Source organism: Scleropages formosus, chromosome 10 (assembly GCF_900964775.1).
Source record: "Scleropages formosus chromosome 10, fSclFor1.1, whole genome shotgun sequence".
Classification (NCBI taxonomy): domain Eukaryota; kingdom Metazoa; phylum Chordata; class Actinopteri; order Osteoglossiformes; family Osteoglossidae; genus Scleropages; species Scleropages formosus.
In genome coordinates, this window is record NC_041815.1 from 27,393,749 (window position 1) to 27,502,939 (window position 109,191).

At 46.5% G+C, this 109,191-nt stretch overlaps 8 protein-coding genes across 17 annotated transcripts; 4 read left to right on the plus strand and 4 right to left on the minus strand.

Annotated features, from left to right (window-relative positions):
- The first annotated feature begins 3,145 nt into the window (after positions 1–3,145).
- Positions 3,146–26,308, plus strand: per2 (period circadian clock 2). Of its 2 annotated transcripts, none has more exons than XM_018748853.2 (23): positions 3,146–3,304; positions 13,371–13,751; positions 15,528–15,626; positions 16,191–16,345; positions 16,783–16,904; positions 17,426–17,627; positions 17,927–17,978; positions 18,380–18,513; positions 18,606–18,684; positions 18,833–18,939; positions 19,049–19,202; positions 19,288–19,396; positions 19,538–19,669; positions 20,029–20,128; positions 20,256–20,427; positions 21,344–21,471; positions 21,582–21,779; positions 22,352–22,600; positions 22,690–23,597; positions 23,780–23,951; positions 24,107–24,305; positions 24,894–25,044; positions 25,188–26,308. In XM_018748853.2, the coding sequence occupies exons 2-23, from the start codon at positions 13,444–13,446 to the stop codon at positions 25,407–25,409; spliced, it is 4,152 nt and encodes a 1,383-aa protein (XP_018604369.2). In that variant the 5' UTR covers positions 3,146–3,304; positions 13,371–13,443; the 3' UTR covers positions 25,410–26,308. The 2 variants fall into 2 exon arrangements, with proteins under 2 accessions (XP_018604369.2, XP_018604370.2); XM_018748854.2 differs by having other exon boundaries at positions 25,191–26,308.
- Positions 26,309–28,888: 2,580 nt separating this feature from the next.
- On the minus strand, positions 28,889–30,304 carry LOC108932318 (transcription cofactor HES-6-like). Its single transcript, XM_018748587.1, has 5 exons — positions 30,138–30,304; positions 29,773–29,859; positions 29,602–29,677; positions 29,463–29,465; positions 28,889–29,280 (listed from the first exon to the last, which is right to left on the minus strand). Exons 1-5 carry the CDS (start codon positions 30,216–30,218, stop codon positions 28,889–28,891), a joined length of 639 nt encoding a protein of 212 aa, XP_018604103.1. The 5' UTR covers positions 30,219–30,304.
- Positions 30,305–34,236: 3,932 nt separating this feature from the next.
- Positions 34,237–35,889, minus strand: her8.2 (hairy-related 8.2). The gene is made up of 4 exons (XM_018748455.1): positions 35,827–35,889; positions 35,541–35,636; positions 35,372–35,450; positions 34,237–34,637 (listed from the first exon to the last, which is right to left on the minus strand). The coding sequence occupies exons 1-4, from the start codon at positions 35,887–35,889 to the stop codon at positions 34,237–34,239; spliced, it is 639 nt and encodes a 212-aa protein (XP_018603971.1).
- Positions 35,890–41,415: 5,526 nt separating this feature from the next.
- cab39 (calcium binding protein 39) lies at positions 41,416–50,327 on the plus strand. The gene is made up of 9 exons (XM_018748297.2): positions 41,416–41,576; positions 44,628–44,784; positions 45,940–46,104; positions 46,407–46,525; positions 46,644–46,812; positions 47,644–47,703; positions 47,945–48,010; positions 48,566–48,709; positions 49,070–50,327. Exons 2-9 carry the CDS (start codon positions 44,671–44,673, stop codon positions 49,256–49,258), a joined length of 1,026 nt encoding a protein of 341 aa, XP_018603813.1. The 5' UTR covers positions 41,416–41,576; positions 44,628–44,670; the 3' UTR covers positions 49,259–50,327.
- Positions 50,328–51,378: 1,051 nt separating this feature from the next.
- Positions 51,379–58,514, plus strand: itm2ca (integral membrane protein 2Ca). The gene is made up of 6 exons (XM_018748361.1): positions 51,379–51,563; positions 54,061–54,201; positions 54,671–54,859; positions 55,162–55,272; positions 56,555–56,705; positions 57,261–58,514. Exons 1-6 carry the CDS (start codon positions 51,468–51,470, stop codon positions 57,350–57,352), a joined length of 780 nt encoding a protein of 259 aa, XP_018603877.1. The 5' UTR covers positions 51,379–51,467; the 3' UTR covers positions 57,353–58,514.
- Positions 58,515–62,989: 4,475 nt separating this feature from the next.
- gpr55a (G protein-coupled receptor 55a) lies at positions 62,990–65,996 on the minus strand. Of its 3 annotated transcripts, XM_018748570.2 has the most exons (4): positions 65,688–65,996; positions 65,146–65,253; positions 63,780–64,185; positions 62,990–63,629 (listed from the first exon to the last, which is right to left on the minus strand). In XM_018748570.2, exons 3-4 carry the CDS (start codon positions 64,179–64,181, stop codon positions 63,210–63,212), a joined length of 822 nt encoding a protein of 273 aa, XP_018604086.1. In that variant the 5' UTR covers positions 64,182–64,185; positions 65,146–65,253; positions 65,688–65,996; the 3' UTR covers positions 62,990–63,209. The 3 variants fall into 3 exon arrangements, with proteins under 3 accessions (XP_018604086.1, XP_018604085.1, XP_018604084.1); XM_018748569.2 differs by having other exon boundaries at positions 62,990–64,182; XM_018748568.2 differs by having other exon boundaries at positions 62,990–64,185.
- A 5,145-nt stretch (positions 65,997–71,141) lies between these two features.
- Positions 71,142–82,485, minus strand: LOC108932112 (G-protein coupled receptor 55). 3 transcript variants are annotated; one of them, XM_018748321.1, is made up of 3 exons: positions 82,281–82,485; positions 77,670–77,755; positions 71,142–72,623 (listed from the first exon to the last, which is right to left on the minus strand). In XM_018748321.1, the coding sequence occupies exons 1-3, from the start codon at positions 82,320–82,322 to the stop codon at positions 71,693–71,695; spliced, it is 1,059 nt and encodes a 352-aa protein (XP_018603837.1). In that variant the 5' UTR covers positions 82,323–82,485; the 3' UTR covers positions 71,142–71,692. The 3 variants fall into 3 exon arrangements, with proteins under 3 accessions (XP_018603837.1, XP_018603838.1, XP_018603839.1); XM_018748322.1 differs by lacking the exon at positions 77,670–77,755; XM_018748323.2 differs by lacking the exons at positions 77,670–77,755; positions 82,281–82,485 and adding an exon at positions 75,126–75,365.
- A 4,875-nt stretch (positions 82,486–87,360) lies between these two features.
- Positions 87,361–107,824, plus strand: ngef (neuronal guanine nucleotide exchange factor). 5 transcript variants are annotated; one of them, XM_029255637.1, is made up of 16 exons: positions 87,361–87,409; positions 88,561–88,865; positions 93,324–93,441; positions 93,875–94,150; positions 95,336–95,418; positions 96,633–96,874; positions 98,073–98,233; positions 98,445–98,597; positions 100,096–100,225; positions 100,738–100,812; positions 100,996–101,085; positions 101,342–101,505; positions 101,618–101,776; positions 102,887–102,966; positions 106,355–106,459; positions 106,683–107,824. In XM_029255637.1, exons 2-16 carry the CDS (start codon positions 88,640–88,642, stop codon positions 106,913–106,915), a joined length of 2,295 nt encoding a protein of 764 aa, XP_029111470.1. In that variant the 5' UTR covers positions 87,361–87,409; positions 88,561–88,639; the 3' UTR covers positions 106,916–107,824. The 5 variants fall into 5 exon arrangements, with proteins under 5 accessions (XP_029111470.1, XP_029111468.1, XP_029111467.1 ...); XM_029255635.1 differs by lacking the exon at positions 87,361–87,409 and adding an exon at positions 88,019–88,203; XM_029255634.1 differs by lacking the exon at positions 87,361–87,409 and adding an exon at positions 88,337–88,436.
- Positions 107,825–109,191: the final 1,367 nt, after the last annotated feature.

Below are 109,191 nucleotides of genomic sequence, written 5' to 3' on the forward strand. Positions count from 1 at the left end.
TGATCAGTTTCTAACAATCCTGTTTCCTGATACTTCCTTTCATCTCTTCATAACAATTAAAATGTTTTCTCATCAAAATGTGGAGAAAAACAGCTGCAATGGAGCAATTTCTATTTGTGGAGGGTAAATACCTTATTTAGGGCTTCTACAACTAGAAGTGAGAATTGAACCTGCAACTTCTAGGGCCAAAGGCATCAGCTCTAACCCCTACACCACCAGCTGCCCCTTTAAAAGAAGCTAAAAGTAAAATAGAAATATTACAGTGCTATTACTATGTATAAGACAATTCCATTAGGTATCAAGGTAATCAAGTTTTAGAGGAATAAAATAAGTGCTATATTTTGTCTGAATATATTTATGGACATTTTTCTGAGAGGTCCTTAACTTCCCATGAAAAGGGTGATTCATGCATAAGAAACTCAACAAGGCTGTAGATCTTTAAGTGGAATTCTAACTCATTTAATTAGCGCAGGTCAAATTTATTTAAAAGAAGCAAAAGGAAAAAAAGGGTTCCACTGAGTGACACTTTCTCCAAAATCCATCCCTCTCTCCATTAGAGGGAACCTCTGAGATGTGAACCCAAACCCTGCAGGTACGAGGTTCAGAACGTTTAGCGGGGCTTTCATTATTTTTATTTTCTGTTTATTTGCTTTATGCTGCTGGAGCCGTCCGTCTAAAGGCCGCAGAACCGAGGAGACCCGGTAACTCCTTTCTCCAGTTACACGATGCATTTTAATCCCGCAGATCCAATTAGGGTTACATGGAAAACAGGAAGTGTTTTGATGAGGACAGAACGGCAGGAAAAAAATAGCCAGACAGGAGATCCAACGGAAACACATCGGGGCGGGGGGGGAGATTATACCGCCCTGTGAGGCCCTGTCCATGCGGATTGTCCATTTTCACACCGTTTTCCATTTACGAGCAGCTAACGCACCACGGCGTGCGCGTCACCTACAACGATCTTGACATTGCTGCACATAATTTCTTATTCTAGGCGTATTTGCAGTGTACCGTATTTACTCGAATATAACTCGCCCTCCCCCCCCCAAAAAAAAAAAAAAAATTCAAGTTAAATAACCGGTGTGCGAGATATATGCCGGAATTTTCGGAAAAGTTTTTCAGGGGAAAAAAAATGACGTTTATAATTAAATCCTCGGTATTAATTAATTTATAACTGCTCACATTATAAATAAAATTTGCGCATTTAATTTTAATTATCAACGTTATTTATTCGATCGGCCGCTCACCTTGATCACGCGATATATTTGAATCTTTAGCGGCAATGCTTCTGTAATTACAGTTTGAGAAGTGATCTGAAAGCGGAGCGAGGTACTCATGATATGACTGATGCGGTATTAACAAAAGATTGCGCGACTCAACAAGGCAAGCCGACGACTGTTGAAATTCTGATTCTCTGTAACCGAACTCCAAAATATCTGAAAGTGCCCTAACAACATTGATTATATATTTCGTAACAGTTTTAAATTTTCTTTATCATGTGCGAGGTATGCGAAACTTTTTAGTTCCTTACGCGACCCCGCTCGGGACAAGCGCTGAAGAGGTTGCAGACTCTGTGTGTGTGTGTGTGTGTGTGTGTGTGTGTGTGTGTGTGTGTGTGTGTGTGTGTGTGTGTGTGTGTTCGTCAAGTAAAATTAGGGGTGCGAAATATACGCGAGGGCGAGTTATATTCCAGTAAATACGGTATCCCTTTCTACACCAGGAGGGATCCCCGCTGCATGTTATGTATGAATGGAAAGTAACATGATTACGCGTATCGCTGTATTACATAATGTAGCGGGTTGTATAATGAGCAAAACTCCATTTGCGAAGTTCGGAATCCGAACCGGCTCCACGCTCAGCCCTTCTCAGCCGCGGAACAGTGTTTCTAACAGCCCGAGAAAGAAAGAAAGGAAAGCGAAAAGTGCGCGCAGCCGCGCACGTGCCTTTCACCGCGGTTCATTGATGAAACGCCAGGCCGTTCGGACACCGCGTGTCTGGAGCGGCTCTTCCGGTGGGTCGCGCGCCGCCGAGTTGGGGTGATGTCACACACGTGGGTGGGAGAGCGGGAGCTCGCTGGGATCGTGGATGATCTCCAGGGGGAGAAGGCAGAAGGCAGCAGGCCCAGCGTGCGGCACGTGCGTTTCTGTCACACACATTGATAACTTCTCCGCCAGCTGTCAACATCCCTGCGCAGTAACGGACACGACAGAGTAATTCATAAAGAATGAATGCGGTTCCCTTATGAATAAACCAACTGTCACCGCCTCTAGTGACGCACACAGACACGCATATTATTATACACACAGGAGTGGATGACCATACTCTGACCATTACATGTGTAAGAACACATGCTTTCGCTGCTCGGTGTGCTCTCTGTGCTCACGTGCGAACGAGCAAAGAGATGGACCTGTGCAGGTGGCATTTTTACTGTGTTCATGAACTTCGTGATCACCGGACTGCAACTAACGCAGCCAAATACTTGACTTTAGGTCTATATATACACACACATAGGTCTTCCCTAGTTATTTATTCATCCCCATCCCTGCACTAGTTGTAAGTATGTTTATATGTCATATGTGTGTATGTATGTTTTTTTTTTTTTGTCTACTATATTGGCAACCGAAGCCAAATCATGTGAGCATACTTGGCAAATTCTGACGGTTCCTAAACTTTCTCACAAAGAATCCATCTAAGAAGTTACGAGTCATGTTTTTTTTTTTTTTTTTTCCCCCACTTTAAAGAACCACGTTTCCAATTTACGATCTCTTTCCAACTCGGGTCTTTATTTTAAACGTAATTTAAAAAAAAATACATACACTCGCCTGCTGACTGTCAGAGCTACCCCAGTGAACCACATTGGATCCGCACGCCGTTGTATAAGAGCTTTAGGTAACAGTGTGTGACTCGGATGTATCCCGGGCCAACCGCAGCGCGGCTCCCCACCCTCTCTCACGGGCTACCGCCCCGCCGCTCCTGCAACGCGACCTCACACGTGAGCCCAATGACATCATTATGTAAAGAGAGCGGCGGCGCCCTCGACCAATCGCAGCGGAACTCGCCCTGCGCCGCCAATGAGCGACGCGTACGGAGGCGGGGCGCAAAAATGAGGTCACGCACGACGTAGGAGGACTCGGGAGTAGGACAGCTCGAGCTCCGTACCGGGAGCAGTGTGTCAGTGTGGTCGTGGTCACGTCGGTCCATGAATTCACGCCTCTTTAACACATATTTTAATGTGCCGAGCGGAAAACACACGGAACGCGTGGCACCCACGGAGCAGACCCCAGGACACATTTCTGCGGCACGGGTGAGTGCTTTTTATTACTTTACAAATCAGTAGTACAATGAGAACATGAAAAAAATGTTTGCATAACATGTGAGGCAGTGCGCATGCGCGCCCTCCAATGCTCTCCAACTGTAACGTTTTGTCACAAAGAGGAGTTTATTAAATGTGTCAAAGTGTCGCGTAGAAGCCGGAAGCCGTTTCTTCTAGAGACACTGATGTTGAAGTTTTTTTGGGTTTTTTTTTTCGAGTAAGTTCTTACTTCTGTAAGAACTCGAGTCGAGAGAAGAGGGAGAAACTTGTGTTTATATAACAGTGATTCTGCAGTGAATCACACGGCAAACAGCAGCTACTAACAGTGAGTCTGCTTATTTTTTATTTATTAAAATGTAACGATAACATTTAATAACGACCTGTCCATGATTTCTGCAAGCCAGGTGACAGACTAGCCGAGTGATTTTAATCGCGTTTTTGTGCATGTAAAACAATGAATGTGTAGCAGGACTTCTAATAACTTAGTTTATTTAAATCAAATGTGACATCCTCGCAGAACTCATTTTAGTAACCTTGTCAAAGTGACATAAATTTATATATTCAACTTTGGCAGCTTTGTGACAACTCTGACCTCTACTGATGTTTGGAAGCAGATCAATATGAGCTCTGGACCTGGTGAATCATGACATGATAAACAGAAACCCCGCCGCGTAACTCTACCAGACACGTATTTAATTTAAATGAAATTGTCACAGTCGGCTTTTCTCACTGAACGTGTAATTTTGCAGCTAAAACTACTTTTATTCCCTCTGATTTTTTTTTATTTACACAAAGTGATGATGAAATGATCAGTTATCAGCTCCAACTCCTGTCATTTGCTTAGTACCTGTCGGCATCTACTAGGTGTTCATTTCAGCTGTGGATCTGTAAATGCTGTGATCAGTTTCTTCCGTCATGTTCAGCAGATTAATAAACTTCAGTATTAATAACTAGTAGTGCCTCGTTGTTGGAGTTATCTACAGTAATAAGTACCGACCCAGTTATTCTTCGCCGCTGTAATATGGAACCGCCCAGAGGTGTCGCTGTTTCCCCCTTTCGGGAGATGTGGGGTTTATTGTGACTATGAGTAATTAACACTTTGAATTTTCATTTTAATTTCCAGGTAAAATTGATATAATCTCAAACTTTTTCATTAAAAACAAAAAAAACACTATTATACTGAGGCACTTTCTGTAAAATTTAGTCGTGGTCTGTATCACTGCCAACCTGTTTTTTATGTCCAGTATTTGGTGTGAGCTCTTTATTAAAGCCAAGTAAATTATTATAAGACAAAATTTGATTTTTTTTTTTTTGAATTTCTTCCTTTGAAACAATGTATAGTTGGCAGTAATAATTTTAGTCTTTTGCTGTTTATTTAGTTGATAGCTTTTGCCCGAGGCGACTGGGAGTGATGGGTAGGATTAGACTTGCTGTGTTGCTGAGGATTTCTTACCAACAGTATTAAAATAATCACTGTGTGCACACTGTCACGGGCTGTAATGGATGGGCTTAAAGAATGGGCACAAACCCGTTCGGAAGCTACTTGAGGATGGGTGAGGAGACTTGGCATGTAGGAGGATACACTCTTCGTTCATCATGGTCGTGTTCCTAGAAAACTCGCAAGTGACACTGTGACCCGGTCACTAATCAGCCGTCACATGTCATGGTTATAGATGCAAAAGCCCAAAATAACATTAAAAGTATTACTTGAGCGTGGGCTACACTCTCTCAGATTAGTCAAACCCAATTAGCATAAATGCAGGAAATCCCACCCCCACAATGCAGTGATTTGTATCCCTGCAAGAATTTTGAGCTTAGATTATTTATCAGAAAGCCTTAATATGCACTTTAAAACACTTTTTGGGGGCAAATCATTCTTAAAGTGCACCTCCAGAGCCAGAATGGTCTCTAGACTTGTAAATAATGGCATTTCTGAACAGTGTAGGCGCAGTGTTTACCGTTATGGAGTATAAATCAGCCCTTTCAGATGACCCCTGCCTGTGTGTTCTGTTCTAAATACTGCACTTAAAACTTCCACCGCTGCAGGCAGGCACATTGGTGGGCTTCTAGGGTGACACACACATCAACTTTCCTGTTCAGCAGAGTTTTCAGCACATATGACGTTGGCTGGGTCATGTCCTTCTCAACTCCTCTTTCTGAAAATATGAAAAAATGGTTTAAAAAAAAAAAACATGTCTTTCAGAGATACTTATTGACTGAAGATGTTCTTTTTATTTTCCTACTTTTTCAGTGTTTCTGCCCAAAATAAACTTTTACCCTTCCCTTACTGTCAAATACCTTGCTCAAGGGAACTGCCAGAGCTCCCCCCCATGACTCGAACCAGCAACCTTCAGTCTGTGTAGTTGTCCAGTATGCAAGCTAAAGTAATGAGAAATGTGGAGTATATTCCTACCCGTGTATATTACCGCATGCATAACATGGTTCGCGGGTGTTTTATGTTTAATTGTTTGAGCTCATCAGAGGAATGTTGGTTGTAATAAAAATGATATGATGGGGAAACGCAGGAATGAGAAAATGAAGGGAATGTTCAAAAGGGTATAAAGTTATTTGCATTTATATATTATGCTGTCAAAAATGCATATTGATTTTGATAGTACGGTGTAGTAAAATGTAGGTGTAAATCTGCCTCCACAGGGCCCTGAGCCAACAGGGGTAGTTGGGACTGCTGGTTATTACTCTGAGTGTTCAGTGATGCCAGGGCCTTGTGACTGCATTGCATAAAGGCTGCGCTATTCCTGCATCGTTCTACGAAAACCATTTTGTTTCATTAATGTTAGAAAAAGATCCTGAGGTGGTGGTTATGTCACTCGTGTCTCATGGAAAACACTCCCATCGCTGGCACTTTTTTTTTTTTTTTTTTTTTTTCTCTTCTCTCTCTCTCCTTTGCAGTTGTGTAACTACTGAGACCAGAGCTTCAGCCAGACATTAAGGCTGATTTTTCTTGTTAGGGTTTTTTGGTCCCGATTTGTTGTGTGGTGTGTGGGGGTTTTTTTTTTTCTTTCTTTCTTTCCAAATAACCCAACAAAGGTGAGAGGAAAAACAGACATGTGTCATGTCATCCCACACACCTGTATATGGATGAACATGAGAAGTGCAAACACTGAACATGGATCCATGTGATTTATGCACGTCATTGATTTAATGACATTTTAAGATGCTTGACTCCTCTTTGAATAATGGAGAAAAGTGATGCGTTTCCAGCGGGTTCCGACCGAGTGGGAGGTGAACGGATCGTGGGGAATGTGAGAGAAGATCTTTACGCTGCGTGTTATTCTGGCTGTGCAGCGGGTGCTGAGAATGTGATGACGCACAGAGGTTGCCCCCCCCGCCCTGCCCTGTTCTCTTGGGATCTGGGAATTGATCATAATCATTTCCCTAAATTACACGTTCATATTTCACCCTTTCCGTGCATAGGAAAGGAAAACTCACCTCCCCCCAATAATGGTGCCCCCATCCAGACCAAGCAGTTCCCATCAAGATCCTATCGTGTGTGTGTGTGTGTGTGTGTGTGTGTGTGTGTGTGTGTGTGTGTGTGTGTGTGTGTGTGTGAAAGATTGCTCTGCAGTAGATTGACATCCATTGAAAGGTGCACCCACCTCAAACCCTATGTTTCCAGGATAGGCTCCTGACCACCGCGACCCTGCACTGGACAAGCAGTCTTTGAAAAAGTGTGGATGGATTTTTTTTTTTTTTATTTAAATTCTTCAATGGATGTATAAACCTACATGTCGCAAGGTAATAAATATAATTTGTTTGCTTGCTTTTCCACAATGTCTTTCTCATGACCTAAAAACAGAGGTCACAGTAGGCGGAACATGGAGAACAGCGATTACATGACTGCAGATGGTGAAACCAGACATGCAGCATCGAGTCTCAGCAAGTGCACAGTGTATTACGATGGCGTGAGGCCTCCTGCTAGGAGAAATTTGATGTGCGTAACATTCTCGTTGACCACAGCATACGTACGATCAGGATGAAGCATGCATAAACGCACGCTGTCTGAAACCGCTTGCCCCAAGGGGGGTCGTGGCGAACCGGAGCCGACACGGGGCGCAAGGCTGAAGGGGGAGGGGTCACACCCCAGATTGGATGCCAGTCCGCCGCAAGGCACCCCAAGCAGGACTCGAGCCTCAGACCCGCCCATGCATAAAACCAGAAGCAACATTTTTGAAAAATAGCGTTGAGGTGACGGATGACATAAAAACACTTAGAGCCAGAGCGCCTGTCTTCTACTGCATTAATAAGGACAGCTTGCAAGGGGGTCGCATGTCCAACTTGTATTTATTTAACGTTTTTTCCTGCTTTGTTTCAGAGATAATGGAGGAAGGGTGGAACATTTGATAGTAATGGTTACAGCTCTTGCCTTTACATCCAGAAGGTTGCCAGTTTGAATCATACCTACTGTCGTAGTACCCTTGAGCCAGGTACTTACCCTAAATTAGTCCAGCAAATGAGCTAAATTGGTAAATCGGTGTCAGTAGCTTTATGCTGTCATTTTTGAAGAGTAGCGTCAGCTTGATGAATAAATGTAAGGGTTTGTGGGTGTTCCTGTACTCTACTGTAAAAATGCCCTTTTAGTCACTATAGTACAGCTGGCGCTGTAGTGGTTAGAGCTGCTGCAGGTTGGAGTTAAACCTCCTGCTGTAGTGCAGTTGAGCAAGGTACAGGTGGTCCCCCATTTACAATGGGGTTACGTTCCGCGAAACCCATCACAGGTTGAAAATGTCATATGTCAAAAATGCATTTAATACCCTAATACACACCTCTGCATGACAGACTGGGAGATGCGGGATCGCTGCCGCTGCCCAGCGTCGCGAGAGAGTATCGCTCCGCATATTGCTTGCCTGGGAAAAATATAAATTCGAAATGCGCTTTCCACTGAATGTCTATCACCGGCTCACCATCGTAAAGCTGAAAAAATCCCAAGTCAAACTATTGTAAATCGGGGACCACCTTTACTTACTGTGGATTGCTTTGATTGATTTTATTAAAAAAAAAAAAAAAAAAAAAGGATGTGTGAATAAGAGGGTAAGTAATTTTAGGTAGCTTAACGCTGTAAGTCACTTTGGCAAAGAAAATAAGTATAATTATATAAATGACAACACTTTCAAAAACTTTTTGAAACAAAAAAATGCTTGCAAGCAATTTTCCCTGAGCCCTCTTGTCGCTTCACTGGCAGAACTATCACAATTTATTATTATTCATGAGACTCTGTTCAGCTGGATGCGTAGTGGTTAGAGCTGCTGCCGTTGACGTCCAAGGTTGTAGGATCAAATCTCGCCTCCAGCTGTAGTACCCTTGAGGAAAGCGCTTATCTTAAGTTGCTCCAGTACGAAGTTACCCAGTTATGTAAATGGGTGACTAATTGTAAGTTGCTTTGGGGGAAAGTGTCTGCTAAATGAATAAATGTAAGTTTGTGCAGGAAGTGTGTTACAGTGATTTACGCAGCTGGCCCCTCTTAGGGGTATAAATTCAGTGTAAGAATATTGATCAAGGCTAATTACAGCAGCAATCAAGAGTACTACAGCTGGAGGTGGGGATTGAACCTGACACCTTTGGGTCAGCAGCTCTGACCACAACACTGCCAGCTAGTAAGTCCGCAGAAAACTAATTTCATGAGCAACTCGGGCCTGTTTTATGTTAAATCCGGACCTTTTTGCACCAAGGAGGGACAGTTTGCCCTTGCTTTGTCCTTAGAGTCCTGGGCGGGAGTGTGCAGGTCCGAAAATGACACCCTTTAGGCACCGCTGGCCGTGACCATGTCTCACAGGGAGGTTTCGTGTATTTTCCGTAATGTTTGAAACCCAGCTTCGCATGCAGATGGCTTCAAATAGTTAAATAAACGTAGCGTATGTTTCACATTTTGGAACCCGTCCTTTTTCCCCGTTCTGGATTATGTCACAACAACACGGCTCGGCGCGCCACGTCCCTCGGTATTGCCCGCCGTACTGCAGGTGGGACGTGTCGCTGTCGTTTGAGCAGGTAACGCACACGCACGGACACACGCTCGTCTCATCCTCCGCAGGGGTCACTCTGGAATTATTCAGGTTAAGTACCTTGCGTAAGGGTGCCGCAGATGAGCTCTTAGGAGGACTCGCCTGCATTTCGAACCGCCGGGATACCTGCTGCCCTATTTGAACATCGGTACCTCCCTTTAAATCGCATAACGGCAGGTTATATCATGGCCTGACATGAATAAATGGGGAGTGAGTGTGGGTTTTGGGCGCCCGAGTTGTGCGACCTGACCCGTCGTGTTCCGCAGCTGATGTCACATCCCCAGACGTATCAGTATCACCTAGTTTGACTGGACTTCTATATTAATGTATAAAATTTCTTTACATTTGTGTAAAATGTAACATTGGTTGAAAACAAGTGTGTTTTATGTGATTTAATGTGAAACAGATGCATAAGTTGAAATGAACATCTGTGGAGGAGTGGATGATGGTGTAGTGGATAGAACTGGTGCCTCCTACCTGACACATCCAGGGTCAAGCCCTGTTTCCAACTGTATTACCTTTAAACAAGGTAATTTTAACTGCTCACGTCCAAAAAAAATAAATAAATAAATGAAAAGGCCCAGCTGTGTAAGTGGGCAAATTAGTGGGAGTATCAGGCAGCTGGTAGCATTGTGGTTAGTGCTGCAGCCTTTGGACCCAAAAGTTACAGGTTTGAATCCCATCTCCAGTTGTTGTACCCTTGAACAAGGTACTTACCATAAATTACTTCAGTAAAATTATCCAGCTGTATAAGTGGGTAAAATGGCTGTAAATACCTTAACACTGTAAGTCTCTTGGGAGAAAAGCATCAGATAAAGAAAAAATGTAAGTGGCTCAATTATATAAGCTGCTTCATAGGAAATTGTCACTTAAATTTGAATTGAATATGAAGTTTAGATGGCGGCATGTGGTTGGGACCAGGAATTTTTGTTGTTTTTTGTAAATCTAAAGTAATTTTTTCCAGTAAGTCACTAAGATCAACAATACCCATGTCTCTTGATTTATTCACTGGCTAGGTTTGGAAAAAGTCTCAGATACCTGTTATAAATAAAGAACACCCAGAATATCATTCTCCTTTCAAATAATCTGCCAGTCCACAGGAAAGAGCGGCGCTGTGAACGTTTGCTCGTGGGAAGTTCCTGAGGTTCTTGATAAGAGTCCGGAGAGCTGGCCGGTGTGCCCCGTCCCGGGTCATCGCCATGACAACCAACAACCAGGTCCTTTCAGTGTAAATGTGAGGGTTGCCTTCATTTCACAAGCTGCCTTTCCTCTTGCCTAATAAACCCGTTATCTGTCCATCGTGTGTTTTTCTGGGTCTTTGGTTTCATTTCATCTGGGAAATAAAGTTTTCTTTCAGCCACAAACAATGGAGTTGCTATGTATTTCCCAGAATGCCTCACAGTGTCAGGTCTGAACAAGGAGTGGTTTGCCTTCACATATTTAGCTGATGCTTGTAAGTAAGGAATTTATAGTGTTTTGCCCCTTTGTACAGCTGAGTAATTCAGGATAGGTATCTTACTTAAAGGCATTAGAGTAGCCGCTGGGATTTGAACCAATAACCGCTACCTCCCACAGAAGAAGTGCTAACCACTGCACTATATGCTGTGCCTGTTTGTAGTGTTGGTGTCTTTCTAGGGGTTGTGCAGCAGGAAGGGGGTTCAAACTTATAACCTATAGAGTGTAAGACAACACCCTTTTAACCACCTTGTCACTTCATGCCCCAAACAGTCAAGAGACGGTTTGTCGAAGCCGTACTGTAGGGATTCTGAGCTTGGAAAGAGTGAATTTCTGTATAGGGACTTGAACCCCAGACCCTCAGATTAAAAGGCCGCTGTGTTGCAGTCAAAACTCCTTGATCTACCTACTCTGTTTCTCCGCTCTAATTTTACCACACTTACCACTTCAGAACCCCAGTTTGATTCAGGTTAACCAAGTAATCAGTTTGTACATATTTCCATAAAATGTTCTGAATCATTCTGTGCGCGAAGATCATTCTTTATCAGAGTGTTTATTCACGGCTCTCAAAAAACATTTATTTTTCCAGCCCTTTTATTTACCACTTTTCACTAGGTATGTCATCTGTTCCATTGCAAAATGTTGTATGTGTAACCGCATGAAAAATAGAAGCAAAATCAGTTCTTTGTGAGATCAAATACCTTTGTAAGATCAATATTACTAATATTGATGCAATAAAATTCATAAATAAGAAAAAAAATTTAAAGTATTGTGTACGTGTTCGAATGTCATTAGAGGTCTGAAATAAATTCATGTAGTGATAGTGTGGCCATCGCTCTGGCTGACTGGGTACAGATGTTCTCCTGAGAAGAACTGGTTTTCCATCCCTGGTTTGGATCCATTTGGGTACCGGTTCACTGTCCTTAGAGCCGTGCCTCATCGTCGCTGTTGCATTGTGGGACCGAGCGGGTCAATTACACAGCAGGTGGACACATTAGCTACATATAGGGCAGAAGAAGCCCCGCCCCAAATTGAGGAACCAGTTCAATCCGGTTCAGTCGTGTCCAGAGTCGAGAGCTTCGGATCTCCGGGTGTGCTCCCTTATCAGCCTCCCCGGCAACGCTTTGTTCTACCAGCGCCACACTCTCTGCTAATGGTCGAGTGACCCACCCACTCTCGCTCCAAAGGTCTGCGTCAAACTCAGTGCACCTGGAAGAGCCTCGGGTTCGAGCTCCAGCGCTTATGTCTGCGGAGGGACCGCTTCTGCGGTACGACTTGGACCGAGTGTGTCGGCGCTTTAGGGATCCGTCGGTCCAGTTGACTGCGTGGCCTTTAGCGGTGGATGATCCTTGCTAGCGTAGAATGGGAGTTGAACCCTTCATCGGTAGCACACGGTTAACCAGAGGTCTCGATGACACGCAGCTTGAGAAGTATTAGCTGAGGACGGTATTGGCCTGACTGGCGGAACTGATCCTCAAGTGAAACTATCTCTTTGTAGGGGGTTATAAACTAGCAAATAAATAAATAATAATAGATGTGTATTTACATTTTTTTTTTCCGTTTAGCACTTTTCATGTTGCTGGTTCACATCCTTCCAGTAGCTCCTGTAGAAGTGATGTTGAAATACCAAATACATCGATAATCGTAGCAGATGGTGCTGGACTCACTTATGCGGCGATCAGGAGAGAGGTGGCTAAGTGACTCTCAAAGAGATGGGTTGAGACCCCTCTTGAATGTGTGAGGGATTCAGCAGCTCTGAGGAACAGAGGGAGCTCATTCCACCGCATCGGGGCCCAACCCAAGAGTCACTGGGCTTTCCCCTTCAGACACCTAGTGAGTGGGACCACCGAGGGCTCAGAGATGAAATAAACTGCATAATTATTTTTTTGCAATTTTTAGTATTTTACTGTTTTATAAGTGATTTGGCGCCTCGTACCAAGAACTGGAATGAGGTTATTGCTTCATAAATGTTATTAGGACTTTTATCCCTTTTAGTCATGCTGGCTGACCTTTTTGGGCTTTATAGTGATGTTTTCCCCTTCAAGGCAACTAACTAGTGAGGTGGACCCAGACTGTGGCCGTGCAGAAAGGGCACAGACACACAGGCTGTGCTCAGGATTGATGTCCTCGGTCTGGCCTTTGAAGCTCGGCCGCGTGTCCCCTGGTTAGAGCGAGCGGAGCTCTTCTGGACTTTGATTCAGTCCCCGCCGGGCAGCTCCGCTTTGCTCCATGGAAGGGCACCAGACTGAAGGTGTTTACTGCTCAGGGATTTCATCACACACCTGTGTTCATGGGGTCTGATCCAACCGTGTCCCGTTTATAGGAGGGTGGAGGGTTTTGAATTCAAACGTGAGCAAAGCCCACAAGTTACGTTTTGTTCAGACAAATATAACTGCGTTTCTCTTTTTGTTTGAACATAATCGTATTTCTGCCATGGATCGGTGTCCCATCCTGAAGAGCCTTGCGCCCAATGTTTCCAGGATAGGCTCCGGATCCCTGCAACTCTGCTTAGGACAAGTGGTTCATTGAATTGGATGGGTAGATAATCATTTTCTGGCTAATGCTGTGCTTCTGTTTCCCTGCAGGGGACCCTGTCCTTGGGAATCGATGCCATGTGAAAGCCCCTGATCCCATTCCTTCAAGAATTCGCGCTACTCCATGGCTGAAGGTCCGGACACCAAGCGTTACCTGTTTGCCTCCCTGGAAGGTTCCGACGCGTACGCTTTGAACCAGCAGCGGAGAATGAGCGGCTTCGGCGACGGTCACGGCCTGGCCTCCGAGGGCAGCGACAGCAGCCAGGAACCGTCGGCCTCGCCGCACGGCAACCGGCAGAGCACGCACTCGCTGCACGAGGACGTTGAGATGAACGGCAGCGGGACCGAGTCCCACGGCAACGAGTCCAACGGCAGCTCCAACGGCAACGGCAAGGACTCGGCGCTGCTCGAGTCGTCGGGGAGCAACAAGAGGTGAGTCATCCCTCACGTTTGGACGTCATCTTCACGATCCTCTCCGTCCCACAGAGGACTAAGAGGGAAATGGAAACGTGTTCCTGTGCGGCACCGAGTTTTGTGGTATTGCCCAGGCTGCCCTCTGGCCAATTGCCGCCAACACCAACAGTGTGGTTAAGGGATTTCTTGATTTCTGTTCTGGGTGAGACTCTTTTTGGGGGGCCCTCTGGACGGAGGGTACAGGGTCCCTGTGATTTGACCTTGGCACTGCCCACTGAAAGCAGGCCCACCTTTCACGTGTCGCTCCCCTCTCTGTCGAACCCGTGTTGCTCAGTGCTGAGCGACTATATTCAGCATCTCATCCCTCAACCATTGGTATGATGAATCATTTCCAAGGAGGAAGGGGAAACACCGCTGGGCTGAGGGTGCGAGCCATTCCTATGGCAACAGATCTGTCCGGAAGAGCGTTTGCGTACGGAGTGTGTGGGAGAAGGCGTCGTGGTCCTCAGCCTGGAGCAAAGGGGTCTCCAGCGACTTCCGAACACACACCACGACTGGAGACAGGCCCACGGGCTTCGTGCCTCACCTCGCACCCCGTTAGAAGAAACAGACGTTCACTTGGATCTCTCCGGAAGCACGTCAGTTTGTGTCAGCGCCATCTGTGCTTCTGTCAGATGCGCCAAACGGAGTTTCCACACGTGGCGAACAGTACATTTAATTTTAGCAAAACTGAGATTTACTAATTCTCCTGGGATGTGGGTTCGGCTCTAGGTTCGAATTCCGTGGAACCTGTCCAGAGGCTGCACGTTCTCTTCTTTCTCACGTTGCGTTCACGTTCGTTTCCTCCAGGTGCTCTGGTTTCCTCCCACAGTCCAAAGACGAGTTTTGGGTGGACTGGTCACTCTAAATTACTCCAAAGCATGCGTAACTGAATAAGTGTGTGGTTGCTTCGGCATAGCGTATCCAGGGTGCACCCTCCCTCACGCTCTACACTGTGGACCCCTGTGACCCTGCACTGTACCGTACAAAATAAACTGTCCTCCTGATTGTTCTTGGACTTTACCGGAGTACACAACAACAATCTGGCTGCTTAAGGTGCTTATTTACAGAAGCACCCCCCCCCATTCGCAATCCAGCTTGGAGTGCTGAGTCTAAACAGAGCTGCGCGTAGAGTATAAATAGAGGTACTTACCTTGCATTACAGCTATATTTGTGAAGATATGTTCTATTTTTAAGCTCCTTTCGGCGCTATAAATACAGAGTGCAGTGAGTGTAGTGAGTCCAGTCCTGCTGTGTAGGCTGTTGCTCATTATAGCTCCACTTGTGTATTAATGTTCCTAATTTGGGAGGGTCAATCTTCTTAGCGAGCTCAAGTTCATTGTGCCACGCTGCACTCGGGGAAGCTGTCCTGCTCACACCCTTGTGCCCCTCGCTGGACGTGGCCGGAGATCGGGCTCCGCCCAGTAAGCGGTGGAGATGACGATGCGCTTGGAGAGGATGGGTGCTCATGTAATGGTGGCGGGGACGATGAGAAAAGGTCGTCAGGTCCGAGTCGGGCGGAGCAGATAGAAACGAAAGGTATTAAACGAAAGGCTCTGAGTGGTGATGGGAATGAAAACTCGACACTCTTTGCTGTCTTTTTGGTCGCGTGCAAAGAACGGCAGAGGTGATGGGAACGCGCTGGAAATCGCGCCAGTCGTCCATTGCCAAGAATGATGCGTATTAGTTTATCTGTATTATTTTCACGTGTGATTTCAGTTTTGTGTTTTGTGTCTCCCCCCCCCCGCCAAACAGCTCCAACTCCCACAGCCCGTCACCGCCAAGCAGCAGCAATGCCTTCAGCCTCCTGAGCGCCAGCTCCGAGCAGGACAACCCATCCACCAGCGGCTGCAGGTCCGTCGACCACGAGCGCTCAGCCCTTTCTGGGTTTCTGTCTCTCTGCCACTTCCCTTTAAAACCCTCTTTTCCTGTTTGTAGTTAAAGTTAAGTATCTGCTTGGTACTTTTAAATAATGGTAATAGACATGGGTGGCACAGCGGGAAGCACTGGTGCCTCACGGCTCTTGGGCTGCAGGTTTGGATCTGGCTCGGGCTGCGTGTCGTTCCCATGTCTTCCCTGTGTTTGGATAAGTTTCCACCGCAGTCCAAAGACACACATTTTGGGTGGATCGGTGACTCTAAATTCCCCAGAGTGTGTGTGTGTGTGTGTGTGTGAGATTGCCCTGTGATGGAGTGGTGTTCCCTGCCTCACACCTCTTGCACCTGGCACTGATGCTTTGGATACACATACATGTTCCATGTTGAGCTGTTTGCGTGTTTGTCATCTTGGTTGTCGCCCACGTCCCGTGACTCAGACGTGACGTTACTCCGGTGCGGTCGGCCGGTCCGTAGGAACGAAGCGAGCTGAACGGAAGCTGAATTCCGCGGTCTGACCTGGTTCTCTGATTCCGCCCTGCAGCAGCGAACAGTCAGCCAAGGCCAAGACACAGAAAGAGCTCTTCAGGACCCTGAAGAAGCTGAAGGTCCACCTTCCTTCGGAGAAGAGGAACAAGGGGAAGTCGAGCACGCTGAACACGCTCAAATACGCGCTGCGCTGCGTCAAGCAGGTCAAAGGTCAGACCGGAGTGTGTGTGCATTGAAAGGAATTACAGCCCAGTTAGTATGAGTTGAGGGCAGCAGGTGGCGCAGTGGTTACAGCTGTCACCAGGCAACTGAAGCACCTGGGTTCAGATCCCATCTCCTGCTGTTGTACACTTGAGTAGGGTACTTACCCGGAATTAACACGGTAAAAATTATCCGGCTGTATAAATGGGTAAATAGTTATGTATTAATTAAATAGATTAATAATTACTGTAAAGTAATTAAAGAAGTGGGTTAGTGTACAAAAAGTGTCAGACAAATTAATAATAACTGCACAACTTCAATTGATGCCAAAATGGTGGTGCAGATTTTTATAGCTTAAAAGAAAGTTTGTTCTGGTGTCTGTCTGCCAGTAGCAGAGTGGATAGTGGTGTTAAGCTCTGTGTGTGTGTGTGTTTTTTTTTTTTCAGCCAATGAAGAGTACTACCAGATGCTGATGACCAATGAAAACCAGCCACCAGGCCTGGACGTGAGCTCCTACACCATCGCCGAGATCGACAGCATCACCTCGGAGTACACGCTGAAAAACACGGTGAGTGTAGGTCGCACAGGGCGCGCTGCCGACCCGTCCTGTCCCGTCCTGTCCCATCCTCTTCCTCTTAACACACCTTCATTCTCCTTGTCATACGTGGGATCAGCCTTCTGTTGTGTCACCCTGGGAGGATGCGGTAGGCGGTAGGCGGTAGGCCACGCCCCCCTCACCAAGACCGATGGCCGTACCTGGTGAAGGCTTGTTAAGGCTAAATGAGTACCACGTGTGGCCAGTTAACCCCAATGAGGATTCTGTTGAAAAGGAGGCCCAGCAACCCAACTGCACTCATTTCATTGAGCAGTCAGTGTTTGGGTTTCTACAGCGGGCTTGGAGTTCTTAGCAATTTTTAGTTATGAATTACAACTTGTAGTAATCCTGTTGTTGGGTTTTTCTTTTCCCCCTGTACTTTTAGTAAGTATGAGAAGTCAACTGTAAGCGTGCATTGTTGCTTCGCATCTCGGCTTTGAACATGGGTTGGTCTCTGGTCATTAAGTGTAGTGTTTCTGTCCCCCGCTTGCCAGGACATCTTTGCTGTTGCCGTGTCCCTGATAACAGGCAAGATCGTGTACATCTCAGACCAGGCGGCCTCCATACTCAACTGCAAGCGCGACGTGTTCAAGAACGCCAAGTTCGTGGAGTTTCTCACTCCTCAAGATGTGAGCGTCTTTTACAGCTTCACCACACCGTACCGTCTGCCGTCCTGGAGCATGTGCACGGGGGCAGGTACGTCTGCAGCTTGGACCCTTCTTGGGCATATGTGGGCTGAGCGGCGGTTACAGTGCTGAAGGGTTCGTCCGCCGTTGGGCGACTTGTTTCCGGTATTTCTGGAAGCTGGGGCCAGATTTCGCCAGCAGTGGAGAAACAAGTCTCAAATGTTTCTTTAAATTGAAAAAAACCTGGGTTTTATTTTTTCCTTACCTGTGCCTGGAAATGGTGTAGTATTGTAAATTAGTGTGACTTTAATTTCATTCATTGAATTTCTAAGCCTTTCTCTCTAACTTGTGTTCTCCTCTTTCTGCCAGACTCGTCTCCATCAGATTGCATGCAGGAGAAATCGTTTTTCTGCCGTATCAGGTGAGCTGTCCTTTCCAGGCAGTTGCCTGCCCATGCTGGACGTGCAATGCTTTTTTCCCTATGGATTTGTCCTTTCCTATAATTAAAATGCTCTTGCTGGAAAGGTCTGTCGCTTCCTTTACCATGGACACAGAGCTGCAATACCAGGTTCACCCTACCCCCTAGTGGAGCTCTGAGTAGTGGCAGTTGTGCAGTTGGAGTCCAGTCCACAGCTCTTCAGTCATCAAATGACCCCCTTCCCTGACTACTGTGATATGCCATTTTAGGCTCCCCCCCCCCAAAAAAAAAACCTTCATCTGTGTTGATAGTTAAATGTTAACATGGATTTAATTGCTTTTTTTTTTTTTTTAATAAAACTTCCCGTAGTTGCCTAACCTGTTGCATTGTCTATCCCTTGGCAGTGGAGGGAAGCAACACGAAGGGGACCTGCAGTACTACCCCTTCCGCATGACTCCCTACCTGATGAAGGTGCAGGACACAGAGGACCAGATCTGCTGCCTCTTGCTGGCTGAAAGGGTGCATTCTGGGTATGAAGGTATGGTGTCACTACTGCAGTACTACTGGTGCCTTAGCCTGCTTTAGCCAAGAAGACATTCAGCTCACTATTTCTCCCCCCCCCCCATCCAGCTCCAAGAATTCCTACAGACAAACGGATATTCACGACGACACACACCCCCAACTGTGTGTTTCAGGATGTGGACGAGAGGTGAGTGGTGCCTTCCTGGTTGCTGCTTTGACTTCATCAGCCTACAGGTGTCTCCACCTGGCCACCATGTGATCACTCGCTGATCTGTTGGGTTCTAGTCCCCAAGTACTGCACGGTGTACTAATGCACCCGGATCCCTTCCTACCAGAGCCGTCCCCTTGCTGGGCTACCTGCCGCAGGACCTCATCGGTACACCTGTACTACTCCACCTGCACCCGAATGACCGGCCCCTCATGCTGGCTGTGCACAGAAAAAGTGAGTGAAGTAAAACAAGTTCATCTGGAAGAACCTCTGTTGGAAGTCATAGCAGCCCTTAGTTGAGATGTTGGGTTCTGAAGCAGTTTTGAACTTGTCTCCTTGGCAGTTCTGCAGTACATGGGGCAACCCTTTGACCACTCTTCAATCCGCTTCTGTACCCGAAACGGCGAGTACGTCACCCTGGACACGAGCTGGTCCAGTTTTGTGAACCCCTGGAGTCGCAAGGTGTCTTTTGTCATCGGCCGACACAAAGTCCGCATGTAAGTCGGCCTTCTGCTCTTGGTTTCAATCTTCGCTCTGTAACCGTGTGGAAACGTGGGCTGAGCGTCGGTCTGTTGTGCACAGGGGCCCTGTGAATGAGGATGTGTTTGCCGCCCCTGCCTTCACGGAGAGCAAGATCGTGGACTCGGACATCCAGGAGGTCACAGAGCAGATCCACAAGCTGCTGCTGCAGGTGCCTTTCAGCACCAGATGACTTCTCACATGCACGTTAGGAGCGAGTTATGCATGGCACTTAACTCCTTATCTGCAGTACCCCATGGCTCTGGGCTTCTGTGGAACTGGAGCATCTGACACTGTGCTTGTCCGTCCTTAGCCTGTGCACAACCTGGGGTCCAGTGGGTACAGCAGCCTGGGAAGCAACGGCTCCCATGAGCAGCTGGTCACGGCAGCCTCGTCCAGCGAGGGCAACGGCCATGGTAGCGAGGAGATGCGCAGGGACATGCCGGTGAGTCTTGGGCACTGAATCGAGGAAGAGGCCTAATGTGGGCTCACGGCTTCTTTAGTAAGATGGCTAGCTTGGGGTCCAAAAGGTATGGTAAACCGCAGCCGAGTGGCAGGCGGTCCTAGCCAACCTGAAAGGTTCGAATGTGCTGTAGTACCTCGAACCACATTGCATGCCCTAAAGTAAAAATTGCTGTATGTAGCTTAATCTCTTTAAATGGACGTCCTCTAGGTGACGAGTGCCTTGAAGTGTCCTTTAATCGTTTCTCCTTTGGACAAATCTCAGAAGGCAACACTGTAGTTACTAAACTGCTTTGATCCAGCCCTTGAATTGGAAGCTAATGTGACCATGTGTCCCTACAGCGGTCCTTCCAGGAGATCTGCAAAGGGGTCCACATGAAAAACAACGATCAGATCTTCATGGGCTCATCAAGCAAGTCTGACTTCAGGAAAAACCTTGACAGTAAGACACTTTCTACCCTCACGTATGAACTCTCTCAAAGTGCGTTAAAGGCATCCGGTTTTGTTCTTTGAGTTCACCTGTAATTCTTCCACCGCCTGCGTTCTAACTTGAACCTGTTGTCCATCAGGGCTGGAGCCGTGGGGTCCGGCTGTGCGACCCAAAGAGTCCTCTCCCTCTGCTGGGGGCAAGGAGGGCACAGCAGGCCTGCAGGACAGGACGGCAGTGCAGGAGGAGCTGACCTGCAAAGACCAGACAGTTTATTCCTACCAGCAGATCAGCTGCCTGGACAGTGTTATCAGGTCAGGAGCCAAATGTCAGCTGTTGCCAATGTTGGTTTGGGACCTGGGAAAACCTGTGGTCTTGATGTTCAAGAACTTGAACTTTCAATAAAATGCTCCAGGGAGGGAAAAGGCTGCTTTAATTGCAACAGAGCAGTTATTGGGTTGAGAGGGGGGCGGGACTTGGCCTTCAACCATGGCACTAGGAAAGGTCAACCACTGGGCATGTGACCAACACAGCACATGGACAGTAGTTCTTAACATATATCCAGAGCCCCTTTGCTGAGGATTTGGGTGCTTAGTGAGAAATGACCCAGTACACATGGTATCCCTGGGTAATACCCCCAGCAGCATCTGGGACAGTACTGCATTATCGAACTTATCTCCACTAAAGCAGGGATATTTCCACTAGGTGTAATGAGATACTATGTACATATCAATAATGATTAAATGCAGTCTGTAAATACTTAGTTTGAGGTCTCACTGTTAAAAGTACTAACCTTAAGCTATAACTGAACATGCAGTTCATATTAACACCCCCTTTGGAGATGGAACCCTATTTTATTCAATAGTTTGTTTTCCAAACTTTAAGTTTGGTTCCACTCTACAACAATCTGTGCTGCTCCCTCATGATGTGGAGTTTGAAAGGAACACATTCATACGCTGGAAACATATTAGCCCTAATGTCCAGAACTTTACTTTGTAGGCCAGGCCAAAACCATGAAGATTGTTTTGTGTTCTTGGGTGGGGCACAAAAACATACTTGTCTATTTTGACTCTGTAATTTATAAACCCCACCTTTTACACCATCATACTTGTTTGAAAATGCATACAATGAAATCAAGTATCCGCTGCACAACAGGTACCTATAAGCTGTGTGTGTGGTGGACTAGGTGTTTTAGAGAGCACCTGACCATGTGGTTCCCACTGTCTGTAGGTATCTCGAGAGCTGCAACATCCCCATCACGGTGAAGAGAAAGTGTCACTCATCCTCCAATACTACTTCGTCCAACTCGGATGAGGACAAGCAGAAGGGCGCCGACATCTCCGTGCAGGAGTCTGCAGGTGCGAGCACTTTACCCACAATGCACAGTCCACGAGGTATCTGGATCTCTGACCGTAACTTCTCAGAGTCAAGGGTGCTGGGCTCACGGACCTGCATCTTGGCCCTACAGAACATCTGCTCCTGGACCCGCAGCCGGGAGTCTCGGCGCTGAAGGACCCTCTTAAACCAGCAGGCCCCGTGGTGGGAGGGTCCTTGACCCCCTTGGCCCTCCCCAGCAAGGCGGAGAGTGTGGTCTCCATTACCAGCCAGTGTAGCTACAGCAGCACCATCGTCCACGTGGGGGACAAGAAGCCGCAGCCAGAGTCAGGTACCGGTCCACCGAACCTCAGCGACTTTAACCGGGAGTCGCAGTCACCAGAAGGTGCCTGGTTTGAGTTCCACTCTCTGACCCCTTTGTATTACTATTGACCAGAGCGCTTCCTCTGAGTTTACTCTAGTCAGATACCAAGATGTATAAAGAGGTTGAATATTCTGTTACTGTACATAGCCATGCAACACGTTCTTATATTAATTTATCTGATGCTTTTCTCTAAGTCAGCTTATATTGTGAGGCTGCTTTTTATTGATTTTAGCAGTTAAACAACGGTACAATTTTTTTTTTTTTTTTTTTTTTTTTTTTTTTTCCCTGGAGCCAATCAGGGTAAGCACCTTGCTCGGGAACTATAGCGGTAGCTGGGATTCAAACCAGCAATCTTCGGATATGCACGTGACAGCTCTAAGCACTAAACCACCCGGAGCCTCATTATTAGTAGTCATTTTCCATTGTTTTAACAGCTCATAAGAACATAATTTGCAGTGTGGCTAAATCTTTGCAGCCCCCACCCCCCAATCCAATCACAGCCGGCGTTGCTGACCGTGGATTTTTGCTTCTGCCAACAGAAATCATAGAGGATGTGGCAGAGAGTCCAGCTCCTGCAGCCACCCTCCTGCCGCCACTCCCTCCCACCCCCAGCCAGGAGAGGGAGCCCTACAAGAAGGTGGGCCTCACCAAGCAGGTGCTGGCAGCCCACACGCAGAAGGAGGAACAGGCCTTCCTGAGCCGCTGCCGCGAGCAGCTCCACGTCCTCTCCCTGCAGACGGAGCGCTCTCTGCACTTGCCCCGGCACCGCGGTCAGCCTGGTGCAGATGGTACGTTGGGTATCCGGGTTTTAAACCTTAATCCCCTGAGGTCAGATCTGCCGCTGGATCGCTGACCGTCACGCTTCTGTGTCGCCCAGGTACATCCGGCGTTCGAGGGACCAAAGAAGGGGGCGCTGCGGCAGAACCCGCTGCCAGGAAGGGCGGCCGCAATAAGAAGTCCAAAAAGCCCCGTATGAAGATGAACGAGTCGTCAGACAGCACCGAGTCCCACAGGAAACAGCAGCAGTCCCAAGCACCGCTGCTGCTGCGCCCGCCGCTGCAAGGCCTCAACCAGACGTCGTGGTCGCCCTCAGAAACCTCTCAGTCCACCTATCCCGTGGCCTATCCCGCAGTGGTGCCCGCCTACCCGCTGCCCGTTTACCCCGGCACCGCCGCAGCCGTGCCCCCTGCTGCTGATGCTCGTGTGCCGGGGATGGGGGAGAATCAGGGCGCCCAGGACCCACGCTTCCCCATGCAACCGTCACCCTACCCCGCTCCTCTGGTCACGCCAGTCATGGCTTTCTTCATGCCCAACTATGTGTTCCCCACGCTAGGGGGCACACCGCAGACACCCTTTCCGGCACAGCCAGCTTTCCCAGCGCAGCACACCTTCATCCCTCAAACCACGTTTCCAATGCAGCAGCCTTTTCCTAATCAGCATTCCTTGCCGGGCGGTGCCACCTTCCCGGTCCAGACAGTGCTGCCCCCCCAGCCGTTTAATTACGGCGTGCCTCCGGAGCCCCCGAAGGCCCCCACCCCAGAATTGCGGGACGGACTGTCGGGCTGCTCCACGCCCCCGTCGGCCGGCCGCGACCAGGCCACGCCCCCCCTCTTCGAGTCGCGCTGCAGCTCCCCCCTGCAACTCAACCTGCTGCAGCTGGAGGAAATGCCCCGCTCCGTGGAGAGGCAGGATGGCCCCGCTCCCCCTGTCAGCACCCAGGGGGGCGTCGTGGGGGAGAAGGGCGTCACCTCCAGCACCGGCCAAGCAGACAAAGTGCTCCAGCAGGTAGGAGAGAAAGGCACCCCCTACCCGCCAACCTGGCCAGGTGTTTTATTTATCGGTCGTGCCACATGCTGAAATTAAATTGGCATATTCAACAAGGGTGGCAGAAGCTGAAACAAGCCTCCCCCTTTCTCATCAACATGTATGAGTCATGGCGTTGACCGCTGTGATCTTCCTCCGTGCAGGTGGGCTCCCCAGATGAAGGCCAGCAGAGCGACGCCTGCTCCTCCTCCAGCGACCTGATGGACATCCTTCTCCAGGAAGACTCCCGCTCCGCCGCCGGTTCGGCCACCTCCGGCTCGGCCACATCTGGCTCCCTGGGCTCGGGCTCCAACGGCTGCGGCACATCCGGCACGGGTCAGTCAGTCCGCTGCTGCATCGCTGTTTTGCACGTGCATTGCGGTACTGCTGCCACATCTCTGGCCATAACTGCGTGCTGGGATTCCCACCTGCAGCAGTTAATTTTTAGGGCCCAGCTACTCAACTATCCCCCCCCCCCAATCTCCTTCCAGGGAGCAGCCAGACCAGCAACACCAGCAAATACTTTGGGAGCATCGACTCGTCAGAGAACGACCACAAGGGCAAGCCAGGCACGGACGCCGAGGACGGTCACAGCGTAGGATTCGCCAAGTACGTTCTGCAGGAGCCCATCTGGCTGCTGATGGCCAACGCGGACGAGTCAGTCATGATGACCTACCAGCTGCCGTCCAGGTGAGTAGATGAGGACCGGACCAATCCTGTGTCTTCAACAAATTTACATTTTCCAGCTGTTGACTCTGTGATCCAATCCCTTCACTCGCTGTGACCCCCCCCACCATGGGCACCATGTGCCCTGTTGGACATCAGCGAGTGTGTAACAGTGCTGTTCTATAGCCACGCAGTAACACTATTTGACCACATGATGGGGCAATAGAGCAACGATGACCTTCTTATTCAAACAATTCTGGCAGCAGTCCATGCTTGACATTAGAAAATGAGTTTTATTGGCCAAATTATTTTTGTGGCCATATTATCGTCTAAGGTGCTTTGCATTGTTAGGTTCATACATCAGTACTTTTACAATGATTTATCTGTTTATACACCTACTTGATTTTAGGGATTCCACCCAGGGTCCTTTATTTGTAGGGCAAAAACTCTAACCATTATGCCTCCTGCTGTTCCATAGAGTTAAAAACATATGTATTTGAGTGCGCTTTTTTTTTTTTTGAATTTAACTTTAACATGACTTTTAGGCTACATGTATAAACTATCTATGGACTGTTTGAGGACCCTCTTTGAAGGACCCTTCTCTGTGTTCAGAGACGCCCAGAAGGTGCTCAAGGAGGACCGGGAGAGGCTGAGGCAGATGCAGAAGAGCCAGCCGCGCTTCACCGAGGAGCAGAAAGAGGAGCTGGCTGAGGTTCACCCCTGGGTGAAGAAGGGAGGTCTGCCCAAGGCCATCAACCTCAAGGTAAAATTTCCTAGGACTTTGGAACGAGTGATGGGAGAGCGAGGATGGATGAGGAAGGATAGAGCCGGTTGGGGGTGGGGATTATCACGCATATCATATTTCACGTACATGACAGTAACAAACGTACTTGTGTGTCTGCATAGAAGTGCATGTGCTGCGAAGACCGTCAGCCGGACCCCATTGAGGAGGAGTTGCCCGACATGGAGCTGACCACACTGGGGGAGACCATCGAGGACAATGCCACCCGGAACGGGCATGAGGAAGCCGTGCTCATGGATCCCGCCCCCTTGCTGTGCAAATCCAAGGGTGGGGACACACCTGTCCTCCACCCCACAGAATCAAGCCCTTGCACACCCCTCCAGTGATACCAGCACCAGAACTGTGTCCTGAAGGTGCAGCCGGGAGGCCTCTGCCCCTCAGTCACCTGTCAAGTTGGCTCCATGTGTATGGAGTGCAGCGGGACGTAACGCACCTGTGTGTGCGGTGCCCGGCAGGGAGGGGTGGTGATTTGTGCGGATTCCTGAACATTCCGTGGTCCTTCTCCTCTTCCTGGACGGCTGGTCCCCTGAGCCGCAAACGTCTCTGTCTGTCTGTCTGTCTCTGTGTGTTTGAGATGCTTTCACGCAACTGCTGACATGGTCACACTTGTGTTCAGGGATTTACCCCGCAGCAGTTCAGTTATCACCCCCTCGTCTTCTCCCGGGGCTTTTATTTTAATGTTATATAGGAGAAAATCCATGAATGCAGTTGGTTAACGGAAATGGTGCTTTATGAGAGCATTTATTATTTTTATACATGCACTGAATATAGTAAGCTGCTCACGGTTTTCCTTAGGGGGAATTAGTTTGTTTAATCATGGAAACTTTACTTATACATTTGATACAGAATTTTTAAATACAAATGAATTGTTTGTTAGTCTATGAAAGTGATTTTAAATGAATGGAATCAAAGATTTTAAAATGAGAAACTGCCAATATTGATATAGGTTTTGAGTGCTTAAAAATGTAATAAATGTGCGGTAAATGTACGTTTGAAAAGAACTGCACGTAAAATATTAGTGGAGTGCAATTTACAAAGGAGCATGGTTTGGGGTGGGAACGGCAACTTATCTGCTGCTAGTATGGAAAAGGCGTTCGTTTGGAACACCGGGACCAGAACAATGTAGCCTCTCGTGTTCGACCTGTTCGGATCTCCTCTGTACTGTGAAAATCATGCAGTTTAATAGTAATACTTATCGCATTAGATGAAATTGTCTAAACTCACAGAACGTCAGGAGTTGAACTCTGCTTTAAAAAAAAATCCTTCCTCTTCTTTCATATCAGTTATGCTTCTTAGGTCAAGATTGTTAATGTCATAGTATTTTCCCGTTCTTTCCACGTCTGATGTCTCAAAATGCAAAGCAAGATTTCCATGCCACTTTTTTTTTTTTTTTTTTTTAAACATGTAAGGTATTTTTCCTGCAAGGCCGTCAGTGTCCCTACAATACTGTGGCAACTTGTTTTCTTTTACTGTCCTCCTAGTGTTTGTCATTCAGATGCCGCTTTAACATCCGGTTTTGTTGCTTTTTTTTTTTTTTTTTTTTTTTAATGTGTGTGAATGTTCCATAACACAGATTTAATAAAAAAAAAAAAAAAAAACTTTTCAAGAGGTTCTGGAACGGAGAGTTTTCCCATGCAGTGATAAAGGAGTCATACTGTTACATGTATTGATTTAGCAGATGCTTTTTTTCCTCTGAAGCGACTTTCAATGAACTCTATGTAGTGTTATCAGCCCACACACCTTTTTCACTGCGGTGACTTACATTGCTAGATACACTACTTACACTGGGTCACTCACACACTATGGGTGAACCTGAACAGCATGTCTTTGGACTGCGGGAGGAAACCAGAGCACTCGGAGTAAACACACAGAGACACGGGGAGAACATGCAAACTTCACACAGACCGAGCAGGAATCAAACCCATGTCTTCTCACACCACCAAGGCGCTGGGAGACAGCAACGCTACTGCCTCAGCCAAGCGCCCGACTTGAGGTAGAAGCACTGGGAAGGGCTGAGTAACCGTGAACCCTGCAGACAGTTTAGTGACAGTGCTGCTTGAAAGTGTGTGAACCCTATAGGGACGGTCTTTATTCTTGCATAAAACAAAATAAAATAAATGACTGATTTACACCCCTGACTCTACTTACCTAGGTGGTTTAACCAGTTTAACTTAAGATTCACTTATTTTTTACACCTGCCCTACTTGCGTGTTATACACAATTTCCTCTAAAGCAACATGGAATTGGTCATTACACACCTATTATGTCGCATGAGAAACACTGATCTTCATTAAGTATCCATTTCGTGGTAAAACTAAGGGACGCAAGGGGTTGCCATACCTCAGTTTGAGCTGCTGGCAGTTGGAACTTTGCAAGCGGCCGGTCAGATCAGTGCATCATTGTGAAAGTACTGAGCAGGATGAGTAAACAAACCCATGTTGGTGGTGCTTCTGAGACAGAATCGCAGCGTTTTCTCCTAGAAAAACGAGAGCTTTAATGTCGGGGGTGTTCGGACTGTTGGCACCTGGATTGAGGAAACGGTCTCCCCAGCCCTGGGAAAGCCCTCGGGGCACTTTATGAGCAGGATGTCAGGCTCGGCTCAACGACTCATCCTTGAGGCGACGGGTTTGACGCCTCCCCGTCTAGAGGAAATCTAGAAAGTCGAGTGCAAAAGACCCAACGGGGGGTCACGAGCAACCGAAGAGACGGTTGCTGATGTAAGAATTGTCTGCGGCGCCCTGGAGATGTTAATATTTAAGGTAAGAATATACACAGTGTGAGTAAAGCAAGCTGAATTGTTAAGTCATCACAAGCCATTTTTGGGAAAACAATGATTTAATGGCTTAAACCAGTTACAAGAGAATGAAAATCAATTCTTCGGTCACACTGCATGCAAACGTAACGGAAAACAAACCAAACATACAGTGAGGGAAAGGCGTCCTTGATGCGAGAAGCACAAATTAATCACACAGAAGTGCTGGGATATAAAAATGGTTAAAAAAAAAAAAAAAAAAAAAAAAAAAATTAATGCCAGGAGCTAATTTATGGTGTGTGCTGGTAACTGCATCCTCATAAAGCACCATTTGGCAGCCAAAGAATCTCTACAATTAACCCTCCCTTCACTGAAGGTAGAAATACAATGAGTCAAAAGTTTGAGTACACCCGGGCAACACACGTATGGGACCAATTGGACAGAGGAGTGAAAGTAAAGCAACACGCAGGTGTCCTACACCTCTGGGTGGGTGGGCAGTGTCTCATTTCGTCATCAAACTCGTTCACCTAAAGTGTCTGGAAAAAAAAAAAAAAAAAAACACAGCTAGTGTCCAGCAAGTGTACTCACACTTTACACTGACACTGCACATGTCTATAATAAAACTTCTATAATAACATGGAGGAGCCAAAAATCTACACAATATTCTAAGGAGACATTTAATTTAGCATCTATATGTTTATTACGTGTTTGTTCACTGCAGCATATTTCTGGTTTTAGTAACATTCCAATTCATGCGCTCGACGTGCATTTTCGCGGTAAAAAAGTAATCCAGTCTGACTTGGAGCCGTTGGTTTCAGTCCATTCCGGAGGAGCATGAAAGACTGTTAGTAACATCATGGGAAACTGTAAGTACTTTTTGGAGATACTTTTTCTAGTTATTTGTTCATAATTGATGACCCCTCGTCTAATTGAGGGTCGCGGTGGTCCAGAGCCTATCCTGGAAGCACAGGGCGCAAGGCAGCGTACACCCTGGACATCTCACACATATTTTCTACTTATCCACCTTTTCATTGTCAGTCCTCTATTAAAGGTCTACCATGGTCTCCACACAGATTTGACATATTCAGTCGTGGACACGTTTTGGACAGCCTGGTGCTCCGAGGCATGATGGGAACTGCGGACCTGTTCTACGTCAGTGTCCTCCAGGTCAGAAGAGAGCTCGTCGCTGCATGTGGTGGAAGGGGAGAAGACAGAGGTGACGCCGTTCGCGAACCTGCCGTCCAATGCGTCCGACATCAAGTCCACGAGCACGTCCTGGAGGTGGTCTTCATTCAGAGGCATGCATTCCAGAAGGTGGTTCAGCAGCTCCGCGGCCACCGTGGCGTCGAAGCCCGGACAGCTGGACACGTACATGTGAACTTCATGCATGCACTGGATGTACCCGGCTGCAAACCTCTCGCTGGCCTCCACACTCAAGGTATCAGCTGTGTCAACAGAGGAATGTAAGAACCCAATCAGACACATCAGTCCGTGCAATAATCCATCACTTATGAATAACTGTTTATCCATTGCAGGGTCACAGTAGTGTGGAGCCTATCGCGGAACTGCAGTGTTTGACATAGCGTACGCCCTGGGAAGGATGCCAGTCCGTCACAATCAGCCACACGCTCTGGGCAATTTTGAGTCACATTTCGTCCTGAAACACGTCTTTGGACTGTGGGAGGAAACCGGAGCACCGGGAGGAAACGCGAACTCAGACTGAGCGAGATTCAAGCCCATGCCCATGACGGGTACGAGGAACGTACCTCGAACTCTGTTTTGGATGACATGTTCAACTTGTCTCACAGTCATCTCAAGCACTTCAGCGTTTTCCATCTTAGCCTGGAAAGCAAAAAGTGTGAGTAAGCTCTGCTTAAAAGCTCAATGAATCCTTTATGAAGAGAGATGTGAGGCATTTCGGACGAACGAAGACTCACGTCAGTGTCGGCCAGCAGGGACCGAAGCTCCTGCAAGCTCTCGTTGATTCTGGCCCGTCTCTTCTTCTCCACCAAGGGTTTCCTTGCCTGTCAGAGGTGTAGGAACCATGGGGTCAAGCAGTATCCACCCACCCATTATGAACAACCACTCGTCCAATGCAGGGTCGCATTGGTCCAAAGTCTATCCAGGAAGCATAAGAGCATGAAGCAGAGTACACCCTGGATGGGACGCCGGTCCATCACAATGCAATCACACACAGCGACACACAGATACACACACCAAGGGTAGAGTGTACGCACGGCTAGCCTCAGAACCTCAGTAGTTTGAGGACGGCCCGGAGATTTGGCGACCTCCCCGTCATTACCTTCCTGTTCCCCTTAGGGCCCCAGTGGTCCTCTCCAGATGAGCCATATCCATTTTTATTGGGTCCAGACCTAGGGGCCATGTTTATATTCAACCCAAACTGGGTGGGGAAAAAAATTTTAAAAAAAAAAGAAAAAAATCAGTTTGTAGTCCACAGGTGTGTTAGGATTCCTGAGTGGCAGCTGGCGCAAGAGCTCACTTCTCACACACAACAGACACACACCACACACGGAGCCCTGCGATGCTTTACAGGATTGCGCAGTTGGCACCGGCCACTTGCGCGTGGTATTTATATGGTCTCATTTGCATATGAATACAGGCTGGTCCTCATTATTCAGTAAATATCAGAGCGCAGGGCGCGTCAGCCAATCAGCGCGCAGACCTTTGTCTCCTCGCGGGAGATTTTCGCTTTTTGGGTGGAGGTGCAGGGGGGGCGGGTTGACGTATCCCGTCCTGGATTTGAATCGAACAGAAGTCCCCCAAAACAAAAATAAAATTAAATAATCGCAGTCGGGCCTGTCTATTTTATTCAATCAAATAGTTAAAATAAAAAATTGGAGGCCGTCAAATCTATTATTGTGTCTGTGGGGGAGGGAGGGGGAGGTGCAACCCAGTTTCGGGGTCTTTTTTCTAATTTCTTGGGCTTATCCTGGAATCAGCCCCACACTTTGCACTTTACTCTCAAGTTTTTCCCTTTGCATCGTTTGTCATGAAGCTCCGAACAGGTTGTGTCGCTCGGACGGACAGAGTTGCGGCAGAAATAATAAACTCGGTATCGCGCGACGTGTTGTCCTCATTTGGATTTGAAAAGACTAAGAATGATATTCATCCACACAATATTGATTGGAATGGGGGGGGGGGGGGAGGTATTGTATAAAAAAATAAGAAGGCCGCGCAGGTGATCGTGTAGGAAATGCGAGGTGTTTGTCTCTCTGTCCCCTTTCTGAGGATTCCGTCATGTGTCCCTCGAGGGCGTCCTCTGCTCCAGCAGCAGCTGCAGACTGCACCCCCCCACCGACCCCCACCCCCCGGGCCCAGACCCCCCCCAGACTCAATGAATCGCATCTCGGCGGAGGACGACAGGTGTTGCCCTCCGCTTTGTCGTCGTCCCCCCCCCGCTTTGCGTGCGGTTGCATATTTAACCATTGGGGTGGAACAAAACACACAGCCATGCTGCTCTTGTTAAAATTTATTTATATTTATATATATATATATATATATAAAACCTAAAATTAATAGAATCGAAAACAGACTTCAGTGCTTGAAAAGCTTTGGATGTGTCCCGCCAGGTGGGCGCGCGCACGTCACGATCGCGGTGTTTCGCAACACACGTCGGCCGTCCTCTTATTCCGTTAAACATAGTAACCCGTTTTCAGGCTGCTTTTTGTGTAACATTTGGAAGAATAAACACTGTAATTCGCTCTATTCGACGCTTTGCAGGCTCCATACGATATATAATATGTCAGTGAATATTATAGGACCAGATGTGTTCGTTCATTTGGGACCCGGAGGAAGATGCCGCGTCGCATCACAGCGCTTTTTTACAGCTAATATAACCAGATCCTCCAGTTTTATGTTCTAAATTTCCGTTTTTTTTGCCGCAGGTTGGCAATAAATGGGCGGCAATAAAACGCGTCCCGTAAACGCGGGTGGGGGGGCGTTGCGTCTGTGTGTGTCTGTCTGTCTGTGTGTGTGTGTGTGTGTGTGTATGTGTGTTTGGGGGGATGCTCTGGTCCTGCACTTTGATGTTGGACACTTCACACCTCCTTGTCCTCTTGCTTCACTTCCATAAAAGCCGCTTTGGTTTTTTTTTTTTTTTTAGTGTCTCTCCTCAAAGAAGCCGACGTATCATATTAATGCTAACAGACACACTTCCGTTTTTATGAACACATTACACATTTTTCTGCACACCACTAATGAAATATACATCAACAAAATATTACCGATAAATCATCTGAAAGGCGTGTACTCAGCATAAACTCGATTTTTTTTGTGTAATCTAGTTTTCAAAATACACACACACAGTATATACATATACTTATGAGTAAAGACCTCAGTATAGATATTATACACACACACACACACACATTTTCAGAACCGCTTGTCCCATACGGGGTCACGGGGAACCGGAGCCTACCCGGGAACACAGGGGCGTAAGGCCAGAGGGGGAGGGAACACACCCAGGACGGGACGCCAGTCCGTCGCAAGGCACCCTAAGCGGGACTTGAACCCCAGACCCACCGGACAGCAGGACTGTGGTCCAACCCACTGCGCCACCGCACCCCCCTTCATAGATATTATATTATATTATATTACATTTACACACAGACATATGTAAGTATATATATCACATATGTATGTGTGTGTATATTCATATACATGAAGTCATTTGCCCTCCATTATGATAATGGAATAATTCTGTTTCAACCAAATACTACAATAAATGTTAACGCTACTGTTTCTCTCTCATTCTTCGACAGAGTTCAGAGCAAAGCAATGAGATCAGAGTTGAGCACGTGAAATTCCATGAGCATAAAACCGCTTTTCCATGAAGGACACATGAATCCAGAAAGCGTGTGTGTGTTTCTGAAAACAGTCCAGGATGCTAATTAAAATAGATGGTTGGAGATGTTTAGTCTTAATAAAACTAGGATTTGGGTCTTTGTGAGAGTAAGGGAGCGCTGGCAATGAGATGAACAAACGAAGGGGGCCGCGAGTGAGAGAGGGGACAATAGGGGCCCCATTCAGTGGAGCTGAGATGCTTCATTTCAGGACCCTTCCCTAGTTTTTATACACATTAGGATGGCAGGTGGTCCAGGAGTTAATGAACTTGACTTTCGTTAAAAGGATCTGGGTCGGAATATGAAGCATGGGGGTGGGAGAGCGTGGGCATTAAAGTGGGGAGGGGTGTATGAAAGCACTTCGGGTGTTTGAGAAAGGTAGGATTTAATCTGAATATTCATTTTAAGACTTTCTTCAAGTCCACATGGTCCACGCTTACAGTTAATGTGCACAAAATTCAGTCTTTCTCGATTAAAGCAACTGAAATATTGCTATAAAATGTTTTCAAGTGCCCAGACTGTGAAATTTGTGTTAAGTTAAACAAGAATAAAAATGCAAAGCTTTGTGTCGGCCCAAGAATAAAGTCAATGAAGAAATTAGACTTTAAAAAGAATTTTTCAAGGTAACCCAATATAGTTCACCCCTTCAAATAATTTTCAGTGCAGTAGTTGGCAGCTTCACTTATGGATAAATGTGGTCAATTCCATTGTAAACACCAGTTTGTCTGACAGCAGGATGGAAAGGAAGAAACTTTAAATTGGTTGTCTGTTAGATGTCTTTAGTTGTTTTGCTTGTCCTGTAAATATTGCAATATATTATACTGTATGTGATATACTTATACACAGGGTTCTTTGCATGCAAGTTGTCGAGTCAAACCTGACCTGTAGCGACCACTCGCGTGGTTTTCAAGGCAAGTCAAAGGAGGAACAAAGGCGGGTTATACACAGGGTTAGTAAAGCTTAATAAAGTAATATGCAGATACTTTTTGACCTTCCTTTGTATTTACGGATGGCATGAGAGACCCAGACAAGCTATAATAGTGCAGGGTGGCTTATTTGTCTCTAGAGTTTATTAAATTCTGGGTGTTTTATTAACAAATAGGTGGCTAAAGCACCTCAGTGATTATGAAACAAACTTATGGAAATCACAGACTCAGGCAGGAAATATATATGCTTTATTATTGTTATTATTATTGTGATTATTGTCATTATTATTATTATTATTATTCTTATTATATTACTGGGTTAATAGGTTTGCATTACACACAGAGCATGAGGAAACATGATCTATCCAAGCCAAGTTTACATTATTAAATTAAATTAAATTAAATTAAGAGTTAATACAATAAATAGCTGGATAATAGCCTTCTACAATGCAGGCTACAGCAGGTTGACTTCTGCGGAAGTACGGAGGTCCGCAGTACACCTATTCTGGAACAGTACCGCCCCACAAGTGTTCTGAGAAGCATATCTATAAGATACATAAGGAGAAGAGTCTACGCATAGATCGGAAGAAGAAAGTCTGGAATATCAGGCTTTTCACCACGGCCTCCACATGTCAAGGGTGACTATGTGTCGACGGTTCAGCAGGGGGTTCTCTGGTACCAGGAGCTCGCTCTCCCTGCTGGTGCTCAGCAACTGGGCCCTGTCCTCACACTGGCTCTCCACCCCAGAGCTGCAGAACCCCCTGGCAGGGGGTGCTACCTTTCCATCACCCTGGTTCTTGTGTGTTTGATGCGGCGGCGGGGTGACGGTGCCTGGCACGGCCTGGAGGTCCTCGGTGGCGTGCGGCAGCGACCGGAGCAGGTGGTCGAGCAGACGTGAGCCGAGCGTCTTGTCCATCCACTCACAGGTGAGCAGTAGGTTGTGCACCTCGTGCATGCACTGGATATACCCAGTGCTGTATCTCTGCTGGGCTTCCAGGCCCACGGTCGGGTCAGCTGTGACACACACGACACACAACACATACGTGCATGTGACAGGAGCTGTATTTTCCTATCAAGGCGGAAAATCACATCTACGCACCATGTATGAATGGATTTTTCTGTTCATTTACATTTATCTGACACTTTTATCCAATACCTACAGTATTTACTCATTTATATAGCCAGGTAATTTTACTGGCGCGATCTAGGGTAAGAACCTTGCTCATGGGTCCTACAGCTGGAGGTGAGATTCAAACCTGCAACCTTTGGGTCTGAAAAGTCCAGAAAGCTCTATCTATCTATCTATCTATCTATCTATCTATCTATCTATCTATCTATCTATCTATCTATGTGTTCGTTTGTTTGTATTTTTTTCTTGGTGACATACTGCCCCCTCCCGGCCAGAGTAGGAACTGACAATAAAATATAGCATTTTTGCTCTACTCCTGGAGTCTATACAAAGCTAAAGTGCACGGGCACACACACATACACACACACACACACACACACACACACACACACACACACATACATTATCTGAAACCGCTTGTCCCGAGCCGGGTTGCAGCGAGCCAGAGCCTAACCCGGCAACACAGAGCGCAAGGCTGGAGGGGGGAGGGGACACACCCAGGACGGGACACCAGTCCATCACAAGGCACCCCAAGCAGGACTCAAACCCCAGACCCACCAGAGAGCAGGCACAGGCCAGACCCGCTACGCCACCTCACCTTCCTTAAGTGGATACTCACCAGCTAATTTATTGCTCTGGATGTTCTGAAGATGTTTCACCGTCATTTCCAGAATGTCAGCCTTCTCCAGTTTGGATTGCTACCGGGGAACAAAAATATCTTTTAGGTGTATATTAATAAAACAGTTTGCAGCAATGGGAACAGAATGCACTAAGGATGGTCCACTCACATCAAGCTGAAAGGCTCCCACCACCGTTTCCTTCAGCTGGTCCAGGCAGTTATTTATCCTTTCACGTCTTTTTCTCTCAATAAGTGGTTTTCTTAGCTGGAAACGACATGTGCGATGTTATTAATATTAGCATGAAAGGAATTTCCTTTCAATTTAAATTCCCTCACTTTGTGCCTGGTGTTTGTGCAATATACCCTCAGTATTTACAGTGTTCATTATATGTATACACTGTATATACTGTATATATATATATATATATCTACACATATATACATATATCTCCTACCTTCCTCTCTTCCTTGGCACTCTGTGACTTCTCCACGTTCTCAGCCATGGAGGTGGCAGTCATCTCCCCTGCTTGCTACCGTCCTGCTCTTTAAGGCCCCGGCGCTGCGCTGCGCTCTTATTTATACTCCACAATTACCATGTGAATGGAGGGACTCTTTGGCCGCACTATTTTCCCACACATGGGGCTCCGTCCCGGCGGCCCGCTCCCATCAGTCAAGACTGACAGGTCACTGCTTCTTTTCAATAGCTGTGCTGCCTGCGCCCCCCCCCCCAGCCAGAAAAAAAAAAAAAAACAGGCAACAGATGTCCGGCCCTGGAACGGCGTGCCCCAGAGGAACCTTCTGTTTGCGCGGTTAGGGACCCCGGCTCACCATTCCCAGGGACTAACAAGGGTCTGCTATTACAGCCGGGACCCTGGGGACCCTGCGGTCCTTTCAGCACCTGAGAAAAGGAGAAACCTATCCCCCCGTCCTCCGCCCCCCACCCCCCAGCCCCCTGAGGTCCTGCAGAATACACCATAAGCCATTGTTCCCCTAATGTACCAGACTCCTCTTTGTGTTGTTCGAGTGTCGGCCTGCTAATCGAGTGGAAATTTGAAATAAGATTCTAGCCTGATCATCACACACACCGCCCCCCCAGGTATCCCATAGTTAATTTGTATGAAATCAGAAATCCCTTATTGTGGGGAATGTTTGTCGAATTTACACTCGGTTTGAGCACATCCATGTTTTTGGCTCAGTGTGATTCCACAGCACAACCCGGGATGGAGGTGCTATTTGAAAATAATAAGGACTGGCTGTGATTTATGGTGAAACACATGATACAGTCACATTCATTTACACATAAAGAAATGACCAGACTTTTAAGAAATGCATGTTTTTGTCTTCATTCAATAAATCAGTTTTTTTCAAATATGTATCTGCTACAATTTTATTTTATTGTATTTAGTTCCCTTGGGAAAATAGCCTCAAAACAGCTTTGTTTCATTTATCTGCAAACAGCACTGACCTGCTGAGTAAAATTTAATGGACTGGCTGAGTTGTTGTAAATTATAAATAATACATTATTAAGCCATTTTTAGGGGTTTGGAAAGTTTGTGTTTTTATGGTTTTCAGCCTTTTTCTAATTGTTATGCTATTTATTTATTATGAATGGTGCCACATGAACTATATCATAATTTCTCCCAGACTTTGGTACAATTTTTTTTTTTACCCCAGTAGTAAGATTTAATTAATATTTGAGCCAAATAGTTAATTTATTGCTGGTATGTGGAAGAAGCCAGACACTGGTTGTTTTTGCATTGCAGCAGAGGAAGAACTTGTGGAAAAAAATGTAAACATCTGTTATAAAGTTTTTTTTTCTTCCCTTCCCTACAATGGAGGGGGCAGATGTCAGGGGAGGCACCGGCAGATGTCCCCGCTCTGTGGGGGCAGCTCAGTGTGAGCAGAGACACGCGACCGCCGGGCGTGCGCCACAACGTGGGAACCGGCGCCACACAAAGGGGCCCATTCAGCCCGTCTGATCACTGTGAAGAAAGCAGTGAGTGGTGGAGAAATGCACCGCCGGGCACCTCGGTCACCCTCCGCACAGGAAGTGGCCAAAGGCCCGAGGGACAGCTGCAAGTGGCCGATTGGGCAGGTGTGAGAAGAATGGAGAGAGGGGGTAGGTGTGAAGGGATAGGTGTGAGGGGACAGGTGAGACAGGTGAGACAAGGGGACAGGTGTGAACTGACAGTTGTGAGGAGAATGGTGAGAGGGGACCGGTGTGAGGGGACAGGTATTGATGTCACAATATCACCATGTTTGGGTTGTTTTAGAAAAACCCACAGTAAAAAAAAAATGTTGAATGTGAAAAATAGAAAAAATGTGTTTTGCTGTTGCTTAGTTTTTCACCTGAGTTCACAATTCTTCTTATTATTATTATTATTATTAGATTAATTAGAGATTAAGAACAACAGTAATAATAACCAGAAGCAAAAGCGGTAGGGGGGAAGCCTAGCACCTGCGTCGAGAGTTCAGATATGGGTTCGAATCCTGGAGAGCTGTGCACGAGGAAGCACCCGTCACACATACAGTACCTGCTAGCGGTGTAGGAGACAGTGAAGACCGCTCCTCTTCCTCTCGGCTCAATCCCCGAGGGGGCGGGGGGCAAAGTGCGCTTCTTCAGGCACCTCCCCCCACCCGACAGACAAGTGGTCACGCGACCCGCGTGCGGACGACTGTAGGGAGGGGTGCCCGCTCGTGCCACCCGTCGTGCTGTGAACATCAACACGAGCGAGACTGTAATAGTTTGTGACCCCCCCCAACTCCCAACCTCACCTGGACCTCCCTCCCTCCCTCTAAAGCCAGAGATAGCTGGTAGGGTAGGGATTAGCGCTATTGCCCGAGGTCTAGATGATGCAGGTTCGATCCCCCTCTTTGACTACCGTGTCTTTGAGGAAGGTCTTGTAAACACCCCCGTTACTGATGGGAAACCTCTTCCATGTGAATAGTTACATTTTGGGGAATAATGTTAAATGTGGGTGTGCAACCACTGGGACACTTACGGGGAAAATGATGAGGTGTTCAAAAAAATCGTTCGTAATGAAGGCTGCCTCTTCCCATCGAAACCCACGACGCTGCGCGCCATAGTATTTACCCTAATTACTCCAGTAGCAAATTATCCGGCTGTATAAAATGGGTAAAAACTTGTGTAAGTTCCAAATTGCAAGTCGTTTCGGAGAAAAGCATCAGCTGCATGATGTAAGTCAGCAAGTGATACATTGTTTCTCAGCACCCCGAGGAGGAAGTAATCGTGTTTACTGCGTTTTACTGGCTCACTTGTTCTTAGAAATACGTGTTGAGGTCCAGTTGTGAATTTGGAAAAACAAACAACGATTTTACACATTCAGTGGCCAAAGATGAAAAAAAGAACTGATCGTTTGAAAATCTATGCTGAGTTTACGAGTGTCTGATGGGGCAGAGAAATGTGTAGTCTTCATTATTATTACATTTACATCTATTCATTTAGCTGACGCTTTTCTCCAAAGCCACTTACAATGTTAAGGTTACAATTATCACATGCTTACAGTTATTTACCCATTTATACAGCTGGGTAACTTTACTGGAGCAATTTAGGGTAATTACCTTGCTCAACAGGGCAGATGCGGTGGCGCGGTGGCGCGGTGGCGCAGTGGGTTGGACCGGGTCCTGCTTTCCGGTAGGTCTGCGGTTCGAGTCCCGCTTGGGGTATCTTGCGATGGACTGGCGTCCCGCCCTGGGTGTGTCCTCTCCCCTCTCCAGCCCTACGCCCTGAGTTTTCGGGTTAGGCTCTGGTTCCCTGCGACCCCGTATGGAACAAGCGGTTTAGAAAGTGTGTGTGTGTGTGCGCACCTTGCTCAACAGTACCACAACCCGGAGGTGGGGATCGAACCTGCGACCTTTGAGTTCAAAAGCAGTACCGCTAAACACTACACAACTTCATCAGTATTTATAACGCCTCCTTATTATAATCAGAACGAGCTTTATCAGAAATCAGATTACAATATTGTTATTATTGTTACTTGTTCTTATTAATACCAGGGATGTGTTATTGGGTAGTATTAATATTACTATTATTCGTGTTGCGTTAATAGTGTTATTAGTTTTACCTACGAGTTATTTGACAGTATGAGAGAATTATTTCAGAGGTATTCCGCGTAAATATTACCATTAATATTAGTTGGGGTATGTTAATGGTCAGTAAGGGCTCCGCTTGCGAGAGTCCCGCAGTGTAGGGCTGTGGGCTTGAGTGCCTGGGGGGGGATTACGTCACTTAGACGCTCAGACGAGCTCCCCGTGTGGGGCGGCTGCGCGGCGCTCCTTCACGCGCATTGTGAGGAGATCAGAGGACCCCCCCCCCATCCTCCCCTCCCGGCCATCTGGTCACGCGCCTCCGTGAATGAGAAGCAGCGTGGGAATGACACGAGCACAAAGGGCCTCTCCCGCCTCCTTCGGGCCGCATTGTGTCCCGTCCAGAAACAGTTGACTAATTAGAGGGTTTTAATCGCAGCGCCTGCTGGACTCTTGGCTGAAACATCATTAAGAGAAGCCGGAGGCGCCCAGTTCCCAGAAGGCTGTGCGCGCTCCGTTTGCCCCCGTTATTGTGGAGTGAAATGAGCAGCTGCCGCCGGGCCTCCACACGTGTCGAAGCCCTTTCAGAGTGGACGCTGTCAGTCGAATGATGCGCTTATTCGCTTTTCCGTGCGGAGGGAAAGAAAGACAACCGAGCCATTTCATTTCTCACATTTTTGTTCCCCTGCACTTTCGCAGCTGCGCTGCCCTTCGGGGCCTTCCACAGTTTCGGAGATGCGCGTCGTCCTTCAACAGGTTGTCGAGCTAAAGTGAAGATCCAGTCCGGGATGAAGTTCTAGAAGCAGTCTGTGCAAAAAAAAGTGTGGCACATGGGCACAAAGAGCATCAGCACGAACGCACGACGTGCATTCCGATGGTTCTATTTCTCACACGACACACGGGCGCCCCCTGGCGGCTCGAACTGGCCACTACAGCAGCACAGAGAGCACAGCGAACCGGAGGACCAGAGGCTCGTGAGGGGGGTTGGGCCCTCTTCACACACACCACATATGAAGTAATGTTCCAAGTAAGAGTTTCCCAGTACTTATTATTTAAAATCACAAACTGCAAAAAGAACACGGGGAACTGCTGCGCAGCTTTGTTAAGGAAGAATGTATAGGGTAACAAGCAAATGTCTTGAAGGTTCAGGCGGAGGTTCGAATCCGCCTCAGTCTGTGTGAAGATTGTGTGTTCTAACCGTGACTGTGTGTGGCTACCCTGCAACTTGACTGGCGTCCAGTACAGGGTGTATCTCCTCGGCCCTGTGCCCACTGGTTGCAGGATAAACTCCGGACTGAGTGAGTGAATTAAATAATATAAAGAATATCTAATAAAATATTCTAAGATATAAGGGGGCACAGTGGGTTGGACCGGGTCCTGCTCTCCAGTGGGTCTGGGGTTCCTTGTGATGGAGTGGCGTCCCGCCCTGGGTGTGTCCCCTCCCCCTCCGGCCTTACGCCCTGTGTGTTGCCGTGTAGGTTCTGGTTCCCCGCAACCCCGTATGGGACAAGCGGTTCAGAAAATGTGTGTGTGTATTCTAAGATAGAATAAAAGATCTAATAAGATACTCGTTAATTGATAGGGAGGGTGCAGTGGGTTGGACCGGGTCCTGCTCTCTAGTGGGTCTGGGGTTCGAGTCCCGCTTGGGGTGCCTTGCGATGGACCGGCGTCCCGTCCTGGGTGTGTCCTGTCCCCCTCCAGCCCGGGTTAGGCTCCGGCACCCCCCTCGACCCTGTATGGGACAAGCGGTTTCAGATGATGTGTGTGTTTAATAGATATTCTTTTCTAATGAGAACAATGCAAAGTGAGATGTATTTCTTTAAGTTCAGATCTGATCTGAATTCACTGAGAGTAAGTTGGAATATTGAACTGAGATGATAATAATAATAATAATATTTGGGTCCACCCTTCCAAGGCGCTCCTTCGCGGTGTTGCAGTGGCGGTGCTCCGCCTGGTGGGGCGCTGTGGGACAAAGCGGAAACAGAAATACACACAGAGTCACACATAGAGACCCAGAGACGCACACAGCGCAGACACACATCAAAGACACGGAAAAGCGAGGAAACGCAGGTCGCCAAACAGACAAACGGACACGGCGGAGGCGGATTGCGGATTGCAGTTTGCAGCGCGTTCGGGACGTGTTCTGGACAGAAAGGAGGTTTGTTTTTGCCCGTTAATGTCACGATGCGCTGCCCGGACAGAGGAGTTTCAGGGCTGGTCGCGAGTGCGCCTATGGCGGAGAAAATCATGGACAGAAAAGACGAAGCGATTAGCATGTTAGCTAAACGGCGCGCTTGTGCAACTAAACGAACACCTTGTCTGCCACTTCAGCCTTCGCTTTAGTGTTTCTTCTTTTCACGAACGAGACGTACGACTCATGTCTGAAGGCGAGAACGGCGGTCTGCCGCTTTTTTGTACGGAAATTCTAGCTAGCTTAGCCACTTAGCTCTGCTAGCTTAGCCACACCGTTCAGCAGCGGTGCAGTTTACCCGCAGGCCCGCTGCAGCCTGACAGCGCTGTCCTTCGGTGTGTTCTCAACTAGGTCCGCTCGGAGCACATCTCCCCATCATACATAGCGTTGTCCTGCGACGTGCTTTTCTTCAGGTCCGCTCCAGGGCGGCCTGCCAGTGGAGCTATTGTGCATCGTTATGGTTCATCATTCCCTTTCGTTCTATGGGTCCCACTCAGGTCCGCTGGCGGTGCCCGTTCACACGCACGCACGAAACGTGTGTATGACACGCGCAGCATCCCCCCCGGGCGGCTTTAGAATAACACGGTGCCTGTAGGCTGTAGGTGATGTGCGCGGATCCTGTCTGTGCCGCCGTCGCTCAAAGTTAACTAAGCAGCGTCGGTTATTCATCATGTGTGGGAATGTAGATCATGTGGTTCGGCCTGGTTCGGGATGAACTGCCTTACTTACTCACACTGGCACTGCCGGCCCATAGCCTTCATCCTCTTGTTGGCAGCTCTGGGCGGACAGCTGTCAACTGGATTAAAAGTGTTGCGTGTTTGTCATGTTGCTGAGAGGAAGCTTGTTTTGCAATCGCCGCAGCCCTTCAAGAAGATGTGTTGCATCAAGTTCTCCCTTCCCCTGCACGACTCCCGGCTCTCTTGTCAAGAGTCTCGATAAATTACCCACCTATCAGCAGTGACACGTGTGCGAGCTTACAGTTTTCTGACGCTTCTCTGCAACTGTACTTGCCCCGTTCGTACACAGAGCTACTTGGAGTCATTGTTCCCATTTATACACCTGGGCAGTTTGTACAGGATCAGTTCAGGGTCAGTATCTTGATGAAGGGCGCCACGGCAGGAGGAGGGATTTGAACCCGGGTTCTTCGATTGCGAGGTGAGGGCCCCGACCGCCATGCTGCTCCGCACAGGTTGGATTTGTGTACAAATGCGTGTTACCTTGGTCACCCTTCGCATGCTGCCGAACTGTTCCCGAAACGGCGTCTCCGAGCACCGGGTGAAGCTCGGCTCTCTGGCTCTTTAAAACGAGAATTACGGTGAGAGCTATTTAAAGATGCCGTGTGTGACCTGTATACGCACAGACACACCTGTGTCTGTTCCTTCTAAATATGTAACTGTGTGGGGGGGGTGTGACAGCACCAGTGTGCGGGTACAGGGTTCGAGTCCTTAGCATAAATCATTGGAAAGACCCAATTGCTGATTTTCGAACCGAAGGCAGAGTATTTGGCAGTGAGCATTTTTTTTTTATCCGTTTAATTTGAGGCCCGCGGTAAGTAGGCGACCTGTTCATTGGCTGCTGCGAGCACTCGGATCACTTGGTTCTGTTAATATTTTTAAGAGTTTCTCCTTGGCCCGCGTGCTTACGTTGGACAAGCTTGTTTGGTCCACGTCGGACACAAATGTCCGGTTATTTATTAAGCTGTCCTCATTACCGTGGCAGGAGGGATAAGCTGCAAATGTGGGCTGAAGGTGAGGACAGAAGGTAAAACGTCGCACCTGTTACCTGCATGTGCGTGTGTTTGAACCTCCCTAGCTGGATGTACTTGTTGCATCCTGGGAAGTGTGGGCTGCTTAGCAGAAAAGCGTCTTCAAAATTAATAAATGTAATTTAATTCCCGCATTGTGTGAGAACTCAGGCCCTGTTCACATGGCTGTTTATCCAGCACTTATGGGAACCTGTGGCTGCTTGAGGCGCAGTGATCTTAATTGCTCCTAAATTGCATTCTTGGCAAATATCTTGCATAATTAAAAGATGTAGTTGTGCTTTTTTGCAGCACTGATGTTTGGTGGCCTAGATCACGGCCCTCGCTCTTTGCGTAAGAGGAAGACAGGAGCTAAAACCAACACCCATCCTTTCAGGGATGTTGCCTCCACTCCGCAGGGATTTGTGCACTCGGGTTCTGAGATTTAATCATCTGCTTGGAAAACCATCCAATTACCCTGTCTTAGGCGATACTCAATTGTCCCTTTTTACGTGAACCAGCTTGAGTAATATTCTTATCTCCTTATGTATTTACTTTTTTTTTCGGTCCAAGATATACTGCTTAATTTGGCAGAAGTGTCTGCCGACTGTTACACAAATCAGCGCAAATCGACTTCTCGAATTGAGTGGTTGAGATGAGTGATGCTGCGCGTCGCACCCGAAAGGCGCCCGGACACTCGCGGTGGAATATTAACCGGTCTTGGACACCAAACTGGTTCTGCCGGTCGCAGAGGCATGAATGCGTTTTACAAAAATACATCTAGTTTTATTTTAAGAGCTCCTAAGTAAACTCCAGTGCTGGCTTTGCATTGCTTATTTCACACTGGCTTGTTGTTCCAAGTTGGGAGGTAGGGGTGGGAGTGGGGGGAACACTTTTAGACTTCCTTGCTGGGTGGAATATTTTCTGAAGTTAGTTTTTTCACGTGAAAAAAATGGGAGGGCGATTACAGCATCGCTTTTGTCAACCTGTATGAATAATTAAATGACGAGACGAGGTTTGAGTGCTGCACACTTCATACCACGTTAGCTGTGTGTCACTGGGTGTGTGTGTTTGTTTTGTTATTCATTTTCAATTAAGGAAGCTGTCCGCTAAGGCAGGAGCACTGAAGTGCTGACAGATGGATGTTTACCTCCCATTACCCTGTTTACCTGTCGTACTCTAAGATTCACTATAGTCAATGAGCTCTTGCTTGATTTCGGCTCCTTTGGCGGTTTAATGACTTCTGCATTTACACAAGTTTGTCAATTTGCCCACAGGTGGACCAGCGCACTGCTGATAGCCGCGGCGTAACCCGTAGCAATGCCGTTCCCTTTTGGCAAGTCCCACAAGTCCCCGGCTGACATAGTCAAGAACCTGAAGGACAGCATGTCTGTGCTGGAAAAACAGGACATCTCTGACAAGAAGGCAGAAAAGGTAAAGCACCTTGGCAACCGGCCCCGCAAGTGGTTTGGGCCCCTCGGGCCTACAGTGGAACGAGGAAGCCGGATTCTCAGGGGAGGTGGAGACGGGGCGGCCAATCAGATTGTGCCAGTGAGGTCATTCTTCCAAAGCCCCGCCCTGAATGCCCTCAGCTCATAAGTGACCCTCCTGCCACATGCAGGACTAAGGCTTGGATGATTATTTTTTTTGTCATTAGTTTTCGCCAAGATATTATTACTGGTAAAATTATTAATTGGTAGCTTAAGGGATTCTTTTACCCAAAATGACTTAGTGTTTGTCCCATTTGTACACCTGTATACTTGAGCAGTTCAGGATAAGGGCTTTGATCAAGGGTACGACAGCACTAATGGAGACCGGGCCTTGAACCAGTAACCTTCATCGTTCAAGTCCACTGTTTTACCCTCTTTATTACCTGTTTTGGATAAAAATGTGAACAAGGCATGCTTTTAGTCTTTGGGGGCATCTGTTAGCATACACAGTAGCAGGAAAAGGGCTGCCATGGTGCTGATGTGGATGTTGTCATGGCAACAGGAGGAATAAAGCTTGGAGGTCCTTGGTTCTGGCTCCGTCGTGGTGGAACGACCCCCCCCACCCCTCACTCAGAACTGCCAGAACTCTGTCCACATTTAAAAGGGGTCTGAAAACTCATGTCTTCCAGACTTACTTTGCCCATGATCTCTTAAGTTCATGTAAGGTGTAAATGTTCACGCACCACAACATTATGATCATATTCGGATAAGTCTTTACCCAGCCGCTACTCTGTATTGTACATAAATGTTTGTGTATCTTAATTTTTTTTTTTGTCGGAAGATGATCAAGAATCATCTGTTCTGAGTTTTGTGCAGCCACTCACGTGATGAACATTGTTTCATATGGTGGAAAGAAACTAACTGTACTTAAGAATCACACGTCTGCAGCTATGTCTCTCTTTCTGCTAATGTAATGAACACATTGTATTTTCTATGAGATGTATGTCGCTTTGGAGAAAACCATCTGCCAAATGAATACATGTAAATGTAACGGTGTCCTGAGCGTGCCAGAGGGACAGGGGAGGGTGTACCGAAGGGAACGAAGGCAGGGTAGCGGTGGTGCGGGAAGCCGTGTGTGATCCTCTGTCCTCGTGCGCAGGCCACCGAGGAGGTGTCCAAGAACCTAGTGGCCATGAAGGAGATCCTGTACGGCACCAACGAGAAGGAGCCACAGACGGAGGCCGTGGCCCAGCTGGCCCAGGAGCTGTACAACAGCGGCCTCCTGAGCACCCTCATAGCGGACCTGCAGCTCATCGACTTCGAGGTGAGCGATGGAGCTGTACCCCGGTGTGAGGATCAGCTGTGCCAGCGGTTCAGTAACGTCCGCTGAAATTTCACAGCTCTGCAGTGTCTCTGTTGTCTGCTGGTCGACCGATTCCAATCCAGACATGTTTACTGTGTAGCTCGGTTTTTGTTTGTTGGTTTTTTTTTTTTTTTTTTTTTTTTTTTGGTTAACTGAGTGAATTCGTAGCAACACACAGCTGCAGAGAGTTTCGTCACTGCGATGTGGGTCATGTCCCAGATGTAACCATGGCACTTCCTCTCTTCATCTTTTTTACGAAACAGGGTAAAAAGGATGTGGCTCAGATTTTCAACAATATTCTCAGACGGCAAATTGGGACACGGACGCCTACGGTAGAATACATCTGTACCCAACAGAATATATTGTTTATGTTATTAAAGGGGTGTGTATCCGCGCCTGCTGTTGCTCTTTCCTGTTTTTAACCACATTAAGATTGTTGGATGTTACTGTCGCCAAGTGTTAATGTTTGTGTTTTCATGCGCACCTGGTTTCCTCGGTAGGTACGAATCAGCGGAAATTGCCTTGAATTGCGGCATCATGCTGCGAGAGTGCATCCGACACGAACCGCTGGCCAAAATTATCCTTTGGTCCGAGCAGTTCTACGATTTCTTCAGATACGTGGAGATGTCCACGTTCGATATAGCCTCGGACGCGTTTGCTACTTTCAAAGTGAGTTTCGGTCACTTTGCTGCTGACATTCCCGCTTTTCCTCGTGCACATTCGTGCGCGCCTCTTTCTCCATCCCCTTTCTCCTCATTAATCCTGCTGTTGTTGTTTTCTCTTTTTTATTGTTTTTTTACCCCAGATCCATCCATTCATCCATTGTCAACAACCACTTGTTCTCCCTCCCCAGATCCTGTATTGTAAATTGAGTTGTAACCCATACATCCTTTATATTGCTTTTGATTACATTTATCTGATGCTTTTCTCCAAAGCGACTTATATTAAGCTATTTACGATTATTTACCCATTTATACATCTGGATAATTTTTAAATTTAGGGTAAGTAGCTTGCTCAAGGTTACTACAGCTGGAGGTGAGGCTTGATTCAGCAGCTCTAATCACTACACGACCAGCTGCCTCCTGATTATTACCATAAAGTGGGGCAGCTGGTTATGTGGTTAGAGCTGCTGTCTTTGGACCTAAAGGTCACAGGTTCGAATCTCGTCTCCGACTGTAGTACCCTTGAGCAAGGTACTTACCCTAAATTAAAAATTACCCAGCTGTATAAATGGCTAAATAATTGTAAGTAGTTTAACGCAGGAAGTCACTTTGGAGAAAAGCATCAGTTAAATGAATACATGTAAATAAGAGTGCAATCATACTGCTTAAAGACCTAAAACTGTTGAATTTGAGTAAAAACAGTGTTTATGATGTTATGGGATGTGGAATGTATGTTCCTGAGAATATTGCGTGTTTATTCTGGCACAGCGTGCACTTGGACTCGTGTAAAAGCGGAGATTAGACGTGCTGCTCATTAGTGTTCCTCTCTGTCCCCCAGGATTTGCTCACAAGACACAAGCTTCTGAGCGCGGAGTTTCTGGAGCAGCATTATGACAAAGTAGGTTATAATTCCACCACAATATTTGTACAACTCGTGCGCGTTCCTCCGAAGGGAGCACAATGGAGTCGGATCTGTAATAGCGGGAGCCGGGCACAACGAGCGGAGCGCTCGCACGCAGCCGCTCCCCGACAATGGCCGTGCCACTCACCGATGATAAATTGCTGGATTGCTCTGTTTTATTTGGGCTGAAAACCCGCATGTCACTCTGACAAGCCTTCATTGTGCCTTTTTTGTGCAGTTCTTCAGTGAATATGAGAAGTTGCTCCACTCAGAGAACTATGTTACCAAAAGGCAGTCTCTGAAGGTAAACAAACACTTCATTAAGTTAATTCACCATTTCTGGGTGTGCTTTATATATATAATAAATGTCTAATATATTATATTCATTCAATCAATAGGTCTGAGATGTTTTGTGTTGGGAAAAAATTCTATGCTGCCACCTAGTGGTCAGAAGGAACTATTACATTGACAGTTAAATGAATAAATGTAAATTTACATTCTCTTTTCCCCAAAATGACTTTCAATCTTAATCTACCTACAATTATTTACCCATTTACACAGCTGGGTAATTTTACTGGAGCAATTCAGGGTAAGTATCTTGCTCAAGGGTATTACAGCAGGAGGTGGGATTCAAACTTGTGAACTTTTGGGTCCAAATGCAGCAGCTCTAACCACTACACTACCACTTGTTCTGTAATTAAATGTACAGTTTGTTAATCAATGACCAGTAATTGTTTTGTCATAAATTTCTGCCAAGAATTCTAGAATTTTCTGCTGCACTTGCCTGTCTCTGTTCATACAGCCCTCTTTTATGCACATTAATGAATGTTTTGCATTTTTGTGCCTTTGATCCACTCAGCTGCTTGGGGAGCTTCTGTTAGATCGGCATAATTTCACCATCATGACAAAATACATCAGCAAACCGGAGAATCTCAAGCTCATGATGAATCTCCTGCGGGATAAGAGCCGCAACATCCAGTTTGAGGCCTTCCATGTCTTCAAGGTAACAGAGACCAGAGCTGTTGGTTTAATGTGCAAAGTGGTGATTGACGCGCTTTGACTAAATCAGCCCAGGAGGATTATAACATTTGTAGGCAAATAGGACACAATGTCCTAATTTGTCGTCTTGCTTGTTTCTACTTTTTTTTTGATGTCATTTATGTGAATTATTTTTATTCCATGTCTTGGTACTTTTTGCACTTGTTCTAATATTAAGTGGTTTGAAACTTGTTGGAAAGGATAATATATAAATTTTAAAACGTATATGTAGTAAAATATATTAACGTCACCCATTCCAGCTGCTATTTTAACTGCACACATGTATTAACCTTTTTTTTTTTTTTTTTTTTTGTCGTATGTGTAGGTTTTCGTTGCAAATCCAAACAAGACCCAGCCCATCTTGGACATTTTGCTGAAGAACCAGACGAAACTCATCGAGTTCCTCAGCAAGTTCCAGAGCGACAGGACCGAGGATGAGCAGTTCAACGATGAAAAGACGTACCTGGTGAAACAGATCAGGGATCTGAAGAGACCGACCCCCCAGGAGGCTTGACGGACGATGGGGCCCCGGCCAGGAGAAACTCCTGAAGAACGTCCGAGTAACGTCTTAATAATGTATGCACATCAGACCCATCAGCAGCTGCTGTTTCGATATCGAACATTTCATCAGCTCATGGGAAATCCTACTGCTAGTCTGCTGTTCAAGGGATTTTTTTTTTTCCTTCATGATTTTTATTTTGATGTTCCTACAAAAAAAGAATGCTGTTGCTCTGTTGCACATCAGGACATGATCTGGAGATGTACTTTGGTGGGGGGAGTAAATCCGAGCAAACAGTGCAGATATCCTCTACAGCCTCTGAACGCTCCGTGTTAGAAGGGTATACAGACAGACACACACACACGTTGCTTGATGATCAACATCCAGTTGGCGGTTGAAAACATCCTGGCAAGTGCATTCTGGGTAAATGCATGACTTCTGACAATTGGTGTACTCGCACAGTGTACAGTGTAACAAGTGCAGTGTACTTTTTTCCTTTCCTCCCTCCCACCCCCCAGCTCAGAATCTAGCACATTTGACCTGTGCTTCACTTGTGATGCCTACGCATTACAGAACCAGCTGCAGTTTCTATGCCTTGATTTAAAAACAAAATTATTTTAATGTAGTCACATTGGGAACACAGTCACAGTGTTAATTTTATGAAAAACAGTAGCGTAGAAAGCCTGATGATGTATTAAACACCATCCTGAGTGAGTCTCAGGGAGAGAAGTGGAGAAATGTACATAATGCCTTTTCTTTTTCTGATTTGCTTTGTAGTTTTGTTTCCTGTTTGTTTGGGACAAAACCATGTACAAGTCTGGGGTGTTGTCTTTTTTTTTTTTTTTTTTTTTAAAAAAAGGTCATTGACTATGTTTTAAAATAGGTAAAATATTACATTTGATTACTGGTTCTTTGTAAATAACTACCTGGCCAGGTCAAATTACCTAGGATATTAATAATCTGTACAGCAGAGGAATGTCATATTAGTAACTCCAACTTTTTTTGCAAGTGATTACAGATGTATACATAAGTATCTCACAGCTGGCAGCAATGGGGGCTTGCTTGTTTTAAAAAAAAAAAAAAAGGGGGGGGACACAGCATTAAAAACAGGGAGCATCTCCTTGCTTAGCGTTCTGACAGCCCACTCATTCCCACTGCTTTAAACTGGAAACCAGTGAACTGGAACTGGGGCCTAAATTATGGACACCTTTGGTCTGTTTAGATTCAGTGTATCCTCCCGTTTGGTGTGAAGAAGACTGATGTGTTAAAGGTGTGGAAATTTTGACAGTGATCTCTCCCCCTACTACCACTCCCTCCCCCCTGTTTTGTTTTGTTTTGTTTTTTTTTTGAATAGGAGCAAAAATTCCAGTACAATTATTGAGACTGATGTGCGGTCAGAGCGCTGCTCGTAAGCGAGACCTTTCGAGGCAGGAAGGACATCCAGCAGAAGCTCTGTGTCCGCATAAGGTCTTAATGTCATCGCTCAAGTATTAAAAAGCAGCATTTCAAACCGAAGTTGCTTATGGCTGTGTTCCTAGTGTGGAAACTGCGTTTAATAAATGAGGCTGTTTTGTTTTCCGTCCCGAACCCTTTCTCGTGCCCACGAGCGGCACCACGCTGCTATGGCTTTTTCTGCTCACACCATCATTCACTTGACCTCATGGCACAGTACTGAAGAGGTAGCTCTGGCATGGTTATTCTGGATGAGATTATTGCACCCAGAATGAATGGATCCATTTACAAACAGCCTAACACACTTACTTTGATTGACAGTTAAATGTAGTATGCAGAATATGGCAGGACACACACTTTGAACAGCATGCTCCGTGTCAACTCTAATATAGCATGGTACTCTAAACAAATATTGTACTGGAATTTAGTTAAAGTACTCCAGCTGATAAACAGAAAAAAACTTGTTAATTGGACATAAGTTGATAATTACAGTATGAAGTATAAACGTGCTTTTAACGTGTACAAAATCCAGGGCCCAAACCATGAAAAAAATAAAGAATTTTGAAAAGAAGAAGCCGCGGAGATGTTTTGACTTCTTGGAAGTGTCGCGCTCTTGCGGGTCCGAGCGGTGTGCTGTCTCTTTAAACGACGCTTACCATAAAAGGGCCGCACTTCGCGCCGGCGGCGCGCGCAGTTGCATTGTATCGGGGGAGCTCGAGCGGTGGAAACATTGTATCCGTGCGGCTCGCGCTGAGGCTGGAACTGCGGGAACATGGTGAAGATCACCTTCCAGCCCGTGGCGGGGCAAAAAGGAGACAAGGAAGAGGCTGAGGGGGGCAAGTCGGAGGTTCTCATCCCGCATCCTCACGTACGTAGGCGGCATCATTGACGGGGGGTCTTCGAGTCGTGTGTGTGTAGGAGAGCGAGAAGAGACAGGCAGAACATCATGTCACCTCGTCTGACCATTCATTCTTGTCATATTAATATTTACCACACCAATATTATATATTGCTGCTTTGCTCTCGTGCGTGATGATGATGATGATCATGATGATGATGATGATGGTGGTGGTGACGACGAGCCGCGGTGGAGCTAAAGTGAAATCGGGCTCAGTTCGAGCCAAAAAAAACACACATAATTTTTAAAATAGCAGCGTCGTGTTTGACTATAAATTTAAATTACACAGTGACTGTTCATGTTTCCTGCTGTGTTTGATCGCTCTTTGATCTGTAGCGAAAGGTCTGCAGTCGCTCTGGTTCGGTGTAGCGCGGGGGCTGCGGGAGCTCCCTTATAAATAATAATAAATAAAATAAGAAGGGGCACAAGCGCCGGCGAAAGAAAAGGTTCGTCGGGAAAGTTGAATGTTTAAAATGACCGTTATGGGGAATCGGGAGGGCCCGGGGGGGGGGGTGAGGAGGAGAGCGCTCATCACACACACAGTGAGACTGAGTGAGACAAAATGGCAGATGAAGGACGTGTGTGTGTGTGTGTGTGTGTGTGTGTGTGTGTTGCATACAGCCCTCTGTGGAGAGTAGCAGCTGCTCCCAGCGAGCGCACACTCTGCAGCCACTGCACCTTTGCACTGTGTGTGTGAGAGAGAGAGATGCAGTAGAAGCCCTGGGTGCTGGGCTGTGTGAGCCTCATCCTGCAGCCAGGATGTGAATGTGGGATGGAGGGGATTAGTGGGACCAGCAGATGAACATCATTCCCATGTCCTGTGGAGCCTTTTGGTCACGTAAATACTAAAGTGTGTGTGTGTGTGTGTGTGTGTGTGTGTGTGTGTGTGTGTGTGTGTGTGTCACTTCGCTGCTGGGGATCCTTGGTTTTAGAGATGGCTCACATGAATAATGAGTGTGATATAGTATGGTATACATCTTGCTGAGCTGCTGAGGCAGAGGCGCGGAGTCGAAGCGAGACCCCATTATGTCATCGCAGAGTCCGTCTGTAATTGTCTGAATGGTTCTGTAAGCGTTTCTTCTACTAGCATGTCTTTAAAAAGGAGGGGAAAAAATTCCCTCAGGAGGTTGTTACAAAACCCTGAAATGCATTCATGAAAAATTTCCCAGCTTACAGCTGGTCTCTGTAGGCCGAAAAGCAGCACCGCACACTCACACGTGGTTTAATCTCCTCTTACCTTTCAATTTAATTTACCATTTTCAGGCGAATTGGTGGCTCTGAATTGGCCGTACTGGATGTGTGTGTGAGAATGAACGAACGAACGAACGAGTGTTATTGTCCTATGATGGACTGGCATCCACGGTGCACCTTGCTTTGCTCCATGTGTATATGGGATAGGCTCCAGACCACTGTGACCCTGTATTGGACAGCCAGTTGTTGATGGATGATTTCTTTTTTTTTTTTTTTTTTCCCCCCCTCTTTTTAAACTTCCATATATTCTAACTGCCTGTTTGTTGTGGAAAGAGATGCAAAAACCTGGTGGATTCATAAGCTTTAAAAGGTAAGCATGCTTTGCCATCATGTTCAGAAAGCGCGGACTCCTCATCGTTCTGTCACGAGTCGCATAAAGCTGGAAAGATCAAACGTCTGCCAAATCTGTGGTGGTGTGTTTTAGTTTCTTTTACACATGTATGTAAAAAAAGATCTGGACGCCCTGGTTTCCGACTCCCACGGACGGGCCGCATGGAGGCAGCAGATGCGCCGAGAGACCGGGGGTGTCTTTGTGTTGCTCATGTGTCTGGAAATGGCTGCGTCGCTAACAAGTTGGCAGCTCCTCCCGAAGCGTTTCCCTTTTCCCAGATACTTGTGACAGAATCTGTCACGAGAAATGCGGCGGCACGCAACGTGACACTCTCCCTTTTGACACGGGTAGCTTTTTTTTATTTGCCGTGCCGTTGCGGTTCTCCCGTTTCCCAATCAGGTGCTATTAAAGGAGACTGGTGCGCATCTCAATTTTTCTTTCCGCTCCATGTGCCGCCGTTTTGGGGGGAATTTTGGTGCATCGTAACCGCTGAACATCACAAACTGCGCAACGTATCCATTGTGTAGTACAGCATTAGGTGCCAAAAAGCATGAGTCAAAGAGAAACCTGACTTGGTTTGGGTTGTGACTCAATACAGCTTTCAGTTATTAACTGTTATTTTTCAGTCATCTTTGTTCAATTTACAATGTTGGGTTTTTTTCTCTGCACTGGTTCAAACAGCTGGGTAATTTTTTACTGCAACAATTCAGGGTAAGTTCCCTGTATTGGGGGTATTGCTGCAGGATGGAGATTCAAACCAGGGATCTTAATTTTGCAACGTGGTGACTTCAACCACAGCACCAAACGTGCATCAGCAGTCCTCCATCCTTCGCTGGTCTTGGATGGGATCTCCAGGTGGCCCAACTCTCCCTTTGTCCCTTCCCAGGATGAGGAGCTGGTTCTCCCTCTTCGTCCAAAGAAGTCTCCCTTGAATGGCCTGTGCTGTCTGACCTTTGGCCTCGTGGTCTTCACATCCAGCCTTGTCCTGGCATCCATCTATCTCTACAGGTACTACTTCATACCGCAGGTGAGGCTGCTTTTCCTTCTCCGATTCATAACACAAGGATTTATTTATTAATTTTAAAGGCTGCTCACTCCACTCGGTCTTTCCAAGTTAGCAGTACTTCCTGCAGGAGGGAGAAAAAGGGAAGTGGTCTCAGCCACAACTTTACAGTAAGATGTAATCGTAAAATGGGTTAGATCATCTTCTGAGTGACGTCAAAATGATGTCCTCACTCTGGAACTTGGACAAGGATGGTTCCTCGGGGTGAGTTTACTTCCCCGGGGTGAAAAAGTTGAGGACGTGCCCGCATCTGTCAGTGGGCTCCCCGGACTTGTGAAATGAAGCATAACGATTCTCGTTAACATAGTAAAATGGTACTTATGACAATGCAGCCACGAGTTGTTAACTTCTCCGTTGGCTACCTGAGGTGAGGTGACGTTAATGACCCGAAATGAGGTGGCAGTGGGTTTTTTTTTTTTGACTTTTCCCGCAGATCTCCGAGGAGAACCTGTTCCACTGCCGCGTTATGTACGAAGACTCCGTGTACGCCCCTCTGCGTGGGCGCCAGGAGCTGGAGGAGAACGTGGGGATCTACCTGAAGGACAACTACGAGCAGATCAGCGTCCCCGTGCCCCACTTCGGTGGCGGTGATCCTGCTGACATCATCCATGATTTCCACAGAGTAGGTCTTGCTCTAGTCAACAGTGGGTAAAATTGCACTTCCTTTCTCACTTCCTCTATTTTGGTACTGTGAAGTATTCATCTGGAGGCTCTTTTGTGACTAGAGCAGCCAAGATTGGTTTTGGTGGCCAACTTGTCACCTTCTTTGCACTTCCATGCACCCTTTGTCTTTGCTCCTGCTTCTCTATTTCCATGCGTTTGATATCGTGTATTTGTCATACGAAAAGTACAATATTGTTGGAGTCTTCAGATTGCGCCACCAAAACTGTCCTCGATTATCCTGCGCTCCTGTCCCACTTCCAGGGCCTGACAGCCTACCATGACATTGCGCTTGACAAGTGCTACGTCATTGAGCTCAACACCACCATCGTCATGCCGCCACGCAACCTCTGGGAGCTGCTGATAAACGTCAAGGTATTGTGTTGCGGCGTAAAGCTCGTTTGGCTCCGTGAGGTGTAGAACATCACGTAGGCTTCCGATTTGGCCTCGCTGGGCAGCACAGAGGGTTCGAGCAAAGCTGCGCGAGAAGGTTGGACTGGAGCAGTACCAAGTCTGTGCTCTGTAGGTCTTGTTCAAGCTCCAAACAGGTTGTGGGTAAACGGAGACCATATCTGTTCTTCATGCTTGTTTTTGAGTAGGATGTTCTAGTCTTGCTTCAGTAAAGACTTTCTAATACAGGTGGTCCTCAACTTACAAAGGCTGTCCCATCAACCTTATTATGTTTTTGATTCCCTTCGTTTGGTCGCAACAGCTAATGCAAACCGCTCCACCTGCCGCATGATAACATTGACTGGTCGCGATGCCACAAGGACCAGTATTTCTTAGTTTCGCTGTCCAACAGAAACTGCTCACTGTTCGCAAAACTCTTCGTTTGTGATTGCCTTGAAATTACTTTTTTTTTTTTTTTTTTTATTTAAAATGGCTAGAAAACAAAAAATGCAAATTTTGGACGAAAAGAACAAATTAATTGCTGTATTCATTGACTGTATTTTAGTGTTGACACTAATTTTCCTCCAACTTCTACTTATTAGACACGTCCACACTGGACCCCAGTCCCCACAGTAAAATGCCCATGAGGGGATAGCCACTGGTACTTGGATCCCCAAAGGTTTATTTTCCTCCCTTTGGCTGTGACTGGGAGTCTTTTTGTTTTCCTCGCCATTATTGCCGGAGTACTGGCATAGAATGCTGGTGTATTTTCTAGTTATTTACATGTTGTTATATCTGTAATTTTGCATTATTTTCAGTAACTTTGTTCAGCGTTCTCACCCTGGTGAGAGGAGCACTCTGTTCCATGTATTTTTATATACATGCTTGTTGTAAATGCAAGCACATATAGATTTAGAAACGAAAGTGAAAATAGTGCCTGAAAGTACAATGTGCACATATATAAAATCCTCAATTGGTATTTTAAGATGTGAGCTTAATTTTTTTTTTTTTTTTTTTGAAAAAAAGCTGTTAATAGTTTATAGTTCATATACTAAGTGTACATGGATACAAAGGGGAGCTTTCGATCTGCGGCTATGTCGCGTGACGGGAACACAGTTGTAAGCCGAGGACCACTGTTCACTGTGTGTGGAGAAGTTCCGTGGTCTCAGTAGGACAGTGGAGAACATGGTTTCATGTTTACACTGTCATTTACCCCCCCAAAACTATCCAACTGCTAATGGTGGTCCCCCCCCCCCACTCCCGGCAGAAGGGGACGTACCTTCCTCAGACCTACATCATCAAGGAGGAGATGGTTGTGATGGGCCGAGTGCACAACGTCCGCCAGCTGGGGACTTTCATCCGCAGGCTGTGCAACGGCAAGGACACCTACTGGCTGAAACGCAGGACCTCCCGAAAACGCAAGTGATTCTCTCTCTCTTAAACACGCGCACAAAGCTGTACAACTCAACTCCTCCAGGGGCTGAATCTTGATGGTATTGATACGCTTTAATTGCTGTATAGGTGACACCTGAAATGCCAGGTGAGGTGACCTGTCTCCCAGGTAACGGCTTCAGCAGCAACTCTGAGCTGAGCTAGAGGGAGCAGGTAGCATAGTGGTTAGAGGTGCTGCCTTCAAATCTGAAGGTGAGAGTTTGAATCCCACCTACTGCTGCAGTACCCTTGAGCAAGGCTCCAGATTCCTCTAGGTAAAATTACCCAGCTGTATTAACGGGTGAATAATGAAGTACCTTTTAATATCGTAAATCGCTCTGGAGAAACGAGTCAGATGTACGGAAAAACCCCGTTACAGCCGTGCCGCCGGGAGCCGTGTATCCCAGCCTGTTAAAGGAAGCCTCGGTTCTGGGATGCCGCGGCCCATGAATCGCTTCGCCGTGATGTAGAAGGTCATGAGATGATTGAATGTTTTGGTACAGCTGGGATTGGAGCTTTTTCCTCTTTACTTTCCTTCGCAGGTATCAATAAACGCAGAGCATCCAACTGCCATCGCATCCGCCACTTTGAGAACACGTTCGTGGTGGAAACTGCCATCTGTGACACGGTCTAACGCAAAGGTGTCGCACGTGTGAGGCCACCCCTACCAGTCACTGTAGCGCCCTCCTGCAGTTTTTCTTTTTTTTTTCCTCTTTTTTCCCCCTCCCCATTGACGTTGGAATCTCCCTTTTTCAAGGTTTTTGAAGTGTTTAATTGTGTCTTTAGGGATTTAATTTTTTTTCCTTTTTTTGTAGCACTAAACATTAGGAGCTGTACTAAAATCAGTTCTATTATTATTATTATTATTATTATTCTATAATTTTTTTTTCTGCTGTTAAAAAGGGTTTTTCTTCTCCCCTCCTTATTTTGGTGTTTCGTAGGAGGAAACAAAGGTTGTTCCTGACATTGTTTTCCATGTGTTGGTGACGTAATGCATATTTAATGTAGCAATTAAAATCTCTAGTGCGGACCTAAGTGCAGCCAACAATGTGCATAGTTTCAATGGAACCCTTCCTCTCTACCAAACAGCCGTTGAGCTGACTGTGCAAACTTATTTATTCCTGATCTCCGGGCATCTTCTCAGCACGATTTGCCAGTTCTCCTTTCGCGTGGATCAGACGATGTGACTTTGGAAGGTGTGGGTCCATCTGACAGGACTACTGTGTCTTAACGGCGGTCAGACTCTGCGTCTGACGGCAGTAGCATCTCGCAGCAATCGGTCGATCGATCAATCGGACACCTGTCAAATGCGCTTCCTCGGTTTACACACGGATCATAAATCTCTCATAGGCCAGTGGTCCAGTAGTCGCTATGTAAATCTATTAAATGGTTTTTTTTAGGTGTAGCAACAAAATCTTGAATGGTCTGATTTGTTGTTCTTAAGCATGTAGCAGTAAACTGACTTGGCAAGTCGTGTCCCAGGCCTGGTTGTGCCGGTTCGAGGAGGCCGTGGGGGGCGTCCACCTGGAGGCGAGTGCCTCCTCTGACTTGCTCCATCTTGACAATCTACTGTTGTGCTTTTTATTTTTTTTTTTTTTTAATTTAAATTTTCCTCTCTTGCCCTGCATGTTTTGTTTTACTACTAACTGCACTATATGAATATTTCTTGACGACAGAAGAAAGAGCCTTAGTTCTGGAAAGGAACTAAAGTTACTGCTGTTGTAAGGGAACTTAAGTGTCAACCGGTACCTTCAACTGACCTGTATATTTTGTCTGCTAGTAAAGCCTACCTACAAATAAAGAAGTATTTAAATCTCTTGTGGTCCTTTCTACACAACATGGAAAAGCCTAATTTCATTACTGTTGTGAGGGTAGAACCTGGGTATGGGGGGTGGGGCATCATGAGTCCCGAATCCCCTTAGCGTGTTGTGCAAACGATCAACATGCATGGATCCCACAGTCTATCAACAGGCTTCCTTGACATTCTCGCTACTTTCACATTAATAGCCATACACTATTAATCCAGTGTTGGTTTCATGCTGCGTAAATTTCTTTTCTAAATATTCACTTTTTTTTCCCCTCCCCTAGCACCACCAGAATGCTCACTTCTAAGCCCGCTTTAAAATAAGGTTAATGAGACATCAGTCGTAAGTCATGGAGGTGGGGAAATTGAGGAGCACCTGCACAGATTTATTGCTACGAAATTATATAAATAAGTTGGGTAAACTGTTTTTGTTCTCTTCCGACTGGTGCTCTACAGAAAGGATGTTCCAGTAACCTGGCAACCTTTGCTGAGCTGAATGTATTTCTAGCCCTTTATTATTACTGCAATAAAACATAAAAGGAGGTTACAATGACAGCTCCTCTAAACGAAGAGTGTAGACAGGGTTGTTTCACTGAACGGTTTAATTTTCTCCAAAGTAAACACATTATACTCACTCCTATATGTACTGTATGTTATAAACTGCTTTGTTGAAATCAGCTTCACTCACATTGATATATGAGGCATTGTGCACTGGGTACAGTTTCATGGGTAAAAGATGGGATTTTATAGTAACCTGCATGAAAGGGGTGGTCTCTTGCTAAGTGGGTGGTCCAGGTCCACTGGTTGCTACAGCAGGGCTTTGAAAAAAAACAAGCGCAGCCACAGTCAGCAGAGGCCCCAGCCGTGAGTCCAGAAACTCCCGCTTAATGTCTCATTTCAACATTTTTGAAAGTTTACACAGTTTAAGCACTGAGCTCAAATGGACTGAATATGCAAAGCCAGATAACAGCAGGAGATCAAACCTTGAAAAAAAAAACATTATTTCCTAATCGTTCCATCACCTTTCATCACTCTGGGTATTCCGTGTCTAATGCGAGTCAGACCTCAGCTAATACTTTCACATGATGTGAGTCACACAGCTAATTTAATAAACAGCTCAACTGTGACAAATGAATTACAAGGTCAGTCTGAATAAAAACCATTTAGGGGAGAGACCAGAAATGAGAACTTCCACCCTTGTTCTTTAGTTAAACGAATGAAGCAATAAGGATACCGTTAAATTCTGCTTGATTTAGGATTCTATTACCAAACCTCTGGTGAAGAAGCCAAGATCTACAGATGTATTTGTCTAAAGTGAGAGCCAAGTGACCGCTGTCTCCGCTGCATTCGGGTTCTGATGCTCTCCAGGTTCTCCAGCTCCATGAGGGTCTTTGGGCCTCCAAAGGCCACTCCTCGCGAGAGCTGAAGTGGAACGCGGCCCCCAGATGGCTGTCCATATGGCTGTCCCGGGGCCGCCAGCCACAGCCGACAGCGGGTCCCAGACAGCAGGAAGCTCATGTATTATACAGCATCGGGAGCAGCCGAAGGGGCAGCTTGCTTTCGGTGTGTGCTCACGGTTTTGGGTTGTTCATCTTCGGCTGTGCTGCACGTACAACGGAGGTAAGGGCGATAGCGGTGACGAGCGATGAGGAGCGATAATGAGCTCCAGTATACACGGAATGTACTGGAGGTCTTATGCAACACTTTTCACTGGAATTCTGGGATCTCTGTTAGTGTATTGTCAGGTAACTTTATACAGAGGTCCACACAGTATTTCTGCCAACAAAAAAAAAATTGTAAAAAAAAAAAAGTCATACAGGCATCTCTCAATTTATGAGCTCTCAATATAATGATATATGTATATAACAGCTCTCCATGGTGGCACAGTGAGTACCACTGCTGTCTCACAGCATCTGGGTGGTGCAAGAGGACATGGGCTTGATCCCCACTCAGTCTGTATGGAGTTTACATGCTCTCCCTGTGTCTGTGTGGGTTTCCTCTGGGTGCTCTGGTTTCCTCCCACATTCCAAAGACATGCTGTTCAGGTTTACCCATTGTGTGTGTGTGTGTGTGTGTGTGTTCCACTGATGCATGGATGTGACCCATTGTAATTAGTGTATCTAGCAGTGTAAGTTGCTGAGATGAATAAGGTGTGTGGGCTGATACTACATACAGTTGATTGGAAGTTTCTTTGTAGAAAAGTGTCTGATAAATAAATGTCTCTGTTTTTCATGTCAAATTTCCAAAACAAAAAACAAAAGGAAAGTCACGCAAGTGAAGCACAAGTGCAGTGATTTCCTGCAGTAGGCACTGGTGTACTGTCAACTGTCTCCTGTTGTGTCCTGTATCGTGCTCGATTTCTTTCAACACTTTTGTGCAGCGGCAGTGCAAGAATGATTGCCAAGCCTCCTCCCCTTCACACTCAGCTGTTCTTCACTCGGTAAGTGCAGTTCATTACAGGAAATTGCCTTATTTCAAATTGTTGTCTGAACTTATTTTTTACACATAAATTGCTTGTTTTATTCATGATTAAATGCTCATTGCTGTTAACAGGATATATGGAAAACAAAATTAGTTTAAAAAGCAGTACTGTCTAGAAACATACCCATTATTGGCCTCATTAAGAGCTTGATCATCATGAAGTGAATCACGTGTCTCCATCTAGATTGTTCCATCTGTTGATGTAATTGTTTTCTGAGATGCATGTTGTGTTGGAGAAAAGCATCTGCTGAATGAATAAATGTAAATGTGTTTCATATCATGCTGAAATGATGGGTTTTATAGGTGTTATGCAGCATTTTTGTGATATTTGGGGAAAACTGGTTTTGGGGGCGTGGGGGCAGCTGGTTTGCCCAGGGCCTGCTGCGTGGTGGGTCTGGGGTTCGAGTCCTGCTTGGGGTGCCTTGCGGTGGACTGGTGTCCAGTCCAGGGTGTGTCCCCTCCCCCTCCGGCCCTACACCCTGCGTTGCTGGGTTAGGCTCTGCCTTGCCACAACCCCACTCGGGACAAGTGGTTGTAGATGTGTGTGTGTGTGTGTGTGTGTGTGTGTGTGTGTGTGTGGTTTTCAGATGGGCTGAGGATGCATTATTATTTTTCCCAGTTAAAATAATGGGAAATAGGCTTTTGGTATCCAAAACATTATCTGCACCATTTTCAGGAGCATATTCATTTAATCAATCAAGAGATTGCTATACCTCCCCTGTGGAAGATTTTATACATGCAATTTTGCCCTCATCTTACATTTATTTATTTAGCAGATGCTTTTCTCCAAAGCAACTTCCAATGAACTCTATGTAGTGTTATCAGCCCACAGACCTTATTCACCACAGTGACTTACACTGCTAGATACACTACTTACAGTGGGTCACTCATACACTATAAGGGAACCTGGACAGCATGTCTTTGGAATGTGGGAGGAAACCAGAGCACCCCACACAGACACAGAGAGAACCTGCAAACTCCACACGGAGTAAGGGGGGATCGAACCCATGTCCTCTCGCACCACGCAGGTGCTGTGAGACAGCAGCGCTACTTCCTGTGCCAGCTATATGTTAGAGGTTTGCATGCCACTGTCCACATGTCGTAATGTTATTCACACTTTTGGTCCAGATCTTACTTCCACATGCAACTTATCAGGACATTGAGAACCAATTAAAACTCTGCTTTTTATGTTTATATAAATATCGTTTTCAGGATCCAAGTCCATATGCTTAACATCTATGCTATACTCTGCAATTTTTTGGAGACACTGAAATTGTCTGTTTTGTTTCTGTTTGCTAAGAATGTCTGGGACATCATGGTGAGCCGCTTTATCTCTTTCTCACATCCGTGTTTAGCCACGTTTATTTCCCCTCCCTTTGTAAAGAATGGCAGAATGACACCGTAACCACAGTTATCTTCAGACTGAGAGACAGTTACAGAAAACCTCCAAATGTCACACAGAGGTGACAAAATGAAACGAATATTTAGACCTTGTATTTAACATACATTTATTTTCTAGTTTTGGATTATTTGCATCATATTGGATTTTAAAGAGGAGAGCTAGAGTTGACTTTTTATGCTCGGTCAGCTTTATGGTGCAATTTGTTTGGCATAAGAACAAGAAGCAACAGATAAAAACTATGAGAAGCTTCTTATTGTAATATTAGATCTCTTTTCATTTGGTTTGACCTTTTCTGAAAACATGAGAAACCCATGTGTTGACCCCTCCCCCCCAACCCCCCATTTTTTGGTTTCCTGTTTCAACTCTGGTGCTGTTTTTGGGGTAGCACTTATCTGGTACTTTTGATCTGTTTGTTTAGTTGATTTTTTTTCTGCAAATACGAACTGGAACTGCCACTCCTGGGTTCCTGGAGAGAGGGCACTAACAATGCCCACTGTGGGCTGTTCCCTGCTCACTGTGTGCATATGCTACGTTATGGGAAATAAAATAAGGAGCAAGAATTGGAAAATAATTTATTATCCTGTACTTAGAGTCATGTCCCGTTTGGGTACAGCAATAACTATACAAACATGCAATGCACTCCCTTTCTGTTCGTTATGGCTTCTGAGTACTGTACTCTTTAGTATAACATTACTATGCTCTTACATTATTCTGGAGCATTATTACCTATCGTTATAAAACAATTTGTGTTCTTTACAAGAGTGACGAAAGGTTTACGTGTCAAAACGAGATAAAACGCCGTCATCAAGGACACGCTGTGTTTTGTGTCTTGGAAACACCAGTAGACAGATTCTCTGCAGATTCCTGGGTCTTCGGCCCTTCGTTCCGAAGGATCGAACGCTGAGTGACTGAAAAAAGGTGCCACCGCTCCTGTTTAACCGACTGCTCGTTCTCCTTTAGTATGAAATAGTAGCAAACGCCATCGAAGAGGCAGTTGACGCTGCTCAGGCAAGAACTAATGTGAACAAAGTCTCTCAGACGACCATTGAACCCAGTGATCACCTGCTTCTTTGCGAGAAAATACAACAGGGCAGCGACATGATACGGAATGAAACACACGAGAAACGTGATCAGATTGCTCAGGACAATTTTCACCGACTTGTTGTTCCGCAGCTTCTTGTCCAGGGGGTTGCGTCTGCGCATCTTTTGCAGTATTAGCACCACCTGGATGGAGCAGAAAATCATGACGACCGCACTGATGCAGAACGTGGTTTCCATGGCAACTACGATGCCCACCCTGTCCCATGTGCTGTTGGAGAAGTTCTGGAAGCAGAAGGCCTTGGCGTCGTGCAGGCTGTAGACAGGAATACTTGCCCCGAAAATGGTAATCCAGATGAAGAGGCAGATGACTGCGGCCTTGCGTGGGGAGCGCAGTCTAGTCATCTGGAAGGGGTATTTCAGGGCAACGTAGCGGTCCATGGAGATGCACACGATGAGGCCGATGCTGCCGTAGATGTTCACGTAGACCAGGCTCTCCAGGAAGGAGCAGAAGGTGCTGGAAAGGTTCCACTCTGTGTCGTAAGCGTATATCTTGAAGGGCAGAGAGAATAGGAGAAGGCAGTCGTTGATCACCAGGTTGGTCAGGTACACGGTTGACTCCGTGAAGCGCCTGATCTTGAAGAACAGCATCCACAGGGCCGCCAGGTTCAACGGAAGAGACACGATGATGGTTGGGAGGTAGGTGGCATACTGGACCCAGCGGACGGCATCCGCCATTCTGCTGTTTGAAACGGAACACCAAACTATGAACTTTGGGGCTCCAGGCTCTACGATGCTTATATGGACTGGAGAAAGTGTGTATCACAGTGAAACAACGTGTACCGTGTGTCTGTTTTCGTTGTAAGAAACAACAAAAAAAGTCAAAAACGTGGACAAATGTAACATAACGAAATGACGCAAAGACCTGTTGAGCTTCATTGCTTTCATGGGAGCGTATTGATTAGATTGCTCAATATCTATCTATCTGCAACAAAACTGTCACTATGACACAGGGACAATGTATGCAATAGGAAAATGCAAATATATACAAGTGGGTTATGAACTCAAATTATTTGGATTGAAACAATAATTCCATTAGTCAAGAACCCCTGTCCAGTGGAGTGTTGTGATGGTCCGGATGCCATCCTGGAAGCATGGGGTAAAGAGCAGGGTACACCCTGGATGCGGGGACATGGAATGTTGGAGGAGCCCGCGCGCGAGCGAATGGCGCTCGTGGACACGTTCTAACATCGCACGGTAGGGTTCGAACGCGTGGTTTCCCGTAGTCTCAAGCGTTGTTGTGAGAAACATGAGTCATAACTATTTTTAACATAATCCTTTATTTATATATAATTTATTATTTTAACATAATTTCCAATTTATTTGTTATTTTGAACATAATTTTACTGCTTAAGCCTTAAATTAAGCCGTTTTGAAACTATCTGTGATTGTGAGATGGGCAGGAGAAAAGAAGAAGACGGAAGATATGCATATGATATGGTGTGTGTGTGTGTGTGTTCGTTCGTTCGTTCGTTCGTTCAGAAGGCTAAGATGGCTGCAGACAGTGTCACAACCGCGAAGTTCTCCGAACATCTACTGTAGCGGAGACATCATCAGTTCATCGGAGGTGCGATCGCGACTCGCCGGTGCTTGACCATCAAGCGGCCCTTGTTTCACCGCGTTTTACGTCACAAGAACTGACCTGTTCGGAGGTGGATCAGGGTCCTCGGCGTCTCCTCCGACCTGGACATGCGGTCCTGAGCGCGACCCCCTCCGCGCTTCTCTCGAAGAGCGTTGGTGCCGGGAGCCCCTGTGGGTGAGCAGGTCGAGACTCAGCGCACATCACATGTCTCTGCCGTGGAGCGCTGCTCTGGAGGTCACTCGAGAAGATTCGCCCACTTCCCTGAGTGAGATCCCTCTAAGCACCTTTTTGAGGAAGTTGCGTGAGCTGTGTGTGTGTATGTGTGTGATTCGGGATGATGAAACGCTTCTTCATCAGCCAAAACTCAAGAAAAACGGTGTCGCACTCAGTTTTTACCCCATTTCCCATGCACCAAAGATCGCACGTGGCCTGGAGAAAGTCATATTTAATTTCTACCACACCATCAGGGAGGTGAAGAACTTCAACTTCAACACCCCCCCCCCCCCCCCCTTCCTTCCCCCATCTCAGTGTGAGCACAGTAATAAAAATGTGAACCAACAAATGATGAAATGATGGAAGAGAAATCAAAAATGAGAACTTACTTGCTCAGGAAGACAGTTCACAGAACCATGGCATGTGGCAACGAGTGCGAGGTGTGTGGAGAAGCAGCGGGTGGGTTGCTAGACCCTCTGTGGGAGACGGAACTCCAACCGCAATGGCGCTATGTGTGCACTGCAACCTGCTCGCCTGCATGACAACTGCCAACACCTGACGGTCTCTTCCTTCCCTTCTGCCGCAAACCTGCAAACACCGTGCAAGACACGTGCGACAACCCTGTAGACCAGCTCTACAAGCTCTGCTGGGTGAGTTCACGGTAGATGCGAGTCCATCCATGCAGCCCCTTGCAGATGTTTTTCGTGACACAGTTCAGCAGCTGGGGTTGGTTGTTGGGTTAAACTTTCCACTCCCTTGTAGATATGGTCTGGAAGGTTGGTGCAACTATGGGTGAACCAGAAAACTGAACAGTGATGTTTAACTGTACCGCTTCTGCGGTCACTGACGTCTGTCTGTTCACTCGTGACGCTGTTATTATCTAGGGTACACTCCGCTGATGTGCCATACTGTGGTAAAATCGAAGGGGGCTGCATACATTGTAACCTTAGCCCTACCCAGCATGGAGGTGTCACATGGGCTTACACTCTAGTGAGGTCACATTTACATTTATTAATTTAGCTGATGCTTAATTTTATCCTCTGTAAGGATACAGTCAGGGGCGTAGCCAGAACTTTTTTCACGTGTGGCCAGGTAAGACCCAGTGATTTCATTGAGGTGGCCAAAAAAAAAGAAAAAAAAAAAAAGAATAACTGACTGTGACATGCTGTACCAAAAGCAAATTCTACAGACAGAAATTCTTTAAATTCTACAGATTTCATTTATTACAAATGTACACAAGAAATTAAAGTGGCAGTACCTAGAAATGTCTGTAAAAAGATTCTAATATCATTTAACACGATCCTTATTCTACATTATTTGTATATTTAGATGCTAATGATGCAAATTGGGTATTGGAAATTAATTTTTAAAGTTTGCAGATACAACTGATGTAACCTACATAGCTGGTGGCCAACGACTGACTACGTGAGTGTTTTTGCACAATTCTGATTCTGGTCTGATGTGTCTTGTGTCTGTAGAGCTTCTCCACAAGCTCCCTCTCGACTGTATCTCTGCTTCCTCCTTGTCTCTCTTAGCAGCACACATTTCCCTGCTTCTTCCCTCTCTGTAGCATTAATTTCCCTGCTTCTTCGTCATTTTCAGTTTTACTGCTACTAGTCCTCAGTTTGTAATAAAGGAAAGTCTCTTCCTATCTTCCCCTGCTTTCCTTTTCTTGTGCTACAGTTTAGACAAACACACCTATCGAGAAACACTTTTATTATTATTAAATTTAATAGCTACTTACAAAAAACAGTGACAGACTCGTAACGTAAGGATATGATGTCGTAACATTATTTTTCAAAATTAGCTAGCTAGCAGTTGCAGTATTGAGTGCGATGGTGCAGTGGGTTGGACCGGGTCCTGCTCTCCGGTGGGTCTGGAGTTCGAGTCCCGCTTGGGGTGCCTTGTGATGGACTGGCGTCCCGTCCTGGGTGTGTCCTCTCCCCCTCCATCCTTGTGCCCTGTGTTGCCAGGTTAGGCTCCGGCTTGCCGTGACCCTCCGTGGGACAAGCGGTCGGCTGGAGTAACACTCCCGAAATTGAATTTTACCGCTCCTACTCCTCCCTCCTACACACACAGGTTTGGGCTGTGCGGGCAGTTTCTCAGCTCTTCAGCCTAACAGCGCCGCACACAATGTGCGTCATACAAGTTTGAGCAGCGAAAAAAAGTCACCTGTCAGTATGGTGAGAGGGCTTTGCACAAGGGGGGTGGCCAAGCTTCAGTCAGGGGTGGCACTGGCCACCCACAGCCACCATGTAGCTACACCCCTGGTATTGCTGTTACAATCATTTACACAGGTGGGTAATTTTACTAGAGCAATTTTAGGGTAAGTACATTGCTCAATGGTATTACAGCCTGAGTTGGGGATGAAACCTGCAGCCTTTGGATTCAAAGGTGGTAATTCTAACCACTATGCTACCAACTGCCCCCTTTGAGGGGCACCGCAGGGGGGCTTCAGTCCCTCTGCTCCCACCTTTCGACATTCTCTGTTGACTAAGCGCTCGGACAGACAGGCCGCACCTGGACATCCGAACCAATAGTATTTTAGGTGTGAAAAACAGAGTTTGGACACAAATAACTCCTCACGCCCTTCTGCTGTCCTCCCCTGCGCTCGGACCCGTGACCCAGAGGCCGCACCGGCTCAGAGGGAGAGGAATGGCCCGCTTCGGTCGCAGATGGTAAACCTAATTTAAACCTCTAGTTAATTTTTAACAGTCTCAAGTCCTTCAGGTGTCAGAATCATCAGGATCATTGTTGATAAAATATTTTCACCAATTCCTGGCCCTTTGCCCAAAAGCAGCTTTAGTCGTGGCGTTTATTGGATGTTTTATCGTTTGTTTCTATTAATATTTCATGTATTTTTGTTTTGGCAGGCTCAGAGAAAAACTTCACACTTGTGATGCAAAATTAAAAGGCTAAAATATGTACAAAATAAGTATAAAATATATCAGTGGCGTTACCCCCCGATGGACCTCCTACATCACTGAATGTAATGGCCATAGTAGTGACATAACAGCTAGCAAAATTGAAATTACACCTTTAAATTACAACATACACACCGCGGAAATGTATTTACATTTGTGCAAATGTAAATACATTTACATGATGTATTTACATTATTTACATTATTGGTTAAAGTGAAAATTCGGTAAGAAAACTACAGAATTTGAAGTAAAAACTTTAATGAGTACATCAAAATTATGTTTATTTTAACGTTATTGATAGGTTCACAAATACTAATTACCACGGTATTGTAGCTAAAACACCAGAAAATGTGACAAAATCAGCGACTATAAACAGCAAGAGCAACGGAAACAACAGCGCGCGCTTGTAGCGCATGCAGACGAAACCACGTGATTCGAAGCGTCACTGTAATTGGATAATGATGAGAGCTCTGGCCGGAGCGCATTGGAAGGTTCAAAAAGTAAATTAGCATAGAGTTTTAGCCTTGTAGGTATATTGATACATGTTAGCTGGGCTTACGCCACATGTTTTTGTTGTTATAACTACAGGGATATTCTTATATATATATATATATATATATATATATATATATATATATAAAAATATGCATTTCTGATGAAAAACTGCACACAGCTTTTATAGATAGTCATTTTGGTGTCACCCACTCTGATGGTGTCACCCGGTGCGGTCCGCACCCCCCCAGTAACGCCACTGATACTATAGATGATTTTATGAGCTTATTCCGTAAATTGGATTATTATATGGACGTACAATAGAGTCAAATCCGCAAGTACACGTGCTACCAGAAGGGGGCGCTATAACATAAACGCAGACACTTCAAAGTGAAGTTCAAGAGATACTTCGAGAAGCCTGTTTTTACCAAGAACTCAGTCGGATTTACTGAACCCTTCAGTGTTCAAATCCTCCTGGCAGGTTAATAAACTCCGCCCCCAACAAAACCACTGCTATTGTGTTTAGGAAAGTGGCATTGTGCACGAAAGAATGCGCGCGTGCCCATTTCTGTGTGCGTGGGTTTATGATGCAGTGCATCTGGTCCAACCAAAGTGTGTGTGTGTAACTCACTTTCAGTAAAGAGTGTGTTCTTGTCTGCTTCTGAAACCAAGAACTACAAGCAAATGTTTAGTGTGCTTAGAACAATGGCAGAATTATGAAATGACTTAATTGTGGTTTATAGATAAGATAGTTAAACATAAAAACGTCCTAAAACCTGCTGGTAAGATGGATTCTTCTAAAACAAACTCTTAACCGGATTGAAACTCATAATTGTAAAGCTCTTAATTTTTAAATGAAGAATATCTAATTCAGTATCTAGTACAGAGTATGAGAACTAATCTGGACACCTTTAAATCCTGTTAAAGATCCACATAAAAAACAACCGGTTTAATTACTTAACCACAAAGTGGCGCAGCGGGTACTTGTTTGTCACAGCTTCTGGAATGTGGGGTCAAATCATGTTCTTCCCACGTTCGTGTGGGTTTCCGCTGGGTGCTCTGGTTTCTTCCCACAGTCCAGAGACATGTTTTCAGACAAATCGGTGACTAACTTGCTTGTGGTGTGTGTGTGTGTGAGTGATTGCCCTGTGATGGACTGGCATCTTATCCACGGTGTACCTTGCCTCACACCGTTTCTGAGATAGGGTCCGGACTACCGTAATCCAGAACTTGACAAGTGGTCATTGCTAATGGATTCTGTTGTTCTTAAATGCTAAGTTTTTAAATTATAATATTTGTCACAAATTTCTTTACTTCAGGGTTGAATTTAAGAACCAAAGGCGGTTTTGGACTGAACACATCCGATCTGCTGTTGCAATAAATGTATCTACATCTGCCCTACTTTTATTTTCTTAATTTTTTTGCCCAAGAGTTGTCCCCATTTATTGTTACAGGGTGCACGATGGTGCAGCGGCTGGGTGGTGCGAGAGGAAGTGGACTCGTTCCCTGCTCAGTACAGGGGCAGTTTGCATGGGTTTCCACCCACAGTCCAAGGACACGTATTTTGAGTGATCTGGTAAACCTAACTTGTCCATAGTGTGTGAGTGAGAGAGCGCGTGTTGCTCTGGTATAAGGATGAGTGATGTACTCTAGTGTCTCAAGCACTGTATGTCACCTTGGCTGAAAAGGTGTCACATGAGTCCTGCATAGTGCTCATTGTAAGTTTCTTTTGAGAAAAGTGTCTGCTAATGGTTATAAAGGTGCTATTTAAATAAATGTTATTATGATATACATATTATTATTATTATTTCTGGTAATTTCCATAACACATTTACTATAATCATTCTAATGCTCATAACGCACCTCTGCTGAGCTATTCTTAAATCATTTGCGCTAAATGAGTATTAAAGCAACTGAAATCATTTGCATCTATTGATACTGGCCTTCAAGAAAATTCTCTGTATTTTATCTCTTTGGGTTTTTAAACTGATAGGTAAGGCTTTCCTTTGCCTTTTAATTTTTGTTTGGCACTTTTTAAATTTATTTTATATATATGTATATATATATATATTGTATATATAGTTTTATGGCTCATTATTATGACAGGTGTTATTTTTACACTATGCTAAAAAATCACAGGACTTTTCAGAGATAGTTTCAGGCCAGCGGACAGCTAGGAGACAACTTTCAGTAGTAATTATGGTTTTTAAGGTACAAATTACATGTGCTCATGTTTGTAATTACATACAGACTGTGGTTCTCTCTAAGGAAAAATGGAGAAAAGCTTTTTTATTACACATCAAACAGAACCAAAAGGAACAAACAAAACTATTTACCTGAGTAATAACCACTTAAAAGAAAAAATCCTATCTAAAGAAAATAAATAAAACAAAGAACAGAATAAATTAAGGTTTGAACCTTTCTGCAGTTTGGAGACGTCCCCTCTTTTCGGATGCCAAGTCCTTGGGTTCTTGAGTTTAGTCTGTAAAGTGACTGGATGGGTTTCTAGGTTCATGCAGTGGGGGGCTGGAGTGGTTGGATATTTTCCCAGCGTTCCCTTCACATCACCACAATTAATCATGCGTTTCATTATAGGCACATCAAGTGTAAACGTAAAGTGTGTTTACATGCACATACTGTACATTGTTACATATCAGTACTTCATTAAATGTTGACTCCACTTTGCGACACTGATACGAAGACACCCTAACTTTCGTTTAAACCCATATCTGGTGAATAATAATGAGCCGATTATTTGTCTAGAATGCTGCACGTTGCTGCTGCCTGCAAAACTGGAGTCGCTACATTCTTGTAAATTTTTAATATTAGTCATTAACACGTGCACCTCATGGCTGTACAGACGAAATGAAAGTCAAGAGTTGTGCTGTCAGTCCATGATGGGCAACATCTTGAGGGGCGATGATCCGTCACGTGTCAGAGTCCCGCCGCTGGAAAACTACAGCCATGAGTTCCACACATCATCCCTCCGAGATGCTGGTGTTCCTCCGGAAGCTGATGGACCTGGAAAGGATGTCTTTGGAGGAGCGGATCTCTCGGGTCATGAAGTAATAGCAGAGGGCGTCCAGGCAGCAGGTCACGTTTGAAAGACTCAAAGCAATCTGCAGAAATAGGCTGATCTCGGTCTTCTGGCTGCAGGCTGTGATGATTCCCTGGTGCACCAGGAACTGTAGGAAGATGGCCAGGTGACTCGGTGTGAAAGGTAGCAGGAATGCGAGAAGGTTGCTGTAGATAATGCGGATGCAGTCTTGCCTCTTGGGGCTGATCTCCTGCGACTGCCGCAGCCTGAGGATGATCTGGATAGAGCAAGACACCAGCACCAGCGCTGGCACCAGGAAGCCAAACACCTCCAGGCAGGCGATGAGCACAGGGTTCCAGCCATCCTTGGAGAAGCCATGGAAGCAGTGGAATTCGTTTTCCGTGATGTCGTGCAGCCGGTACACGGGCGAGGTGGCGCCCAGCACAAAGAGCCAGATCAACACGCACACGATGATGGCGGTCTTTGGGGAGCGCATGCTCCGCGCCTTGATCGGGTGCCTGATGGCCACGTAGCGATCGATGCTGATAAACATGATGGTGTAGATGCTGCCATACATGCTGATGAAGTACAGGCTTTCCAGGAAGGAGCAGAGCTCCTTCTTGTTTGGTGCCCATTTGTGGTTGGTGGCGTGCATCTTGAACGGCAGAGAGAAGAGCAACAAAAGGTCCATGAGGGCCAGGTTGGTCATGTATATCGTTGTCTCGGTCCGCTTCTTCAGCACAACGTAAAAGACCACAAGAGCCAGGATGTTGAGTAGGAGTCCAAAGACAAAGATGGGGATGTAGATAACCAGCTCTAATGACCTCATCAGGTTGTCAACTGTGTCGAAGGAGCAGTTAGTCATGATAACGCTGCAAATGAAATAAGACATGTTTAGTAACGGAACATATCCACAGGCAAAATTTGAAAAATTCCGTACCAAAATTCCGCCTCTCCTTTCCACCTGGAGCATCAGACATTTCCCCACGCATCGCTGCCTGCCTGTTGGACATCACTGTATGGATGTCTGATCACCACCTCCAACTCAGTGTCTCCAAAATAGAGATCCTACATCTTCCAGCTGGCTTGTCCTCCTGTCACGATCTCACTCATTTTGCCGACCTCCTCGGCTAAGAGTCTGGGAGTGACGATTGACTCAAGTCTGTCTTTCTCTCGGCACATCGAAGCCACAACCCGGACCTGCAGATACATTCTGCATGATATCTGTCCCTATCTCACAAGTGACTCTGCCCAACTACCTGCCCGGGCCATGGTGACATCCTGTCTGGATACTGCAACTCTCTCCTGTGTGGCCTTCCCGCTACTGCCATCAAACCTCTACAGCCGATACAGAACGCTGCTGCTACAAGAGTTGTGTTTGACTTGCCGAAACGTTTGCAAGTATCTCCTCTTCTCATTTCTCTGCGCTGGCTTCCTATAGCTGCCCGCATCAAATTCAAGACCCTGGTCATGGCTTACAAATGCATCAGTAGAACTGCTCCCAGATATCTAGAAGACTTGATCAACCGCTACACCCCAACCAAACCGCTTCAGTCTTCCACATCTGCCCACTTGGTGGTCCCGCACATGAAAGGTGAAGCACGGAGGTTCTCGCTTCTGGTTCCGTTGTGGTGGAACGACCTCCCCCTCTCACTCAGTACTGCTGAATCTCTGCTCACATTTAAAAAGGGTCTGAAAACTCACCTCTTCCAGACTCGCTTCGCCCATCATCTCTTAAGATCGTGTAAGATATAATTGTTCATGATCATGCTCAGACCAGTCCTTTACAGAGCCACTCCTGCAACGTGACGTAAATGTATCTCCAAAAAAAAAACCTACTAGGAAGGTGATTAGGAATCTGCGATATTCTGCTAAAGTTTTATCCAGCTGCTTGTGTGACGAACGCCGGTGCATATGGCGAAGGAAACTAACTGCACTTAAGAGTCACACATCTGCAGCAATGTCTCTCTCCTAACGTAATGCAAAAACTGTATTTTCTACGAGATGTACGTCACTTTGGAGAAAAGCATCTGCTAAATGAATAAATGTGAGTGTAAATATAATTCGACATTCTGCAATGAAACGAGAGAAAATACGCATGCGTTCATGAACTGGGACACCAGTTTTTTTTTTTCTGTTCTAGAAAAAATTCCAAGCTCGCATTGCATGTGGCCTTGGACAAAGATGATGTCAGCTAAAGAAAAAAAGTGAATTAATTGCAATAATAATAATAATAATAATAATAATAATAATGGTATTAACAAGAGGGTGTGAAAAAAACAAGTTGAAAAATGCAACGCTTGTTAATGTTTACTTGTCTAACTATGTCTGTGGTCCACGTTCTGTGAAAACACAAGTCACTCAACCAGTTAGGTTTCAGTTCTACACTTTTTCTTTCCCACAAGTGTTCAGTCTTTAAAAACTACAGTCACTGGCCCATCTGAGCTCGCGTGTCGGCGGCGTCTGTTTTTCGGAGCAAAACAAAAAACAAGGTCTTTTGCAGGTCTAAAGGAGCTGCCTCGTCGCTTGGACCCAAAAGCCATTTTTTTTTATCCAGCTCTCACCAGCATACATGGTAAAAAAAAAAAAAAAAAAACGGTGTAAGCCATGTTAGATTTCTTGAGCAGAAGAATGCAGGTGGCAGGTGAACACTTTGGTGGTATTTACAAAACAGTTGGTAAGCTGAAAATTCAGAGCTGGTCGAATGTTTTGAGTCATCCTGAAAACCGCCGTCTTTCGGTTGTGTATGTAGTGCAGCATCTCTGTGGAATAACTGATTTATTTCCCTGCAAATCTGAGCTGGAATCACCCATCTGGGCAAACTCCAGGTATGAAGACCATTCATTTCCAGTTATCGCAGCTGGATGTTGGTGCTGATAATCTTGTCAGATGCTCCTGCACGCCTCACTGCTGCAGCGTAACAGAGCACCGGGGTGCACAGACATGTAAAACAAGGTTTTTTTCACATAACTCAGCTTTGTCCTTTCAAAAATGTGGCCTGCACAGGGAAACGTGTCCCGCCGAGCAATTTCATAAACGACAGGCTAAGGCCGTGCGAGGAATTCATGTAACAATTTTTCATGCATCAAGTAACGGTGTCCGTTCGTCTCGTGAATGCTCATCTCACGATGCTGTTAAACCATCCAAGTATCATAATTTCCTCTCTATCATTTGCAACGACGATTTCACAATAACTGAAAAGAAATACTCCGCTGAAGCTGTTACGACGGCGCTCGACTTCTTGCTTCACGTCTCCGCGCGTCGACCTCGGCAGCACATCTCACCGTCACGGCGAACACCAGCGTACGCCTGTCCCTCTAGGTAAAAAGCACCTGTTGGTCACCGAAGTCTTGGGTCTCCGAACGCGTTCTTACCTGCCTCCGGCGAGTGGTTCACAGCTTGCCACAACTTTTGCCACTCGGCGCTGCTGCTCAACTGCTTGCTCTTTAAAAGTCTTGCACTTCTCGTTCCTCTAGGCTGCATGCCTATGGTATTACCATAACCACTTCCTTACAAGAGAAACCTGAAGTGTTTTCAGCAGGTTGCCCTGCCAGCAAGATTATGAACTGATTTAATCACTTTGAACAAGTAGCTTATGATTTGGAACTGGTACAAATTGAAAGTCTTTTTTTTCGGGGGGGGGGGGGGGTCTTGTTTTTTTTTAAATTTTTTGTTGTGAATATATGAATTACTTAGGAAATTAAAGCAGTGTGATTTGAGCTCTGCCAATAAAACGCACCGTGGCCTGATACGCGGTGCGCAATAACCTCCTGCTGCGCTCGCATCCAAAATTCAAATATGCTCACGATAAAGGGCCTACAGGTGTTTCAACGCCTTGAAAAGTGCATCGACCCCTAGTTGACGGCAGCAGGGCTCAAAACGGGTTCGAGTCCCGCTTGGGGTGCCTCGCGATGGAGCGGCGCCCCATCCTGGGTGCGTCCCCGTCGGCCTTACGCCCCGCGTTGCCGGGTTAGGGTCCGGTTCGCCGCGACCCCGCTCCTGACAGGCGGTTGTTATCGATGGATGGATGGGTTCAAAATATCTAACGTAAATAAACAAATAAATAAATAAAAGAAAAGTGAACGGCGTGAGAGAAAACGCTTTCCTGACAACACACTTTCCACGTGGGTAGCTATCTAGGTGCAGAATGAGTAGGCAGTATGGTCTTTTCTGTGGTCAATGGCACGCACTGTCATTCTCACATCTGCATTATGAAACGGCGATCATCCCATGTCTTTCGGCGCATTCTGAGCTCCGGCGAACTGTAATCATGCCGCTTTTTGTTTAAAAGTACATGTAAAATCGATTTTTGTAACGTTACCATGACGCACCGACGTGCGTTTGTGCGTTTTCGCCTTTTTCCGCGGAGTTTAATTTCTTCTAAAGCTCTGTCTTTGCTTCGTAAATTGCTTTTACCTGCTTGTCTGCCTGAATGATGCTGTAACATTATTATTCTTATGATTATTATTATTATTACATTTGCATTGTACCTCTATGTATTTAGCAGACATCTTTTTTTTTTTCCAAAGCGACATACATCTCGGAGATAATATGAAGAATTTGTTACATTAACACAAAGAGAGGTTATTATTTCTTTCTTTTTATTTATTTATTTTTTTTTTTACTTAACACCCTTGTCCAAGGCGACTTGAATTGTCATGTGAACGGTATCAATCCACTTACAGTTATTCACCAGTTTATATTCATCTGCGTCATTCTTACCGTATCATTTCAACGAGCAACAGCAGGAGAGCGTTATTAGTATTATTATTATTATCTTAAATCTTGGCTGCGCTTTTACCGAGCTCTCCTTCCGAAAAAGGAAACTACCATTTTTAAGACATATTTCTCTCAAGTGCATGACATGAGTAACATGTAAATTTTTCCGAGAATTGCGCTTTAAGTGTTCGGTTCATAATTGTTCATACACCCCGCCATCCCTCCACCCCTCATGGATTTTTCACCGCTCTCAGGCAGGCCCCGATCCTGCTGATGACAAAACCATCTGCGCTAGTCATCTGCTTGCATGCCCCTGGCGCCCGTGGTAGTAAGTGAGGCGACCATGGTGAAATCAACCGTCTTTTGTACTCCGAGGGGCCAGAACGTGACAGACCTCCATTGGTGAAGACCACAAAGCAAGGGACACAGAGCAAGAGCACGCTGTGGTCTTGGGTTCCATCTGCAGTGCAGCCAGGTGCAGCACAGGGTCATGCAATTGAGACACGCACACACACACACACACACGCGCACACACACGCACACACACACCCAGCATCTTGGGGCCCAGCAAATGTGACAACGAAACATCCTGTTCTTCTACCAGGTGAACAGAAAGCTGCTTGGTTTCGCCCCGAAACCGAACGTACAGAACAGTCTTTACATCCCTAAAAGGGGCTGAAAACGAAAATATGAACTGAGCATCACTATGGAGGTTCTCTAATAACCCGGTGCAGGATTAGCGATACGGATATTTACTGGATATTAAATTCAAGTCCGAAATGAAAAATCATATATTTAACATGTGGGCCATTTCCAGTAACTCGTAGCGGGTCACATTTGTTCTTAGTGACCCACAGATACTCCTTTAAGGAAGGAGTTAAAGAAGATGAGAAGCGCGAGCGATCGAGAGGTTTATCTTTCCTCCAGAGACAAACAAAATAATGAACGGGGGAAAAAAAAAAAAATCTGAGATTTCACAGAAGTGCCAATATGAGTCATTTTCATCTGTGAAACACGCGAAGATGTGATCTGCTCGTATCTGGTCCATCAGCAGGTTTGCTTTGTTGGCTTTCATCTGAGTAATTCTGATTGTGCCTTGCGAAAAAAGGAAACTTTAAAATGACCTTGGAGTGAAAATACCACCAATTAGGTATGAGAACTTCAATTTAAAAAAAAAAAAAAAAAAAAAAAAAAATTACCCCCATCGAATTATGTTCCGCATCCGAGTGACTGCGTCATCGGAGTGTCTTCTGCTGTCATGAGAAAGTTGCACACAGGCATCGCTCTGAAAAAAGAAATACCCTGTAAGATCCTCCGTGTTTTATCTCCGGAGACTATTCTGGTTTGTCGATATATATTTCTGTTCGTAAACATGAGTCAATAATGTAATATGTCATGATTCGCTGTTCCGGCTTGGAAAATAATATCTATCTTTGCGGAAAGTCCGCAATCGTTACAGATAAGCCGCGGCCCCTGTTCACAAGTGTTGTACGTGTGCGGTTTGTCCGTGGGTTGAGACGCGTCTGCAGTGGACTTGGTGCAATTAGTCGACGGAGAAAAATTTTGCAGCACAACCACAGGAGGAGAAGGTGACTTTTGACCCTTTGAAAAGGAGGAAACCTCAGACACATAGCGCACAAGGTGGGTGTGTGTGTGCGCGCGTGTGTGTGTGTGTGTGTGTGTGTGTGTGTGTGGGCATCTTTGTGCATGTGCACGTCTTCTCGCTGGTAGCTACGCACGGTTTATAAATGCAAAGGCCGTTCTCGCAGGCTCCCGTGTCACTTGGTGAAGATTTTCTGACGCCTGCGGGGAACGTGCTGGCCAAGGGTGCGACCGGACCTCCTCTTAAAGGCCTCGGAGCGGACGCGCGTCGAAGGCGGTACAGCAGACGTCTCCTTCGCTCTCTAAGAGTCAGACATAAAGCCGCAACCACTTCAGATCATTCTGGCAAAACGTTGCCCGTCTTGTGTTTTTTTTTTTTTTTTAACGGAAGGCCACACTCAGTGCATTTTTGCTAATTTAAAATTATTATAGCTGCTACATATCTATTTATTTATGCATGTATTTATTATTATTATTATTATTATTATTATTTGCAATAGAGTTTTCAGAATTTCACCCTGCTGGAATGTACTTTTTAATTTTTTTTTTTTTTTTTTTAAACTATTATACGTTATTATTTCCTAACCTTCATTGTATTATTCATCATATTTTTTGCATTCATTTCCTTTATTTATGACTGTGAAGCACATGCAGTAGAAAGTTCCAGAACACAGAATGCCTGTGTAATTTGGTTATTTTTCACATATCAGGGATGGGGGCTAAAAAGTATCGACTGGGTCTCTTTTTTGTTTAAAGTACATCCCAGTAAGTGAATTTCAGGCTGTGCTGAAAGACGTAAGAGACGTTCGCGCGCGCGCGTGTGTGTGTGTGTGTGTGTGTGTGTGTGTGTGTGTGTGTGTGTGTGTGTGGGAGGCACACTGGACACACTTGGGCACATTAAAATACATCTGTGTCAAGTGTGTGTGCAGATCTGTGACGAGAAGAGCTGGAGAGATTCTGCAGAAGAGCAAGAAAGAATTCTGAAGCTTCACCGAGACTCGTCGGCGAGACTCCAGAGGCCATCAAGTCGCCCGAAAAAGGATCGGTTCCAACAACCGCCTCCTTGACGGGGGGGGTGGAGGAGGAGGGGAGTTCATTGCACCACTACACCTCAAGACCTCCTGGTGTTCGAACTGAGACGTCTGGGCCGGACTCTGGATCGCGTGCGTTCGTGAGACGGTTCATGAGACAGACACAGCCAGCGTGCGGTTTCAGAAGGTGCTTGCGTAAGTAGGCGACACAGATAGCTGCGTTCAGCGGAAGAGGCAGTTATTTTGTGCATGTGCGAGCACGCGTTAGTGTGTGTTTGTGTGCAGAAGCGCCAAATGCTCACAAACACACCCCCCCCCCAGGAGAGGATGCTGGGAGTCAGGAGGACTTCGGCGGGGGGAGTTGTGGGCCGGAGTCGGGACTCACGGTCACGGTCACGGTCACAAACTCCGCGCGGCATCATTGCTCACGTTCGCAGGTGACTCACGGTCGTGAAGAGTTTGCACTGAAAATGAGACGCTTTCATGAGCAGAAACTGCCAGCGTTGCTCATTGGCGTCACCGGAGTACATCGGCGGTGTCCCCCCAGTCTCTCCGGATTCGCTGGGATGGACCTCTGCCATTTATTTTATTATTAATTTCAAAGCCCAAGGAGGAAAAAGATCATGAAACTGTAATAAAAATACAAAAAAATTGTTTTTTTCAAGCCAAAAAAACTGGAACTTCATACTAAAGAAAAACAGGAGCCCGAAGTGCGTTCGAGACGGTTCTGTCCCGGGCCCTCTTGATTTAATATGCGGAACCTTAACATGCCTTTTGCGTATGAAAATTTTAAATAGAATATGATTTTAATTCGACTTGTTCGCAGCTATTAAGTAAATGTAGGAAGTTTACGCTACGAGGTAAATTTATAATTTAGGATTTACGGGGGCGGCTGCTGGAGCAGCGGTTAAAGCTGCCGTCTTTGGACTCAAAGGTCACAGGTCTGAAACCCTCCTCCAGCTGTTGCATCCTTGCAGAATGTGCTTACCCTAAATTACTGCAGTAAAATTACCCAGCTGTATGAATGGGTAAACAACTGTCAGTTACTGTGAATAAAAGCATCAGCTAAATGAATAAATGTAAATGACCCCCTCCCTGCCTATACTGCCCCCCTAACTGTGCATTGACAGAACACACACACACACATTGACTGAAACCACTTGTCCCAAATGGGGTCGTGGTGAACCGGAGACTAACCTGGCAACACGGGGCTGGAGGGGGAGGGGACACACCGAGGACAAGGTGCCAGTCTGTCATTGACAGAACAGCATCTACATTTATTTATTTAGAAGACACTTTTCTCCGAAGCAATTTCCAATGAACTCTGTGTAGTGTTATCAGCCCAAACACCTTGTTTACCACGGTGACTTACACTGCTAGATACACTACTTACACTGGGTCACTCATCAATACATCAGTGGAACACACACACACACACACGTTTTCTGAACCGCTTGTCCCATACGGGGTCGCGGGGAACCGGAGCCTAACCCGGCAACACAGGGCGTAAGGCCGGAGGGAGAGGGGACACACCAAGGATGGGACGCCAGTCCATTGCAAGGCACCCCAAGCGGGACTTGAACCCCAGACCCACCAGAGAAGAAGACCTGGTCCAACCCACTGCGCCACTGCACCCCCTCACGGGTAAATATAAACTGGAAAATTTGTAAAATGTGGATAGATGAAAGAAGATTAAATACACACATTGTCTGAACCACTTGTCCCAGATGGGGTCGCGGGAGAATAACCCGGCAACACAGGATGTAAGGTTGGAGGGGGAGGGGACGCACCCAGGACGGGACGCCAGTCCGTCACAAGGCACCCCAAGCGGGACTCGAACCCCAGACCCACTGGAGAGCAGGACCCGGTCCAACTCACTGCGCCACTGTGCCCCCGAAGATTAAATAGAAATGATATTTTTCTGTTGTGTTACTGTATGTGATTCATGTTTCTATAAGAGATAACAGTAGTTCGACCTCCTCACAAGGTGATTCGCTCAACGGGGTGATTTAATGGAGCCAATAAACCCGTTAAAACAATTATAAGATGGTCATAAGGAGCTTGTGTGTGTGTGTGTGTGTGTGTGTGTGTTTAAATAACCCCCCGCAATTTGTCTGCTTTGCTGCGGCGTTTTGCAGCATATTTTAGAAAAATATATAAAAATGTAAACCATGTTTTAGGGAAGGACACTTCGAGCTGAATACTGGGAAGCGCATCACAGTGTACATTTAATTCGAGTCCCTTTACCTTGAAAGGTATGCAAACCCTGCTCTCTTTTCAGATGATGGATTATTATGGGCAGAACGTATTGGTCATTTTTTCGCACGAGGAATTCCATCATAATTTGATTATTCTGAGCCCTTGTTCTGGGCACATGAAGAGGTTCTGTCATGCTGACTCCATGCAGCGAAACTGAAACGCACTGAGTGAGGATCATGTGCACATGGAGAAATCCCAAGAGCGCTGCGGTCTAATCATGCAATGAATCATATTGTGTGACTTCCACATGTCTTATGCTGAATAATTTTAGTCTGTGTCAACATGATGTGCTCAGACGGTGCGTTTCCCTTCCCTTTCTTCTGCGTTCCCCAAACCATGACAACACAGCCAGTTGGACCGCAGCGAAGGAGGAAGAAAGAGCACATTGTAAACCGGTGCCGAGCAGGTAGAGCGATCCGCACGCAAGTGCTTTATGAAAAGGGAGAAAGCGATAAGTAGGATGACACATTTCATAAGGACCTCTCTAAAAAAGGCCCTTAAGGTCCTTTATCGGGGGGGGCACAGCAAGTAACACTGCTGTCTCACAGTGCCTCGGTGGTGCGGGAGGACGTGGGTTTGAACCCCGCTCAGCCTGTGTGGAGTTTGCATGTTCTCCCCGTGTCTGTGTGGGTTTCCTCCCGGTGCTCTGGTTTCCTCCCACAGTCCAAAGACTTGCTGTTCAAGTTCACCCCTAGTGTGTGAGTGACACAGAGAGAGTGTGTGTGTGTGTTCCACTGATGTATGAGTGACCCAGTGTAAGTAGTGCATCTAGCAGTGTAAGTCACCGCGGTGAATAAGGTGTGTGTGAGTTTATTGGAAGTCACTTTGGAGAAAAGCATCTTCTAAATAAATACAGTAATATAGACAAAGGCCCCGCGAACGCGAACCATCACACTGAGTAATTTACCAAAAGTGTACCTGGTTGAATGGTTGTCCAGAACCATCCGTTTTTCTCAGCATCTCCCGTCCTGTGCGGCGGTTGATTCCGGAACGCTCCTGTCCTGTCCGTGTTGGCGAGCTGGATCCCTGCTGCTGCTGCTGCTGCTGCTGCTGACCGTGCTCTGCGGAGGGCGGTGTGTGCAGGTGGTGAACGTGTTTGAGGAACTGCGTGTGCGTCCGATGGGGTGCGTATCAACGTTCTGGGTGAGAGGGGAAGTGCTGCCCGAGCCCTGGAACGATTTGCTCGATCTGCACCAGCTGATCTTTTAGGTGTGGACACGTGTGAACTGCCCCAGTTGTTGACACGGGTGCCGCGCAGAAATGAACCGGAATACGTCCACCGCACAGTACCAGTTCTGTCACTTTGGGCTTCTGCAAACTACGCCGTCTCTGGTAAATATTGACAGCGGCACAGCGGCTCAGCAGGTAGCGCTGGTGCCTCTCGGCTCCTGGTTTGCTTTGCTCCAATCCGGCTCGGTCTGCGTGAAGTTTGGTTTGTGAGTTTCCTCTGGGTGCTCTGGTTTCCTCCCACAGTCCAAAGACATGCTGTTTAGGTTCACCCATAGTGTGTGAGTGACAGAGAGAGAGAGAGAGAGAGAGAGAGAGAGAGTGTGTGTGTTCCACTGATGTATGGATGAGTGACCCACTATAAGTAGTGTATCTAGCAGTGTAAGTCACCGCGGTGAATAAGGTGTGTGGGCTCATAACACTACATGGAGTTCATTTGAAGTCGCTTTGGATAAAAGTGTCTGATAACTAAATGTAAATATCAACATGGTCAACTGATGTAATAAACTGGGAGTTTAAACATCGTTTGCGGCCAACTACTAAATAAAACTATTATATAGGTGTTTTTATGTTGTTTGATTAAAAAAAAAAAAAATCAATAAAATAAATGAATAAATAAATAAAAATAATAATTTTGTGCTCTGCATTTTCAGAGGGTGTCCTTTTCAGGAAGTGATCATCAGCTCAAACGCGCGTGGTGAGATACGCAGCTTTTCGTGCGACCCTGGTAAATAGTGCGGTATAGTGTGGTGAAGTCGTAGCAACGGTGAGAGCGTGCGGGGGAAAGCGGGGCACCGACAGGTCAGCTGGCGGCCCACCTGCGTCGCTCTGCACCCAGGTGGGCCCACGTGCCTCTGCCACGCACTCAAAAGTGCAGTTCTCCTTCGAGTCGTGCTGCCGCTTCCCCCGCCGTCTTGCACGTCAAGCCGCAGGCTTCCTGCCCCAGCGACGGCCCCGTGTCCGACTCTGTGACACAAGGCTGTCTGCCTCTGTCTGACTTCGAAACCATGCGGAGACTCACAAAGAAAAAAAGAAATTCTCCATAAAGCTCCTGCCCAATGCAGTTTCGTCATTCCATTACATTTGGCAGATTTCTGGAATGATCTATATCACGGGGAGTGTCGCTCGGAAGGTAAAGCCCAACACGCACAGCGGAATTCCTACGCCTTTTTTGTCCCGTCTGTCCCTTGTTTCCGCGGCCTAAAAATGCTGGAGGTCATAAAAATAGTCGGCCGTGTCAGACGGGGAGCGCGGAGCGGCTCAGCATCACCCCAGGTGTGTGTGTGTGTGTGTGTCTGTGGTAAACCAATGGCCCTGCTCAGCCTGCTGGAGACGCACCCCCCCCACTGAAAGCTAGAACAACTGAGAGTCGCAGCATCATTTTAATGTATAAAACATTGTCATTATGTGTTATGCCTGTAGACAATAATCGGGGCCCACAGTGTAAACTTACACACTCTGCCAGTTCATTGTGACCCACTTGTGTGATGGAACCCGTGACGTCCTGTGGCTGTCAGCAGTCCCCCCCCCCCCGCAGCTTAGTAACTTGATTTTCATTCTCAGGAAGGATGTGACATGTTTTTTTTCTTTTTTTTTTTAACCAGTGTGTGGCCTGATCGATATGAATAAAGAAAATGCCCCGAGCTTCCGGAACCTTCCGTGCCCGACCTGAAGCCATTATTCTTTATTACTGATGTCGAATCACAAAGAATTTAAAAAAAAAAATCTCACTTTTACGCCTCTGACTTAGATCTTCTGCACATTATTCTTAAAGATCAGTTTTCAAATTCTTTCAACGACTGTAGACCCTCGAAATCTTATTCCTTTACATTTATTCTTTCGGCTGATGCTTCTCTCCAAAGCAACTTATGATGTTAGACGGCTCCTTTATTTAATTATACAGCAGACTAATTTCTACTATATCAATAATCACTGATGATCAAGGTACTACAGCAGGAGGTGAGATTCGAACCCAGGTCTTTTGGGTGCAAAGGCTTTAAACACTCCACGCCTCCTGATCCCACACTGATCTCAAAATTCAACTCCCGACCTCAAACTCAGCCTCATTTAGCGAAATCCCAAATGATAATATTCTCAGATTTCAATAAATATTCTCAAAAACGCACATTCTCCCGCTTCAGTAACGTCAAAATTCAGTCCCTTTCATTATCATTTCATACCCTCACACTCTATTATATCATCTCAAACTTTAGCCTGAATCCTCATATAAAATGTTTAGAATATAAACTCAGACTTAAACCAATGACTCATATTAACATTGAACTGTATAATATGGAATCTCACTTAATTTAATTCTCAACCTTAATTGAGCAGTTATCAATATATTATTGTTTTATTCAATATTTTAATACAGTAATATACAATATTTTAACAGTATTTACTCAGATGTCATATTTGGATGTTTTTGTCGCAGTCATTTATTCTCCCAGACTTCCATGCTCTCAGTTTACTGTACTTTTACTGTACTGTTTACTTTCTGCACTGCACATTGCCACCAAGAGAGCATGGAGGCGGTTGCGCCCCCTTGCGGAGGCTTTATAATCCACTTTTTAAAAAAACACAGTAAACCCCAGTAAAAAAATACTGTACATGTTGTAGGAGACTGGTTGCTCTGCGTGTTAAAATTTTCACTAAATGCTGCTGAAGCACCATAATTTTGCTATAACTTGTTTTTGGAAAGAAACCCTGAGACGGGCATCTGCGGAAATTAAACTGATTTCAAACCGAAAAGTCGAAACGGTACATTGTGTTCTGATATTTCTGCATATATGCAGCTAAAAACATTTATTTAATAATAAGATATTTTTTTTCAAAATATATCAACTATTCAACTAAAATAATTTATGCTGGAAGTGGTTAGAGCTTCTGCCTTTGGACCAAAGGGTTGCAGGTTTGAACCCCACCTCCAGCTGTAGTACCCTTCAGTACGGTACTTACCCTAAATTACTCCAGTAAAATTACCCAGCTGCATAAATGAGCAAATAACTGTAAGTAGGTTAACAATGTGAGTTTTTTTAAAAAAAAGTGTCAGCTACATGTGTTAATTTAATTTAATTTTTTTTTTTTTTTGGGGAGGGTGTGGTAGCGCAGTGGGTTGAACCAGGTCCTGCTCTCCGGTGGGTCTGGGGTTCGAGTCCTACTTGGGGTGCCTTGCGATGGACCGGCGTCCCATCCTGGGTGTGTCCCCTCCCCCTCCGGCCTTTCGCCCTGTGTTGCAAGGTTAGGCTCCGGCTCCCCGCGACCCCGTACGGGACGAGCGGTTCAGACAACGTGCGTGTTTACTTTTTCTAACTTTGTTTCAGTTCAGGCATTCATGTGGTCATCACTGATCTTTCACCTGTGGATTCAGTAACTTCCCTTCAGCTCCACTAAATCTGATAGGTGCCGAAATCTGACTAATGCATCTGCAGACCGGACCGTTTGCACCGGACCGCAGACATCGAAGCTCCTGCGTTCGATAAGCGAGCAGCGTCACCGCGGCCTGTTGCGGATGTGACCCGGCAGGGAGTTCGCAAAGGCCTCGTCGCGCCCGGGTTCCACTGATTGTGGAAGCCGCTCTGCTGCGGAGACACCTCCTCCTCCTTCGCCGCGCCGCGACTCGCCTGTCACGCGTTCACATGTTCGCTGCGGGACTTTGATCGTCACATAAAACTGTGCAACTTCAAACGTCTGAACATTTCTCTCCCCGTTTGCTTGTTAGATGTCACGTATAAGTGTGGCCGAGAGCGATCGTGATAATGTTTGTGGTAACCCTCTATGTTTGTTAACATAATACACACACACACACACACACACACACACACACATTTTCATAACCGCTTGTCCCATACAGGGTCACGGGGAACCGGAGCCTACCCGGTAACACAGGGCGTAAGGCTGGAGGGGGAGGGGACACACCCAGGACGGGACGCCAGTCCGTCGCAAGGCACCCCAAGCGGGACTCGAACCCCAGACCCACCGGAGAGCAGGATTGTGGTCCAACCCACTGCGCCACCGCACCCCCTCGGCTGTTAACATAATATAAACTATAAATATACATACACACTGTCTGAGACCACTTGTCCTGAGCGGGGTTGTGGTGAACTGGAACCTAACCCAGAAACACAGGGTGCAAGGCTGGAGGGGGAGGGGACACACCCAGGGCAGGACGCCAGTCCATCACAAGGCACCCCAAGCGGGACTCGAACCCCAGACCCACAGAGAACGGGAGCCGGCCAAACCCGCTGCGCCACCGCACCCCCAGTATAAATATATTATTAGCTTATATGATATTTATAAATTTAAGCTATAAATGCTACAGCGCAAAACATATTATAATGTAATATGCTTACTTTGGCCACTCAAACTACAATAGCAGATTGTATGACGATTATTCAGTTTCACATTTTTCTGTCATCATACCCTCCTGAGACCGAGCCTTGTACTTCTGCCCATTATAGAGGGACATACACTGCAACTTGATAGTGTGTGAACCCTATAAGGAGGGTCATTATTCTTATATAAAGTATTAACATAAACTTATGAAATCTAAATGCTAAATCTTAAAGTACACATATATAAAATGAATAAATGATTATGGTTCACACACCTGACTCTACTTACCAAGGTGGTTTAACCAGTTCAACTTGGGCTTCACTTATTTTTACACCTGCACTCCTTGCGTGTTTCTACTACACACACGATTTCCTCTAAAGCAACATATGGAATTGCTCACGACACACCTTTTGTGTCACACGAGGAACCCTGATCCTCGTGAAATACCCATTTCGTGATAAAAATTGCACTGTATCTCCGAAACCGTAAGTACTAATGTACTTTATAGAGGGCTGTGTTTTTAAATTATACCACATTTGGGAGATACGCTTAAAAATGAAACTAGAGGCTACAGTGCTGAGTACTAAGCAGTTTTATAGGGAACATTACATACTGTGAAATTAAACCATGTTTTGGAGACAGACATAAAATGCGTGTCCCGTACAGAGGACAAAAGCGTACATGCTGAGTATTAATGCAACTTGGGGAGAATTTTCTGTACTTTAAACAATACAACTTGTTTCTGGGGGTGGAGCTTGGAAAACTTCCTAGGAATTCCAAAAATTTGTCCAAATCCTTTTTTTTTGTTTTTTTTTTTTTTTGCTGGTTCTCAGAAGTTATATTTTACAAATTTAAGTTCGAGTATACAAGGAAAGGAGGAACTTCCTCCCGCGACACGAACGCCGCGCTGTTTTGGTTACGACTTCACTTCCTTGATCACTCTGCCACCTGCTGTTTAGACCCAAACAGCGCTTTGACTCAGCACTATGACACACGGCCTGTTTACCCAGGTGTGGATCCCGATCGCAGGTTCTACCTTCCAGCCCCACCTACGGGGGGGGGGGGAAGGGAGGGTAATTTCTGAGCTGTCGGCACCTGTTTGTGAGGGCGGTAGCGCGAGAAACGGGGTGGACTTTGACCGCGGGCTGACGGGAGAGAGCGGTCACCGGGGGGGAGCTGTCAAACACTGCGACGCTGCGGGGGTTCGAAAAAACAACCAAAAAAAGAAAAAAGGGGCAGCAATACCTAAAGTTATGACGGCAAAGAATTTGCTGGCGGGGTGAGTGGCTTTTCTTGTTCCTGCCGCCGGGGAAGGGAAGGGCTCCGGTGGCACGGGGGGTGGGGGGGGCGGCCGGGCTGGTCCGTCCAAGCGCTGGAATGTCCTGACGTGAAGAGGAACAGTAGAGGGTGGCGCTCCGCAAGGCAGGCGTCCGTCACACCGACTGCGCCACGGAGAGCAGCGGCCGCTGCTCGCTTTTCCTGCGGCTACGGGGGCAGCTGAGGTCTCTGCAGGTGGGGGGGGCGGGGGAGTGGACACAGGGGGTCGGGGGGGGGGGGGGCTGGTGACATGCGCCTGGGACTCTTCCTCTGGGACTGACATGGGTGCCTCTTCTTGGCGGACACCTCTCTCTTTCAGGGACCGTCTCTTGTCTCGGAACGGGAGCCCCGGCGGGATGAGCGCCCGGCCCTTCTGAGCGGGTTGCCAGCACGTTGCCATGGCGATGATAGCCCTCTTCAGGGGCAAGTGGATGCACAAGCCCCCAGACAAGCAGTCGTCGGGCGCGGTGCAGTCGGTCCCGCCGGACAGCGAGGACGAGGACAACTGCAATCACGAAGGAGAGGATGGAAGCGGCAGGGGCTCCACCCCCATCCGCAGGAACTCGAGGTTCTATCGCTCCATGAGGAAGAAGAGAGCATCGATGCCGGACCAGCCTGCCGAAAGTGAGAGCGCACCTTCCCGTTGTGTCCATATCGACCCCATCGAAAGAGGGTTAGGGTTCTTAAATAAATGTCTGAGCTGGGCAGCAGGGGGCGTAGTGGCTAGTGCTGATCAAGGTGCTCACCCTGAATTGGTACAGTAAAAATTACCCAGCTGCTCCAGTGGTAAATACCTGTGAGTGACTTTGAAGAAAAGCATTTCGGTGCTAATATTTGGGGGCTGTGATTCCAGCTTTCGGTCACCTGCCTTGGGGGGTGTACCTTTACTGGATTGCGTCTATGCAAAACTGCCCGATATACAGCGTCGGCAAGATCTCACTTTTAAAAATGTCAGAAATGTTAAGAAGGCCTTCAGTCACAGCCTTGTTGTTTCCATCGTGGGGGTCGGTGACGGTGTCGTTGAAAATGGGCCACGTTAAGTAATTCTTTGTTGGTTCCGCACGCCGGGGGGGGGGGGGATGTGATGAGAGGCGTGATGGAGTGATGCTGGAGCAGGGCCTGGGGTGGGGGGCTTTGGCCCAGGCCTCATTTCACAGGGAGGCCTGACCTCAGCCCTACAGCATAACAACAAACTATACAACTCAGGGCACCTAAGGCTAAAATAAAATAAAATGATAGCGTCACACTTTCTATAAATAAAAATATTTTTACCGATTTTTCTACATTAAAACTTCTTTTTACCCAACAATGAGGGGCCTCCCAATGTGAAATGGCTCAAGCCTCTTCTGAGCTCTTTCGTCCCTCATGGGACGGTGTCTGTTTTGGTATCCCGGTGGAACACGGTAAAGATCTCAAACTGCGGTAAAGCCGCGTGAAACCCGAGGAACTGGTTCTGCTCTTTTGCTTCAGCCAGACAGACCGTAGACGGGAGGCTCCGAGCCTCATGTGAGCTCCGGCAACCCCAGACGCGTCGTGTCTGTGGCCAAACTCGCTTTTCCTCAAAAGTCCCCAGTGCTTCTGAACTTTGCTCTCAAAGTCCAGGGAAATGTGGCACTTGGGTGTTTTTCGGAAGAATACAGAGATGCTTTCGAGCGCGCCCCAGAGGTCAATATCGCAGCGGTTTAAAGAAACGATAACGCAAATTACTTTTTCGCTTTTATTTGGCTTACCTGTTTAGCTGAAGGGACTGTTACATCGTGTGCTCCAAAATAACGCGTAGGCGCGGATACTTTTTCATCACTAAAGTCAAAGGACTATGGAAAATTGATTCTTTTTTTTTTAATTGGATGAATTCACAAGTGTGCCTGTGACTGGGTGAAGTAACTATTTCAAACATAATAAAATATTGTATTTATTTTTCAATATTCATCCAGCCACTTTTAATACCTGCTTGTCCTGAGCAGGGTCACGGTGAACTGGAACTTATCCCGGGAGCACTGGGCACAAGGTTGATGGGGGACACCCTGGATGGAACGCCAGTCCATTGCAGAGTATTTAATAATACTAATATTTATCAATATACTTGCTTATGCATTACATATCGGGGTGTGTGTTGGCACGGCGGGTTTCGCCCGGCCTCGCTGCATGGCAGGTCTGGGGTTTGAGCCCTGCTTGGGGTGCCTTGCGGAGGACTGGCGTCCCATCCTGGGTGTGTCCCTTTGGCCTTGCGCCCTGGGTTGACAGGTAGGCTCCGGCTCGCCGCGACCCCACTCGGGACAAGCAGTTGTACACGTTCGTTGGTTAGTATTATACATTATTATATGTATTCACGTATTTAATATATTTTACATATAATATTTCATATCATAATGAAAGGAACAAAAACATGTTGCTTTTATTAGTGTATAAACAGCCCTGAATAATGGCAACTGCAAATACTTTATGTACCATACCACGCGTTACACATAGAATACATACTGTACGTAATCACAGGATGTGTGTTATATATACACATAACATATATTCTATAAAACTACATTTTAAATAGAATGCTTCTTATCATACTGAAAGGAACCAAAAACAGGTCGCTTTAACTAATGTAAAAAAGGGCTGAATGATGTCCACAAGAAAAATGATTCATGCACAAAAGTATGAAGCATGAAGAAATGTCTGTGCTCTTGGTGGATGTTCCAGCCACACGTTTCACCCTTTGGGCAGGAAACAATGGGTGCCTGAGTTGAACATGGCGATGCCAATGAAAATATCCAGTAAAAATCGCACTGCTCTCCTTCGAAGGTCTCAAGGAAGGAGGCGTCTGAAGGAAGCTTTGCTTTTCACTTTGCTTTTCTGCACTTGCCTTTCAGTTTGTGCCCTGATAACACTCACTTGCTGAGGATAAACCGGTCAGTCTGCACGCAAGCAGCTGCATTTCCCAGCAGCCCCTTCTGGGGTCACTCCAGATTCCCGTGGCCGACCCTCAAGGTGCCCCCCCTCCCCCAAACTGGATGTAAATCTTGTGACGTCTCGATTATTGTTCGGTTATTCGACTTACTGCGTGACGTCACATACTTCAAAGAGCGCGGTCGCTTTGATACCGAAGCAATTGATACAAGGCAGGAGATAAGGACTGGATAACGCAAACTGGCCGCTTAACGATATCCTAGTAAAAGTACACTAGAGCTGGGCATGTAGGCAAAACAAAAGCAGTGGGTCGCAGCAACAAGTAAAGGAATAAAACAGGAAAGCAAACTTCACTCACTAATTATATTAAATACCTTTTACGTGGACCATATTTACACTGAATGCAAGCAATTCCTGCTTAAATAAGAAAAAGTAAGCCGTTTTCAAACGTATGGGGGTCCTCTCCGCGTTTCTTAAATCGCGCGCGCACACGCATTTTTCCGAATTATTCGCCCTTCTCGGTTATTCCACCAAACGTGGGTCCCGTGCAAGTCGGATAATCGAGACTTTACCTTTCAAAGGGACACGGAAACGACTGTCAAAATTCCCCTGCGGGCACAGTACCTGGCAGCTGTAAGTGAAAGGTTGAAAGGTAACCGGGATGCGCGCGCAGCGCAGTCTCGCGAAGCGCCTCGAACGAGGATCGCGCGCTTCGTCGAGTCGAGTCGAGTCACATGCAGTCCTCGCGCGGGGTGAAATGTGCGGCTGTGTGGCGGTGGGTTCAGAACTCGGCCACAGCGTGGAGTCTTCATAAAAGTAATAGTGGCACTGATACAACACCCCCCTCCCCGACCAGGGCCATAAACCCATAACCTTCCGATCATCTTGGCGCGCGGTCACATCGCCCCACTCCGCGTTTCCCGGTCATAAAAAAGCATAACTGAATACGCAGCTCTGGGTGGAGGTCGGGACTAAGAACCGTGTGCTGTACCGTGCTGTGCTGTACCGTGCTGTACTGTACTTTGCTCTGTCCTTAACTTAAATGATTCCGATAATGCAGCTTGGGATACATTACAGAGACACAGTTTCATAACTGATCTGGGTTAAATATTAGCGTGAATGAAACAAACAGATTAGAGAAGGGCTTCGGGACGCGCTGGTAACTGGTAGCCAGCAGTCAGAGGAGCCGTGGAAAGTTCTGCTCTTGAGAACCTTAGCGCTGCAACTTGGGTCGGAGCGGAACCTTGATTTCGCCAGATGGGTCTGTAAGGTCTCATTTCTCATCTGTGTCTCGGGCGGGGGGGGGAGGGGGAGGGGGGGGGGTCTCAATTCCTGAAAAAAAAAAGCTTTTTCAGCAAGAGTTTGCCAGCTTATTATTATTACTGATTATTCATCTAGCTCATGCTCTTCTCCATGGAGATTTACTGTACATGTGTTTGTACACTAAGTTTCTCACACTGATTTACCAATTTGTAAAGCTGGGTGAATTTTAATTTTTACTGTATCACTTCAGGGTAAGTACCTTGATCAAGAGCAGCAGGAGTTGGGACTCGAACCCGGGTCCTTCAGGTGGAAGGCCGTGTCTCTAATCGCTAGGCGTCCCTTTGGCCAGATTTAAAAATGTAAACGAGCAAAAACTTGTGCGCATTTTATGAACGATTCACCGCAGTAGAGTCAGATCAATGTGAAGTGTCTGCAGCGATACGTAAACAACCGACTGTGTGTGTGTGTGCGTGTGTGTGCGTGCTTGTGCATGAGTGTGTTTGAAGTACAAAATGCTTTCACATCCCCACCCCATACCTACACCTGTCAGGGCGTTCCCCCCGATGCCTTGAAGGCACCCAGGTTCAGAGCCAGAAATGCGGGCCCTGGGAGGAACCGGGTGTGTCTGTAGAGTCAGAGAGCAAGACGCCATTCCTGTCGGTTCGAACCGACAGGCCGGTTGAGCGGCTCTGCAGGGATTCCAACAAAAACAGTGCTGGCACTTTAAATATCCTGTCACGTGGTAAACAGGTAAAGGTGTCAAGGTGTAAGACTTTCGTCTACGAGTCTCACAGCTGTGCATTTTTCCCCCATGCAGGATTGCGAAGTTGTTGTGGCTTAAAGGTCATGTGTGTAAGGTGCTGTGTGTGACGCCCCAAGGGCCCTCACTCCTCCACTGTGCCTCCCCTCCCCCCACAGACTTGGCGGCTCAGGCGAGACCCACTCCCGATGTGGCCTCCAGAGGCAGGGCGGCAAATGCCTCCGCCGCTGGGGTCTCCGTCTCGATGAGACCACCGACATCCTCCCCTCTGAAACGGTGAGGGGGATTATCCCACACACACGTACACACACACATATACACGCCATGAACCTCGGCAGTGTTTTCGCCGGAAAAGGGGGTCTTTCTGCAGGCCAAACATGGAGGCATCTCCTGAAAGTGGATTTGGACCACCTCCAGGGTGTGCCCACCATCCCAGGGAGAGGATCTCGGCGTTCACCGCGGTTCCTGTTTGTGATATTTGTACTTGAAGCACCAAGCCGTCAAGTGGCTGCCGCACTTAAAATAGACTCCGGTTCAACCTTAAACCGCACCTTCTGGAGGGTGGTCATCACATGGTCCTTCTCATCTCCTTGGAGATCCCCCCCCCCCCCCTCCCAGCCAGCCAGCCAGCCAGCCAGCCAGCCACCCACTCGCTCGCTCTCTCACTCACTCCACAGCCACAGTCGCTCATCAGTCTCTTTACATCCAGTCCCCCCTCAGCATCATCCCTGGACCCAGCATCCGCCTTGTTGCCCGGCAACCGAGAGCCCAGGAACCCGCGCGCGGCAGCCGCAGCGGCGTCGGCGGCGTCCCCCGCAGGGGCGGTGCCGTGGGGTGGCCAGCGGGGGCCGGAGGCGCCTCCCCAGGACGGACACGGCGGAGCGCGCGCGTCCCGCTCACAGCGCAGCAACGTGGACATGGAGAGCCTGGTGGACGCGCTGGGGGGATGCGCGCTGCGGGAGGATGAGGACGCAGGCAGCATGAGGTAGGAGAGGAGGCGCCTCCGCCGCCAACTTCTGTCCCTCTGGAGTGTGTTTGCGATCCGCCGACAGCCGTGTGTGTTACCTGCTGCTGCTCCCTTTTTCCCGAAATGTGTGTGTTGCGTGTTGTAGCGCTGCAATGAAAGGTTTCTGGGGTAAAAGATACGGAAACGCCGTGGCCAGAATGAAATCTACTGCATTTTTACATTGATAATATAAATTACATATAAACATATGTTTTTCTGAGAAATAAATGCATGATACTAAATATTTTGGGGCTTCCATTTTCATGTCGGTGAGGGGTCATCTTGAAAATGAAATTTTCTGGTTTTTAAATAAATAATTAAACACACAAATACTCCACCTCTTTGTACCTCCCTTGTTACACCGAGCTGTCAGTTTCCATTCGTGGTCAGTGGACCGGACCCTAATTGGACCCTAATTGGAGCCTAATTGGAGCCTAACTGGAGTTCTACTTTCAAAACCCTGCTGGAGCACTGCTCTTGTACCCTTGAATGAGAATTTGCATTTAACTTATTTATGTCTGCAAAAGTGCCTGCTAATGTAAAGGTTTTCCTGCACAGGATTTCATACTATTTCTGGGTTATGCCCAGACTGGCACATATTGCATAGCTTATAAAAAACACAAATGTGACTGTGTGGGTTTCAGTCAAAATGAAGACGCGCTCCTCCCTGACACTTCATCTTGGCATTATTATCCCAGTTTTGCTGCCAGGTTTAGTATTTCGACATATATAGGAGTCCTCGGAAGACTTGGCACAATTGTGTATTAATAAGAACTGAAACCGATCAAATTTGATGCAGTGCCCCTGGAGAGGGGGTGTGAAGTCTGTAGGAATGGAGCCATCGCGCATCGAAATAGACTCCAAGAAGGAGGGCAGCTATTTAAAAAATGACCTGATCTTATAAGGGAATTCCCAAATGATTTTAGGCTCCACTTTTAACTGATTGTGGATTTAAATTTCAGCTGCGTCACAAAGACATGAAAACAAGCTCATCAGAGCAGAATCCCGATGATGCTCTGTCCTAAAATGGGTTTGCTGCCATAGTGAGGACTGTATGTGTGCAGAGAGGCCGCCCGCATTTGGACTAGTCATGGAACATGTTCTAAACAAGTGAACTACAGTATGTGTGGCTCATTTCTCTCCCCCATCCCCTTCCATTCGCAGGCGGGTCAGTTATGATGAGAGCTTGCCGAAGAAAGCGGTGGAAACTCCCATCTGCCACACCATTAAGATCATTCAGAACATCCGTGAGTACTGAGATCGGTCACACCGGAGATGATCACCCGTGACAGACCTGAGATCGGGAGTCTGTATCTGTGACGGAATTCGGACCGCTGTTTGCGAGCACCGAGACCGGTCTGATCAGCAGTCGCCAAATTATGATCGCAAAGAACATCCCTGACTGTAGAGATCCGGGGTCTTTATCAGTCACTCAATTAAGATCTTTATGAGAATCGTTAACTACAGAGATCAGTCAAATCAGGGGTCTTCATCAGTTACACGATTAAGATCTTTATGATAATCGCTGACTATACAGATCAGTCAGATCAGGGGTCTTCATCGGTTACACGATTAAGATCTTTATGAGAATCGTTGACTACAGAGCTCAGTCAGATCAGGGGTCTTCATCTGTTCCCAGAATTATGATCCTCCATGAGTACTGAAAATGTATTCGGGCTCCAGAGAACTAAGAGCGTTGAGAATTAAAGACACCATCGCAACAGCAACTTAATTCTTGCATTTATACTGTCCGTACCGACATCCTCCTGCCACCGCCTCAGGGGCTCCTGGATGCTGTCGCTCCCCAGGGGGAACATAAGGTCACCGGTCGGAGTGATTTGTTTTAATTCAGCCTTCTGTCTCTGGAAATGTTGCTGGGCTGCAGGCAGGAACCAATCGCACAGGCTTGTTTGGGAGCGCTGCATCAGCCTGCATTATATAACCGCCAGTATATGACACCCACCTCCGTACATACACAAATAGCATTTAAGTATTGGAGAAGGTCATTATATAACGGGTTCGCGCTGTTCTCCCTGTGTTTGCATTTGAAGAAGAAATACCCACACGTACGGAGAAAGGCCTCCGCTTCGCATCTACACTGACATCCTACGCCGGAATCCTTTGTTGCTGCTGGGAAAAAAAAACCCCGATGACTTAGTTATGAAATCTGTGCAGTTACTTAAGCCTCGGTTATAAATATCTGACATTACTTGACTTTTTAAACAGCCGTTCATTAAAGTGCAGCCATCACAACGGTGCGACACACTTTCGGGTTTTGCCAACTAACGCTCCACATTCTGTGACTGTGCGCTGCGAAGCTGTGCAGTTTGTCACGCTGGTCGTCATGACAGAATGCGGAAACATCCGGAAGGGTCCGTGCGCTGATTTGACGGTGCCTGTCGTGGATGAGCAGCCCCAGCACTGAGATCTTCCATCTTAAATTGCGTCCTCTATCCCGCAGCCTTCCTGTACCAGGAGTACAGAGACACGTCGGAGCAGAAGGAGATCGAGCAGAGGAGGCAGCTGGACACCTTGCAGAGCGCAGAGGAGGGCAAGACCGGGGGTGGTGTGGTGACCCCACCCGCCCTCCAGCTTCAGCTGAGAAACGACACTCAGTCCCTGAGCTTGTGGCAGAACCTGGACGTGGTCCGCCAGAGTGGGCTCCTCGAGAGCCTTCCGCAGAAGGAAATTATAATGCAGGAGGTGAGGAGAGAGGGGATTGGTTGAGGAAGAAGAGGAGGAGGAGCTTAATGGCCGAGGTTGCAGAGGAAAAAAAATGCCAAGTACTGGAATGATGAGCACTAGTGATGACATCATCTCCTAAGAAAACGGGGCCCGTGGAACGAAATACATTTGTGCCTCATCTTACGAACGTAGTTGGGACCAGACGTCCGTTTGTGACTCGGAATCGTTCCTCCAACAATGCCACAATCAAAAAAAAGCTTAATGATTTGCTTAGTCCCTGCTAAAATCCGATAAAGCTATAGTTAATTAAAGATGTGCTCCGAGACCTTATCCTGTTTTTCTTTTATTTATTCATTTTTAGTTCTATTTTCATCAACAGCTCATACAGTGCAGGGTCTCTGTTCTTCTATACCGGAAACGTCCGGCATGAGACAGGATACACCGTGGAAGGAACGCCAGTTTATGAACTTTGAGTAACATGAAGGAACATTAAAATCTACTTTAAAATGATTGGAAATTAAAAACGAGAACGTCTTATTCGATGTGAACGAAGCAAAGGAGGAGTCTCCGTTGCAGTGTAACGCCGGATTACATGGGGAGAACGTATTAAAAAGTGTTTCACCTTAAATGCCGACCACATGACTCATGGTAAACGTCCACAAATGTGGCCACGGGAAAGAGACCAGTGCATCGCCTCACCGTGGTCATCAGTATCTGGTCATTTACAGATTCCAGTACAAAATGTGTAATAATAGACACACCCCTCTACTCACTGGCTAGTTTCTGTAAAAGTCTTGGATAGATGAGAAGTAAATAAAAAGTACGCTGGGTGAAACCAAGCATGTGCACCTCTGAAAAGCTTGGTTTTGAAGAGCCCCTCCTCCGCCATCCATTTTTCTGCTTTCTAGTGGCAGAAGGTGGAAGCTGCAAACCATTTCACAGCGCAACAGAAATTTTAGAAAACAAAAGTGAAGAAAATTAATTAAATAAATAAATAAATAAATAATTGAACTCGGAAATGTTTGTGTCTCAGAAAACTGGGATGTTTGTTACACAAGGTACAAGTATATGTGGGAATTCTGTTCTCCTTACAGCGAAAAGGAGTTCCCGTAATTTTAGAGCAGGATTTTGAAATGGAAACAGGTCGGCATGCTCCATCGAACTGACCTTCTCTTACTCTGTCCTGCTCTGTCCGCTGTTTCGTCTTGTCCCAAAGGCCATGTTTGAACTGGTGACCTCGGAGGCATCCTATTACAAGAGTCTGGAGCTGCTGGAAACCCATTTCCTCAAGAACCCTGTCCTGGTCAACACTCTCAACCAATCAGACATGCATTTCATCTTTTCCAACATCGAGGAGGTCATGAAAGCCAGTGAGAGGTGGACATTTTTTTATCATTTTTTTTAATGACCAAACATTGGTGGTGTTTTCATTAATTGTCCCGCTCCCTCTTGCACGCATCTTTGTGTCCGATCGCTTTTACCACCAGAGTAACACTTCCCACAAGAGCAGTGAAAGTGGATTTGGGGGACCAGTCGGCTGGAATACGTACGGTGTCTGTCCCTAAGTGATGTTGTCATCCTGCTGTAGGTTCCTCATGGACCTGGAAAACAGGGTGGAGCAGTCCATCCAGATCTCGGACGTGTGTGACATCGTGTACGAGCACGCCGTCGAGCACTTCCACGTCTTCATCTCCTACGTCATCAACCAGGGCTACCAGGAGAAGAACTATCGGCGAATATTGTGGGTACTGCTATGGACATGGTAGAGATGCACAAAGGGTGAACCGAAGGAGGCGTGGCCAGCGCTGGTTCTGGAGGGCTGTGATCCTTCAGCTTTTAGAGCACAATGTTAAAAGTGGCAGCTGATCTACACTTGGCACACCTCACATATTGAACCAGTACCTAAATAATAATTTCGGTGAAATGCAAGGAAAAAGAACCAACGCATCAGTCGGTCCAGGACCAGCAGTGGCCTCCCTTTCAAAATGTACTCAGGAGTCGATGCCAGATTTATTTATTTATTTATACAATTTAATATAATGGAGGTAGCAGATGTCTTAGAGGTTAGAGCAGTTGTCTTGCAGTTGAAGGATGTGGCTTTCAGATATATATTTCACACATGACGCAAGTCTTGGTCAAAGGGGGGCAGCGAACTGGTTAGAACCACTACCTTGTAGTGTGAAGGTCCCGGGTTCAAATCTCCCATCCCGCTCCGCCGATCCAGGTAGTTATCCCGAACCGCTGCAGTTAAACTTACTCTGCTATTTAAAATGAGTAAATAAATAATGATAAAGAGCTGTCATATTATAAAAAAAGTTGAAAGGTTACCTTCACGCAGAAGTTATAAAAAGCAGGCCTCAAAAGGGACGAAACCACAGTTGCTTGTCTACGCTCAGGTAAGAGAGAAAGTCCATTAGTGTGACACAGCACGCGCAACGGCGACATTATTTTTTTTTTAGTGTTCCACGTCACACTGAGTGACAGATGACGCATAATGAACTTGCATTGTTGACCGTTTTCCATGGCAACCCGGGAGCTATTTTCGATTACAGAGGTGTGGCATTTTTTTCTCACTGCCACATACCTGACATAGGTGCTCCGATGAAAGGACTTGTGACGGGCGCGCGGCGAACGAGCGAAACGTAACAAAAGGCCGCAGTTCACGCGCCTGTAAAGGTGCAGCAAAGGAAGCCTCCGGCCGCGGCTGAGGTTCGACTCTTACAAAACTATCAGAGCTGCGCTGGAGGAGGAGGGGGAGACGCTTCGCCCCGGAATGCGCCGACATGTGTGAGAATGACAGCCGCAAGGAGGAAGCGAGAGGGTGACTCAGTTTGTTTTTGACATCTGACAAACGAACCCTTTTCGGTTGTGATGAAGCGCCTCTCCCAGCCTGCGATTCCGAAATGCAGCAGAAAACAGTCCGTTCCGTTAACCAGCAGCGTTGCCGGCGGCCCGGTTTCCCTTTGCGTAAGTGGTTCTCATCATCGTGGCCTTTAAAAGGCCCCCGGCTCGATTTGCATTCCATTTCGCACGGAATGCAAATCCGCACAGCTAGTTCAGAAGGCACATCAGAGGATTTACACCCCCCATTAACTCTCGCTCCGTCGCTACAACGGAGGGAAGGTTTCGCAACCCTCTCGCTCGGGCCCGGGGTATCTTCCCTCAGAGAAGGCGCCCTCAGCCGGCCACACTGCCGCACTGCAGGTTCCCTGGTCAAATGTTTGCGCGCTTTGTCCCAGACAGGGAAACATGGCTTTCCGGGAGACGATGGCCAAGCTGGAGAACCAGCCCAAAGTGCGCGGTCTCTCGTTCACCTCCTTCCTCATCCTCCCCTTTCAGAGGATTACGCGTCTCAAACTGCTCGTGCAGGTCAGTAGCACATGGTCGACACATACGGGGGGTCTATCTATCTATCTATCTATCTATCTATCTATCTATCTATCTATCTATCTATCTATCTATCCTTCTGTGTATGTATATATCTATGTATCTTTATGGGTATGTATGTCTCTATCTATGTATCCTGTCTTAGAGAGGATGCATATACATATGTACATAAATGGATAGATACATAGAAAGATACATAGATAGAGACATACATACCCAGAAAGATACATAGATATATACATAGATGGAAGGATACATAGATACGTACATAGATGGATGGATATCTTTCTATTATGTATCCTTCTGTCTACGTATCTTTCTATCTATGTATCTATCCATCTATACATGTATCTATGTATCCTTCTATCTGTGTATGTCTCTATCTATGTATCCATCTTTCCGTCTATCTACGTATCTCTCTATGAGAGCACATGTGTACTGCCGTTAACTGCTTCTGACTGACAGATGGCTCTACGCTTCTTTTCTTCTCACAGAACATCCTGAAGAAGGCTGAGGAGAATTCTGAGAGAGAGTCCAACGCCATCAAGGCTCATGAAGAGCTCGAGAGGGTATGGGGCAGGACTTTAGGATGAGTCCAACAAGGCAGACTAGACTTGATGTAAACACGTTGAGACGATTTTTCCCGTCACTCGCTGATGTTACACACCGATTGTGTTCATAAACCGGCAGATCTGCTCTTGGTGCGTGCTCTCTGGACGTTCTCCAACTCTCCATGTTTGTGTCCCTTGCAGATAGTGAGGGAGTGCAACGAAGGGGTGAGGAAGATGAACCGCACAGAGGAGCTCATCAGCATTGAGAAAACATTGGAGTTCAAGTCAAAGGTACTGGCATCGCTGGGTCCGCGTTACAGTGGCGACTCTATCTATCTATCTATCTATCTATCTATCTATCTATCTATGCGCAGCATAAAGTGTCAGTACAACATCTAACGTCTGTGACACATTTCCTCCCTGCTAAACGTAGACAGACACCCAAGGATGACCAAACAGACACCTGCAGAAAACGCTGAAGAGGTTGTGAACAAAGTGAAGCTGGTGTGAAGTCTGACCTTTCGGAAATGCCTTGTCCCCCTGACAGTCAGTTCCCGTGATCTCGCACTCGCGCTGGCTCCTGAAGAAAGGCGAGGTCCAGCAGATGAACGGGCCCAAGAGCACTAGGACCATGCGCAGCCGCAAGCTCTACCAGCCCCTCTACCTGTTCCTCTTCAACAACCTGTTGCTCATCACCAAGAGAAGCTCCAGGTGGGTGACCTACCTCTACTGCTTGATCCAGTGGAACTGCTGTAGAACTCCAGCACGACTGTTAAGGGAACAGTAGTGAGGTATCGCCACCGTTTCATCTGTCCAATGACAGCGGGGAGAAGTTCCAGGTGCTGGACTCCTGCACTCGAGCTATGCTGAGGACAGAGGACATGGATGACCAGGGCCAGATGCTGGCTAATGTCTTCACCCTGCACCTGTTGGAGAACCAGGAGGAACGGCCCGTGACGTACCTGCTCAAGGCCACCAGTGTGTGAGTTCCCTCTGCTTTTCCTGCCCTGCTCTTCCTCTTTCTGCTGACACTTATATGCATAGCTGCTTGAAAGTATGTGAACCCTGTAGGGACAGTCATTATTCTTATATAAAATATTAGAATAAACTTATAAAAGACTATGAGTTAACCAGTTCATCTTGGGCTTCACTTATTTTTACACCTGCACTACTTGTGTGTTTCTACTACACACACGATTTCCTCTTAAGAAACATATTGATCAAATATATTGATCAAGCATATTGATCATATTGGAATCGATCATTACACACCTATTGTGTCGCATGAGGAGCACTGATCCTCGTTAAATACCCATTTCATGGTAAAAGTACGGGACACGAGGGGTTCACATACTTTCAGGTAGCACTGAACATATTGTACTGTATCTCCCAAACTGTAAGTACTAATTTACTTTATAGAGAACTATGTTTTCAAATTACCCCACATTGGAGAGGGACACTTAAAACTGTGTGTCCTCTTCAGAGGACAAAAACTGTACAACCCACAATGCTGAGTACGCACTTTATGGAGGACATTCTATACTCAAATTATACCATGTTTGGGAGATACATTTAACGCAGTGGCTAGAGATGCTCCAGTGCAGTCGGGAGGTTCGAGGCTCAAATCTCCACTCCTGTTCCGCTGTTGATTAACATTAATTACCATTGATCGAGGTGCTCACCTTGAATCGATAAGTAAACATTACGCACATCCATAAATGGGTAATTGATGGTAGCTTCACGTAGAAACATAACATTGAACGTTACTTTGGAGAAAAGTATCAGCTAATTGGATAAAGAATAATAATAAAATAACAAGCTGAGCAGGTGTTAAAAAAAAAAAAAATTCAGAAATCCTTCTGCATGTCAGCCTCATAATTTGACTGATTGGAGCATCACACTGCTGTGGGCGACATATGATCTCGTGATACTGCTGCAGCACTGCCTCCCGCAAGTGTTTCCTGCATTATATCTGCTCGAACCTTTGCACTGCAGACCCAGGGAGAGCGCTTGAAGAGAGCGTGGTTAATTTTACCATGTGAGCGCAGTACCAAAAGTGTGAGCACGGTCTCTGCTCTGCTACTCCCTGCAGGAGCGACAAACTGCGCTGGATGTGCGCTCTCACGCCAAACCGCCGCACCCGCTTCCTGTCAACCAGTGCTCACCAGTCGGGTAAGCCCCGCCTCCAGGATGACCACCGCTTCCTGCCCGCTGCAACTCAACCGTTCTTCCTTCCCTCTGAGAACCAAACCACCGGTGTCTCAATAAGCAGTGGCATCCAAAGACCAAACAGCTCGTGGGGGGATCTTTAAAAGTCTATTAACAGCACGATGAAAAATCAATGCATAAAATATGAGCTCGAGTATTCGATAAATACGTGGACCAGTCAAAAAGTTCAAAGACTGGTTGTCGTTTGACGCTGATGCGGCTTTAAGACACTTTCACACACATATTGCACGTAAAGGTGTAACAGCTTGTGGTACGCCAAGCGCGTCTGGTTTGAGGAGGGGCCAGGTGTAAGGTGGTATGGTGGAATTACAGAGTTTGGTACTAAAAGATGTAAAACAGTGCAACAAACGCAAAACGAACCACGAAACAGGAGTGTTGAGCGTCACCAGCAGCTCGAGCTCCGTGGTGTGAACTGACCTGTCCTCCGTTTGTCCATTCAGTTAACATCAATCGGGTGCGGCCAGCAACCCCGGAGGTGGGCGTGGCCAGGCTCCTGTGTACCACACAGCTTTACCGTAAGCACAACAGCGGCACACTTGATGGTGGTCAGTCTCAGAAGTTATTGACTGTAACTACATTTAAGGGCTATGAGTTATTTGTGGTGCAACAAAAATTACATACACTTAAATGGATGATTGTAATTCCCTTTATTTTTATTTAAAAAGGATAGGAAGCAAAAAAGTGAGTGTTCTGGGGGTGCTGAAGACAATAGATTTCAAAGTGAAAGTGAAAATAAATGCAGTGCGGTATGAAAATGTAAATACCGTACTCCATTCATATTATTATTCCATATTACTATTTTATGATGAATGATGTGAGAAATTAGTGAAAACATAACAAAGCCGTACTTTGCAACATGGTTTGTGAAATATAGAGTGATGGGTTTTTCGACTTATGTCGAGATCATAATGTCAGGAGCACCTTTGCAAAGATTCCAGTAAGTAATTTGGTTGTCGATGACACTCGTTTCCTTGTCATTCTCTGTTAATCTGTCATGGGGCGTAATGGACACTAAATTTATAGGTCATTACCCTGTTTGAGGGTTTCTTTATGGAGCGTATATTTGACATTAAGCAAGGTCTACTAGACACTACGGTCAGCCTTTACTAGGGTTTACCTTTACGCTGAAAACTCGCCCCGCTGGGCGTGAGTGTGTGAGGGATGTGTTTGACAGCCCCATGTCGACTTGTAGAAAAGGTGAACACCCCCCAAATTAGAGGAGAGAACATGTTCGCCGTGCTCACAGCTTAGCCCCCCGCGGGCCTCCTTTTCTGGGCAGCGAGTTCGCCATCGGTACAGCGGCGGCATTCCTGAGAGGATTACAGCGATCTGTCGCGGCTCTGTACGCAGGAGACCTGGGTAAATTGAAAATGGGTAAATTGGGGTTTTTCTGAGTGCTATAATCACCATGGTAATGGCCAAGGTTGGACATCGAGAATAGAACAGGGTCCAATAGCCCATCGTTGAGCCTCCTGAGGTTCACCTGAGCGACCCTGTGGTAAACGGGCTCTCGGGGATGTGCTGCTGCTACTCTACTTGCATACATACAAAGAGTGGACAAAATAACAGAAACACCACACGGAAAAGGTGTTTAACACTGACGTAAATGCATCACAGTCACGAAGCTGCAAAGGTCGGTCTATTAGGCTGGTTTCCAATTAGCAGAAGGTGTCAAGAAAGAAAGAGGTCTTATAATTAACATTTTGATATGTGAGTTTTCAAAGCAACGTGAGGCAACTAACAGAGTTTCAGATGCCAAGTAGTCTATGCAGGATTTGAAGATACATCCGTCACAAAAACTGGTAACTTCTATAATGTGTCAAGGAGAACTGTTAAAAATAGTGACAGCCTCTGCCAAACGTGGAGAAACTGCATCGACAAAGAGGAACCGTCGTCGTAACTTGAAGTTCACTGACGGGGATAGACAGTCACTTCACAAGATAGTTGCTAAATGCCCCAAAAATCCAGCCTCAAAAATTACCAGAGAACTAGATCTACAGCTTTGTGACCCGGTCTCAACAAAAACCATATGTTGTGAGCCTCACGAAGGGCTCCTGTACAGAAACCTCTTGTGTACAATGCAACGTAACGTGTTGTAAGGCACATAAAACCTGGACCCCTGATTAATGGAAAAAAGGTAATGTGGTCTGATGAGTCGTCTTTCATCGTCTTTCCTGCATCCAGATATGGTTACATTTGGAGAAAGCCAAAGAATCCCTTCAACTCACGATGTCTGTTGCCAACTATCAAACATGGTGGGGGATCTCTAATGGTCTGGGCAGGTCATCTCGAGGGAGTCGTTAGGTCCAGTGGTTGCTCTGCACGTTTGCTCACCAACCAAGGAATATCAGGCTATTTCACAAGAACAGAACCTGTTGTGTAAATACGATTTTCCTCATGATGTTCCCACATTCCAGGATTATAATGCCCTCATGTACAGTTGATGAACATCAAGATGAAGTCAAATACCTTGCAAGGCCTCTCCAGCAAAGGGTGCCCCTGCTCTTTATTAGGTCCTTGACATTAACACAGTTAGTTGTTTCCATTATTTTGTCCCCAACATACGACACAATGCTGACTGCTTAAGCACGGTGCCTCTGGGTTCAGATGTGGGTTCCAGTCTGGCTCAGTCCATGTGTACTTTGCATGTTCTCCCTGTGGTCATGTCGGTTTCTTCCAGGTGCTCGTGTTTCCTCCCACACTCCAAAGACGTGTTTCGGGTGGATTGGTGACTAAATTGCTTGTGGGGTGTGAGCAAATGAGTGTGTGTGGTTGGCCTGACCGTTGTGACCCTGCACTGGACAAGTAATTATTGATAACGGATGGAGGGATGGATGCTTCAACATTCTGCATCAACAGATGGGGCAGCGGTTAAGGGGCAGCAGGAAGTGTAGTGCTTAGAGCTGCTGACTTTGGTCTCAAAGGTTGCAAGTTCTAATTCCCCCTTCCTTCTATAGTACCCTTGAGCAAGGTATTCACCCTGAATTACTCTGGTAAATATTACCCTGCTGAAAAAATGGGTAAATCAGTATAAGTGGATTTTACATTACAGTAAGTCACTTGGAACAAAAGCAGTGTTTCACCTAAATTTAATGCAAGGAACTTTCTCATACTGGTGTGACTGGGAGGAGCCGTTGTGTTTTAGTTTACACATGGGAGCATCTTCTCGGCATATAACCACACAATAAACAGTAACACTGACTTTCATTTCACCGCCAACAACGGCTCATTGTGAAATCTGTATAAATAGCAATCTGTCGTAGACGAGGGCAACCAGAAAGCAAGTGCTAAGCAGATGACTGTGTAATCATTAGTGACCCTCGTGTTTCAGACTCGCCCCAAGTGCAGTGCATACAGTCGTATTCATCGCAAGAGCCGGATGAGCTGTCTATTGAGATGGCGGACGTCCTCAACGTCCTGGAGAGGACAGACGACGGTGAGTGCCGCAAACCCGCTGTAATGATGCCTCATGCTATGTCCAAAGCTACTGATGTTAACAGGAAAAGTCACAGTAATGTGTTGGTGTTAAAAATAAAACCTTTGGTTTCACGCGGAGGATAGGAAATGTGGTTTACCCATCATCCCCCATCCTGTCCCTTCTCTTCAACCCCTCTGTTGACACATGGTCTTCAACCCTTGGTCTCTGATCTTGAACCCAGGCTGGATGATGGGCGAGCGGCTACACGATGGGGAGAAGGGCTGGTTCCCCACGCGGGTGGTGGAGGAGATCCAGAACCAGGAGCTGCGAGCGCAGAACTTGCGCGAGTGCCAGCGGATCCAGCAGGCGAAGGGCGGCGCCACCGGGCGCTCCGTGGCCAGTTCGCGGGGCAGGGGTCCGTCGAAAGTGACCAACGCTGAGTGGCTGCGGATCCAGCAGTCGGAGAAGGACTAGCGATGGGGAGCGAGCACCCCTTTTCCGCCGGTCATCTTCAGCAAGGATCCTACCCAAACCCAACAAATAGGAACCGCCTCTAGGCCAACAACTTGACCGATCACCCGGCGCCCCTTAAGGGCCGAATGCAGACAAAGCTCTGAAACTAAGCACCGTTATTTAAACCTTGGGTCCAAGCAGTCTTCCTGAACCAAGAACCACGAGGCAAGTCGTCGTGAGCTCTCCCTTTCCGGGCACCATGGGAACGGGTCCCGAACACACTTACCCAGCTGTATAAATGGGTAAATCAGCGTAAATCGGTGGCTTCACGTTGTAAGTCGCTTTGGGGAAAAGCATCGGCTCAATGAATAACTGTAAATTTTCCCCGGGGTGTGGATGACATGGGCAAAACCAGCGAGAGCCGCCCAATTTGCACGGCGCCACACCCAACCGAAAGGAACCTCCCACAAAGCTTGAATCGAGGTAACACAACAATGTAGAACAAATCTTCGAAAAACAGCTGGTATTCAGTTGACAGTGTTGTTGTTGCTGTTGTTGTTGTTATTGTTCTTGTTGCTACTGTTGAATCTATAAAAAAAAAAGAATTGTAATAATACGGAATGAAAGAAAACGCGAAGGACTGTCGAAGGCCTGTTGCATAAGAGATTTGTGATGAGTGCCAGGTGGCCACGGGTGGGATCACCTGGCCACTTCCTCTCTAACCCGTCTGATGCCCAAATATCTCAGAACTGCTTGGCCAGAACTCCCCGGAATGCAAGTGTGTGCATGCACGTGTGCGTGTATATATGTGCGCTCAGCAACTGTGTGCATGTAGGTGTACAGTTTGGTTCCTGTGTGCAGAAAATTGAAAATGATTGTCATCATTTTGTAAGAAGTAATTTATTGTTAATAAAAAAAAACAAATGGAAATACCCTCAGATTGTTGCTTTTTCTGTGAAAGTTATGCACAATAGGGTAGCTGTGAAATAATAATTGAGGAGTCGCGCAGGGTTCATCGAGGGGGAGCTGAGCACAGCATTCTGCTGCGCTCCCCCATCACAAGACCACCCCCCCCCCCAGCCATCCTAGTCCTTGTTCAATGGCATTCATTGTGTTCCTATGACAGCCAGGCCCCCCACATTGTTTCAGCATCACACACACAGTTAAGGAAGGATGCGCAGTACAGTTTAAAAGGGCATCTACCCGTAACCGAATGTGTACAGCTCATCAAAGAGAGTCATTTGGATTCGGGTTACGTTTTGGTCAAAGGCAGAGGTTCCTTCTGGGCCACGGGCTGTTTCTAGGCCACAGGCCCCTTTAAGAATCTGATGAAAGCTACAGGACCCCCCCCTCCTAGAAAAATGTCCATAAATAAATCGGAGAAATATGACTTAGAGATTCATAGCACAGCAATATTTTTTTAATTACAATTTTATTTAGTGAAACTCATATTTATAAAGAAAGCCAGGGCTTCCATGGACCCCCCCAAAAGCACCCCTCCCCCCAAGACCCCCGAGGGGTCCAAGGGTTCCAGGTCGAGAACCACTTAAACACTTCAAACTGCTGTTGACAGGCTGTTTCCTTTCGGCGTCAGTGTCATTTTTTTCTCATTTATAAGTTTTAGGTATAAAGAAAATTAAAATTTTACTATAACAACTAGAAAAAAGTACATCTAATTTAGTCTTTTTTTTTAATTTCTTTTCTTTGTATCTAATGAATAGCAAAGCAAAAAAGATGTAATTAAAACCTAATTTAGACACATTATGCATATCAAATATCCTCAAAGCACAATGGAATCTGGAAGGTTCCATCAGTTCGGAACCAGCAGTGCATTAAAATTCTGTCCTGTATGTTTCGGCACGTAGCCTTAGCGATCTGAGAGCGACTCGAAACACCAGTTACCTCGGCGTGACCCGAGGTTTACGTTCGGCTTATGATTTCCTTATGATCTGCTGGAAATGCTGGAATATTTACAATGAATAACCATCCTTGTGTAGCGAAGAGGTCCACCAACTATGGCGCCAGCGGGGTCATCCTGATGAACCTGTCATGAGACAGAAACGCGCGAGGAGACGAAAGGACCACCGCCATGGCTGAACTCGTCTTGCTCATCGTGTTCCGTTAACCACATCGTGCTTGGTTAACCAGAGGTGGACCAAAAATCCAAATGCTGGTCTGTTGGATGGTAAAATCATTACCCCCACCCCACCACCCCACCACCCCAGCATCCCCATGTGGCTTTTGCATGGAAGGGCAGGTAGATGATGCTTTAACTACCCCGAAGATGAAACACGTTA

Excerpts from the sequence above, each read along its gene's own strand:
- per2 (XM_018748853.2), top strand. The coding sequence starts at position 13,444 with ATGGCTGAAGGTCCGGACACCAAGCGTTACCTGTTTGCCTCCCTGGAA. Across the intron at positions 19,203-19,287 it reads GGCCGACACAAAGTCCGCAT|GGGCCCTGTGAATGAGGATG; the intron begins GTAAGTCGGCCT and ends TGTTGTGCACAG. Across the intron at positions 21,780-22,351 it reads GAAGCCGCAGCCAGAGTCAG|AAATCATAGAGGATGTGGCA; the intron begins GTACCGGTCCAC and ends TTCTGCCAACAG.
- LOC108932318 (XM_018748587.1), bottom strand. The coding sequence starts at position 30,218 with ATGGCCCCTAGGTCTGGACCCAATAAAAATGGATATGGCTCATCTGGA. Across the intron at positions 29,860-30,137 it reads GCCCTAAGGGGAACAGGAAG|GCAAGGAAACCCTTGGTGGA; the intron begins GTAATGACGGGG and ends CACCTCTGACAG. Across the intron at positions 29,678-29,772 it reads CCCTGCTGGCCGACACTGAC|GCTAAGATGGAAAACGCTGA; the intron begins GTGAGTCTTCGT and ends TTTGCTTTCCAG.
- her8.2 (XM_018748455.1), bottom strand. The coding sequence starts at position 35,889 with ATGACTGCCACCTCCATGGCTGAGAACGTGGAGAAGTCACAGAGTGCC. Across the intron at positions 35,451-35,540 it reads TGGGAGCCTTTCAGCTTGAT|CAATCCAAACTGGAGAAGGC; the intron begins GTGAGTGGACCA and ends GTTCCCCGGTAG. Across the intron at positions 34,638-35,371 it reads CCAGAGCAATAAATTAGCTG|CTGACCCGACCGTGGGCCTG; the intron begins GTGAGTATCCAC and ends TGTGTGTCACAG.
- cab39 (XM_018748297.2), top strand. The coding sequence starts at position 44,671 with ATGCCGTTCCCTTTTGGCAAGTCCCACAAGTCCCCGGCTGACATAGTC. Across the intron at positions 46,813-47,643 it reads ACGCGTTTGCTACTTTCAAA|GATTTGCTCACAAGACACAA; the intron begins GTGAGTTTCGGT and ends TCTGTCCCCCAG. Across the intron at positions 48,710-49,069 it reads AGGCCTTCCATGTCTTCAAG|GTTTTCGTTGCAAATCCAAA; the intron begins GTAACAGAGACC and ends TCGTATGTGTAG.
- itm2ca (XM_018748361.1), top strand. The coding sequence starts at position 51,468 with ATGGTGAAGATCACCTTCCAGCCCGTGGCGGGGCAAAAAGGAGACAAG. Across the intron at positions 54,860-55,161 it reads TCATCCATGATTTCCACAGA|GGCCTGACAGCCTACCATGA; the intron begins GTAGGTCTTGCT and ends TCCCACTTCCAG. Across the intron at positions 56,706-57,260 it reads ACGCAGGACCTCCCGAAAAC|GTATCAATAAACGCAGAGCA; the intron begins GCAAGTGATTCT and ends TTTCCTTCGCAG.
- gpr55a (XM_018748569.2), bottom strand. The coding sequence starts at position 64,181 with ATGGCGGATGCCGTCCGCTGGGTCCAGTATGCCACCTACCTCCCAACC.
- LOC108932112 (XM_018748321.1), bottom strand. The coding sequence starts at position 82,322 with ATGCTGAGAAAAACGGATGGTTCTGGACAACCATTCAACCAG. Across the intron at positions 77,756-82,280 it reads CTGGACAACCATTCAACCAG|AGCGATGCCTGTGTGCAACT; the intron begins GTACACTTTTGG and ends TTCTTTTTTCAG. Across the intron at positions 72,624-77,669 it reads CGGAACATAATTCGATGGGG|CGTTATCATGACTAACTGCT; the intron begins GTAATTTTTTTT and ends TTTCATTTGCAG.
- ngef (XM_029255637.1), top strand. The coding sequence starts at position 88,640 with ATGGCGATGATAGCCCTCTTCAGGGGCAAGTGGATGCACAAGCCCCCA. Across the intron at positions 96,875-98,072 it reads AGGAAATTATAATGCAGGAG|GCCATGTTTGAACTGGTGAC; the intron begins GTGAGGAGAGAG and ends CTTGTCCCAAAG. Across the intron at positions 101,777-102,886 it reads CTGCTCAAGGCCACCAGTGT|GAGCGACAAACTGCGCTGGA; the intron begins GTGAGTTCCCTC and ends TACTCCCTGCAG.